General features: G+C 51.6%; 4 protein-coding genes and 1 non-coding gene across 10 annotated transcripts; 3 read left to right on the top strand and 2 right to left on the bottom strand.

The window, feature by feature from the left end:
- Positions 1 to 10,088: 10,088 nt before the first annotated feature.
- On the top strand, positions 10,089 to 10,160 carry TRNAW-CCA (transfer RNA tryptophan (anticodon CCA)). Its single transcript has one exon. It is a non-coding gene; the product is annotated as a tRNA-Trp (tRNA).
- Positions 10,161 to 19,063: 8,903 nt separating this feature from the next.
- On the bottom strand, positions 19,064 to 25,694 carry CHCHD4 (coiled-coil-helix-coiled-coil-helix domain containing 4). Its single transcript, XM_055558417.1, has 3 exons — positions 25,530 to 25,694; positions 20,815 to 20,913; positions 19,064 to 20,123 (listed from the first exon to the last, which is right to left on the bottom strand). Exons 1-3 carry the CDS (start codon positions 25,549 to 25,551, stop codon positions 19,831 to 19,833), a joined length of 414 nt encoding a protein of 137 aa, XP_055414392.1. The 5' UTR covers positions 25,552 to 25,694; the 3' UTR covers positions 19,064 to 19,830.
- A 115-nt stretch (positions 25,695 to 25,809) lies between these two features.
- On the top strand, positions 25,810 to 46,398 carry TMEM43 (transmembrane protein 43). 4 transcript variants are annotated; one of them, XR_008706273.1, is made up of 13 exons: positions 25,816 to 26,076; positions 35,299 to 35,448; positions 36,362 to 36,496; positions 37,041 to 37,135; positions 37,501 to 37,550; positions 37,770 to 37,839; positions 38,527 to 38,597; positions 39,486 to 39,607; positions 39,890 to 39,964; positions 40,407 to 40,508; positions 41,099 to 41,216; positions 43,060 to 43,614; positions 43,662 to 44,973. XR_008706273.1 is itself a non-coding variant. In XM_055558415.1 (12 exons), exons 1-12 carry the CDS (start codon positions 26,065 to 26,067, stop codon positions 45,691 to 45,693), a joined length of 1,200 nt encoding a protein of 399 aa, XP_055414390.1. In that variant the 5' UTR covers positions 25,811 to 26,064; the 3' UTR covers positions 45,694 to 46,398. The 4 variants fall into 4 exon arrangements, 3 of the variants coding, with proteins under 3 accessions (XP_055414391.1, XP_055414390.1, XP_055414388.1); XM_055558415.1 differs by lacking the exons at positions 43,060 to 43,614; positions 43,662 to 44,973 and adding an exon at positions 45,494 to 46,398 and having other exon boundaries at positions 25,811 to 26,076; XM_055558413.1 differs by having other exon boundaries at positions 43,060 to 44,973.
- Positions 46,279 to 69,952, bottom strand: XPC (XPC complex subunit, DNA damage recognition and repair factor). Of its 3 annotated transcripts, XM_055558410.1 has the most exons (16): positions 69,713 to 69,952; positions 63,472 to 63,667; positions 61,339 to 61,457; positions 58,538 to 58,661; positions 57,564 to 57,648; positions 56,429 to 56,586; positions 56,043 to 56,163; positions 54,319 to 54,408; positions 52,640 to 53,521; positions 51,245 to 51,405; positions 50,069 to 50,150; positions 49,110 to 49,244; positions 48,858 to 49,027; positions 48,273 to 48,366; positions 47,805 to 47,894; positions 46,279 to 47,001 (listed from the first exon to the last, which is right to left on the bottom strand). In XM_055558410.1, exons 1-16 carry the CDS (start codon positions 69,798 to 69,800, stop codon positions 46,795 to 46,797), a joined length of 2,802 nt encoding a protein of 933 aa, XP_055414385.1. In that variant the 5' UTR covers positions 69,801 to 69,952; the 3' UTR covers positions 46,279 to 46,794. The 3 variants fall into 3 exon arrangements, with proteins under 3 accessions (XP_055414385.1, XP_055414386.1, XP_055414387.1); XM_055558411.1 differs by lacking the exons at positions 61,339 to 61,457; positions 63,472 to 63,667; positions 69,713 to 69,952 and adding an exon at positions 58,836 to 59,384; XM_055558412.1 differs by lacking the exons at positions 58,538 to 58,661; positions 63,472 to 63,667; positions 69,713 to 69,952 and having other exon boundaries at positions 61,339 to 61,456.
- Positions 69,953 to 69,974: 22 nt separating this feature from the next.
- Positions 69,975 to 77,885, top strand: LSM3 (LSM3 homolog, U6 small nuclear RNA and mRNA degradation associated). The gene is made up of 4 exons (XM_055558418.1): positions 69,975 to 70,097; positions 71,277 to 71,387; positions 73,372 to 73,467; positions 77,585 to 77,885. The coding sequence occupies exons 1-4, from the start codon at positions 70,077 to 70,079 to the stop codon at positions 77,663 to 77,665; spliced, it is 309 nt and encodes a 102-aa protein (XP_055414393.1). The 5' UTR covers positions 69,975 to 70,076; the 3' UTR covers positions 77,666 to 77,885.
- Positions 77,886 to 139,974: the final 62,089 nt, after the last annotated feature.

Here is a 139,974-nt window from a genome sequence, read left to right as displayed (position 1 = left end):
TTTCTTATTTTCCATCAAGATTGGGTGTTGGATTTTGTCAAATGTTTTTTCTGCATCTATTGATATAATTATTATATATGATGTTTTCTTTTTCTCAGTTGATATAATGGATTATGACCATTGATTTTCAAGTGTTGACCCACCCTAGGTGGGAATGAATCCACATAGTCCTGCTGTTTATATCTTTTTATGTGTTGGTGGATTTGACTTGCTAATATTTTGTTAAGGATTTTTGCATCTATACTCCCTCTCTATCCTTTGTCCTGTATTTTAGTTCTACAAATGTTATCAATCCCACAATGTATTGTTCCTTTCGCTTTAAAGAGTCATTAGATTTTTTTAAAATTAAGAGAAAAAAAAGCATAGCTTTTTGTATTTTTTACGTATTTGTCATTTTTATTCTTTATTTCTTCCTGTGGATCCATGTTTCAATCATTTATTTCTTAATTACATCCTCAAGAACCTTCTGTTGTATGTGTTTATGTATCATTTGTTTATGCTAGTGATTAGCTCATTCAACTTTTATATTTCTAAAAAATATTGTTCTCATCTTCAGATATGATTTTCACTAGATATAGAAATCTGTAGGAAAACATTTTCATTGTCTTCTGATTGCATGATTTTTGATAGGCTGATGTCTCTGATTTTTGTCCTTTTTCATCTACTTTAAAATGTCTCTCGTTTTGGCTACTTTTAAGATTTTTCTCTTTTCTCTTGGTTTTTGAGCAGTTTCACTGTACTGTGCCGAGGTCTTGTTTTTTACATTCATTATTTGTTCATTTATTTGGCTGCTTCGCCTCAGTCCTGGCGTTCAGGATCTTTGTTGCGCGCCTGTGGGCTCGCTAGCTGTGGCCCTCGGAGTCAGTAGTTTTCCCACATGGGCTTCGTTTTCCCACAGCATGTGAGGTCCTGGCTCCCCAGTCAGATATCAAACCCACGTCCCCTGCATTGCAAGGCAGATTCGTAACCACCGGACCACCAGGGAAGTCCCTGAGGTCTTGTTTTCTTTCTGTTTTTCTTAGTGTTTTTTCAGATTCTTGGTCTATGTCATATTTGGGAAGACTTTGACCTTTATTTTCTCCCAGTGTTTTCTTCTCATTTTCTTTTCTTCCAGAGACCCTGATAACACATATTAGAGAGTACTTATTACCCTACTTAGGCTTATTTCATTAAAAAAGCCTTTTCCCTCCCTAAATGAGTTTGGATATCTGTTAATTGTTCTGAAGTTCCTTGAAGCTCTTCTCTGTGGTATCCAATCCTCCCATTTGAAATTCTAGATTGTAGACATTATATATTTATTTCTTACATTTCTATCTAGTTCCTTTTAGGTTTTCATGTCTCTACAGAAACAATCTTTTCATCTGTTATATCTGCTCTAACCTTTAAAGTATTGATAGTAGTTGTGTTAAAGAGTGTGTGTGCGTGCGTGCGTGCGTGCGTGCGCACGCGTGCTCAAGTCGCTTAGTCGTCTCCAGCTCTGCGACCCCATGGACTGTAGCCTGCCAGGCTCCTCTGTCCACAGAATTTTTCAGGCAAGAATACTGGAGTGGGTTGCCATTTCCTACTCCAGGGACTCTTCCCAACCCAAGGATTGAACCCACATCTCTTACATCTCCTGCCTTGGCAGACAAATCTTTTACCACTGCGTCACCTGGGAAGCCCCACTTGTTTTAAAGCACTGTCTCCTAATTTTAATACCTAGAACATGGGTGGGTCTGCTTCCAGAGATTATGTTTTCTTTTGATTACAAGTTACAGGGCCCCATTTTGTCACGTTTTATAGTTGTTTATATAATTTTGTGTAAACTACATTTGATACTGAAGCATAATTTGATATTGTTTACTTCAGAGAAAATGAAGGCTCTTGGCTGCCTCTGTTAGGAGGAGGCGCAGGTCATTCAGGTTCCGCATACAGTTGAGTTGAGGTGGGTGACACCTCAGCTTTAATTATGTTCAATATGCCTGTTGTTACCTCAGCTCTCAACCTCTAGCTCTGCCTCTTTTATTCTATTTTTTCTTTTATTTCCTTTCAGTTCACTTTTAAGATTGACTCACAGCTTGGAACATAAACGAAGATTTTGAAATCACGAACTATATGAGTACTGATACTCAGAATCTGGTAATACATGCTCCACCTGAGAATTGACCTAAGGGTGAGGGTGTCCATCACATACTCTAGGTGGGGGACATGTAGAGCCACTGGAACTCGCTGGAGGGACCAGGAATCTCTCACCCCAGAGAAGGACATTACAGAGTTGAAATGGGATTATTTTAATTTGATCTTGGGATCCAAATGGGAGAACTAGTATTTTCTACCATGACTGTTACCCTTCTGATCCTTCCACTCAGATGTGGCAAGGGAATTTACAGAAAAGTTTTGAGTACAGATCTTCCCGGATATTTATTTTCCTGGAGAGAATGAATTAAAATTAATAGACAAGTAAAATGTTCCACTGGGGACAGCATGGTTCTTTTGTCCCCAGCTGGATCTTGTCACCTTTCTAGACACTAAAATTACAGGCCTGCAGAGAGATGAGCTAATGACATCCTTGCCTTGAAATTGCTCCAGTCCGTCTCACATACACAGATCACCCCACATGTTCATCTGAGCAAGTGCCTCTTTGTTCCACACACTTAGAACCAGTGCATGGATGCGCTTGTAGGCAGGCTGGAGAAAGAGGCAAATTTGGTCTAATAGTGATGTTTTTTCAGATGAGCCATTCTACTCTAACCATCTCCCAGGTCAGAGGATGGTTTTCTCTTTAATGCAGTGGGGAAATGTTCTTGTCAGTGTAGTTAGTCCTTTAAGTTGGTGACTCATAAAAATAATGGGTCTTTTCATGTGAAATGCTAAATTAATTAATTGCTGATAGGTGTTTTTTCCCCAAATAAAATAACTTTTATTTAGTTGCTATTTCAGTTCTCAAGGAAGAGATTATACTGTTATGTTAGAGTATTACTAATATAATCATATTTTTCTTAAAGGAACAAATTTTTAGCTCTGACTGGGTTTTCATTAAATATGCTCAGTTTCATTTCTCTCATTTTCATAAATCAATTAGAGCTTTTAAAAATAAGTGCCCTCTGGGGTTTGGGTTATTTTTTAAAAAAGCAAACAAAAAACTAAGCATTTAGAAGAAAACCAGATTCTTTGTTTGAAACATCACTTCGTAAAGAGAGTTTAACCTCACATTCGTGCAAAATATTTACCACTTTTTTCTCATGAAGATCTTTCTTGTCCTGGTTTTACCTTCATAAGTTTCAAATTAATGTAGATAGGACTATGCTGTAGCACTTAGGGAATTTCAAATCAGAGGACAGTGAAAATGAGGCTGGGATTACATGAAAAATAAGGAAAATACAGTGCTGATGGTAGGCATGTCCTCTGCTTGTCTACTGAAGACCCAAGTAGAGTCAACAGTACGTGCTGAGGAGAAAGACTTTGTGTCTACTTCTCTTTTCTTCATAGGTTATTCATTTTAAAAATATCTGTTCCCTTTCATTTCGGATATGCCAGAACCCATTTCATTAGAAGGAAAATTTGGAACAAAAACCATTTTCATCTGCCCTGACCTCTATGCTTGAGTTTTAGATTTTTTTTTTCCAAACTATGTCTTGTGAATTTATTATGAGAGAAATGGGAATTGATCTTTTTTTGTTACTGAAATACAAAGAAGAGGATGATAAAGTAAAAACTCTGAAGCAAGTAAACCAGACCCATTCTCAACTAGGGCTTTCTGGGTTTGTGATAAAGCACCTGTGGGGTTTTCCTTTGTGTTTGGGATAATGAATACTCTTGTTTTGCCTTTTCATAGAATAGATGTAAAAATATCGATGCTGTAAATACCCAAACAGCCATGGGTAAGCGACTACCCCGAGCTATACTTCACAATCCTTGAAATCTGTAAAAACAGTAGATAATTCTCACCCATGTGTTTAGGAAACTGCTGTGTTAACATACTCGACCGTACCTCGGGTTTTTGTTTTTCGTTCTCCTGAGGTTCATGTTTTCAGATGCTCTGTACCCATCACTGGCATCTGGACGGTGGTGATTGTGCTTCCTTGACTTTTCAGGCTCTTTCTCCATCGCTCTCTTCCCAGTTCTCCAGCTGAAAGGTGCCACAAGGTGGAACGTGTTTTCTAGCACACCCACAGTCCAAACCCACATACACAGCATATGGTCACTTTCTCCTCCCAGATGCTTTCTGTTCATTCCTGCTTTATGACAGAGGATAGCAATGATGGGAGTGAAGGTGCTGCGTCACACAGCCATACCAAGATGTGCTCTTTCACGTGTCTATGGCACACTGCATATTGCTGAGCATAGACCACGCTGTTTATGCCTCATCTCCATCCCGAGCCATTACTCTGCTCGTGTAGAGCGAACACAGATGCTCTCCCTTTTCCTTCACCCTGTTGTCCGTCCACAAGGTCACCACACCCACGTTAACCTTGGGCTCTGGTGCGGGGTGTCCTCTTTCCACGCAACTCATCACTTCTCTTACCCCTGGCTCGAGTGAAATGACCTTAACATTCTTCAGCAGTGCATGGCCCGTTTTGATGGCACTGTGTACCACATGATTATCTGTGATTCACATAATTGCACATGATACAATGCCTAAAGTGATTGCTTACTTGACCAGGTTTTTGAAAGGCGCCTCAGCTATGAGCCTCCGTCTGCGCCATCAGTCACAGCAGCTCCTGGCAGTGATTTTCCCAGATGAAGCCGACGCTTCTCACTGACGTGTGTCACTCCATGTATGTGTTGTTTTCTTTTCCTTGTTTTATCTTTCGTTTTTGTTTCCTAATTTTCCCACATAGCTTTTCTTTCCTCTTCCTCTGTGTAGCCTCTTAGAATATGGTCTGTTTCCGAATTTTCATTTATGTTATTGTGCCTGTGACTTAGGTCATTATGATCAAGCCCTTTTGAGGGCATCTCAGGTATATAAATGAGATTTTTTGTGCTTGGTACATTAGACGAGCCAGATACCCTCTGAACGTCAGTCACTGCTGAGAGGCTTATTTGAAGAGCGTCTCATAGATTACCCTGTTGGCGGGAACAGTTTCCGCTCTGTCACTGCTCTCCTGAACAGTGGTGTTCAGTTCAAGCAGTGAGCGTGATGAAGCATGGATGTGCGAGGACTCACACAGTAGGGTTTATTTTAGCTTGTTTTAATGAAATAGTCATAGTTTCCAGAATATGTTTGCTAATGAAGCACAGAAATAGGCATATATCTTTCTTTTCTAAAAAAATGTTTATTTATTGTCTGAGCTGGGTCTTAGTTGTGGCACTCAGGATCTTTCTTTATCATATTCATGTAAAAATAAACAGATAAATGAATATTTGCAGTATGTTTCTCACTAATAGAGTTGTCTGTGAACCCTGAAGTCTGGATGTAGTTGGATGATTAGAGTCATAATTCCCTTTGTCTCTCCTGGTACTCCATGCCAGCTAATGTAAATGGGTGCTTTTGATTATGTTAATGTTTGTTACCTTCCTGGATCAATATTTTGGAGAAAGGAGATCAACTATTCTGCTTCTACTATGGAATTTTCCTATAGAGAAGAAGATTTGCCAGTGGTTTTAATAATGACTGTTGACTGTGAAAAGTAAAAAGTAAGGTAAAAATGAGCAACTGACGTCTGTAAAGCATGACACTTAATTGTAGTGGTGCTGCTACAGCCCAGCCCAGTAATGGGGTACATTATCCACCGTGGATGGGCTGCGCAGAGGTGGGCTGAGGGAGAGAAACATAACGGCGTCCAGGTAGGCGCGAAGGCAGACTTGAGTATCAAGCCCATGGATGCGTGGACCCGAAAACAGATGCATTTGGATCATTCCACATGTTTTGATGATGGTAATAGTGTTGGTTGAAAATAGTGAAGGTAATATTTGTGGTAAAGAGAATTTTTCTTGGTTTTCTCTTCAGACGTTTACTATAAATAGATGTCCCCATAGAGATGGATAAAGATAAACCCTCCAGTTCTCTTGCTATAAGAAATGCATTCTTCTACGAGGTTGGTATTGGGATCTCAGCCAACACTGTCCTTCTTCTCTTGCACGTCCACACCTTCCTTCTCGAGCACAGACCCAAGCCCACTGATCTGATGCTTAGTCACTTGGCCCTAATCCACATAGTCATGCTAGTAGCAGTGGGCTTCATAGGTACAGACATCTTTGGGTCTCAGAACGCTTGGGATGACATCAAATGTAAATCAGTTTTCTACTTAAACAGGTTGACAAGGGGCCTCTCCATTTGTACCACCTGCCTGCTGAGCGTCTTCCAGGCCATCCCCCTCAACCTCAGAAACTCCTGTTTGGCAAAATTCAAACTTGAATCGTCAAATCACAACCTACGTTGCTTTCTCCTCCTCTGGGTCTTTAACATGTCCGTTAGTAGTCGCTATTTAGTCTCAACCATTGCCACTCCCAATGTGACCTCGGGCAGTTTTCTGGTTATCACTGAATCCTGCTCACTTTGGACCTTGAGTTACTTTCTCAGGTACATATATTTCTCCCCAGCGACCTTCTGGGACGTCTCTCTCATAGGGCTCATGGCAGTCTCAAGTGGATGCATGGTGACTCTCTTGTACAGGCATAAGAGGCAGTCACAGCACCAAGCTTTCTCCAAAAACATCCCCAGAAGAAAGGGCCACTGAGACCATTCTGTTGCTCATGAGTTTCTTTGTGGTCTTGTACTTTCTGGACTGCATGATCACTTCCTTCTCAGGAATGTTGAGGAAAAGTAACCCAGGTCTTCTTTTTGTCCAGATGCTGGTGGGCAATGGCTATGCCACCACCAGCCCTTTTGTGCTAATCTGTATTAAAAACAAAAGATCGAGTTCTTAAAATTCATGAAGGGGAAGGACAGTAGATGTCTAATTATTCAGTGATAGATAGCTTCTCTTAAGTGAGCCTATTCACTAGTTTCAGAATGATTAATGGTGGTATAGAGGATTTGCTGTCTTGAATAATTTAAATATATGGAGTTATGCTTTTTCTCCTAAATGTATTTACTTTATATTTGCGGCTGACAAGTACCTAGTAGATAATGTAACTCTACAACTATCTAAGAAGACACAAACTTCTAATTCTAATCAGTCTCCTGAGACAGAGCTCTTAACACAGTTTCAAACTCTAAAGTGAGATGAAATAGAACAATTACTATCTGGAGATGGACAAAGGGCCAAGAAAAAACAAAAAGAAAACATAACAAAGGGGCTCAAAGAAAATTTGGGGGTTGATTGTGGTTGTAGATACTGGAATAACCACCAATCTAATATAAACATGACACCTGTTAAAGAAATAAAAAGGACTCATAAAAAGTCTAGACATGAGATTTTTAGAAATTGAAATTAAAAAATACTGTCCAGTTCTAGACCAGTGGAACCCATTCCTCTTGTTAATTGTGGCTGATATATTTGGACAAAATATTTTTTCAAGACTACCTGAGAACTCTGATAAGGACACAAAAACAAGCTGATTGTGGAAGAAGCCATATCTTGGAGATGCAGCCTACATAGGTGTCAGCTTTCCACTTCTTTTCTCACATGGACTTCTACATATCTCATGAATTGACATGACAATGATAACAGAAATAATATACTTCTGGCCAGAGGAAACAGGCTAAAGGGCCTGTGAGGGCCAGAGACTTGGAGGGAACCCCACAGGAAAGACCACCAGAGAAGGGCCTTTCTAATTTATGTTTTCTTCAAGAGATGGGAATACCAGACCACCTTACCTGTCTCCTGACAAATCTGTATGTCGATGAAAAGCAACAGTTAGAACTGGACATGGAATAACAGACTGATTCCAAATCGGGAAAGGAGTACATCAAGGCTGTATATTGTCACCCTTTTAATTTAGCTTATATGCAGAGTACATCATGCAAAATGCTGGGCTGGATGAAGCACAAGCTGGAATCAAGATTGACATGAGAAATACCAATAACCTCAGATATGCAGATGACACCACCCTTATGGCAAAAAGCGAAGATGAACTAGAGACTCTTGATAAAAATGAAAGAGGAGAGTGAAAAATCTGGCTTAAAACTCAACATTTGAAAGACGAAGATCATGGCATCAGCTCCCATCACTTCATAGCAAATAGATGAGGAAACAATGGAAACAGTGAGAGACTTTATTTTTGGGGGTTCCCAAATCACTGCAGATGGTGACTGCAGCCATGAAATTAAAAGACAGTTGGTCCTTGAAGAAAAGCTATGACAAACCTAGACAGTGTATTAAAAAGCAGAGACATGACTTTGCTGACAAAGGTCCATCTAGTCAAAGCTATGGTTTTTCCAGTGGTCATGTATGGATGTGAAAGTTAGACCATAAAGAAAGCTGAGCACCGAAGAATTGATGCTTTTGAACTGTGGTGTTGGAGAAGACTCTTGAGAGTCCCTTGGACTGCAAGGAGATCCAACCAGTCCATCCTACAGGAAATCAGTCCTGAATATTCATTGGAAGGACCGATGCGGAAGCTGAAGCTCCAACACTTTGGCCACCTGATGCAAAAAACTGACTCATTAGAAAAGACGCTGATGCTGGGAAAGATTGAAGGCAGGAGAAGAAGGGGATGACAGAGGATGAGATGGTTGGATGGCATCACCAACTCAATTTATATGAGTTTGAGTAAGCTCCGGGAGATGGTGAAGGACAGGGAAGCCTGACGTGCTGCAGTCCATGGGGTTGCAAAGAGTTGGACACAACTGAGTGACTGAACTGAACTGAACTGAACTGAATGCTGTGTACGCCCCTCGCAAGTCTCGGAACAACCAGATACACACACTGGACAGACCTGAACCAACACAGCTGAGACTGGAACAGACCAAAAAGAAGATGAAGCAGAACTTTCAGTTTTCCTCTAAAAGAAAAGCATAAACATTGCCCACAGGATTGTAGCAGGACTGAAAACATAGTACAATATTCAGAAGTCCAAAATACCGTTCACAGTTACTCACCATATAAAGAAACAGGAAAATGTGACCAATATACTAAGGCACAATAAACAAGTAGATGCCAAACCCAAGATAGCACAGATATTGAAGTTATAGACTTAAAGAAGCTCTCAGGAGTTATAAGTAAAATAACACAATGTGTTCATGCATTCACTTCTTAAAGGACACTGTAATTTGAATATTGGTTCCTCTACACAAAATGCATCATTTTCTCCTGATAGACTTCAAAATATTTTCTTTGCTTTTAGTTTTAAGCAGTTTGTTTGTTCAGTATTCGTCCTGTATGGGATCCACTGAGCTTTCTAAACTGGTGCTTGCCTAAGGCGAGGGTGTGGGTGGGCAAAATGGGTGAAGGGGATCAAAAGATACAAATTTCCAGTTATGAAGTAGAGCATGAGATGTAATGTAGAGTATGGTGACTATAGTTAATAATACTGTATTACGTATTTGATGAAAGTTGCTGAGAGTAGATCTTAAAGCTTAAAATCACAAGAAAAAAATGCATAACAATTATGGATATGGGTGTTAACTTACTGTGGCGATCATTTCACAGTATATGCGTATCTCAAATCATTGTGTTGTACACCTGAAACGAACATAATGTTGCATGTATGCGTGCTCAGTCACTCAGTCGTGTCCAGCTCTTTTCGACCCCATGGACTGTAGTCCACCAGACTCCTCTCTCCATGGGATTCTTCAGGCAACAACACAGGAGTGGGTTGCCATGCCCTCCTCCTGGGGATCTTCCTGACCCAGGGATCGAACCTGTGTCTCCTGGACAGGAGACACACTTCACTGCTCCTTCACTGCAGGCATATTCTTTACCACTGAGCCACCAGGGAAGCCCAACCTAATGTTATATGTCAATTATATCTCAATAAAAGATAACATATATTAAATATAGCAGATTTAGGAGAATTCCCGGCTTGGTCACGCACAACTTGAGGACCAGCTCTTGCCCGGTGAACACAGGTGACTGTATAGAGCCTTGGTTACCTGCACAAACTCCGCCTTCCTTTTAGTTTCCCTTTGAGGTCTTGCTGGCCCTTTCCAATCATCAGGTCAACCAAATCCATTTTTACAGTTTACACTCTAGTTTTAGTCAGTAAGTAGTGTCTGTCTGGCTTCCCTGGTGGCTCAGACGGTAAAGCGTCTGCCTCCAATGCAGGAGACCCAAGTTCGATTCCTGGGTTGGGAAGATCCCCTAGAGAAGGAAATGGCAATCCACTCCAGCACTCCTGCCTGGAAAATCCCATGGATGGAGGAGAGGAGCCTGGTAGGCTGTAGTCCATGGGGTTGCAAAGAGTTAGACACGACTGAGTGACTTCACTTTCACTTTCAGCATCTGTCTCTTTGCAGCCCCATGGACTGTATGTAGCTCGCCAGAATCCTCTGTCCATAGGATTTCCCAGGCAACAATACTGGAGTGGGTTGCCATTTCTTCCTCCAGGGGATCTTCCTGACCAAGGAATCGAACCCGAGTCTCTGCATTGGCAGGAGGGTTCTTTACCACTGCACTACCTGGGAAGGTGGGCTAGCCACTAGCTTCCCTTACATTTTTTTGCCAGTGTTAACAGGTAAGTGAAAGTGGCTCAGTCATGTCCGACTCGTTGTGACCCCATGCACTACACAGTCCATGGGATTCTCCAGGCCAGAATACTGGACTGGGTAGCCTTTCCCTTCTCCAGGAAATCTTCCCAACCCAGGGATCGAACCCAGGTCTCCTGCATTGCAGGTGGATTCCTTACCAGCTGAGCCACCAGGGAAGTAAAGACGCTGTCTTATGCTGTGACTATGCGGGTAGGGAGAGTCTCAGGTGACTGGCATCCAGTGTTGTCATACCCACTGTGGGCTAATTTGGAGTCTCCAGGAGCTGGTGAATTTCTTTCAAAGAACAAAGTTGGCTGATGTAGTTTCTATAATGGTTTTTCTCTTTAATAATGAGAATATATCAGCTAATTACTATAATCAACCTCCTCTAGCTTCTGGACGAAGGTAAAACAATTAAAGCTCTAGCTAAAGCCTTAATTGGATCAAGTTAAACCCTTTCAGCAACAATGCTTCATGGAGGCTGTGCCTCCGTGGAATCTGCCTGGAGTCTGGGGCTGGGATTGCTCTGCTGGGTGGTAGCAGCCAGCGCTGCCCACTCCCTTTGCAGCTGTCCACGTGCCTTGCAATGCCCAAGGGTCTAAAATCACTTACTGGAGAATATTCCATGATTGGCACCTGATAAAAAACCCAGATTCATATGGCCTTGGAAACTGAGAACTATACACAAAAAAGTTTTCATCCACATGTTATTTCTTTATCATTTTCTGAGGACAAAAGACGTCTTTTACTCTGGGGACTCCCTCTTTCCCTGTGACATGACAGTTACTGTCAGATTTTTGATGCAACAGCAAGATTACCGGTCTATGAAGAGATGAGCTAAAGCCATCTTTCCATATAAGCACACCCGGCAGCCTCAACACAGAGAGATCCAGCTGAGTCTCTCTTGATTTTTCAGATTTGGACAATCTAAATGGAAGAGGAGGCAGGGGAGGCATCCTGAATTCTGACTTTCACTGAATCAGAACCTGGACATAGGTGTTTATCTCTAAATGCATCACAGAGTGTCTTTGAACTTTGATAGCATTAGTATTTAGTGAAGCTTGTCTTAGATGAGTGACTCTTCTTGAATAAAGGCTTACATAAGTAAAACCATTTCAAAAAGCCAGGAATTCCTAGGCTTACGTTCATTTCTACGACTTAAAACTTTTCATATCCTGTTTTGGTAATTCACAAGTTCAGAGAGAAACCTGAATACTAAAAATGCTATTAATGTAATCTGATTTTCTGTATAGAATGTATTTCCATGAAACTGACATTGCATTCTCATAAAATGTTTTTGGCTACTCTATATTAGAATGATTTCATCTTCCTTTTCACTGGTTTAGTTGCTAAGTCGTGTCCAACTCTTTGCAACCCCTTGGACTGTAGCCCACCAGGCTTTTCTGTCCATGAGATTTTCCAGGCAAGAATCCTGGAGTGGGTTGCCATTGCCTTCTCCAGGGGATCTTCCTGACCATGGAATCAAACCTGGGTCTCCAGCACTGCAGGCAGATTCTTTACCGATTGAGTTACTGGGAAAGCCTTTTCACTACCACGCAGATATTTTTTTAAACTTAGGCCAGGTACATATTAAGCTTTTTTTAAACATCCCAGGATGTAAGGAGATGCTAAAAGGGCAGATTAAGTTTAAATTTGTGGATAAAATAAAACATGGTGTTTTTCATGGCTCAGCATAGGGATATTATCATAGGTAAGCACAGGGGTCCATTTATCTAACTACACTTTATATGTCCTTGGGGAAATTTTTCCTTGATATCTGGGGCTTCCCAGCTGGTGCTAGTGGTAAAAAAATCCTCCTGCCAAGGCAGGAGATGCAAGAGACTCAGGTTCGATCCCTGGGTTGGGAAGATTCCCTGGAGAAGGGAATGGCACCCCACTCCAGTATTCTTGCCTGTAAAACCCCATGGACAGAGGAGCCTGTGGGCTACAGTTCATGGGGTTGCAAAGAGTCAGACATGACTGGGTGACTGAGCGTACATACATACAGCGTCTTCTCTTAGCTGATCTGTTAACCTTAGAGTTATTCTTTACTAACTTATAATCATGGAGGAGAGGATACTGAGTTTAACTCCAGATACTATTTTAAAAGATTTCATTACATTAAATTTATTAAAGCCTCTAGAAATAAGAAATTTCTTTGTTGTAGTCTCACTGAATTTTCTGTAGTAAATAAGAAAATTTATCATAGTTTAGACAAGCTTATTTTATCTCTTGTTCAATAATAGTTTATTTTCTAAAGGATTTTTCACTGTTCCTTCTGCCCAAATTTTAAGTGATGATTTTCTTATTGAGAACTTTCTTCCCAAAATATTAGTTAAGTAGAATTTTAATCCAGTCATTGAATGATCACAGATTTCAAATTTGGGGTATATAAATCGGCAAATTAAGCATATTTTCCATTAAGTGATTTTGAAGGAGAAGAAAATGACTCAGTAGTCCCAGTTTTAAGTGGGTGGGGAAAGATATATGCCAAGACTCCCAATGGATGCCTCAAACCATGAATGGTACTATTCCCTACCTGTACTATGCTTTTTCCTATACAAACATAATTATGAAGATGTTAAATTTATAAATTAGACATAGTAAGAGAATATCCAATTTGCCAGAGTATCAGTACTCTTGCACTTTGGGGACATTGTTAAGTATTATATAAGGGTAGCTGCTGCTGCTGCTGCTGCTAAGTCATTTCAGTCGTGTTTGACTCTGCGACCCCAGAGACGGCAGCCCACCAGGCTCCCCCATCCCTGGGATTCTCCAGGCAAGAACACTGGAGTGGGTTGCCATTTCCTTCTCCAATGCATGAAAGAGAAAAGTGAAAGTGAAGTCACTCAGTCGTGTCCAACTCTTCGCGACCCCATGGACTGCAGCCCACCAGGCTCCTCCGTCCATGGGATTTTCCAGGCAAGAGTACTGGAGTGGGGTGCCATTGCCTTCTCTGATATAAGGGTTACTTGAACACAAACATTGTGATACCGTGGATCTGATAATGGAGACTGCTAGGTAGCCAGCATGGATGTGCTGGACAAAGGAATGATTCACGTTCTGGGCAGAAGGGAACAGGATGGTGCAAAATTTCATCATGCTATTCAGAACTGTGCACAATTTAAAACTTATGAATGAGTTTTTTATTTCTGGAATTTTTTAATGTAATATTTTTGGACTGAGATTGACAGTGGTAACTAAAAGCAAAAAGTGAAATTTCAGATAAGGGGGAGTCACTATAATGGCGTCATCATAATGGAGACTCCTCCCTTCTTGGTTCCAACTATCTGACCATATAAATTGGCAGAGCGACTTTATAGGGAAATTCAGAAAATCAAATAAAATGGGAATGTGTCCATTCTACAACTGAGTAGTTCTGTCTCTGGAGAGGCATCTGTGCACAGAGAGGCTGTACAAAGGTGTCCCCACCAGCATGAGCTTCAACAGGTCAGAAATAAGTTAGAAACCATCTAAAGCCATCGAGAGAATAAATGAATAAAAGTTTAAGAGATATATTAAAATTTTAATAAGATGTACTTACCTTATGTTGTAAGAATGCCATCAAAAGTCAGAGTGTTAGTCACTCAGTCATATTCGACTCTTTACGGCCCCATGGACTGTAGCCCAACAGGCTACTCTGTCCATGGGATTTCCCAGGCCAGAATCCTGGAGCGGGTTGCCATATCCTTCCCAAGGGGATCTTCCCGACCCTGGAATTGAACCCAGGTCTCCTGCACTGCAGGCAGATTCTTTACCAACTGAGCCACCAGAGAAGACCCGAAGAATGCCACATGTTACTCAAAATGACCTAGCAGTGCACACACTTTAGAAATAATGTGAATGACGAAAGTTGGCTATAAGACATTGATTGTGTCTAGTATGCTAGTGTCAGATTTTTTAAAATTTAGTATTGGTGACAGATGTGTTAAAAATACATTGGAAGGTGTACAGCCATGTCACAGCTGCTCTATTCACAGAAGCCAAAAGGCGGGAACAACCCAAATGTCCATGCGACAACATGGATGAACCTGGAGGACATCACGCCAAGTGAGATAAGCCAGTCACAGAAAGGCAAACATTATGTTTGACCCCACTCATGTGAGGTCCCTAGAGGAGTCAAAGTCATAGTCACAGACAGTGGGAGGGGCAGGGAGAGGAGCTGGTGTTGAATGGGGACAGGGTTTCAGTTGGGAAAATGAAACAGTCCCGGAGATGAATAGTGATGTTGGCCACACAATGTGAATGGATTTAATGCCACAGAGTTGAAAAAGGTTAAAATGACAAACTTTATGTTATGTTTATTTTTCCACAGCTTTTTAGGGACTTTCCTGGTGGTCCAGTGGTTAAGAGCTGCTTGCTGATCGATCCCTGGTCTGGGAAGATCCCGCACACCATGGAGCAACTAAGCCCGTGTGCCACAACTACTGAGCTGGCTCTCCAGAGCCCCGGCCCTGCAGACCACTGAGCCCCCGCGCTGACCTGCCGGAGCCTGTGCGCCTCGAGCCCGTGCTCCGCAACGAGAGAAGCCCCCACGACGGGAAGCCCCTGCGCCGCAGCAAAGAGCAGCCCCTGCTTGCCGCAGCTAGAGAAAGCCCGTGTGCAGCGATGAAGACCCAGCACAGCCAAAAAAAAATTCCAAAAATATCATAAAAAGGTAGATTGGAAAGAGAGCCTAAATTATGTTATATCTGAAGACGCAGAGGACAGAAATGGGGACTAAGGGGATGTCAACCCGATCAGTATCTTTTTAAACAACTTTCCCATCAGCCTTGATTTGAAGCTTGGAGTGTTAATTATAGCTGAGCTCAGGCAGCCACTGTGTGGGACAGAGCAATGTGGCCCTGAACCTCCACCAGCGTGGTTAAACAGTTGCTTAGCCTATGCCTTTCCAACTTTTTCCATGAAAAGTTTCAGACGTGTAGGAAAGTAGAATGATTCAGGTACCAGCTCATGGGGGCCCCGGCTCTGTTTTCTTCCTGCCCTGTTTTGATGAACTGAGTGTCCTCTTTCTCTCCTGTTCAGGTGAACAAAGGAGGAAGTCTGTCTGCTTAGCCCCCTGTCAGCTGTCTTCCAGAAGCTCTTCAGACCCAGCGGATCCTGAAAGTTATTGGTGAAACCATCCAGGCACGCATGACTTTTCTTTGGTTCTTCCAGGTGAGTGAGGAACCTTTTATTTTACATGAGGTCTATAGTTTCTAATCATGTGAGACAATACGGGTTACTAAAATATTACTAAGTTAAAATGTGTGCAGTCACATAACTTCCTGAGGACTTAAAATCCAGTGTCCTGCTAAAAAGCCTGGCTAGGGTACTTGCCTACGTCATAAAATAAAACCGACACAAACCACTGGGCAACTGGCACCTCCAAGTCAGCTGTCTTGAGCTGCCGTTCTCCAGAAACCAGTTGTTGTAAAGCTGGTTTGCTGTTGCTGAGTTCTCTTAGCTTTTGCTTTTCTGTATAAACTTTTGATTTCTCTCAAATATGAACAGGAGCTTTGTTGGGTAGAGTATTCTTGGTTGTAGGTTTTTCCCTTTCATCACTTTAAATATATTATGCCACTCCCTTCTATTGGGTTTCCCTGGTGGCTCAGCGGGAAAGAGGAGAAGGCAATGGCACCCCACTCCAGTACTCTTGCCTGGAAAATCCCATGGACAGAGGAGCCTGGTGGGCTGCAGTCCATGGGGTCACGAAGAGTCGGACACAACTTCATTTTCACTTTCACTTTTCACTTTCATGCATTGGAAAAGGAAATGGCAACCCACTCCAGTGTTCTTGCCTGGAGAATCCCAGGGACAGGGGAGCCTGGTGGGCTGCTGCCTATGGGGTTGCACAGAGTCAGACACGACTGAAGCGGCTTAGCAGCAGCAGCAGAAAAGAATCTGCCTGCCGATGCAGGAGATGGGGTTTTGATCCCTGGGCCAGGAAGATCCCCTGCAGAAGGAAATGGCAACCCACTCCAGTATTCTTGCCTGGAGAATCCCATGAACAGAGGAGCCTGGCGGCTACAGTCCATGGGGGTCACACAAAATTGGACACAACTGAGCAAGTAAACAACAACACTCCCTTCTATCCTGAGTTTCTGCTGAAAAACCAGTTGTTAACCTTATAGGTATTCTCTTGTATGTTCTTTTTCCTTTGTTGCTTTTAATATATTTCTCTTTGTCATTAATTTTTATTAATAGCAATTGATTACTGTGTGTCTTGGAGTGTTCCTCCTTAGGTTTATCCTGCCTGGGATTATCTGTACTTCCTGGACTTGGGTGACTATTTCCTTTCCCTAATATTTCCTTTCCCAGTTAGGGAAGTTTCTAGCTATTATCTGTTTTGAGTATTTTCTCAGGTTCTTTCTCTCTCTCTTCTTCTTCTGGGACCCCTATAATGTGAACACTGGTACATTTAATGTTGTCCCAGAGGGCTCTTAAACTGTCATTTCATTTTTTTATTCTGTTCTGTAGCAGTGATTTCCACTATTGTCTTCCAGCTCACTTATCCATTCTGCTGCCTCATTAATTCTATTGTTTCCTGCTCCTGTATTTTTCATTGCAGTTATTGTTCAATTCCGTTTGTTCTTTAAATCTTCTAGCTCATTGTTAAACATTTCATGTATCTTCTTAGTCTGTGCTTCCATTCTTTTTGTGAGATCTTAGATCATCTTTACTATCATTACTCTGAATTCTCTTTCAGGTAGATTGCCTATCTGCCCTTTATTTAGTTGTTCTTCTGGGGTTTTATCTTGTTCTATCATCTGACACATATTCCTCTGCCGTCTTATTTGCGGTCTCCATTCTGCAGCCTGCAAGATAGTAGTTCCCCTTGCTTGTGTCTGCCCTCTGGTGGGTGAGGCTAGTCAGAGAGGCTTGTGCAGTCTTCCTGGTGGGAGGGACTGGTGCTTGCCCACTGGTGGGTAGAGCTGGGTCTTAACCCCCTGGTGGACAGGGTCAACGATCGGTTAGAGGCGGCTGAGGGCTCAGGAAGACTTTAAGCATCTGTCTGCTGCCGGCTGCGGCTGCGATCCCACTCTGTTGGTTGTTTGGCCTGAGGCCACCCAGCACTTGAGCCTAAGGTCTGATGGGTGGGGTTAGGTCTCAGCGCCAAAATCTCCAGGGCAGCTCACACCAGTGAGTACTCCCCAATACCTGTGTCACTAATGTCCTTGTCCCTGCAGTGAGCCACACCACCTCCCACCTCCCAGAAGACCCTCCGGGACCAGCAGGTAGGTCTGGCCCAGGCTCCTATGAAGTCAGTTTTTTTTCCCCAGGTCCCAGTGTGCACCAGATTTGTGGGTGCCCTCCAAGAGTGGCATTTGTTACCTCCAGTCCTATGGAGTTCCTGTGATCAAGCCCTGTTGATGCTGCTAAGTCACTTCAGACATGTTCGACTCTGTGTAACCCCATAGACGGCAGCCCACCAGGCTCCCCCGTCCCTGGGATTCTCCAGGCAATAACACTGGAGTGGGGTGCTATTTCCTTCTCCAATGCATGAAAGTGAAAAGTGAAAGTGAAGTTGCTCAGTCGTGTCCGACTCTTCGGGACCCCATGGACTGCAGCCTACCAGGCTCCTCCATCCATGGGATTTAGGGCCCTCAAAGCCAAATGTTCTTGGGGCTCCTCCTCCCACTGCCAGACCCCCAGGCTCTCAGAACTCTGACTCCTGTGGGAGAACCTCTGCGATATGTTCTTTGCGTCTGTAGGTCACCTACTCAGTGGGTGTGCTGCTTGATTATGTTGTGCGCGCACCCCTCCCTCGCGTCTCGTAGTGGCTCCGTTTTCTCTGGACATAGACCATCCTTTTTCGTCGAAGGTTGTTCAGTGGTTGTTTGTGATCTTGGTGTTTTCATGAGAGAAGGTGAGGTCAGGTCCATCTACTTGGCCATTTTGTCCTAGCCCCCGGGGTCTGCCTTTCTCCTTACTTTTCTGCTTTTAAGTGAATGCTGACCCCTGGCTGGACTGTATCTTCATGCAGCTGGGGACAAGATGGGTCACCCTCCCATGTCCCTAGGACATGGACCGTAGAGGTTCCCTGAATGCATGGAATGCATGGGATCCAAGACATGGTCACAGATCAGTGACGTCTTGGTTAAAATGTTTCCGGTATGTCTGTTAAACATGCAAGGCTCTTCCTGCAGTTCAAAGAAGTCCCAGGGCTTCTCCAGGTGTCAAGGCTTCCAAACCTGGCCATTCCAGCTTCCATGCCCTCGCCCTGAGCTGGGCCTGCAGGCTCACTCTCTGGTGTCAGAGGCAGCCTCCTGTGCTGTCTCCATGTCCCTTGGGCACTGTGGGCTGTGACTCAGTTCTGACAAATACAACAGAAACGTTGACAGCAATGCCCATGTGACAGCATCTGCTCGCAGACAAAGTCACCTGAGCTTTGTTTGAATGTAGCACAGAAAACTTGACTCAAACTGATCTACCGGTATCTCCAGAGAATTTCAATTGAGTTTTTCACAATTCCTACTTCCTTGTATCAGAAATATTTTTAATTAGTAAAAACAGAGGACACACTCACAATCAGGTAAAAACCATGTTTTCCTTTTAATTGACACTGTGTCTCTCTTGCCTCCCACTCTGGTAATGATTAGGTCCCCACCTCTCAGGAGCACTGCATCTGGACAGGCTGAGACAGAACCAGTGTGAACACGGTCCCAGAGCAGAGCTTTGGGAATAATAAGAACATCAAAAATTAGCCTTTCTTTTCACTTACAAAGGGATTCACTCAGAGGGTCCAAAGCTCTGCTTTCTAACTGCAGAAAACCTGGAGCTCAAGGCAAACTGGAAACCAGAAGGAACCGGAAATGAAGCATAGCGCCTCCTCAAATACTTGAGGTCTGATCATCTCACCTCTGCTTACAAGGAATGGCCCCACCCCAGCATTTGTAAGGGAAAACGTTTTGTTTCTATTTCACTTTCCAACTGGGTATAAAATCTACTAAAAGGAACACAAAGAGTCAAAACAAATCAGCTCACTCACAAGAGTCCCTCCCAGATAGAGATTTTTGGTTGCTGAGATGATTCAGCACGTTATTTCCAAGTGGCAAAATTCAGGACAATCTGCGAACTCAAAAGTGGCAGCTACATTCACCAACAGGTTCATGTGAGACACACATACACACAACCCCATTTTTCAGTGTAAATACAGCAAGGGGCCAAGACCCCCGATCAGCACAATAACTTATTTTGTACATTACAGTGCACAGAACAACGGAGGGAAAAGACACTTTCTTGGAGAGGTTCGTCTGGGCTCTGAAGGCGGCTGGAGCCCAGGGCCCCAGCCGTCATTAGCTCGACGCCGCCGCCTCTTTGGTTGCGCTGGCCTCGGAGGCAGCTTCCTGTAAGGGGTCTGCTGGCTGCTCTTCCTCCTCCTCCTCCTCCTGGGGGTACAGGTCTGGGTACTTCTGCATGCACTCCTGCATGGCCCGGAACTGGTCCACACAGTCCGACCCCTTGACATCCTCCTTGCTGTAGTGGAAGCAGGAAAAGGCCGCCTTGAACTGTTCCCCGCACGGGCCACTGGCCATCCCCCCAAGGCACGGGCAGTTCCAGTTGATGTCTCCGTTTGGCAGGATCAGTCCTGGGACGGGAAGATGGGCAAGGAAGTGAGACAGGTTTCATAAAAAGCAAACCCAAGCCTGGGCCTCACAGGAATAATGGTAAGACAAACTGCTGCCTGGCTGGCACTGGCTGGTGGCCCTGCTTCCCCCTTGGGATGGGGTTTAAACTCCTGGCAGAAACCCACCGAGCGTTCTCGGCTCAGCTGAAGAGAAGTCACCGTGGGCAACTTTCTCCAGGTGCAGCTCCGCTGGATGTGCTAAGCCACCCACTAGGGCTGTGGTTAGGGCTGTGGCCGCGCCTGTGCTCTGGACTACACAGGGGAAACCGTTTAATCCAAAGGCTTGAAGGAGGAGTCCTGGTCTCCCCCTTCCACATGGACCGTCAGGACCCTCCACGCCCTCCCTTCAAGCCCCTCCTGCTTCTTGGCTGCTCTCAGCACGGCGTGAGGACTGGAAAAAGTGAGGCTGGACGGTGTCCAAGGGGCGCTGGGTGTGTCAGAGCACTGAGGCTCCTCCATTTTGTCAAAGTGGAAAACTGTTCCAAACTCAGACGCAACTCCTAGGTTTGGCCTGATGGCCAGGTCAGCGCACAGCCCCTCCCACCTGAGGGAGACGCACTCGTGTCCTGGGAGCAGTGCTGGCCGAGGTGAACACCCAGCTGTGGCCAGGAACATCGGGCTACCACCTGCCGACCCCGGCCCCCACGCTCACCATGCTCCTCGTATGGATCATTGGGGTCGTCGGCCACCAGCTCTGCGTTGCTTGGAGTCTCATGGTCTTCTTTGGTCACAAATATGATTCGATCCTTCCCTAGAGTTTGGAGAACAGAGGGAGCCATGTTTCACCAGGAGCTGTGGCTCAGCCTGAACCCAAAGCAGCCACGGAAGCCTTGTGTGAAGCCTGTCCCATCTGAAACCTTGATGCGCTCCCCTGGGGACCCGCTGCCGACGACCCGCTGCCGACCTGGGGGACAGTCCAGCGGCACCAGCGCACCGTGAGCCTGTGGCTGGAGTGGGGAGGAGGGAGACAGCACGTCTCAGCGCCACTGTGCATCCTCGGGTGGAGACGAAGATGCCCCAACCCCTCAAGTGCAGCTGCCCTCAGCCCCAAGTCTGCTGACATCTAAGAGGCGGTCTTGCCCTGCTCAGAACTGCCATGGCTCCACAGCTTTGTTCATTCCCGTGGCCTGGGAGCACCTCGTCCAGGCCCCGAGGGACCTGCCAGCAGGCGCCCTCAGATGACACTCCGCCCACCGGGCTCCTCCGGCAGAGGCTTGGGAAGAGCGCCAGGGTGACCGTATGGAGCTGAGAGAGGCGTGCAGGAGAGGGCAGCGCTGGGACGGAGGGACGGTGCGGGGCGGTACACCGTCTCAGGGGCGGCTGACAGCGATGACGGCTGACACTCTGCACACACAGGCCCGTGGCCCGCTCCAGCTCCCCACACTTGACCTCAGAGAAGGCGGCTTGTCCCACACGGCCTGGGGCCAGGCAGCCAGGGCACGCTGAAGAACCTAAAGACCTCGGTCATTCCGGCCAGAGTTCAGAACACTCGGAAGAAGTCCACAGAAGTGCTGTGCTAAGCAGAAGACATGAGCTGACACGACTGCTCAGCTCCGCTCTGACAGTTTTGTTTACCAAGATCTCAGCCAGGCCCAGCCCAGTGCGGAGGCTGGTGTTAGGCCCAGAGCCAAGGGGTCCAAGCCTGGGCAGTGACTTATCTTGTATCTCCAGCCCCGGTGCTCAATGGCCATGCTGGCTGGACAGACCAGTTGACAGTCAGGGCTCAACATCATCTGCAGGAAGAGCGCAAGCGCGGCCCTGCACGGGAGAGGTAGGGCCAGCTTGGGAGGCTCTGGCTCCCGGTGCCATCGGCATCCCAGAGGCTCAAGACTGGGGTTCAAATCGGGGCTCAAGCACACAACAGCTGTGTGCGCTTGGGCACCTCCCAGCTCAGCCCACTTCCCTCCCTGGTTCGGGCAAGGGTCAAGAGACATGGGGAAAACAAGGAGGTGAACTAAGTTTCTACTTGCACCTGGAATTCCGCTCAAAACACAGTAACTTTTTCAGCGGCATCAAATGACAAACATCTCTGTGAAGAGAGAACAGGGCTGGAGATGCCGGTAAGGATTGGAAGTGGGAAAGCGGGTAGAGCTGTGCTCTTGCCTGAAAGACTGAAGAAAGGTGCCCGCAGAGTGCCCAGAAGGGGCAGTCCCCAGCCAGAGCCTGGCCGGACTGGGAGTCAGGGCGCCGGGGGCTCTGAAAGCAAGAGCTCAGGGCTGGCTGAGGACAGAGGAAGCACGGAGCGGAGAGACACGCCAACACCCCGGATCCGCAGCTGTACTCTGCAGTCACACTGACTGCCGTCCTTCTCTCCACCTCCCTCATCGGCCCGGCGGGCTCTGCCTTCAAGTCCATCCAGAAAGACCCGCATCCCTCACCTGTATGACGCCACGCCCACCCCCGCTCCCTCCATTCAGCGTCTCCTTGTTTCTACCCGAAGACGCTGAGCACATGCCTACCTTGGGGACCTGCCAGGCCGTTCTGTCGTCCAGGAGCATATTCAGATACCTCACAGCCCCCTCTCCCTGACTTCAGACCTCCTGCTCAGATGGCATCTTTCTTCATCTCTCCCCATTGCCCTTAACCCGCCTTCTCTCACCCACAATTACATATGTTTACCATCCATCTCCCCGACTGAAATGTCAGCTCTCAGGGGCAAGGATGTATCTGTTCCATTCACTGCAGTACCTCAGAGCCTAGTACAGTGCCCGAGACATAGTGAGTAATCAGTATTTGTTGGAAAAGTGAATGGGGAAATGAACTCTGAATTCAGACATGAAGATCCCAGGCCCAGCTGAGTATGGAAGACAGATGGCTCTCACCATGAAGTAGGTTATAGGGAACAAAATCAAACCTTGTTTGGGTGGTCTCGTTTCCCCTAGAACACATCATCTCTTGCAACATCCAACCTGCCCCCTCCACTGCCTCCACCAGGCCACAGGGCAGACTACCCACCTGTGCCAGCTGCCTCTGCCATGTGATTAGGGCTGGCACGTCACAGGTGCCCAGTAACTGTTTGCTGACAGAACAGGAAAGAGCAGCACCAGCATTAGAAAAGGGGGTACAAAGACAGGAGCAGTGTGGCCCTGGGCCAGGGAGCCGGCCTGAGTCCATGCTGCCTAACACCTTGAATGACCAGCTGCGGCCTCCGACCCCAAGGCAGGGGGCGGACCCCTGAAGTCAAGCGCATGGGCAAGCGATCCCTTGTGCACCGGTTCACTGGGTAATGCTGCGGGGGACATGGCCCATCTAACGCTCTCAGCCTGCTGCAATGCAAAAAAGCCGAAAGAGGACAAAAATACACCAGGTATTTCAGAGAGCTTAGGATGTGGAAGACACAAAGGCCAAGGAAGACCTCACTGAGGAGGTGGCATCTGCATTGAATCTTTAAGGATGAGGAAGCAGCCGTGAGAAGAGCTGGGGGAGGGATGCACCAGGCAAAGGGAATAGCCAGAGGCCAGCCTGGCTGCACAGTGACTGGTGCGTAGAGACCAGCAGGAGCCATGTCAGGCCTCAGTCACATAGGCCTTAATCAGGAAGGAGCTGGGATCAGTTCTCTAAGTCCCATGGGAAGCATAAAGAATCCATGGGTAGCAAAACAAGAAGTTTGGGACTGAGGGGACAGTGGCATGGATAGATAAAAACTAGGCAAGGCCTAAAGTGAGTGCTTTTAATTCTTATCCCCAAAGAAAGACATCTTTGATCCAGGAAAAGATATGGGTCTGAACACTTACCTCTGCTTCCCAGATAATATGTGACTCCTAGAAACCCACAAAAATGAGGATTATAGCCTCATTATACTCAAAAGACTAAAAAAAATCTGCTACATAAAGGAGTACATTAGACTCAGGACGATGAAATAAAAAACTAGAGACCTACTCTCTAACAAACTGGTGAGGGCAGAGGACTTCTGCTCATGGCAGAGTTCAATATCAGTCAATGGAAACTACTTCTCAGAGACATCACTGAGCATTATGGCTTTGCAACCCAGGAAAGGAGGGTTCCAGAGGCAGAATGGGGTACTGGGAAATTGTTGTGTGGTCGCTCAGTCATGTCCAACTCTTTGCAACCCCATGGACTGTTGCTTCTGTCCATGGCATTTTCAGGCAAGAACGCTGGAGTGGGTTGCCATTTATTAGAATTCCATGGACTGTATATTCCCTGGGGTCACAAAGAGTCAGATAGGACTGACCCACTTTCACTTTCCTCCTCCAGGGGATCTTCCCCACCCAGGGATCGAACTCCAGTCTCCTGCATTGGCATCTGAACCACTAGGGAAGGCCACTGGCAAAAAGGCTTAGCATTTTAAATTGAGTTGTGAGCTGAAGCTTGACACACTTCTCCTGATTGAAACATGACCTTGGGCAGGTCACCTCCATCTCTGGGCTCAAGATTTCCTGAAATAACTGAGGGAGCTGGAGTATTCACTAGAGAATTTCCAGGAAGTTCCACTTCTCTCTGGAACTTCATAGTCTCAGATATCCTCCCTCCCCCTCACCTGACATGGAGAAGGTACTTCATGAATATCTGCGGAATGAATGAAGACTAACTTCTCATTTTACAAGACTGGACAACTGGGCCTGGAGGGTTTGGGTGTCAGCTCAGGGACAGTTCGTGGTTGCGCGGGGAGGCCCTCGGACCGCGGCCTGGAGACTTCCTAGGTGAGAGACCGCAAGCGGGGACCAACTTTTGTTTTTTTTCTGCGGGATGTCTTCCCAGCGGAGGGCTCCCTGGAGTCCACTGGGCACCAGACGGGGAAGCTCTGGAATCAGACCGCGGGGCTCCAACCCCAGCTCCGCGAGTAGCCGGCCGCATGGCTCAAGCAAGTCACCTCTGGGGTCTTGGTTTACTCTTGGGTTAAGAGCAGGGCCTGACTTAGGAAAGTCGCTGCGAGACGGGCCACTCAAGGCTCCTGGCGCAGGGCCTGACCCGTGCCCGCCGGCGGCACTCCCACCGCCAGCGTCGCGCCCACCGAGGGGCGACCTTCCGGGACACTTAGAGGCGGTGCAAACGGGAACACGTGGTGTGTGGCGAGCGGCGTAGCAACGTAATTAGTAATCAGCACATTTCCCGTTACCAGCCTCAGGCAGCGCACTCGCGCCGCCCTAACCCCCGGGCCTAGTTTACGAGTCTCCCCACGTGCTGTTCCCTCCGAGGTCCAGGTTCGAGTCTCTCGGCGACCCGGGACAGCCTTGCTCCTCCGCGGGCTTCGGTTTTCTCATCCGAAAAGTGGGGCTGGCGACCCCGCCGCCAACCCGCACCCTCCTCCCGAGAACTTGTGCCCCGCGCCCTCAGTGGGGGCGCTGCACGGACCGCGTGTCCCCCGCAGGGCCTCGGAGGCCGTCTCCACGCAGCCCGCCCTCCTACCTTCCTGCCGGCAGTAGGCCATGATGCAGCCCGGCGCTCCGACCTCGCGGCGATCGCGGCGGCGGCCTCACGCCGTGACCTCTCCGCGGCGGGGAGGGCGGCTCGGAGGCCCGCACGGGCCCGCCCCCCAGGCCTGCCCGCCGCGCGCCTGCCTCGGCGCTTCCAGTTCGGCGCTCTCAGCCGGTAACTACATTTCCCGGCAGGCTGCGCGCCTCGCGGCCACGCCCCAGGCAGTAGGAACTACATTTCCCTGAATAGCTTGCAGTGCGCGGGCTCGTCAGTGAGGTGTCAGTGGGTTGCAACTTTCGGAAAGCACCCGAAAGGACTACGTTTCCCAGGAGGCAGTGCGGCACGGCGAGCGGGAGCCAAAAAAGCCTGGGCTCCCTGGGCGGTAGCTCTGTGGCGTGTCCCGGGCTCTGGGCTTGCGCCGCTGTCTGCCGCTCTTCGGCGGGCGAGAGGTCGCGGACTCGGTGCTGCTGGCGTAAACCCTACTCCGCGTTGAGCCGAGCGAGGCGGGCGGCGACCGGGCCCCACCATGGCCGCGAACGTGAGTGTCTCTTGGTCCGCCGGCCACACCCAGGCCTCCCGGTCCTCCAGCCCCCTCTTCCAGCGGGCGTGTCGCGGCCCCCTGCCTGTGGTCCCCTCCGTCCAGCCCGCCCGCCTCCCTCTCACGCCCGTGTCCGCGCCTTCCGGCAGCTGTGCCGTCTGTCTTGCTCAGCGCGGGCCGACTCCTTGGGTCCCGCGGTGTTGGGGACCGGGCCTCTGGTCCGTGGCTCCGGCTCGGGGTCGTCTGGTGCGGGGCCCCTCCCCGCAGCCCTTCCCTTCGTTCCCGGTTCCCTCCTGGACCTTCGGGGTTGTCACATGTGCGGACTTGGAGGTGAGAGGTGACCAGTCCACGGGGGCGGTGGGGAAGCCGATCCGCCTGGGTGGAGCTGTCCAGCGACGTGCTGTACGGGGTGGGCGGTGAGCTCCGTGCCCAGAGGGATATGTAAGACCGGGGCTGTTATGATACAGGAGCGCAGGCCAGGTGGGGAGCGGAGACTTCAGGGCGGCGGGCAGAGGGGGGCATTTCCCTACGGCCGGGCGCTCGTCCTCCTAGCAGGGGTTTAGTTGCAGAGCCCCTCGCTGAAGGTGGTGCCCCTGGAAAGGCTGCTGGCCTCCTGCCAGCAGCCAGCCTTTCTCAGGAACCTTTCTATTTAAGCTAAACATTCATTCAACAAACCGAGGGGCACCTCCCACCAGGGTGTTGGGCGAAGGAGCTGGTGACTCAGGCTCTGCTCCTCTGTGAAAGTGGAGCCAGCTCTGGAGCCAGCTCGGAGCCCTGCCAGCCCGGGCACTCCCTCCCTCTTGCTTTGGTTGAGTGTCCTAGCCACTCTCCGCTGCTCTGTTACACCCTTCCAGGCTCCTCCTCTGTCCCTAAGCATCCTCTGTGCTTCCCACACCCCCTGAGAAGCCAGGGCTTTCGTCACCCACGGCCCCAGTACACCTTGCCTGGTTTAGAGTTGTTTGGGAGGCTGAGAAGCCTTAAGTGGTGCACCTAGAGGTGGTCCCCTAGATGCAGGGTCTGCCGGGGGAGGCCTGGGATGTGTCAAGAGACAGGTGTGCCCCCAGACCACCGCCATGATACCTTACAGATGGGGACTTCCCAGCAGGGGGACACGCTTGCCCAGGGCCCCACAGCCAGCTGGGCAGGTCATGGGAAGGTGTGGCAGGCTTTGGAGTCAGGCCCACTTGGGGAAAGATCCAGATTCTTTCTCAGTAGCTATGTGACCTTAATTTCTTGGGATTTTTGTTTCGTCATGGGCTTAGTTACTGTGAAGTTTAAGGAAGACTCTGCTTTTAGCACAGTGCCTGGTGTACCGTAGTCCTTAATTACATTAAAAAACAGTTTATCTTCAGTCCTGATGGGCAGAGAATCTTGGATACGTAGGGTCCTGATCTTTGCCAAAGAGTGTAGATGAGTTTGGGTATCCTCTGCCACCAAACTTTCGTTGATTCACCCTGTAATGGGGTGCACATTTACAGGGACTGGGAGGCCCGGTGCCAGAGAAAGATCAGAAGATGGTGGGCTGGAGCAGGAAGGACACAGGATTCTTAATCACTGTAACCTCCATCGAGTAATGGAGTTACTGTTGACATCTGTGCTTTATAAATGAGTAAACAGGATCAGAGGGGTAGAGCAGCTGACTCTGGGTTACACAGAAAGTGATTTTCAGGACCTGAAAATCCTGGTAGGTCAGCCCCTGTCCCACCACACACTGCTCATTGCTTCTAAGCCTGAAGTAGGGGAGCGGGCAGGGAGGAAATCTCCCCAGTCCTTGTTTACTGGGAATTTGGTCTAGAATGTGGGCTGGGTGTGTCATGCCAGCCTGAGGATCACCTTCTTTCTTCTCTTCAAGGCCATCTTTGAGCAGCTTATCTTGATGTTGGCTGTTAGGGGTGGCTGGGGGAGGCCCAGGAGGAAGCCAGGCCTTCCAGGGCCCAAGCTGGGGACTGGCTTCTTTTCCTGTGCTGCGTGCCTACCTCGGGCTCCCAGTGTTCAGCTCCTGTTGTGGCGCCAGGCGTGAGGAAGGCAGTCCGGAGTAGAGTGGCAGAGAGCAGCCCCCAGTTGCCCAGACAGGAGTCCTGAGTCCGCCTCTTAGAGGCTGTGTGGTGTGGACTGGTGCTGTAACGGCTGACCCCTGTTTTCCCTCCTGTGACGTGCGGTCGTGATGGTGCCCGCCTCCTCGGGCTTGAGCAGGACTGGCGTCTGATAGACTGGAGTGCTTGCCGTTGCCATCATCATAATGGCTGGTGGTCACCTATCTGCCTGCAGCAAACTGCTCCACTGACGTTTCCAAATGGCCTGTAAAGTCAAGGCCATCAGTGATGCCTGTATTAGAGGAAGCTGGGTATAGAAACAGGGGTCGAGTCGAGGTGCCTTTTCAAAATGAGAGACTTGAATCCATGAATTAATGTTCAGTTTGGCTGAGCAGAGGTAAGTTAACAACGGATAAAGCACTTGCTGTCTGTCGTGGTTGCAAAGAATCATTTATTTGATGTCCTTTTCAATAGACAAAATTTCTGTTATAATCCGTGATCTGTAGGGTTTTCTGGAAGCTGTAAAAAAAACTTGTTACCAACTTTGTTTTTTTAAGTGTCTCAATAAGACCCTGACAATAATGTAATGTGTCCCTTGAGCCACCATAGGAGAAAGTTTCCAAGAATACTGTTTTCCCCATGACCCATTTTCTCGGGTGCACAGAGTTAAAGGAGATACATGCTGGGGTAACGGCAGCTGTGCCCCAGGCGTGAGCCTTGTGTGCTGTTTGTTTTTTAAATTAGGTCTAAACCGGATTTGGGTGGTGGGTCAAAATTCCCCTTTTTGGGGCCGTGTCTGTCAGTGTCTTGAGCCAGTGGGAGGAACGCGTCCGCTGGGTTAGGAGCGTTCCCTGAGAGCCGCGGGCGTTCTGGAGGGTGGACAGCACGGGGATTTAAACCCCGCCTCAGCGCGCTGATGCCTTTAGCTTCCATGGCGTTGACCTTAGAACGCCCAGTGTTTTCAGCATTGAACGTTTTGGCAGTTGTAGAACAATAACTCTTCCTTTTTTTTTTTTTTATTAGGTTGTCCTGAAGAGGTTAAACACCTCACTGTTTGCATAGCATTCCAGAGTGGGGTGTCAGTCCAGAGGCACAGCGACTGTCGGTGTGAACATGTGTCACCGGGTCGTTCGCTAGAGTTAAGGCAGCTCATTCAGCTTGTGCTTTGTTTCCCGTAAATAAAAGCTTTTAATGATGCCCACTGTGGGCGTTACAGCATATCCATCTTGGTAACGTCCCTGCTCCTCCCTTAAGTAGGACCATCTGTAAATTAAATTAGATCAGCATTATCGATACGGGCTTCCTGGGAACAAGAAGATGATCTAACCGGTTCACAAAATGCAGTCGTGGCTGTTTTCTAACTGTGGCGCAGGCAGCAGAGCTGCAGGTCAGGGTTATTCCGTGGAACCCAGGTGGCACCAGGCAGCGGCCCTCACGGGAAGCTGGGCAGCTCACAGAGTGGCGCTGCGGGTGGCGAGAGTGCGAAAGAAGCTCAGCTCAGTGCGGCCACGAACCGAGAGGGGAGCGCATTCCTCGGGGCCTTCCAGGAGAGCTGTGGCCGAAATGGCCCTTGTACAGGAGGGAGTCCCTTGGCTGCCGAGTCTAGTTTGAGAGCCTAAAGCAAGTCATGAAACAGTTTTGTAAAAGCGTCAGTTATGTATAGACATAACTGTATAAATGACAGAAGACTTAAAATCTTGGTTAAAGACCTGATTACAGTACAGTTGTCAAGGAAACTGGCTATGTATGTAGCATACAACATTTTAAGAGAGTAGCCAGAATCAGGACTGACACGTACCAGGAGATTTCAAATTTTAGGAACTTCCTACAAGTTCTAGAATGTTTATATTAATATATTTATCCACACAATATGACCTAAGAATTTATCATTACTCAGTGTTTCCCATGTAATGTAACATACCAAATGAGCCCAATTAGCTTAATATTTCTCTTTGAGATGTTTAGGGGTTTTCTGAAGCATCCCAGAGTTAGCTGGAGGTCAAAAGAGCTTCATTAAGAATTTGATTGGAGGAAGTTTGTGAAAGATATGAAAAGGTTTTAAATGTTTGACTAAGTAGGATCATAAGTCACTGTGAAACAATATTTATTTGCTTCAACCAAAGGGATAATAAAAAGATTTCAAAAGTAAATGACAGAGAGCTACATCAGATAAGTTAGCAGTAAAGAAACTTTCTATAATCTTTACCAAAACCAGGTCAGTGCTTCAAGAATGCTTTGTCCTCTTCACAGATAAAAAAGTTGGTTTTCACCATTTTACCTTTATTATTAAAATTCATTTATTTAATTAAATTTAATCTGATCTTAGTAAGTCCTAGCCATGTACAAAAACTTTTTTCAGGGTTCTGTTTTTAAAATATATGTTACTTTATAGTTCAGTCTTTGAGTAAAGTGCAGAGTATATTTATTAATAGTCTCAAACACATTTAGTCTCTGTGTGTGTATGTGTGTGTTGCTCAGTCGTGTCTGACTCTGCTACCCCATCGGCTGTAGCCCGCCAGTCTCCTCTGTCCATGGGATTTTCCAGGCAAGAACACTGGAGTGGGTCGCCATAAAAGTAAGTAATTAGAGACTTATTTAGCAGTTAATCTTTCAGTATTTTCTTATTAAGAAAACAATCTAGACATTCAGTGAATTCCATCATTTGGGCACCCCACTCCAGTACTCTTGCCTGGAAAATCCCATGGACGGAGGAGCTTGGTAGGCTACAGTCCATGGGGTCGCGAAGAGTCAGACATGACTGAGCGACTTCACTTTCACTTTTCACTTTCATGCATTGAAGAAGGAAATGGCAACCCATTCCAGTGTTCTTGCCTGGAGAATCCCAGGGACGGCGGAGCCTGGTGGGCTGCCGTCTATGGGGTCGCACAGAGTCGGACACGACTGACGCGACTTAGCAGCAGTAGCAGCAGCAGAACTCTAAAATTTCAAATCCCCCCAAATTGGGAGAAACTGTTTTTACGTGTGAAAGTGAAAGTTACTTGGTTGTGTCTGACTCTTTGTGACCCCATGGACTATACATTCCATGGAATTCTCCAGGCCAGAATACTGGAGTGAGTAGCCCTTCCCTTCTCCAGGGGATCTTCCCAACTCAGGAATCAAACCAGGGTCTCCTGTATTGCAGGTGGATTCTTTACCAACTGAGCTACCAGGGAAGCCCTGTTTTTGGGTACATATACCCTAAAACAAAATTATTCTTGAAAGAATTCACCCCTAAATTTATTCATTATTTATGAAAATATTACCATACCAAGTTAATTTTCTTGTTGACACATTTTATCATCACAATAACATGAGCATATTAACTTTCAGGAAACCTGGGTACAGCTAAAATATTACACTTAATGATGACTGTAAAGCCATGTCTGTATTAATTAGACCATCAATTTTAACTTGTTTTCTTCCATTAAAGATTAATCCTGGATTATGTGATCCTTTGACAGTTTGGGCTAGTTTAAGTGAAATATTTGATTTGTAAACATTTACTTTTAAATCAATTAAGTAGAACTCTTTTACATTAACGTTGATAGTAACCTCTGAAGTTAGAGATGGATCATACTTGTGTATACAGACATACATATATCCAGATACACACAGAAATAGCTATTCTGCTTGAGTTTTACAAAGATCTATTTTCACACATACATACTCACCCCCTTTTTTTCTTTTGAGTCTACTAATTAAGCCAAGTAGACTCTAAAACTGGAAAGAAGAAAAAAAGGTCAGTCTTCATCCCAGTTCCCAAGAAGAAAAGTACTAGAGAATGTTCAAACTATCGGATGATTGCGCTCACTTCCCATGCTAGTAAGCTTATGCTCAAAATCCTTTAAGCCAGGCTTCAGCAGTACTTGAATTGAGAACTTCCAGATGTACCAGCTTAGAAAAGGCAGAAGAACCAGAGATCAAATTGCCAACATTCATTGGATCATAGAGAAAGCAAGGGAATTCCAGAAAAACATCGACTTCTGTTTCATTGACTACATTAAAGCCTTTGACTGTGTGGATCATAACAAACTGTGACAAACTCTGGAAAAAAATGGGAATAACAGGCCATCTTACTCGTCTGTTGAGAAACTTGTATGCAACTCAAGAAGCAACAGTTAGAACCTTATATGGAACAACTGACTGCTTCAAAATTGAGAAAGGAGTATGACAAGGCTGTTTACTGGTACCATGCCTATTTAACTTAGGCACAGAGTACACCACACGAAATGCCGTGTGGTGTACTGGATGAGGGCTGGATGAGTTACAAGCCGGAATCAAGATTGCCAGGAGAAGTATCAACAACCTCAGATACACAGATGATACCACTCTAATGGCAGAAAGCAAAGAGGAACTAAAGAGCCTTTTGATGAGGGTGAAAGAGGAGAGTGAAAAAGCTGGCTTAATACTTTAGCCACCTAATGCGAAGAACTGACTCATTGTAAAAGACCCTGATGCTGGGAAAGATTGAAGGCGGAAGGAGAAGGGGACGACAGAGGATGAGATGGCTGGATGGCATCACCGACTCAATGGACATGAGTTTGAGTGAACTCCGGGAGTTGGTGATGGGCAGGGAGGCCTGGCGTGCTGCGGTTCCTGGGGTCGCAAAGAGTCGGACACGACTGAGCAACTGAACTGACTGAAAGCTCAGTATTAAAGAAAGTAAGATCATGGCATCTGTCCCATCACTTCATGGCAAATGGAGGGCAGGAAAGGTGGAAGCCGTGACAGACTCCTCTTCTTGGGCTCTACAATCACCGTGGATGGTGGCTGCAGCATGAAACTAGAAGACAGCTCCTTCTTGGAAGGAAAGCTGCGACAAACCTAGACAGCGTTTTAAAAAGCAGAGACATCACTTTGCTGACAAAGGTCCATCTAGTCAAAGCTATGGTCTTTCTAGTAGTTATGTACAGATATGAGAGTTGGACCATAAAGAAGGCAGAGTGCCAAAGAATTGATGCCTTTGAAATGTGGTGCTGAAGAAAACTCTTGAGAGTCCCTTGGACTGCAAGGAGATCAAACCAGTCAATCCGAAAGGAAATCAACCCTGAATACTCATTGGAAGGACTGATGTTGAAACGGAAACTCCAGTACTTTGGCCACCTGATGTGAAGAACTGACTCACTGGAAAAGACCCTGATGCTGGGAAAGATTGAAGGCGGGAGGAGAAGGGGGTGATAGAGAATGAGATGTCTAGATGGCATCACCGACTCAATGGAGATGAACTTGGGCAAACTCCAGGAGACGCTGAAAGACAGAGAGGCCTGGCATGCTAAGCCAAGACTGTAGACTCAAGGCAGTGTGGGCTGTGTTCACATTTCAGGAACATGATAAGGGTTATAACTTCAGGCTTTCTCCTAGGAATGCTTCTGTTCCCTCAAGGTCTGAATTTGGAACAGATGTTTTACCAAGCCAGCTTTCTCTACGGTGTTGGAACGTCTTAAGGCGCTCCCTCCTGGCCGTTCAAGAGTCAAGTGTTTGCAGGCATTGGTTTTGTCATGAAGCCAGCCAGGAGGCCTTTCAGCCTTTGAGGGATGGTTTCCCGTTATTACTTTGGCAGCCCAGTTCAGATAGGATCTCGACAACTTTCTGAGGGCCCTGTGATGGAACGTGTCTGGCTCCCTACGGGGTTCCCCTGGGGTGGGCTTGGCTCTCCTGTGTCTCGGCTTCTCCCTCCAACAGTTGAACGTGCTGCAGGCACTGGGAGTGCCGGGGGCCAGCCGCCGCAGCGCTCCCCAGCGAGCAGAACTTACTTAGTGGCTGTAGTGGGCCCTGTGGGGCCGCTGCACGTCTCAGGGACGGATGCTCAGGCACTTCTGCTGGGTCCTCCGCCTCCTGGGAGCTGCTCCTGGCTGAGGGAGTAACTTTACCGTGGAGCTGCACAGGCTCAATCTCCCCATTCCACCAGCGGTTTGTTCACACCATATATACAACAGTCTTTCCAATTTAAGTCAGTCTGTTAAGAAAGACCAGTGAGCCCTGTTCACTCCAAAGCACATCCCAGGTGTCTGCCTAGGAGACAGTCCAGTAACCTCTTAAAGACTCCAAGTCCCAAGAGGAACAGCTTGAGTAAAACTCAGAGTGGGATTTAAAGCAATGATGTCCAGGTATCAGGAGAACTCTCGAAAGCACCGAAGGAACACAGAGAAGCTGGTGGTGCCCCAGGGGCCCGTGCTGGTACCAGGCCCCGGTTTGCGGTGGACTTCAGGGGTCCTCTGGTGGATGCGTCGGACAGCCCCCCAACTACGCCAATCAAAAGTGGATGAAAATTTAGTTAACAATCAAATCAAGAAGAAAAAGGCATTTTATTTGAGCCAAACAGGATTGTAACCCTGGAGACAGCCTCCCAGAAGCTCTGAGAACTCTCACCTGCTGGAAGTTGAAGACACAGTTGTGTGCATTGCTGGGACAGGGTCACCCATGACAGTGGTACACTGATGGTTTACACACGGTTCACCAGGGACGCAGAGTGCAGGGAGGCACGCGTACAAAGCGAGCGGCGAGGCACCGTGGCCCCTCGCAGAGCTGCCGAACAACCTGCTCTCTTAAGAAGTTTCAGTGCTGACGTCATAAGAAAGGGGAGAAGGTCCTTACGGTTGAGCAGGCGCACCCGTCTTTGATGCAGATGCAGACTGTGTGTTAGGGAGGGGGGAGACCCACATGGCACAGAGTTTTCTGTTCAAATTTTCATGTCCTGCCCTCAGATAGAAATGACGTTTCACTAGCTTGTAAATGAGTGTTCATAGAAGCATTGTTCATAATCGCTAGGAACCAGAAATATCCAAGGTATCCGTCGACTGGTGAGTACGTTGACAGGTGTGGAACTCTGCTCGGCCACAAGAAGGAGCGGACTCCTGGCGCCATGACACAGATGGCCCCACGCGCTGGGCCGAGTCCAGGGATCCGGACAGGAGCAGCTCACGCTGTGTCATGATCCATTCGTACCGCGTTCGGGAAGAGGCAGGACTAAATCACCGTGATACAGATTCAGATTGCTGCTACCTCTGGGCGGTGGGGAGACGGGGTACTGGCAGGGAGGGGCACAGGGAGCTTTCGGGCGAGAGACGTGTTTCGTGTGTTGACGAACACGGCTCTGCACTTGTTAAAACTGAATACTCAGTCTGTGCATTTGACTGAGTGTAAATGCAGTTTGTTTTTTGAAAACCAGTTTCCTTTTTGTGTTTTTCAGTATTCCAGTACAAGTAACAAGAAAGATCACGTCAGAATCACAAACAAGTCCCAGCCGGGCTTCTTGGAGCGGCTGAGCGAGACCTCGGGTGGAATGTTTGTGGGGCTCATGACCTTCCTGGTCTCCTTCTACTTAATCTTCACCAATGAGGTATGATGTTCAGGGTCCCTCTGTGCAGAGTGAGGGTCCCTGCAGTATCTCAATGCAGAGGCTGGACATAAGGGTCAAGATTTTATGGGGATGAGGGTTGAATTAGTCAATTCATTGTGTTGTGCTCCACTTCACGACTAACATAAGCAGGAGGGGAAATGGATCAATTCACATACCTGAAATGGGGGTGAAAGAAAAAGTGAAAAGTGAAAGTCGCTCAGTCATGTTTGACTCTTTGCAGCCCCATGGACTATACAGTCCATGGAATTCTCCTGGCCAGAATACTGGAGTGGGTAGCCTATCCCTTCTCGAGCAGATCTTCCCAACCTGGGAATTGAACCAGGGTCTCCTGCTTTGCAGGCGGATTCTTTACCAACTGAGCTATTTAAACTCTGAAATGGGGACAGTCTCAGCCGCAGGCGTGGCTGGATCCAGGCATTCATGCTGGGCCACTAGGAGCCTCCGTTTCTCCGTCTGTTGCCCATTTTTCTCTGTTGTTCAGCGGGCTCTTCCCCTGTGGTGGCAAAGGTGGCCCGGCAACTCCCGTGTCACATCCCAGCAGCTTAGCAACCCCAGAGAAAAGAGGACGCGTCTCTGTTTCTAAGTCAGTTTAGCCAAAGGCACAGGGAGACCTCTGAGTGTCCTCAGTTCTCTCTGAACCACTCCCTGGGGCCAGTGAACACAGGATGCGGTTGGTGAGGCTTGGGTTACATTGAACAGCTGTGCCATCAGCCCTAGTGAAGCACATGGATGGAGGGGAGGGGAGGGGTGCAGGGCAGAGGCAGCCGCCGTTCTTCCTGGCACGGCTGGTGCTGCGTGGGTACGGGGAGGCCTGGAGAGCGGGCGTCCTGGGTTCTGCTTGCCCCGGGCAGCAGGCGTCCGGCAGCTGAAGCCCTCGCTCTCCGGTGCACAGGGCCGTGCGCTGAAGACGGCGACCTCGCTGGCCGAGGGGCTGTCTCTGGTAGTGTCTCCCAGCAGCATCCACACTGTGGCTCCAGAGAACGAGGGGAGGCTGCTGCACGTCGTCGGGGCCCTGCGGACGTCCAAGGTAGGCCGGCAGCACCCACTGACCGCGGGGGCGCGGGCACCTTGTGGGTGTCGTCTGGAGGCCTGGGCCTCAGAAACAGACTCCTGGTGTAAGTCACGCTGCACCACTCGGCGGCTGTGGGCCCGTCTCTCCAGAGCCTCAGGGTCTTCCTCTGTCAAATGGGGAGAAACCTTGTAACAACCCGAGGGGGCTCTGCAGATCAGCTCAGATTCAGGAGCTCCCATCCTGGCACAGTGGCCCTTGGCCAGAGCCTCACACAGAGGTACTTTAACAGTGATGATGGGCCTGCATGCCTGGGGCAGCATCTCCTATCTGAAGACTCTTCATGCTGCCTGGCCCTGCAACCCCAGGCTCGCAGCCTGAGCCACACGTGCAGCTCGGGTCGCAGGCTCAGCTCTTGGGGCGGTGGTTCCGCTTGGCACCCATACGAGCAGCGCAGAGTTCTCTCGGCTGTCCTGCCCTCTGGACCTGTTTCTCCCCAGCCTGGCTTCCCCTGAGCTGAGCGTTCTTGTCCTTTGTCTTCCTGGTCTGTTCCTCTGTGAAGCTCCTGTCTGATCCTAACTACGGGGTCCACCTCCCGGCCGTGAAGCTGCGGCGGCACGTGGAGATGTATCAGTGGGTGGAGACTGAGGAGTCCAGGTGAGGGGCCGGCTGGGGCTGCGGGAGGCACGGGGTTAGGGGGACGTGCAGCAGGCCTCACTGCGGCACTGCTGAAGGCTACCGTGGGAAGTCTTCCTTTCGGAGGAACGTCAGATTGTCCCCCAAGGACTGGCCCATGGTCTCGATTGGAGGTGGCAGGGGTCTCCTGTGGAGTGCCTGGGGGAAGAAAGTGGCTGGGCTAGCTCCCGGAGATCACTGTGTATCTGGGCTGGTGTGGACCAAGCCTGTGCCGTGTGGGGAGTCTGGCCTGTGAGCCCCGAGGCTGCTTCAGGCTGGAGACGCCCAGAGGTGGGGCTGCCTTGGGGGTGGCGGGCTGACTCGGGGCGCCTGTGTTTTCCCCGCAGGGAGTACACAGAGGACGGACAGGTGAAGACGGAGAGGAAGTACTCCTACAGTGAGTCACGGGCCCCTCCCTGCTCCCCGCAGCCTCTGTCTTTCCTTAGCCAGCATCAGGCTCCCTGCGTGCTGGTCCTCGGAGCCCTGCTCCCCCCGTCTATCCAGCGAGGCTCCAGGAGCTCGGGTGGTCCCGGGCTTGGATAAGAGGACGTGGAGCTGGCGGGCCTCAAACCTGAGGCTTACCGTGGTTTCCGCATGTTCTCTCTGCTCAAAACAGACACAGAATGGAGGTCAGAGATCGTCAACAGCAGAAACTTTGACCGAGAGATTGGCCACAAAAACCCCAGGTGAGAACCAGCCCCTGGCAGGTTCTCAGCCCCAGTGTCCTCATCTGAGTAATGGGGCTGAGTTACTTCTGTCTCGCGGGCTGATGAAATGTGGGCTGGGGTTCGGAGGCCCACTCCGGCACTGTGAGCAGAGGCGGGGCCTGACGCCCCTGGCCCTAGGGGTGGTCAGTGGTGGGTGTGGGGAGACTGTCCGCAGGGCTTTCAGGAGCGGCTGCATTTTATGCCCCCGTTCAGGGGTCCGGCAGAGGACAGTTAGCTCAGGGGCAGGGGTCAGGGTGTTGAGACGGGCGTGACTCTGGACAGGCCCCGTGTGGGCTGTGTGCTGTGACGAGCTGGGCAAGGCCAGGAAGGGCCTTGAACGTTCCCGGTGAGGTTTGGATGCTGGCGGGAAGGGTCTGGAGGGGAGGGTGTGAAGTCCATGGCAGGGCCGTCTGACGGCTGGGGGGCAGGGTGGGACAGGCTGGCAGGGGTCCAGGCAAGATCGTAAGAAGCTCTGGGCGACGGGAAGCCAGTGGAAGCTGCCCTTCCTCGGCAGGGGATGGGGTCGGGGGAAGACAAGACTGCGGGGCCGGGCTGGGCTGGGCTGGCAGGAGCCCCCTGGGTGCGGACCCTGCCCAGTACCTCTCTGGGGACCCAGGCAGCTCCCCTGGCACCCCACATCGCCAACAGCTCCCCCTGTCTCCCCAGCGCGATGGCCGTGGAGTCATTCACCGCAACAGCCCCCTTCGTCCAGATCGGCAGGTTTTTCCTCTCAGCGGGTAAGTCTTGGGCCATTAGATGAACCACTGTGGACCCAGAACCCTGCACTTCCACCCGGTTGCCTCCTAGGAGCCGGGGCCCTGCATTCAGTCCTTGAGTGGTTAAAGGGGTCTCCCGCTGCCCTGGGCAGGGGTCGGCCAGCGCTTCTCCAGAGTCATACTTTTGGGCTGGGGCCAAAGGGCAGGTGTGTCCCCAGGAAGGGGGGCCTGTGTGGAACCCCCCGAAACCTGTTCAGGGAGCAGCTGCCAGGTGTGGGTCCTTGCCGGGCTGAGCAGGCGGGGCTGAGAGCCCCTCCTCAGGCAGCCCTGGAGGGCAGCGCACACAAGGCCCCGCCTCCACTCCTGAGCCCAACCCCGGAGGGCCTCCCACAGAGAGGGGCTTGCAGGGGTCAGCGTGGCTGTGAGACTGCCACCGACACTCCTGGGGCCACCCCCGGGCCAGACCTGACGAGGGAGAGAGGACCCCTAGGGCCAGTGCGTCGAGGGGCAGGGCCTGGCCTGTCGGCAGTGTGCTCTGGCCCCCAGTCGGTGCCAGCCATGCCAGACAGCCCAGCCTCATGCTGCAGGGCAGCAGGGAGCCAGGCCGGGACGCAGGTGACAGGACCTGGGGAGCAGTGGCCACAGGGCTGAGGCCCTCCCCGGGCTGTGGTCACCGCCTGACAGGGTTGGCTTCCTGGAGGCGCTGGAGGCTGAAGGGGCTGGCCCTGTGGACGGACGGAGTTGGAGCAGGGACTCCGGGTGGGAGAGCGGGCGTGCAGAGGCCCCGTGGGGACGAGCCGCAGGTGGCCGCGCAGCCCGGCTTGTGGGGCTGGCTGGGAAGGCCGTCAGGCTGCGGGCTTGCAGACGGGGCTGCAATGGACACACTGTTTCTAACCACTGGCCTCTCAGGCCTCATCGACAAAGTGGACAACTTCAAGACGCTGAGCCTGTCTAAGCTGGAGGACCCGCATGTGGACATCATTCGCCGGGGGGACTATTTCTACCACAGTGAAAACCCCAAGTACCCTGAGGTACCCAGTGGGTTCGGGCGCTCCGATGGCAGAGGTTGGGGCCCCTGAGTCCCGCCCCCGACAGCGCGGGAGAGTCCGAGCCGCACATCAGCTCCCATCGGGTTCCGTGACTCACGGCTGCACTCAGCCGGCCGGTGCTGGTGAGGGTGGAGGGAGGGGCTGTCTGCGCACTGGGGCTGCCTGAGTGCAGGTGGGGGTGGTGTGACCCCCTCATGGGCAGGTGGGCGCCCTGGGCCCCAGCTTGGACTCCCACCTCCCTCACTCACCTCTCTTCCACCCCAGGTTGGAGATCTGCGTGTCTCCTTCTCCTACGCGGGCCTGAGCAGCGACGACCCCGACCTGGGCCCAGCTCATGTGGTAAGTGGCTTCCCAGGCAGACATGGGGGGCCTTCCCAGGTGCAGACCCGGGCCCAAGTGCATGCTTAGGGCATACCCCTCCCCCTCGTGTGTGTGCATGCCCATGGGCCCCAGGCGGGGGAGTGGCGAGGGTCTCAGCGTGGTGCCTGAAGAGTTTCTTCCAGCTCTGTGCACGCGCTTTCCCCGAGCACTGACCTCTGCCCTGTAAATGCTCTGTTCTGCGCTCCAGACCCTGTCACCCCAGCCCCGCCGCCACCCCCCGCCCCCGGCTCCTCCCCAGGGCTGTGGAGGGAGCAGGCCAGCGGGAGCGCCTCCCCCAGGCCCACGTGGCGGCAGGGGCTGGGGCGGCCTGGGGCTCCCTGCTGCCTTGGCGCACAGCGAGGACGGCTCTGGCCCCGCGGGCAGATGGCCCCGCAGCTCTGAGCCGGAGTTCTCTGACCAGGTCACCGTGATTGCCCGGCAGCGGGGCGACCAGCTGGTCCCCTACTCCACCAAGTCAGGGGACACCCTGCTTCTCCTGCACCACGGGGACTTCTCGGCAGAGGTGAGTGGCCGCGGTGCGCCTGTGCGCCGCGCTCCAGTGCTCTGGTCACCGGCCTGCCCCCACGGTGGCAGAGCCAGGGCCGTGAGGCAAGAGAAGGCAATGGAAGGGGTGAGGGGTCCTTGTGTGTGCGGCCCGGCTGCCCTCCGAGAGAGGGAGCAGTGAGCAAAGCAGAGAATCCCCCGGACCCCCCCAAGATGCTCGGAGGTGACAGATGTGGTAACAGGAGCCTCCTTTGGCAGTGGGTGGCGAGCGACGTCTTTGCTGAGTCCCAAGTGAAGAGCCGGGTGGGTCAGTCTTGTCGCAGCCCAGGGCCCCCCTTGCCGGGGCCGGGACGCCATGTAGCCCTGTGCACAGAGCGGGAGGCGAGCTGAGTGTGAGCTGGGGTGCAAGGGTGAGCTGTGCAGGACCAGGTGAGTGAGGGTGGGCGCCCCCAGGGAGACCTGGGTACCCCCATCCGTAACATAGGGTCAGCCCTCACCCACACCCCGAGGACGGTGCAGAGAGGGGCGTCTAGCCCAGCGCCTGCTGGCGGGGTGGCGTGGGGCTCCTCGGTGGGCTGTAAGCACCTCCCCTCCCTGCTCGTCCTGCAGGAGGTGTTTCGTCGGGAACAGAAGAGCAACTCGCTGAAGACGTGGGGCCTGAGGGCGGCTGGCTGGGCGGCCATGTTCATGGGCCTCAACCTCATGACGCGGATCCTCTACACGCTGGGTAGGTGGGCAGATGGGGCCTCTTTGGCCCCCACCACCCACTGGGTGTGCTCAGCCCCTACTGTGACCTCAGGGCCTTGGGATGGGTGAGCCGGGGGTGGATACTGGCCCCTGGGGCTACGGTCTCCCTGCCCTGCCCACTGCGCATCCCCTCAGCCTTCACCCCTTCACCCACAGCTGTGGAGCCGTACTGGGGGGCTGGCCAGCAGGGAGAGCTCCAGGTTCCTTTCCTGCCCAGCCTCAGGTTCCTCACACCTAACTTGCTGAGTTTAGTGAAGAGCTTGGCAAATAGGAATCACTCAAGAGCCGCCGTCCTTCACGCCCCACCCCCCAAACCCTGAACTAGACTTGAGACACCCGCAGCAGGTCTGGAACACAGGGGAGCCTGTGCCCGGCTGCTCATGGCCCCAGGTTGGCCTGCTTGAGCCCAGGCGCTCGGCTCAGGACCCAACCCCAGGGTGGGTGACTGGCGCTGGGCCTGGCTGCTGTGCAGGAGGATGGGGCTTCTCGGGGGGCTGAGTCCTGTCCAGTCAGGTGGTTATGGTTCCCAGAAACCCCTCCTCTGCTTAGCCTTTCCAGCTGGGAGAGTCTGGTTGCAGCCCCCAGACGATCAGCCCATTTCACAGGCGGGAAGACTGAGGAGCAGTGGGGGTGGGGGAGGCCCCTTCCCCCAGATGGTGGAACCACACCCAGGAACGCAACCCGCGTGGTCACTAGGCCCATCGTGGCCACGACCTCGGTTAGGCCCTTTCCTCTCAGGGCCCAGTCCCCCCTTGTCAGGTCTGTCTTGGGGGCTGCCCTCTGACTGGTTCACTCCACGCCAGAGGCTGAGCCTCTAGGGTCAGGACAGAGTGAGCGCACAGAGGGACTCGGTGCAGAGGAGGGACGCGGGAAGCTGCTGGCGGGGTGCCCGTCCACCCCGCCCCACCCTCCGTTCCTGTGACAAGCACCTTCTGAGAGCCTGCTGCGTGACCATGGGCTGCGGGCCCTGGAGGCCGTGCCGCCAGCAGGACAGGCAGGGTCCCAGTCCTCTGGGCTTAGCGTGGTGGTGAAGAGCGGAGGCTCTGCACTCAGACAGCCTGGATTTAAATTGTGGTTTTGGCACCTTCTGGCTGTAAACTTAACTACCAGGCCTCGGCAATCTTGTGGGTGAACCGAGGTTAGGAACGGCACCGGTCTACAGGAGGGCAGGGTTGGATGAGATGCGTGGTCCCCAGCCAGCGCCCACACATGAGCCCTGCTTGTTGCGGGGGCTGTCGGGCCCACATGGGGCTGGACCCAGATGGGCCCCAGGCAGCCTGCGGGCCCCTGCATCTTGCGGGCACCAGACCCCCGGCTTCCTGGGAACTGAGTGCAGGCCCCCGGTGCGTGCCAGCCACGGGAGGCCTGCCTCAGCGGTCCGCAGGCAAGGACAGGGCGACTGCAGAAGGGCTGATGGAGCCCACGTTGGGTGGCAGCCTGTGGGGGTCTCTGGGTGGGCGGCTCCTCCGGCCCTTCGAGCCCTCACAGGTCCTCCCTGGAGCTGGCACACAGGTGAACGGTCACAGCTTGGGTGAGCGACAGGCTCCTCCAGGAAGGGCTGGGTGCCAAACAGGCCCGCGGGGGGTTCAGCCCTGCTGCTTTGTTGGGTAGCAGAGAGGTGCTCGCCGGCATCGCTCATCTGCCCCAGGGCACGCTGGGGCTGGGCTGAGCCGAGCCATGGCCGTGCGCGGGGCTCTTCCTCGTGTGTCCCACCGCCGCCTCTCCCTCCGCACCTGGTGCAGAGACAGGTGGGCTGCCGGCGGGGGGAGCGGAGGAGCCGAGCCGGGGGCCTGGGAGCCCTGACTGCCGCTCTCTCCCCACAGTGGACTGGTTCCCCGTCTTCCGAGACCTGGTCAACATCGGCCTGAAGGCCTTTGCCTTCTGCGTGGCCACCTCACTGACCTTGCTGACCGTGGCCGCCGGCTGGCTCTTCTATCGGCCCCTGTGGGCGCTCGGGATTGCTGGCCTGGCCCTGGTGCCCATCATCATTGCTCGGACTCGGGTGCCGGCCAAGAAGCTGGAGTGAGCGGGCGCAGCGCCCGCAGACACCCCCGCGCCTCAGACCCGGGCCGCCCTCCCGAGCTGCCTGGGTCTTGGATTCCACACACACGCCCTGCCCCGGCCGTGCACACGGGCAGCGGGTTGGTGTCTGTCAGTTAGCCCTTCACGCCCCTTCTCGCAGCGGGCAGCTTTGCTGGCAGGAGGCAGCTCCTGTCTGGCAGCGTGACCTCCACCCTCCTGCTTGTCTCCTTTCCCTCTCTGGGCACTGCGTGGCCACCCGTGTCTCTTAGCTGATGTCTGTAAAGGTGGTGACCCTCAGACTGGAGGACGGTGCCAGGCCCCACCACAGCCGCCGCCACACCAGGGTCCAGGACAAGGTGCCAGGCCCTGCCACAGCCGCCGCCACACCAGGGTCCAGGACAAGGTGGTCTGGGCGCCACAAACCCACTCTGTGTGCAACTCAGCTCAGTGCTCAGAGGCCACGGGTGTCTGGATGCGGACCATGGATGTCTGTCCGGCTTCGCACACATGTTGCAGTTTGGCAGAACCCTTTTGGTGCACAGGATCTTCGAAGGTCTGGTTACTTAGTTTCTTATCGCTTTGTGTCTCTGCATCAAACTCCCTGACAAGGGGATTGTTTGGGGCGTTGTTAAGTGGGGGTTGTTTCAAATAAGACTTAAAAAACAAAACCCCTCCTGAATGATTCATATCTCAGACTGTTACACAAAAGCTCTCTGTGATCTGTCTGTTGAAGTCAGTTCAGAGCATGGGAAGTTCGGTGGGGCTGTGACTTACCTGGTTGAGGAAGTTACCCGTCCATATTCTGGGTCCCTGGGAAGGTTTTCAAAGCTTCAGGTGCTTTGAAACCAGTGTTACCAGAAGGCTTGTTTTCCCTCTGAGAGGAGATGGGTCTCTGCATCTGAGAGAAAGGCATTTCCTTTCTTCTCTGGCATCAAAACGCAGTTTTCTTGAAAATGATTTTGCATTATTCATCTGTCCCAAGTGTGTTCCTTCACGGTGACCCCCTTGCGTGTGTGCACACACAGCTCGACCACAGTTGGGCATCAGAGGCTGCGTGTTGGGAAGCTCTCGCCCGGCTCTGCTCACCACACGCTTTGCCGTTAGAACCCGGCCCCAAGTGGCTGCTCCTGGGGGCCTTATGTGTTCAGTGTCTACAGCTTTATTCCTAACTCAAATCCAGCCACACTTAGTTCACAGTTTTAAGTTTCCTAACGGCTTTTACACCCTTCGAAAGATAGAGTGTGTGGTAACGTCGATGTCTTAAGAGATGGTACGTCCTTTGACTATTTGGAACTTGCTATGCCTTGCTGGGGTGGCTACTTTAATGAGTAATCTCTCTGTGTCCTGGGGGACTTGTGGTGTAAATTGAGATTTTTCATGTACAAAACAGCCAGCCCCAGGGATGAGTTATCTGGGTTTAAGGACTGAAATAGTGTTCACTATTGCTTGTTAAATCAGTGGTTTCTTCTATCAACTCCTAAAGGTGCGTTTGGAAAGCACAGCAACAAAATGATGGCCAAATACAAAATTCTTAACATCTGTGTGACTTCTTTCTAGTACAGATTTTAAATTACTGCCAATTGCAAGTGTTCTTAAAGAACAAAAGAATGTTAATAAATATTTTGAGCATTTGGAAAATCATAATGAAACTTGTATTACCTTTGTATTTTTGATAAAAATTCAAAATAAACTTCGGAATATCTTTTGATGTAGAACTTGCCATATTCCCCTTTTTGCATTCTTTCTGAAATTTCTATCTCATAAGAATTCAGCCATAGAGTTTATTTAGAACCTATGAATTTTTGCAACTTATGTATTGCTTTTAGTAGTTAAACTTGGTTTAAATTTTTTTTTAATGGCACCTCGATATTCGTAGCACTTGAAAACCTTTGTTCTGTGTGGACTGAGTGTGGCTCCCGTGGCACCCATCTGTAGATGGTTCTAGGAGGTGGGAGGGAGTGAGTGGGACCCAGTGCAGAAGGCGTCCCCTGCCTTGGCAGATGAGCTGTGTGGCGCCTGCCATGATGGTGACCTGAGCCTCAGCCTCCTCCCCTGTGACGTGGGGGGTGTCTCTACCCCACGGGTGCTGGTGGGCACGGAGCGAGAGGAAGCCCACGAGCCCGTTCTGAAGCAGCAGACAGTCGCAAAGCATCCATCCTGCAGTTTGAACTGCTTTTCCCCTTATTATAGGATTCGAGGCAGGTGAGTGCTAACTTTTCCACGATATGTCCCCAGGAGCTGCCTGCCGTCTGCCTGAAGAACAGGTTATTCCTGCAGAAAGCGGGCAGTGTTCGACTCCACTCCCAGAAAACAGGGCGCTCACCTGCAGGAGGGTGAGACCAAGCTCTGACTCAGAAAGGGCCACAGCCAGTGGTTTCCATGGCAACTCCCCGTGTTTGTCAGCAAGAGCCTTCCTGCCAGTTCCTGCCACATGAGTCACACTCCAGAGGGTTTTGTTTGTTTCCCTTGGATAAAACAGACTCTGATTTTTAATGGCTACTGTCAAGATTAAGTAATACCTCCTCAACTAAACAGAAAAACATTCCTCTGTAACGCTAAGTTCTCAGCCTGCGGGAAAACAAACTCCCATCTCTAAGGTAGTCCTGACCTGTGTACCTGCTTCATGGACCAGACGTGTGGAGTGTGAGCCACGCCAGTCAGCCCTAAAGGAGACCAACCCTGACTCTTCATTAGAAGGACTGATGCCGAAGCCCCAAGACTCTGGCCACCTGATGCGAAGAGCCAACTCACTGGATAAGACCCTGATACGGGGAAAGAGTGAAGTCAAAGAAGGGGGCAACGGAGGATGAGATGGTTAGATGGCATCACTGACTCAATGGACAAGAGTTTGAACAAGCTCCGGGAGACAGTGAAGGACAGGGGAGCGTGGCGTGCTGCAGTCCGTGGGGTCACAGAGGCAGACGACTGAGCGACTGAACACAACCGACCTGTGTGCACATCGCTGTCGCCCAGGTGTCCTTAGCTGATGTAAAATCTGAAAGAAGATGTAGAGCCAAGCCTTTTTAGATAAATGCTTTATTTTTTTCTCAAAATGTTATAAAAGTTATTTTTCCTAAACATCTACAGTGTAGGGCTTTATACATGGATCCAATAATGAATAAAATCTAGTTAAACACTGATCGAGTCTTCCAAACTTTTAAGTCATGCCCTCCTCCGGGGCTTTTCTTGACCCCAGGATCAAACACGTGTCTCTCGTCTCTGCACTGGCAGGCGGGTTCTCTGCCACCAGTGCCACCTGGGAAGCCTCTTAGTAACGTGCAAGTCGCGTTGTTTTTCCTACTGTGGCTCTTTGTTCTAGTCCTCTGCTGCCCTGAAGTGTTCCTGGCAAAGGCCTGAGGGGGCCTGCGGTGACCCGCTCCACCTGCACGCAGCGTCAGGGAGCTGCCTGAGGAGCAAGGGGCCCCCCGAGGCCGGGCCTGAGCCGTCTGCAGCAGCTCGAGTGTGGACGCAGGAGGACTCTGCCCGGGAGCAGAGTCTGGGGCAGAGCCGAGCCGCCAAGGAGGTGACTGGTCGCGTCACAGCTTCTCAAACGGGAACAGGTGGGCAGCCGCTTCCTTCTTCTCCCTCCTGGTCTTCCTGGGGCACTTTGGCTTCTCAGCCTCTCGGTTTTGGGGCCAGGAGGCCGCCAGGATCCTGGCCGCTTCTGCTTGAGAGCTGGTCCCCTCCTCCTCGTCTGATGAGAGCCCGCCTCCCGCATCCGTGTGGGGAGTGGCCGCCTCACTCTGGGGGGCCGGGCCAGGGCAGGGGGAGAAAGGAGAAGCGGTGGCGTCAGGAAGCCCACGAGTCCAGGAGCATGGCCGTGGGATGCAGGGGCCAAGGCCGAGGGACTGCCCACAGGGAGCTGCGACCAACCCAGCAGGTGACTGCCAGTGGCGCTCTGTACTGATTTCCTGGGTTTTGAACCAAAAAAGTGCCCAAATACTTGGCACTAACACCCAGTGTTGGATGCTCCGAGGGAGCAGCCCTGGAGGCCTCGAGTCTGGGGAGGCAGGGGCAGAAAGCTCGGACAGGAGGAAGGAGCCCGTGGGAACACGGAGCCGGGAGAAGGTGCATCAGGGATCTGAGGAAGGAGCAGATGCAGGTGGCGGGGGGTGGGGGTGGGGGGGGGTCAGATGCTGCTAGAGCACGTCTCCACGTCTGTGACCTGGCACTGACGGACCACTCCATATGACTGTGCCTGGGGGCATCTGTGCCCCCGACGGGAGCCCTTAGGGGCCACAGTGCTGCAGAAGGGCCTGAATGAGCACTGGGGGTGGGCGGGCCTGGGGAGGCGGTCGCAGCCCCAGGGGGAGTACAAGGCCAGGAGGAGCAGACATCTGTCCGCCCAAGTGGGCTCAGCACCCGGTCCAGCCCACGGCGGGCACCCTCTGTAGACGGGGCAGGGCCCACAGCCTGACTCCAGGACACCTTTCTCAACATGGACAGGACACGGCCCGGGAGACACAGGTCTGCGGCACCGAGACAGAGCGGCCCATGGTCCCCCAGCCCTCCCCCGGGCGCGCCATTCTCCGGGGACCACACTCACCTGGGCCCCATAGCGAAGCTTCAGCCGCTCCCGGATCAGCAGCCCTTTGACCAGCAGCTTCCAGTTCCCCAGAGCCCGCTTCTCCCTCTTCTGCAGAGGCGGACAGAGAACGGGAGATGCTGAGCACGGCCATTCAGGAACAGATACAGGGGACACAGCGGGTTGGCAGAGTCACTTGGTTTATGACTCATGAAGCAATACACAGGAGAGGCACCAAAGCCAAACCCCTCTCCTTAACTGGTACCAGCTCTGAGGTGTTTTGGGGAGAATGGGGGGGGGGGAGGCCCTGGACCACGGCAGATCCCTTTAGGAGGCAGGTCGCTGCTCAGTGCCAGCCACCCAGCGCCCCCAGGGAGGCGGTCGGAAGCAGAAAGCACGCTAGGCCCGGCTCCCCGCTCCTCACAGCCATGGTGCAGGTGGCCTGGGGGGAGCAGCCCCGCCCTGTGTGCCCCCAGCCCGCCCACTCACCTCCTTCTCCTTCTTCTCTATGAGCGCCTGCTCGTTCTCCCAGGCGGTCAGGAGCACATCTCTGTACTCCTCGCAGACCACGTAGCCGTCGGTTCTGCGGGGTCAGCACACGTGGCCCTTGAGCCCGCGCCTGCTCTGGCCTCTCTGCTCCCCGCCGTGGGGACAGCCGGCCACCCCAACGCACTCGGGCCCTGAAGGACTTCCTGGCCAGTGGCCCACCGTCCTGGCCAGGGCTGCTGGCAGACACCACCCAGGCGGAAGGCGGGGCGGTGGCCCCTCCCCTCTCCTCCTCCACCACGGGAGCGGGCAGAGGCCACCAGCCAGGAAGCATGCTGCTCGGTCACCCTGAGTGCCCCCAGAACAGTGTTTAACCTGGCACCTCAGGGTGCTGGTTTCACCGGCTTTGCAGCCTCTGGACGGAAGTCCCAGAGGGAAAGTGTGAAAAGGTCAAGGATCAAGGCTGATCCTGCAAATCCAGAGGAAAACCCTGAAAGAGCCGGGGCCTCGCCCCCACGCCAGCCTGCCGCCCCGCCTTCCCACCTCGGCGGAACGCCCCTCACGCACATGGGAACGCCCCTCACGCACATGGGATGGCAGTAGCCTTTGTGGAAATCGAAGCCGGTGACGGCCTGCGCGCAGTCGATGTTCAGCTTCCGGGCCACGCGGTGCAGGTTGGGCAGGTTCAGCTGGACGCAGCCCACAGGCATCATGCTGGGCAGGAACAGGTACACGTTCCCAAACTCGTTCCGGGGCACCTGCGGAGGGAGGCTCTCAGGTCCAGCCAGCCGCAGAGGGAGGCGGCCTGGTCCCGGCCCCCGCGGACACGGCCCTCCTTACCTTCCCGTCCACGGCCACCGGCGGCTGGTACTCCTCGGTCTGCCATCTGCCAAACAGGCCCAGGTCGTTGTAGTCGTGCAGCTGCGGCTCGGCCTGGCGGGCTCTCCGGGCCCGGTTGGAGTAGCCTTTCACCATCTACACCAGAGGGAGTAGCCACCGCTCACACTACGCGCTCCCAGCGCAGTGGGTACTGAGCTCACAGTGCAGCCTTTCCCGCAGGCCCGGAGGTGGGTGCGTCATTAGCATCACCTCCGTATTAACAGGTGAGCAATCTAGGAGGTGTGAGTAGTTCACCCCCCGTCACGGCCTTAAACTGTGTCCTGTGTCCATCACTGAAGGGGACAGTGGACTCGAGATGTTTCCACGGCTGGTGAGCGACAGGCCTGCTTTGGGCCGTGACCAGCTCCCTGTGCCTCAATCCCTTCCCACGAACCAGAGGCCCCCTACCCGGCCCAGCTCCCCAGGTCTCAACAACCCAAAGGGCTCCTCCCAGGGATCTCTCAGAAGCACCCGTGGCTCACGACTGCCCACACTGTCCTCTGCTGGCTGAACTGGGCCCCGTGTCCCGTCCCAGCCTTGCGGTCTGTGCTGAATTCACACGTCTCTGAGCAGTCGACCGACCCGGTGCAGCACCGAGGCCGGGGCAGGGCCCTGGGGCCGTTGTCTCACTAGCTCAGGCCTCGGACAAGCTGCCCTTTCTCAGCTCCTGCTTTCCTGTCTGTAAAATTCATGCGTGATGCCAACTCCAAGACTCAGCAGAGACCGCAGAGAGCTGGTGTGGGCATGTCCACACTAAGCAGGGCTGTGGCCTCTCTGAACACGCAGGGGACACAGATCTGATCCCAGGGCCTCGGGCACATGCCGGGGGTCGGAGGGCTGCTTTCTGGCCTGGGTCTCCCGCGTGCCCACGCTCTTGCCCTGCCCCGGGGCGCGGCCACCTCCCGTCCCGCGGCTCTCACCTTGTAGGGCACTTCTCCCAGCCGCACCACGCGCGCCTGTTTCAGCCATGTGTCCCTGGAGTGCAGCGTGTGCACACAGTCCCTGAGGAGCAGGCGGGAGACAGAGGACCGCTCACACCCACCGAAGCAGCGAGCGCCCCGCTGCCTCGCCCAGGGCCCTGGGGAGGCCCACGGCCCGCCGTCTTGTGGGGGACGCGTCCACTCAGACCCCAACCCCAGTGGCCGCACATGGCACCTCCTTCCATGGGGAGGTCTCAGCAGCTGGGTCGGGGGGCAGAAAGCCCCAGCCGTGCAGGTGAGGTGCATCCCTCCTGCCTTAGGGTTTAGTCAGCTGCTCAACACCAGATAGAGAAGGAGAGGAACAAGTGTCTAGGTGGCGGCGGGGGCCCCTGACCAGGCAGGGGACAGGGAGCTCCCACACAGACCCTAGCCCCTCAGGGTTCACCCGCAGGAAGTAGCTCCCAGGCAGGGGACTTGAACCACCTACTCGTGCATTTCCCGAAGTTTCCTTTTTTGCCTTTCTTTTCCCATTTACCAAGAACATCCTCTATTTTTTGGTCTTGTAGGTCAATGTTCTTAAAAAAAGTCACTTATTTCCTATTACCATTTCTTAAATGTCTTCTTCTGGTTGTTATGTTTTACTCATGTTAATAAAACTTTGTTCAGTTATAACTACATATATTTTATGCTCATTTTCCATGTTTATTTCTCCTTCCTCTTTGGCAATTTCTCTTTACTGCAGAAAAGATACACGTAACATACAATTTACCACCTGAATCATTTTCAGGTCTGTAGCTCAGTGGCACTATTACGTAACCATCACCACCATCGTCTCCTGAACTTCTCATCTTCCCAGGCTGAAACTCTATACCTTTTAAAATATCCAGTGATTTTAAGTTTCACTATAAATCCTTTATTCCTTCCTTTTATGTGTTCGTTTGACTTGTTTTTTTTTTTTAATTGCCCATATAAACCTTACCTGCCCTACTTATTTTTCCTCCTATAAGATCGGCCTGCCCCCGATCTTTTAATCCCTGTGGTTTTAACTTTCAGGCTTTAAGCTCTGTTATACACTCCCCCACGCCCCACCCCCGCCGCTGCACACGGCACGCATGCGCAGTCAAACTCATCTCCAGGCCCTCGGAAGGCCGCGAGCCCCACCGGGCGGCTCCGCACCTGGAGTAGACGGCCTCCCCACGGCAGTACCCGAGAACAGCGGCCGTCTCGGGGTAAATGGCCTCGTACTTGAGGAGGTGCCTCTTGAGAGCGTAGAGAGGGTGGTTCTTATATGTGCCGATGACGGTGGGCAGAGGCTGGTCCAGGTGCTTCGCCTGAAACTGCAAAGGCCAGAGAGAGACTGCCGGGTGTGCTACATGTGTGCTCAGTCCTGTCTGACTCTGCGACCCCACAGACTGTATGTAGCTCGACAGGGTCCTCGGTCCATGGGATTCTCCAGGCAAGAAGACGGGAGTGGGTTGCCATTTCCTTCTCCAGGGGATCTTCCCGACCCAGGGATCAAACCCACGCCTTCCACATTGCAGGCCAATTCTTTACCACTGAGCCACTGGGCAAGGCCCGGGTTTGGCGGGGGCAACCCTCAAACAATTTGCTCAGGTAGCAGATGGTGGCAGGGGGCTTTCGGGGCCCCAGGCTGCTGCCGTGCTGTGCCCTGGCGCTCTGCTCTGCAGACGCAGATGTGTCAAAAGCGCTACAGTCTGGTGGCTTTGTAGCTCCCGGCGCTGGAAAAATCACCCCTGCCCTCCGACAGCGCGGCTGGTCCGAGCAGAGCCTTCCTCAGGAGGAGGCCGCACCGTAAGTGACACCACGATTCTGTGATGCGGGTTCCAGGGCCTGGCTCCCATAGAGACCAGGACAGCACCCACAGCTTCTCCGTCCGCTTCGATCCACGCCTGTCCCCTCCGTGGCTTCCAGGGCCCGGCTTCTCACAAGCAACCCCACTGCTCTCACCCTCATCCCTCTCCCCGGCTCTCCTGCGCTTGCCCGCAGCGTCTCTTCAAATCCCCGACAGACAGGGAGGACCAGCACGTGGGGAGGCAGGAGCGACCCCACGCGGCCAGCTTCCGAGCAAGCCCATGAACTAGGTGAGTCACAGCAGGCTCTGCAGGAACGTCGCGACCCCATCACCTCGGAGCCACGCCCTGAGCGAGCTCCGGGCGCGACCCGCAACCGACAAGGCACCTCCTCAGCCCTCCGCACTCCTCCCGGGAGCTGAGTCCGGGGTCGCGGCACGGATGCTGTGCGCGGGTGCACGCTGAGCGGGGGCTATACTGAGTGTCTTCCTCTTTCACTCGGGACGACTTACCTGACTTACATCAAGCTCTACATTTCTAACCGGGCAATGACTGCAAGAACACAGGTTTTGGAGCCAGAGCAACCTGGGTTCCAGTACCAAGTCCGCTCCTCTCTCAAAGCCTCAATGTGCAGCTGGTGAAATCAAGGTTGCAATTACCCTAGCTTGATTTAAGCAGGGCGCCCCAGCCGCTCTGACCATTAACTGAGGCAACACTCCGAACCCCCCAGCGCGGGCCCAGCGCTGCGCCTGGTCCTTACCTCCTGATCCTCCCGCTGCTCCCTGTCCACCAGCGGGCTCCGGTAGGGGCGCAGGGTCTCCGCCCACCAGGCAGCGTCCACGCGGCTCTTGCGGGTCGCCGTCAGCCAGGCGGGGTCGTACCTCTGCGTGACGTCGCGCACGCAGCCGGCGCCGTCGATGCCCACGACGTAGGTCACGGGCTTGGTGGCATACTGGTAGCAGGTCAGGGGCTGGCCCACCACGCCGTGCACGCAGTCCACACACACCCACTTCTCCTCGCGCTCTGAGAACACCTCCAGCCACTGGTCCACGCCGGCCGCTCCCTGTCCGCCTGCCTTCCCGCCGTCCCCCAACGGCTTCTTGCCTCCCTTCGGCTTACTGCCCGCAGCGCTCGCTGATGCTTCTGCGAAGCCAGGGGGCGGACCGCGGCTTCCGTGCTGGGACTTGGACCTGCTCTTGGACCCTGCCTTCGTCCTCTGAGGGGCGGGGGCCCTCCGCGGCCTCGGCAGGCCGGGCTCGGAATCCTCGTCGTCGGACGGGCGGCAGCTGTCCTCGCTGGAAGGCTCAAAGTCAGAGGCAGTGCTGGCTGCGTCACTCCCGCTCTCCTCCTTGTAGGACACCTTGGCGGCCGCCCGCCGCCTCCGGGCCTGCGCTCGCCTCTGGGCCCCCCGCCTCTGCCCCCGAGCCTGGCCCGCGTCCTCCCCGCTGGACGGGGACTCCCCCCGCGGCCTCCTGCCTGCGGCCGCCTTGCCCCCCTTCCCTCTGGCACGGGCCCCACCAGCGCCCCCAGAAGACGCGTCCTCTCCTTGGCTTCTTCCACTGGGCTTTCCAGGAGCGTGGCTGGCAGCTTCTGAGGAGCCCCCAGGCGCCTCTGTGGATCTTTCCTTGCAAGGTTTCTTTGCCTTAAACAGAACAGGAAATTTCTGCTTTTTATCTTTAGCTAATGATACGATAAAGATTCTGCCATCTAACAGGCCTAAGTCCCGCTGGAGCGCCAGCGTACACGAGAGGTCCCCAGCTCAGTGAGGGCTGGCTGCCCTCCAGCAGGGGTGAGAAAGCGTTCACTAAATTCTACAGCACCCGAAAGGAGCCCACAGTCTGATTCTTCTCACTGTAAAGTGAGCACAGGATGTGGGAACAGACAAACTCGGGTTCACATTCCACTTCTGCATCTTAGTTTTATGTGATTTGGATAAATCATGTCACCGCTGAGTCTCAGTGTCCTCAGCAGGAGTACCCATCTTACACATAAGGCACTTTGCAAGCAAGATCGCATTATTAAGAATTCAGAAATTATTAAAACTTGACTTCTGGGCCAAATTTCAGACAGTGCCAGCACCCCCAAGGAGCAGTGTTCACCCCCCTTCCGGGATGACGGCAGAGTTCAGAGGCTCCCCATCCTCACCCCACACCACTGAGGACGAGGACCTCTTTACTGTACCATCCACAGACCGGAAACGAGAGCACCAAGGAGCCCGGCCCGCAGGCCCCTCTGCACACGCAAAGCCCAGGCTGCTGGATGCCCGCCCTGCACACAGCTTCCCTGCACAGCGCCTGAGCCAGGCCCACTCGGAGGAAGCCTGCTCTGCAAAGACTGCCTTTAAAAGCAGCCTCAGGAGCAGGTCTGTTTAAGTCTCAGGTAATTTCTCATTCCTCCCTAACCACCCAGTCTTTCCTCTGGAAGGCCCGGGAACGTCACCTTTGCTGCTGATAACTTCAGAGGAACTGGCTGCAGAGACAGTACGAGGCGGGTAGGGAGATGCAGGGCCCGAAGAAGCAGCAGAAATATCTATAATGAGAAAGAACAACAAGCTTGTCCTCGGGAGAAGGAAGGAATGGAGGGATCCTGTGTGGTGAGTGACCCCTGAGGCGGGTAGGGAGGTGCAGGGCCCGGAGAAGCAGCAGAGATATCTACAATGAGAAACAGCAACACGCTCATCCTTGGGCGAAGGGAGGACTGGAGTGATCCCGTGTGGTGAGTGAACCCTGAAGACACGGCAAGTCAAAGTAGCCAGACACGGAAGGTCGCACGGAGCTGTCCCTTGGCTACCTGCAAGGGCTGCTCCCAGGACCCGCTTGGGCTTCAGAGCCTGTGATGCCGCCCCACAGCAGGGTACAGCAGCCGGCCCTCTGTACCCTCGGGTCCCGCCTCTGCGGGCTCAACCCCTGTAGGGAGACGTCTGATCGGCAGTCAGTGAGTCTGTGAACGCAGAGGTGGCAGACCATGAGCGCTGACTGTACATGTGAAGTATCCAAACTATGTGAATCCACAGAGACAGACACAGGCCGGTGGCTGCCAGCTACCGGGGAGCTGGGAGGACGGGGACTGGAGTGGCTGTGCGGTGGGCACGGGACTCCCTTCCGGGGCAGCAGACGGGATTTGGGAACAGGCAGTGGCTGTACAGCACTGTGAACGGAACTGCTCACTTCTTTTTCTCAAAAAAACAAAAGAAAACAACTATTGTTTTTGCTTAGTAAAACTTCAGGAAGAAAAGGTGTACAGAGATACACAGGAACAGAGTCTGGGAGGATGATACTGAAATACCACTGTTCTCCTCTGGCTGCTGGTTAAACAGCACAATTCCTGGCCAGATACTCATGTTTTCAAGCCACATCAGAAGAGAAAGTAAAGATGCTGGTCATATGGTCTCCAAAGATAACAAAATGTCTGTCTCTTTCCCTAAACAGAATCTGAGGCTCCGACACAAGTATAGGCACTGCCAGGAACCTTCGAGGATAAAACCACGTTTCTACGTGTTTCGCTGAGACGGAGCTCTACCTGAGGGGATTCTGAGGGTGTGACAAAGCCTATGTGCACAGAAGCTCTTCGCCATGGCTCCTGGACAGAACCTCCTCGCCGCACAGCCGTCTGCCAGGTCACTGCCCTATGTCGATGGTGAGGAAAGCCCCCTGAAGGACTTCTGCAGCCAACATTACGCCTTTTTTTTTTTTTTTTTTTTTTAATGTTTATTTATTATGGCTGCACTGGGTCTTACTTGTGGCATCTGGGATCTAGTTCCCAGACCAGGGTTCGAACCCAAGCCCCCTTCACTGGGAGCATGCAGTCCTAGCCACTGGACCACCAGGGAAGTCCCTCCTTGGGACTTTTAGACACCACTTCGAATACTGTACACAACTGTAGGGCACCTCACCACGAACTAAGTGCTTTACTCCAGGACGCCGAGTGGAGGCGGGAGAGGGGCAGCTCTCAGCGCTCAGGCTGGCCCCAGTCCTGACTCCAGTGCTTAGACTGACTGGCCCTAAGGACGTGATTCCGCTTCTCTGAGCTCTGGTACCTGTTTTTATCTTATGAGAACTGAGCAAGGAAGTGTTTGTAAAACAGCCTGAATGGTGCGTGGCACGTGACCGCCACTGTCGTTGGCTCACAGACCTACAGAACATGCTGCCAGGGGCGTCACTCACGTGGACCAGCTCCTCGTCGTCTCTTGCCGAGTAAATAGCAAATCTCCGCTCCAGCGTCGTCTGCAGGCCGTCCTGCTCGTTGGTCGAGAGTTCCGCATTCACTGTAAACGTTCCAATGAACCTGGAGAGAAACCAGGTACTTCTCTGTGTGAGAGGCCAGGGCAAAGAGAAACCTTGTCCTCCTACGGCCAGAACTCACAGTGGGGAGCCTCAAGAGGGGCTCAGGAGCCCCCCTCCCCGTGCTCCTCTTCCCGGCCTGTCTGGCCAACTCCTGAAGACCCAGCCCAGACCTTCCCCTCGAGCAGGGTCTGTGGGACTGACCTGCACCCAGCCTCTGAGACCCAAATCCTGCCCTACGCTCTGCAGGACAGGCCACAGGGCCCTACCATTTCACCAGGTTGGACAGGTAGGAGACGTCCACATCTCGGGGTGGCACTTTGGTGAAGCGCGTTGGGATGATGGAGAGGCCAATGGCTTGCAGGTCTGGCTGGTTGCAGATGCTGTTTCGGTAGAAGCCGTTTGCCAGGAGACACAGCAGATGAACCTGAGAAGAGGGAAATGGGAAGCCTGAAAACTAGAGGGAGTTTGGCTGCCAAATTCAGTGACGTTTTGAGGACAGGAAATACCTGCCGTCATTCCTATATACAAAAACGTAGAACTCCTAGCACTGCCGTTTCCCAAGGCTCTGTCTTTCACCCCCCTCTTCTCTCTAGATGCTCCTTCCCTCAGAGAGACAATCAAATCTCAAAGCTGCAAAATACAAACGTCCTTTCTCTAAGAGGTCTTGTCTTTTGGAGGTGCATCCTGAAGGATCTGCTGATGAAACGTTAGGAAGCCTGGGGTCTAAAGGACCGTCAGCATGGCCTCTCCCCGCGCCGTCCTCCCCTGACCTGCCCCGACCCCTCTCTTAAACGAGGCCTTCCTCAGCTGCTGGGGCCCGCACTGATCTCCCCTCGCTCTGCGTCCTGGGTCTCCTTGTTCTGAGGTCTCTCCTGTTTCGTCTGTGAGACAGAAAGTCTTGGACGGTAGGAGACAAGCTCTGTGCAAGTCTCTCTCCCCACAAGGCCAGGCTCCTCTCAAGGCCTCAGTGTGTGTCCAGTAAGTGCCAGCTGAAGTCAGGAGCCGCCGCGCCTTCAGCTGAGGCTGGACCCAGTGTTACCGATCGGCTGAGCGGAGTGCTGAGCTGACGCCTCACGCGCCCTCCCGGGCAGAGGTCACTGTCACCCCCTTATCACCCCACCTCGCTTCAGGAGAGCCGGAGGCGTGGCTGACGGAGTGCCAGTGCCCCACACACCACCCCCTCGTCGGAGCGCCCCATCCGCCATCCACCCATCTGTCCGTCCGCCACGTCGGAGCAGGCCCGTCTGTCCGCCTGCCTGCCCGCCCCCTCGTTGGAGCGGCCCGTCCGCCATCCACCCATCCATCCGTCCGCCACGTCGGAGCAGGCCCGTCTGTCCGCCCGCCTGCCCGCCCCCTCGTTGGAGCGGCCCGTCCGCCCGCCCGCCGCCCACCCCTCCTTACCTTGTGCGTGTCCTCGTGAACCTCCTTACTGAAACGTTTCATCATCCTCCGAAGATATGTCTCAAACTCCATTTTGATCTTTTCACTGCAACGCACATTGAACAATCCTGAAGTGGAGGGGGAAGCCTGACCCCACTCGCCCGTCCCCGCCAACACCTTTCGGGGGCAATGATTCAGGCCGTGCTACCCAGCAGACCTGCCGCTGGCCGGTCCTGCGCCTCCTCGCCCGCAAACCCCGGCCCAGGTCATTCCCTCCCCTGACCCGCACCTGCCAGGCCTCCAGGGCGGCTGCCCCATGACCTCTCTTCTGACCACCCCCCGACTGCCTACTTCCTGGGGCCACTGCCTTGGCGTTCAGTCAGCATACGTCGCTTCTTTGTGCAATGCTACTCTGCTGTAAGATCCCTCTCGTCTCTGTCCCAAGCCCTTTTAAGAAAACCTCTTGAACAACTTCTTTTATCTACCTCCTTGACGCCTGATAAAGTGCCTATCACGTGGGAGACTCAGGACCAGTTAACCACCAGGAGATGCACTGCATACAGCCAGGCCACCAGGGGCTGCAGAGGGACCGGACACCCCGGAAGGAGCGGGGGAGGCCCCCAACCACGGGGGGCACTGCCACAGGCCCTGCAGCAACGCCGCAGGACACGAGCTGGGGTGTCCAGTCAGCCTGACAGACACAGGTCGGGGCTCCTCCACTCACAGCTGAAACGCTCCTCAGCCCTCACTCACACGCTGTCCTAAGAGTCAGTACGGTAACAGTTCCTGCACAGCCCTTGGCACGTCTGCGCTCGCCTGGACACAAAGGTTTTGCCTTCAAGTCCTCGAGGTGAGCCCAGGGCTCTCTCGCCTAAGGCTCCTGACAACCTGGACACTCAGCCTGCGTCTCCTATGTGCTTTCCAAAAGCTTTCCTGGGGAGCGGCTGCCGATGGTGAGACATGACGGAAACCTAGAAGCAAGTGCTTGATCGTACCTTCTTTCTCTGGCCTTCACCTGCTCCGGTGTCTCAATCTCTATCTCCACTGGCTTCACGGGCAGAGCAGATGCAGAGAAGGCTGCGCTTTCCCCCACGTCACCCGGCACGGGCTCACTAACTTCTAGCAACAGTAATTTTTTAGATCAATGATAACAATTATTGTTATAAGAGGCAGTGTACTGAACAACAACGAGGTTCTGCTGGGCTGGAGGAAGCGAGGCAGGAAACTGTAGAGACCCCTGCTCCGAGTTCCTAGGAGAGGCCCTGAGCGCGCACGTCCAGGTGTCTCACTAACCTGCATGAGCGCCCAAAGCAACAGCCCTGGGGGAAGATCCACAGACACAGGGGCGGGGGGTGAGTCAGACACAGACCCTGGGGCCGTGGAGCCGGGGCGTGGGAGCCGTGTCCTGCTCTCCGTATTACTACAGTAAAGCTCCACACAGCTCACTTTGTAGAGGTATGACTTCACACTCGACTGTAAATGCGTGCATGGCGAGGCATGCATCTTTTTCATCTCCTTGTCCGCTACGCTGCTTGTAAACACTGCGGCTGCTGCTGAGGCGCGTCAGGCGTGTCCCACTCTTTTGTGACCCCACAGACGGCAGCCCACCAGGCTCCGCCGTCCCTGGGATTCTCCAGGCAAGAACACTGGAGTGGGTTGCCAATTCCTTCTCCAGAGCAGGAAAGTGAAAAGTTAAAGTGAAGCCGCTCAGTCGTGTCTGACTCTCTGCCACCCCATGGACTGCAGCCCACCAGGCTCCTCCGTCCGTGGGATTTTCCAGGCAAGAGCACTGGAGTCGGTCACCAGCCGAACTTAACTCTGCTGAACTGAATGTAACAGTGAACTTCATTACTTAAGCCTTTCAAAGCGGCTCTGGATCTGGAAGCAGTGACCACACGCAGTGTTGAGACCCTGGTTCCTGTGTGCCAGCTCCTACTAAAATGAACAGGGCCGATTCCAGCTCTGCCGCAGGGAGACCCTGGAACGTCCATATATCTGTTGTGCCAGAGAACAAAAACATTCTCAGAAACTACTGAGGCCACGTTAGACACCACAGCGCGGCTGCTTAAAGGGGCTCCTGCTCGCCAAATGTGGGGGCAATCTGAAGGTCAAAAGGCTAAAGAGGATAACTGCTGACGTAGTTGAATTTTTACGTCCACAGTGATACCTGAAAGAAATGACTAAATAAAAACAGTCCTTAAAAGGGAGACCTCTGCTTTACAGATCAGTCAGCTAATAACTGTACGTGAAGTGACAATCAAAACATTGCCACCTTGCAATGCTCACTATAATAATTTTGATTCAGTCAAGATCACACCGACACCATTAAGTAGAAAGGGACTGGTGCACAGGATCTTCACAGACTCAGAAGGAAAATAAGCCTTTACACTGGTACAGCCAGGCAGGGCCACAGACACGGTCGAGCTTAGCATCGCCCGCAGGACCACCCAACGCCAGGTGCCTCTTAGTGGATGCGCTACGAGGCACAGAGCTTGGTGATAATACGGAGCATTATCATCGACAGTATTCCTGCCAAAGAACGTTTACTCTAAAGGCAACCAGGTCTTTGGACTCACGGTTCATAGCACAGGCAGGAGGGCATTCAAACAAGCTAACCATGATTATAAATCAGAACATGAGACATTCTACAGAACAAGAGGCCAGGACTCTGCCAAAATTAAAAAAAAAAAAAAAAGACAGTGCTATGAATTGGAGCAAACTCCAGGAGATACTCGAGAACAGGAGACCCTGGCGAGCTGCTGTCCATGGGGTCACAAAGAGTCGGACAGGACTTAATGACTAAAGAACAATGAAAAGCAAAACAGTGAGGCGGGGGGCGGGGGCAGAGGGTGGGGAGCTTCCCTGGTGGCCCAGTGGTTAGAGCTCCTCACTCCCATGCAGGGGGCACAGGTTCAGTCCCTGGGCAGGGGACTAAGATCCTGTGCTGTGCAGTAAAAAAAGGTGGTGGGTGGAGTCTCTGCTCTAGATTAGAGAAACCAAATACCTTGATTAGATCCTGCACTGGGCGTGGGCGGGGCGGAAACAAGAAAAAAAGGCAGCTATAATGGATCATCTCACAGTAATCAGGGCCTTAATTAGGTGATGACAGTATTCATCAGGTGGGACAATGCTTTACTCTCAGGAGATAAACGCTGAAGTATTTACTCATGAAGAGTCAGGATGTCTGTGACTTACTTTCGCGTAGTCCCACCAGCAGAGTTACAGAAAGAGAGACACGGTCCCTACGGCACAACAGTCCAGTCAGGGCGTCGAGGCGAAGAGAGCCTGGACTCCAGGCTCCATTTCTTTGTAGGTTTGAACACTTTCAAAAGGAAAAGCCCTGCCAGGCAGAAGGGCTCAAGGACGGTGAGCCTGGCCGCTGTTTACGTGAGTATGGGATGCGCCAGGCCCGTCACGCTCTCCCACAGCCACCCGGCTCACAGGGGCTGCGCAGGGCTCACTGACCGTCCCGGAGAGCAAGCTCAGCTCGCACCGTTGGATGCGCTCACGCACACACGCGCTCACGCACACCGCTGCACGAGGGGCAAAGCTGGACCCGAGGCACGCGTGAACACGCGTCTCTCTCACTGAGTGCCTCCGGAGGAAGAGAAGGCACGACCCTCTGGGGTGACCTGGTCGTGAACTGTTCCTTACACCAAAAGCAAGTCCCTACTGCGACCTTATCTTTGTCTTCCTCGTTTTCCAAGAAAAGGACAGGGCTGCCGTGACATGACCCCGAACAGAACCAAGCAGGCAAACAGGATGAACCGTTCTGGGAGCAGAGGGCGTAATTTACCTTCTACTTCTTCCCAGTCCTCCTCACTGTCTTCCTCGTCGTCCCCCTTGCAGCTGCCTTTGTCCGCAGCGGCCTCTCTCTCCGGGGGCTGGCCCTTCCTGTGGGCGCTCGGCAAGCCCCTGTGCAGAGATCACAGAGGAAGGTGAAGAAAGCTCGCATGTCCCGGTGCTGTGGGGAAGCTAAGCTTTCAAGGCTCCTTCTGTTTACTGTGAATCTGCTGCCGTTAGTTGAAGATGGTTTGGGAGCTCTGAGCCTCACGCCCTGCATTATCCTGGGCCTCGGGTTCCCAGCAGGATGGGCTCTGATCAGGGGTCTAATACTAGATGTGTCTTCGGAAACAGGAGGAGCGTGATGAACCCGCACCCTGAGGCCGTGTGAAGGGAAACAGCTGTCTGCAAACAGACGGGAAAGGGAGACGAGACCACGAAGAGAATGCAGGTCCCAGAAGGAGAAGCCATGATGCCCGTGCACACGTGTGCAGCCAGACGCCAGCAAGAAAGAGGGAAGGATTACACTCGCTGCCCCTCGCCGCCTCTGAGAGGTAAATTGAAAGGCGACTGAGGCTGGCAGAATTTAACTCCTAGGTACATGGGGGTGTGTCATGAGGAATACGGACGGCTGGAGCAGAGGCACAGAACTCCGCAGACGCGCAGCTGGCTACACACTAGCTCAGGACTCAGTGCTTGCTCACACGCAACATATTAATATTTCTACAAATTCACACATAAAACATCTTTAGAGCCCCAGGTTACTTTTAGTTTTTGTACGATTTGACACATGGTGTCCAGTGAGAATATTACCCAAGATTTTAGCACAAATACTTAAATTAACAAGCTTCAGACTGCAGCTCTAAAAAGACAAGACATTCCCTTTTTAGCCTGCTGCTTCCTTTCAAAAGCACAGAAACAAAAATATCCCCTTAAGAGTAAATGTGGGAGAAATGTCACTTCCCAGCCTAGAGGCAAAAAGGGGAGCTGGGCTCTCCCTGGCAGTGTCCTGGCTGATCTGTATGTGGACTTCTCTGCAGAAAGAATCCAGCAGGTGGGAGCGGGAAGCGGGAAGCTCAGTGGCATTGCAAGGAAGAGTCTTAGGGAAGAAGAGGCGAATGACGGTGGTGAGTCCACGTGCCCCCGTGCTCCTTCCCACAGCTGCCCTGTCCTGGGCTACCTCCCAGCCAGGACTGGGGGATGCCGGGAGAGCCGACACTGAGAGAGGGCTTGTCTCTGACGTAAAGCGGGAACTGCGGCCTCTCTGTTGGTCCTCCTCCCTGCACCCCCCACCCCCTCCCCCAGCATTCCCCAGAGGCAGATGATCAAGTGATCACGAGGTTTACATGCATGGTTCACCACATTATCAATACGCTCAGTCACTGTAAGAGGCCCTGCCCTAGGTGCCAAGGGGCATACAGAGATGAGCCGGCGTGGTTCTGGCCATCTGAGAGTTCACAGGGGTGTGTGGCTTGGACACCAGCAAGTGTAACAGCCGTCTGTGCACTCACAGGAGGGTATGATGGAGACACAAGTAAGTATAATGGACGTCTGAGAGCTCACAGGGGTGTGTGGCTTGGACACAAGCAAGTGTAACACAAGGCAGGTGAGTTACACTCTTCAGAGATGCAGCAAGAAGCCAGAGGAGGAGAGGGGGCTGAGGGGCAGGTGAGTTCTGTTCTGCATCGTCAAAGTGGCAGAACGCTTCCAGGCTGCAGGCAGACCGTGAGCACGTGTCGAGTGAAGGGGGGCGTCCAGCTGGGCAGGAGCAGCGCGAACCCGAGGGGAGCAGGACAGGACGTGGCTGGGATGTCGGGGAAACGCCTCAAGTACCTAATGTCTGTGTGGTAGAAACAGCACCGGGCCAGGAGCTGAAGACCTGCATCTCATCCTGGCTCCTGCCACCATCTAGCTGTGCAGCCACGAGTAACGCACTCTCTGCAAGCTGTGGTCCTCACCTGCAGAGGCTGGGAGGTGACCTACATAGTCACCACGACTCTTCCAGTCTTACCAGCGGCCCGAGCGCTACCTAGATGTGTTTAAAGATCCCACCTTTTCCACAGACCCCAGAGACGAGCAACAAGAGCAGGTTTCCTTAGTCATACTTCCCTGATGGACCCGGTCAAGACATTTTCCGCCGTCTCACCTGAAATCTTCCCCATCGCTGAGGGCTTCATCCTTTATAACCTGGGGCTCTTCAGATTTCACTGAAACCTTGGCCGCCTTCCTTCTCACTGGACCGTCTGCTGAGCCCCCAGCATCACCACAGCCTCTCTTCCTCTTTCCTCGGGAAACTTTTGTGGGAGGGCTCTTCTTTAGCGGTTTCTCATCTTCGAAGACATCTAGATGACCACACGGAACACGAGAGGAGGGACATAGGAAAAGCGGAGACATTGCAGGTTCGTGGGCAGGGTCACAGAAGTCCTCCCTGGTAACCTCTCTCCAGATGCCCATCAACATCCCATGTTTGGTCAACAAGCAGCGTTCGGCCCCTTCCACCTCCAGCTGGTCTGCATACTACACGCTTCCTTCATCAGTTACTCTGTTCTACCTCCTAAGGCTATAGAGACAGCAGCATATGACCCATAAAACCTAAACTGCAAACCTTAAATTTTACCTAATGTCCAGCAAGGAAAACACATCAGTCCATTAGTTAACACCTTGCTCGTTACTTCCTGCTGAGACTAATTATTTTAGGGATAATCCACTCCTACTAAGTGCAAAGCTTCAAGTTTATACACATGTCTGAGTGTGAAGGACAGGGAAGCCTGGTGTGCTGCAGTCTATGGGGCCGCAAAGAGTCAGACACGACTGAGCAACTGAACAACAATGATTTCCCCTAATCTAAGCTTCTGCTGTCTTTTAAAACCAAACGCTACTCAAAACACATACTTTATGAAATCTATCCAATCTAACCCAAATGTCACTCCCACAAGCTTGTGTGTATAAGTCATTTCAGTCGTGTCCAACCCTGTGCAACCCCATGGACTATAGCTTGCCAGGCTCCTCTGTCCATGGCGTTTTCCAAGCAAGAATACTGGAGTAGGTTGCCATGTCCTCCTCCAGGGGATCTTTTGAACCAGAAATTGAACCTGTGTCTCTTATGTCTCCTGCATTGGCAGGTGGGTTCTTTACCACTAGCTCCACCTGGGAAGCCCCTCAGCAGCCTTAAGGTTGGAATAAGTTAGCAGTAATTGAAAAACAACTTTAATAACTAACCATTATTAATAATTAATAAATAAAATAATAACATGTTGTTAAAAGGAAATATAAAAAATCCATACAGTATTCGTTTTAATTCAACTAGGGTAGGGTATGGTCTCTTAACATATAACTATATTACATATGTTATAATATATTAATACAACAGGGGAAAATATTTTTCTATTATAGTCAGGCAAATTCTCTTAAATCTGAAATAAATCATCTTTTTTCCTCTGCACAACTCTGCTTCAGTTAATATTGCAAAACAAAAATACTCTAACCTTTTTTGAGGTTCCAAAAGGAGCTGTGATATTAACCTAAAGTATCAAATTAATTCATTCCTTTCATTTATGGTTTGAACTACTGACTCCCTGGATACATATTTTTAGTCCCCAAGAATACAATTTTGCATGGAAGAAAAAGACTCTCCCTTTTGAGCTAAAAAAGAAACAACTAAATTTTAATAAATTTCACCTTATTTAGCAGCGTTTGTTTTAATGCTGGCTAAAATCACTGATTCAGTTCTGTTTCTTCAGATTTCTTATTTCAAGGCCAAAAGTTTATTTATGACCTGACAATTTGGTAGGGCATACTGAAAACCAGGATTTCTAGATCTTACAATGGTTTTTAGCCCTCTGTTAATAAGATGCTAAATACTTTACTAGTCTAAACATGCAGGTGGGAAGTTGCTTCAGAAGTACTGTTTCTTCCTCTCTAAACTTACTTGGTTGGTTAAAAGGCAGAGGTGTGCATTTCTGTGTTTTGAATAGAGGAATAGAGAAGTTAAAAGTGAGAACAAGGGAACAAACTGTGAATCAAAAGAAAGTTTATAGTATCATTAGTCAAAGTATCCAAAATTTTAAAAATCTGGACGCCCATCCATTAAATGGACATTAATTAAATGATTAATTAATTAGGGTACAGTCACACAGTGATATAATTTGGTCATCTTTTAAGACAACGGAAAAAGATACGCGATGCAATGCTAAGGGTGCAGTTGTTTGCATAGTTCCTACTACACAAAACGACACAGACTAGAAAGAAACATAGTATTGTTTAGGGGCGGTGGTTTCTGGACGGTAGACATGTGGTAACGTTTTTTTCCTAAATTCTTTGTGTGTTTTGTGTGTGCGCCAGGGTATCAAGGAGGCTATTATCTAGATATTCCATGCAAATGGAAGCTAAAATATAGCTCAGACAGCAACAATCGTTATCAGGCAAGATAGACCATAAAACAAAGTCTATAATAATAGACAAAGACATTATATAATGATAAAGGGGTCAAAACAAGAAAATGATATCACTGATAAACATATATGCACCTAACACAGGAGCATCTGAATATATGCAGAAAATATTAACAAAAATAAAGGGAGAAGTTGACAGCAATACAATAACTGTAGGCGACTTCAACACCCCACTTACGTCAATGGACAGATCATTCAGAAAGAAAAATCAATAAGGTTAACGGTGACCTTAAATGACACATTGGACCAGATGAACTTAATAGATAACTTCAAGACACTGTGTCCAAAACAGCAGAGCACACAGTCTTTTCAAGTCTTTTCAAGTGATGTGCACCTTTTCCAGGATCAATCGACCGCATGCTAGCCACAAAATGAGTCCCAACAAATTCAAGACTGAAAAGGTATTAAGTATCTTTTCCAATGACAACAGTATGAAACCAGAAATCAATTACAGGAGAAAAATGAAGCACAAACCCACGAGACTAAACAGGATGCTACAAAAAGCAACCAGCCAACGATGACTCACGATACCGTGGAACAAATCAGGAAATGCTGTAGGACGGCGAAAATAAAAACACAAGTTTACAAAATCTACAGGACACAGCGAAAGCAGTTTTAAGAGGGAAGCTTAGAGCAATGCAGTCCCACCTCCAGAAACAGAAGTCTCCAACAACCTAACCTACCATCTAAAGGAATCAGAAGTATCAGTCATAAAAAAGAAATGTTGCCATTTGCAACAACATGGAGGATATTATGCTTGGTGAAATAGAGAAAGAAACACCATGTTTTCCCTTGTATACAGAATCTAAAAAATAAATGAACAAATAAAACAAAGACAGACTCACAGATACAGAGAACAAATTAGTGGCCACCAGTGAGGAAAGGGGTAGGGGAGAGGCAAGACAGGGGAAGAGGATTAAGAGGCACCAAGTGGCAGGCATACAGTCAGTAAATTACAAGGCTGTAATGTATAACACAGGGATGTGGCCACTACTGTGTAACAGCTTTATATGGAGTATTAAGTGTGAACGTATTAGCCGCTCAGTCAGGTCCGATTTGTGAGCCATGGACTTGTAGCCTGCCAGGCTTCTCTGTCCATAGAATTCTCCAAGCACGAATACTGGAGTGGGTGGCCATTGCATTCTCCAGGGGATTTTCCTGACCCAGGGATTGAACCCAGGTCTCCTGCATTGCAGGCGAACTCTTTACTGTTTGAGCCACCAGGGGAGCCCTTATATGGAATATAATCCAATATCCAATCATTGTTGTACATCTGAACTAATGCTATAATAACTCAACTATAATTTAAAAAGAGGCCATTTTCCAAGACTCTCCAAGATCTAGAGCTGTCTACTACAGTCAGCCGTCCTTCTGGATGCCCTGGTTCCAAATCTGTGGATTTAACTAACCTCGGATTGAACTTTGCTTGAATCCACAGATGTGCAACCTGTGGAGGGCTGACTGTACTACACTGTTATATAACCTGGTTATTTCAGCAGGGCAGGAATTAACCACTGGGCTTGCTCGGCCAGCTACTAATTTAACAACAACCAAAAAACCCCACCTGCTTAGAACTGCCAGCAGCACCTCACAGCAGTAAGAATAAAATACAAACTCCTTAGTCTGGTCTCCAACCTAAGGGTCCCAGTTATTTCTCTCACCTCAATTCTAAAACATTCCTTTCTAAGAGTTTTAAACTTACTGATTCCTCTGCCCACATCCTACAAAAGGCCCCTCATTAAAGTCAGTAATTGGCTGAAAGCACCGTGTCCTCGGACAGGACTTCTTGGCCACTGATTCTGACTCTGCTGCGTCTTCCCTGTGCCCATGCCAGTTTTATTACAGAGACCTACTCTGCCTTCTTCATGGCTCCTGGCACCATGGGAATTTGCTTTTTAACTTGTTTGTCTGACCTCCCCTTCCCCAAAGATCACAAGCATCATGAGAGCAGAACCTTGCCTGTCCTATTGACTGCTACCCTTCCAGTGCCAATAACTGGGTCTGAAAATAGCCAGGTGCTCAGTAAGTATCTGCTGAAGGAGCTAATGATGAAGGAGTAAATTGACGAGGTAATGTTGAGATCGAATATGTAGAAACTACAGGGGCCCTAATAGAAACAAAGCTATAATGGGAAGCCAAAGAGTTGGCTGTTGAAAGCAGCCAAGCGTCAGCTTTATTTGCATGCACTGTGGTGCTGTTATACACTACGCTGGGCTGACCAGTCACCAAAGACGAGTCACCAAAGACGAGTCACCAAATCAATTTCAGCTGCAGCCAAAACCACAGCAAAGACCACAGCTCTTCCCGGAAGCTGCCTTGGAAACTTTCTACAGCGCCACTGGCTCGTGGAGTGCGAATGAGGCTTGAGCACCCCCCGTGCCTACGCGTGGGCTAAGTGATAGGTTAGCCCATCTGATCACCTCACCCAGACCAGGCCCAGAGCCTGATGTGCCATCTCACTGAAAACTCACAGCCACCCTGCAGAATCACAGAATTCCTCAATCTAGTGTCATAGGGGGCCTTACTAGTGATTCGGCCCAATCGTCTACTCAGGTGTATGAGGTACCCCAGAAATTCCTTCTACTGCATGCATTATACAGTTATTTACACTATAGTATACGCAGAGAAGTGGAGAGGACAAGATGAGATACAGCAAAAAGACAGACATGTTTTCATAAGCTTATCTGGTTAAGACAGGTCAAAAAGGAAGCAAATACATCCCCAAGATCCTCTGTGATGAGGTGTACCTGGGAAAGACCACCTTAGGCAAGACACTCAAGGAGTGCCTGGGTTGAGACCTGCAGGAAAAGAAGGCAGCCGTGGCAAAAGCCGCGAAGAACATTCAAGGGAGAAGGAACATTAAAGGCAAAGGCTCAAGTGAGAAATAACGCGGGGTGCCTGAGGAACCAAAAGGAGGCCAAAAAGGAGAATGTCTGGGAGAGGAGAGAGCAGCAGCGAAATCATGTAGGGTCTTGTAGGCCGTGTAAGGAATCTAGATTTTATGCCAAGAGCAGTGGAAGCCAGAGCGTTTGAAGTAGGAGCGTGGCAATATCTCATTTATTTTTTCTTAAGATCATTTGCTGCCGCATGGAGAACTCTAACCCTAACCCTAGGGTTAGCAAACAGACGACAGCAGTGGTCCAACTGGAAAGTGGAGGTGGCGTGGGCAGGGGGTGTGGCCAGGAAAATAAAGAGAAGTGGAGAGGTCTGAGACAGGGTTCTGAGGTGGAACTGACAGAGCTTGCTGAAGGACTGGAGGTGTGCAGTGTAAAGAAGAGGGGTTTGTTCTAACAAGTGATCAATGAGGGGGGGATAAGTGGGGAAGGGGCAGGTTTAGTTTGCCCAGGACAAATAAAAGAAACCTATTCGATATGCACGTGGAGAAGTCGGCTGGGATCCGAAATCTGGGGGTCTAGGGTGGGATTTAGCTGAAGGTACCGTTAAGGAAGCCTGGCGTGCTGCAGGCCGTGGGGTCGCAAAGTGTCGGGCAGGACGTAGCGACTGAACAACTACTGTTCAGGAGATCAGCACACTCCCGCACTCTTAAGTACGGGTCCGCTGGTCTCGTGGGGGCACAAAACGAATGCCTTTTGCCTATTCGCCCTCTCCATCTGCCAGGAGACCGGACTTGACCCTGCGGGCAGCAGGGCGCAGGAAGAGACTGCGCAGGGGAGCTCGCGGTCCGGCCAGGATCGGCGGAACCGCTCAGTGCGCATCCTGCACGGAGGGCAAAGGCGCAGCGACGTCGGGGTGGCCCGGGGCGGGCGCACACCGCCTGCCTCCCGCGGTCACCGGGACGCGGTCTCCTCCGCGCAGGTGGACGCAGGATTGCCTACCTGCACCCGCGGGAGGCCGGCCTTGCCCTCCCCGCGCCCGGCCTGCCTCCTGCCCTCCTCCAGCCTCTCCCCGCCAAGCCCCGCTAGGCCTTGCTCTCACCCGCCTCCTCCTCCTTGCGCCGGGCTTTGGTTTCGCCCTTGGCCTTCCGGCCGCGGGAACCCCGGCCAGCCGCGCGTTTCCGAGCCATCTCTGCCCAGGCAAGACTCGCCTGGGAAGGGACGCACCGCGCCGGCGCCGGACGCTGCCCGCCAGCTGGCCCCGCCCCCCCACATAGGCCACACCCCACTCCGCCCCAGCCCCGGAGTACCAATGCCAGCTGCCGGAAGCGAGAAGCCGCAAGACCGATTCCTTTCTACTTCCGGTGCGTTGCGTTCTCGCGTTTCCAGAGACCTGAGGCCGGGGTGGGGGAAGGGGGGGGTCTCGTATTCTCGCGAGAGGCGGGAAAGAGCGCAGGGTTTGAAAGATGGCGGACGACGTGGACCAGGTGAGTGTCTTCTGAAGCGCCAGCTCCGAAGCAGCTTACTTGTTCCCGGGCCTGGTTCTGCGCGGGTTTGCCTACCAGGGTTGCGTTTTCCAGTCTCACAGGAAGGTGGCCAGTTGTGCCGCCTCTTTCTGGGTCTTCACGGCCTCAAATCTGCCTTTTGGCTAACCGCGCCCCCTCCGAATTTTACGTCGGGCCTTGAGATGTTTTACTCTTCGAAACCCGCTGAAAACTAATTATTCCTCACTCTCGCCACTTCCTTTCTCTTGAGTATATTTCTGTTTGCCAGATACTATTTAAAATACATCAAGTTAATACGTTGGCCCTTTTTTACTCCTCGCAATAATCATGAAGGGAGGATGCTGCTAAGTCGTGTCCGACTCCTGCGAGCCCGCGGGCTGCAGCCCGCCAGGGTCTTCTGTCCATGGAGTTTCCCAGGCAAGAACACTGGAGTGGGTTGCCCTTTCCTCCTCCAGGGGGTTCCTCCCGACCCCGGGATCGAATCCGCGTCTCCTGAATTGCCATGCGGATTCTTTACCAGTCATTTGTAAATACGGAAACTGAGAATTAGAGATGGCACGGTGTTTAATCCCAGTTTCCAAGTGTCAGAATCAGGAGTTGAGCCCACACGCCCAGAGTCACGGGCAGTGCCTTCACCCGTTATTCTATACTGCATGCTAAATACTGATATATTCATCTTACGGGCCAAATGGCGCCCTAAACTCAGCCTGCCCTGAGCTGCATGCATAATCCTCCTTCAAACATTGATCTCTACTTAGCATTCTCTCGTATGTGGTCGTCATTAAGTGTATGGTCTTCAGGCTACTAAATGATAACTTGAAATAAAGGTGAAGTCCCTGAGAGAGTGACTCCCCTCCACCCTGAGATGGGGTCAGACAGTTCGGATTTTGAGGGAACAGAGTCATGTTATTTTGTCCTAACTCCTCTCTGTCTTCTTCGTAATCCAGCACTTAGTGTTGGGCACTGCTCTGCACCTTCATACACGGTCCTTCAAGCCTCACAACAGCGGTGTTAGGTAGGCGCTGTTGGTACACGCATTGTGCAGATTAGGAGAGTGGGGCGCAGGGGGGCTAAGCGGCTCGCCCGCCGACACACAGGGCGCGGGGGTCCCGCTCCTTCACTCTAGTCCTGTAGCGCCACTCAGCCTGCTTCTTTCATCAGCAACAAACGACCAACACTGTGGAAGAGCCCTTGGATCTCATCCGGCTCAGCCTGGACGAGCGCATCTACGTGAAGATGAGAAACGACAGAGAGCTCCGAGGCAGGCTACATGTGAGTGAACTGTCCCCTTGAGATGGTTTCCCTCTCCCTCCTCCTTTGAAAGGTGGAAACTGTCTGCTCTGGAAGAGTGTGCTGACTGTTGACCTGAAGGAGGTGGAGAGTCACCCATATTTCTAAAGGCCAAATGCGATGGTGTTTTATTCAGATTTTTAACATTTTTTCCTCTTAATGGAAATGGTGTATTTATTAAAGAACACTTTCATTTCTTTAATTTTTTCCTTTCTATTTTTTTGTCAATAACATTTACTTGTTCTCCATTCTCATTTAAGTGTTCTTTAAACTACTGACATATATATATATATATATTAACTTGTGTTTTGTTGTGAAAAATTTTAGATAGCACAGACATACGTAGAGTAAAAGTAGAATGCTATTTCTTCTACCAGTAGCCATTCCTTCTATTAGGTCTGTAATCTTTCAGGTCTTTTCTCTATATTTACATACATGAACATGTGTCTGTGTGCATATATTTGCATTGTATACACTAATGACTTTGCAGAATTCTTTACGTGGTAGTAGTGATACCAAAATCGTTTTCCATTTCTTGCTGCTAAAAGTAATGCTGCATTTTTATACGTAGACCTTTGTTTATATCTGCAAATATAAATATTTCTGTAGGATTGGTCCTTTGAGATGGTTCCATTTATTCATAAAGAGAGTATATTAAAGGAATTGTCTCTTCTTGGTAACTTATTTCTTTGCTGAGTGTGTTCTTTTTATCATTGCCATTCTACCCTAAAGTGCTAGTTTTTATCCAGCACTAAACCAGGTGCTGTTATTCTGAGTGTTTTGCCTGTAATATCTCATTTAATCTCTATAACAACTTTGTGAGTGCAGATATTCATTATCCCCATTTTGCATTTGAAGAAGCTCAGGCTCAGAAAGGTAAAGTTACTTGATTAAGGTGACACAGCCAGTAGAAAGGAGGGCCAGACGAGGAACCTAAGCCATCTGACTTCACTGTCTCTTCAGTACCATGATTCTACCTAATATTAAACCTAAAGGTAAAGAACCTCCTGTGCTTGGAAAGGAAGTGAAGACCTAAGTCTTAAATTGCAGAAAGGAAGATGATCCCCAGGACATGGAATAATGGCAGCTTTGCAGAGAAAAATAGAACTGAGCTTTTTCACCTGAGCCAGTGGCACATAGACAGGCCCTCCCGGACAGACATGTTGCCTTAACTCCTGGAGGCTTTTTCAGCCCCTGTGTGGACTCGCCCCGCCCCGCTTCTTCAGCCCCTGTGTGGACTCACTTCCTCTGCACTGAATGGCCCCGCCCCGCCTTCTGTTTTGGGGCCTCATCTGTGGATCTTTGCTCTTGTTGGTGTGCTTTGCCTGGCACTTCCCTGTGTGGCTAATTGGCTGCTTTTATTTTGATGTGAGCTGGTGAACCATTTAACACTTGACTAGAAGTAACTGACGTGGGTTCTAAACAAGACCATCTGCCCCCGCTCTGGAGGCTCACCATTTGGTCAGATGCCTGAGCTTTGGAGCGTAGGTTGAGGGCATCCCTGAGTCTCCGAGCTGCACTGCGCGCTGACTGTGCCGAGCGGTGGGTTGGGGCGAGGCTGTGAGAGGTGCCGGCGCTGCTGCGCGCTTCCTCGGCGGCGCTGTCTGGGGCAGGGAGGTTTGCGGGAAGCGTCTTGTGCCTTTAGGAAACCAGTGCTGTCGTCTTAGCCGCTACAGAAGTGGTTTTCCTTTACTAGACAAAACTTCCAATTATTTTGAATAAATTCATCTTTGACCATAAACAGTTTTATATTTGTGTTAGGTCAATTAAGTAACCGTGGGAGATGGTCTGCAAAGAAACAGTGTATTAGTACAGCAGGGTTATTTTTTATTTGCATGTAAAGTTTGTGGTGTAAGTATTAATGTTATGTGTTACTTGTAATTGAGCCATTTGCATACTGTAAGCCCTGTTTATTTTTTCCTAATTTGCTTATTAAATTTCTTGGTCCCTCACCTTCCCACTTCAGGCTTATGATCAGCATTTAAATATGATATTGGGAGATGTGGAAGAGACTGTGACAACTATAGAAATTGATGAAGAAACATATGAAGAGATATATAAAGTAAGTCATGCAGTTCTAGTCAACACGTGCAAAATGTCAGTTCTCAGAATACAGCAACTTAATACTTACTTATGGAAAGCCTTTCATGTTTTGATACCTATTCATGGCCTCAGTAGAGTGTAACAATTAAAAGCAAAGGCTTTGGAGTTGGACAGACCTGGGTTTGCAGTGTTGGCTTGGCCACTTCCTACCTGGGATATGTGGGGCAGGAAGCACCTTTGCAGATGTGACTTCCTCACTGGTGGGCAGGAATGCTGGTCACTTCTGTTTGGCTTGCCAGGATGCACTGAGATATGGCTGTGTGTAACGTTAATACAGGACGATGTTTTGTTTGATGTGAATTTATCTATCAGTACTTGTTGGAAACTAAAACTGAGAAATTAAAAAATAACAACTCATTAAAAACAGTAAATCTATCACATGTTGACATAAGTAACATTCTTATGAATACGAACTATATTTTCTGAAACGAAACATTTAGTGAGGAGTGTCTTTGTTTTATGTTTTGCAAATGCTTGACTTAATAGACAACATTTAGTTACATCTTTTCCTCTGCATTTAATCTGTTGTGCTACGCTATGGTTGAACATCACACGGATAGGTTAACTGGAATTGACAGAGGGTTTTTGTGGATGCTTGCCTTTGATGCTACACCCAAACTCAATGAGCAGTAGTTTCTTAAAGGTTAGTTGTAGTGTGGAATCTAAGACTACATCGGTGAACCTCCGTACTCTTGTTATATGTAGGTTCATTGGTACCTTGCACTTGGAATGGATCTTGTATATATGCATAATTTTGTTACATCAAACTCTGGTCATTTGGAAAGTATTAGTTCACTGAATTACGCAGATCTTCCATATATTGGCACATTTTATTCTTCAGTCTTGTAAGTACTGAGAAGCCGTCTCTGACCCTCCTCTAGTATCGTGCTTTCCTGTGTAGGCTCAGGCCACAGGGCCGCCGGGATTCATGTCTTGACTCTGTTGCTTACCAGCTCTATAATTGTATCAGTTACCCAACTTGTCTGTGACTGAGTTTCCGTGCCTGTAAAATAGGGATGGTAATACCCACTCATTTCATACTACCGTTGAGGATTCATTGGGAGATTCCATGAAAAGCCTTCAGACGGCGACAGGCACATAGTAAGTGCTCCGATGTTAGCCTTTGTTGGTTTTGTGCTTCTGTTTTATCCCGGCTCTCCTCTTTTCAGGCACTCGTGACTCCTTGGCTAGTTCTCTTTTTCCTCCTGAACATGGATTCTTTTGATTTAATGCGCGTTTTTCCCTCTCACGTGTTAATTGGTAGTCACGTCTGCTATAAGCCAGCAGTCTGTGACGGCAGCACAGCATGAAAGCGTGAGCTCTGGGTGAACAGATCTTTGTTCACATCCCGGCTGCTGCTGATTAGTTTTGTAACCTTGGGCAAATTCTAGAAATTCTCTGAGCCTCGAGGACCTGCTCAGCAAAATGCCAGTGCAGGAATCGTGCCTTCCAAGACGCACGGCGTTTGGTGCTTGCGAAGCTGGCGGCAGGTGGTGGTTGGTGGCCATTACGATTATGGATAAATCTGTGTCTTTTCTGAGCGTCACTCTTTTCTAATATTCTTACTGCATAAATACCCACTTTGGATGTTATCTTAAACTCAGTACATCTAAAACTAGACTCCTGGTGTTCTTCACCTTCAAAATGAGGTCATTCTCAGTTCCTTGTTTCTGGTCATGAGCTTCTTAGTTATTTGGACCCTTTATCTCAGAGTTTTGTATAACAAGTCAGCCCAAACCTTAGTGTCTTAAAAGCACACCCACTTACCAGCTTGCAGTTTCTGGGGGTCAGGTGTCCAGACTCAGCTGGGTCTTCTGTGTTAGGGTCTCTCACAAGGCTGCACAGGGTCTGGGGTCTCATCTGAAGACTACAGTTGGGAAGGTTCCGCTGCTAAGCTCACTTTGATGATTGTTGGGAGGATTAATTTCCTCAAGAGTGTTGAAATATGGGCAGACGCAGAGCTTGTTAGAAATGCAGGTTCACAGGCTCCACCCTGGCCTACGGAGTGAGGATCTCTGGGCATGGAGCCAGAAAACGGCCTTAAAAGCTGTTAAACAGGTGACCTTATGCACAGTAAAACTTGAGAACGCTGAGAGATACAAAGAGTTAGATCCATTCATGGCTGACAGACAGGTATACTTGATTTAACATACTAAATTTATAGGTATTACTTGAATTTACTGTTCAGGGTTTTCTTTTTATGTTCCAGTACCTAAGAAGCTCATAAAACATAGTTTTTACCTGTTAAAATAAGTTCTGGAACCCTAGCTATTACCAGTACTTTCTGCCTAGCACAGAAGCAGCTCTCTGTCAGAGCTACATGGGGTCAGCTGTACAGATTCCTGTAAGCTAAGGACGGGTTGTCACTGTCCCTCCCGCCTGCACTGTGGCAGAGCAGGGACAGGATGTCCGCCGCCATAAACACTCGCTTTCAGAAAAGGGGAGGACCCTAAGCAGTCCCTGGTCCTTCAGTGACGGATCCCCTGGGAGGCGTGAGTAGTGAAAGTATGACCTGTGCGATACTTGGGACATACTTATACTAAAGAAACTTACTCTTTCTTTGTATGGAGCTCTTTATCGGTCGTCTGCATTTACTGTGAAATACGGGGCTGCAGTGCTGACAGAAGCACTCAAGTCTGCTGGGCGTTCAGTTTGTCACAGGCTTCTGTCAGCCGGTCACCGCATCCTGCGTGAGTGCCGTTTCTTTAGAACTTACGGCTTCTTGTGTTTCCCGTCTGCTTCCTTCCAGCCTGCTCTCTGGGCCCGTAACCCCGAAACCCTTCTCTCGGTGAAACTCGCAGAGGCCTTTGTGTCTCTAGTTACCCACCTCTAACGTGGGCTCCTCTACAAAGTAATGTTGGCTACCCTGGGTCACCTGCTAATGTAAACTTGAATGGGAGGGCAGCACCCTTATCTCATCTCCCCTCAGGGCTGAGTTTCTTTAACTGAGAACATGGACAGGGCTGCTTTGTGCCTCGGCGCTGTTTTTCTTGTTTTTTGTCCACAGTTTGGAGTCTAAAAACAGTTGGCTTTTCTGACCTTATGAATGCTGTTTCTTATCATCGCTGCTTGAAAACCTGCTAGTTATCGCCTGAGCTCGTCTCTTCCTTACACTGCCCTGCCCAGCGCATCAGATTAACAGCAACACTACCAATGTTTGGCTTTTTCTAACCTTTTCCCCAAAACCTAGGTTGGGGATGTCTTTAGGCTACTTTTTAGCTACTTTCTAGTCAGCAGCTTTGGGACTGCCCTGGTGGCTCAGACGGTAAAGCGTCTGCCTACAGTGCGGGAGACCTGGGTTCAGTCCCTGGGTCATGAAGATCCTCTGGAGAAGGAAATAGCAACCCACTCCAGTACTCTTGCCTGAAAAATCCCATGGACAGAGGAGGGTAGTAGGCTACAGTCCATGGGGTCGCAAAGAGACACAGCTGAGCCACTTCACTTCACTTCACTTGAGGCAACAGTTTTACTGAGGCATGAGAAGATTTCAGACCTTCCTTGTCTGTTTCCTTACTGCCTAAGGCTCACTCACACAAAAGATACCCATTCCATATTGAGTGGATTAGTGCCACAGTGAAGCAGCAGGGGAGGATTTTATTTGTGCCCACAGTCTCCAGTGAGGCTTTAGCTCAGTGCACCAGCCCTCCTCGTGCTCAGTCAGGGACCCCGGCTTACTGGCTCTGCCGTCCCCAGCATTCTCCGTAGTCTGAGTCCATGTTGGGGGGAGACCCCAGAGGGGCCTTTGTGGGAGGCTTAGGGTCAGCCGTCACTCCTGCTCACTTCTCATTGGTTAGAACCCAGGAGTGTGAGGAATGTTGAGCTGTGTGCTGGGAAGAGGGGGGACGGGCTGCCTGGATGGCTGCAGCCCCTCCCCTGGCTGTGTTCCAGGAAAAGAAACACTCCGGAGATGGTTCTTTGTGTCACAAAGGTAAGTGACCAGGGTTTTAAAGCCATCTGTTTGTGTTATGATGAATCTGTGGGTTTTTCTTTCCAAATTTCTATCTCAAAAAATGAATACTACTACTACAAATTTGTACAAATGGGTTCTGTGTTTTGTTTTTTTTTTCCTCTTCCAGTCAACAAAACGGAATATTCCGATGCTCTTTGTACGGGGAGACGGTGTTGTGCTAGTTGCCCCGCCACTGAGAGTTGGCTGAAACGGAGAATTTATCCCGTGTGGAAGATGGCTGTACTGTGATTGCCGCTTTGAATGTGGAAGATATTCAGGAGAGACCGATGTACATCTTGATACTAAGAAATAACCAAGAATTCTTCCACTCCTGAAATAAGTTGGTTTGTAGATAACTCACAAATTCTTCAGCTAAACAGCATTTTTATTTTTCTCCAACCTTTCCAATAAATGTGGTCACCAAGATACAGAGCTTTTTCAGGAATTGATTTGCTCCACTGTTTTTTGCACAATTTCTGGTTTTTTTCCTTTAAATTAAACGTGTCATTTCCTCTTTGGTTTTTAACGTGGTCTCCTGTCCTGTGAATTCTTTAAAAGAAGCACGTCTTCTGTTCACTTGGCTACTTGTTCTGCGTCTGCTGTGTTTGCAGCACCAAGTTGGGTCCTGGGAACTGCAGTTTTGTGGATCTGCGGCCCTCCCTGGACCCTCCGGGAAGGCACTTGTTGAGGCGCAGTGACTGCAAGGCAGTGAGCGCCGTGCTGGTGGTGGCTTACGCGTATGGGATGCCGTGAGCACGCAGGGACCAGCGCCCAAGCCAGAACCACCTGGCTGGGCGGGTGTGGTGGTGGTGATGCCGTCTCATCGGAAACACTAGCGCTGCGGTGAACAGTGACACCCGGGGCTGTTCCTTCTGTCTGGCCTGATTTTCTAAGGTCGGGCTTCAGTGGTGGTTAATCCATTATCTAGCGCACTGTGCTAACATGCAGTGTTTTAAGCCACGTGCGAGAAAGATGCTTTCGTTAGACATTGTATAAAGTGGTTTCATTTTCTTTATTGTGCCTGTTCCTATAAGTCAGTGGAGACGAGAAAACAAGCGTGGGCAAGCCGACAGAGGCTTCATCTATGTCAGAAGACAGGAGAGAGCCTTCTGCCATCCGCACACTTGGTCCAGGCTTCAGGGAGTCCCAAGAGGGAACCTGCTTACAGCAGCCTCTTCACTGTTGAAGAAGTGGGACTGTGTTTCTGATGGTGGCGAGTGCTTGATCCTTTGGATCATCCTTCCTGAACAGAACACTTGTTTCGGAGCCGCTGTTGTTGGTCCATGTGATAATCGCCATCTCTTGTCAGAGTGCACCGAGCAGAGGCATTTTGTGCCCATCTTCTGTGGCATCCCTGTGGCAGCTCTCCTGCAGGACGTTACGAGAAGCTGAAGCTCCGTGAGCTCTCAGTTCTTGCCCGTGGGTCCCAGGCAGTTCCCGAGGGAGCGTGCGGGCAGCCCTGGCTCCTGATGTCCACCACAGGCTGGCGTGATGGCCACTCCGATTCTCTCCCTGTGGCCTCTGGTCTCTGTGCTTAATTCTTGAATGCTTTCTCTATTCTTTTCTTGGTTGTCTTTCTGTGTTTTCTCCTAGAGTTGATAGGTTACGTAGAACTGTTTTGGCTGTGAGGACTACGGTCTGCACACACTATGTTTCTAAAAATCATGGACCTTACCATCTGACCCAGCTGCCGTTGTGCGCACATAAAACCCAGCTGCTCTATACAAACGTCTGCTTAGTCCTGGCTGCTAAGTTACAGGCGATAGGGACTTCCTGGTGGTCCAGTGGCTGGGACTGCGATCTCAGTGCAGGGGTTGTGGGTTCGATCCCTGATAGGGAATTGGACCCACATCCCACAACTAAAGATCTTGCACGCCACAGCGAAGATTGGAGATCTGAGTGCTCAACCAAGACCTGGCACAGCCAAGTAAATATTAAAAAAAGGGTACCTGCAGGATAATCCTCTGCATGTCCCCAGACGGGGGTTTTGCAAGCCCTTACGGAGCTCAGGCTGCCTGCCTGGAGGGTTGGAGCTGGGGCCCAAGCCACAGTAGGGGCCATTCAAGCAGCGTCCTGCCAGGCTGCTTCTCCAGGCCTGCAGGGATGCTGCCCTCAGAGGGTGCAGTCAGAGGGCCCTGGAGCCGTGCCTTGGATTTCCAGGGCTGCACGGCACCCTGAGCTCCAGCCAGCTGGACGGCCCAATGTCACCGGAGCTGGCGACTGGTAGTTTTCTGCGACATGGTATCACATCACTCAAGGGGGAGCCTCTCAAGCAGATGCCATACCTGGATCCTCGTTTTGGTGGCTTATGGTCCCAACTTGTGGTTCCCCACGAACAAGGATGGATAGACAAAACGTGCGGGTACATACTCGGCATTGAGCTGACACGTGCCTCAATTGAAACCTGAGTAACTTGAGCTTCCCAAGTAAGACTAAAAGCATCAGCTGCAAATAGGCATTTTTCATACATTTTAAATAGTGGTTTTAAAAGATCTGCCCAAACTAGGCTGTTTTCACACATCCTTCTGTGACAGATGCAAGCACATTGTGGAACTATTGCAGGTTTGGTTCCAGACCCCCACAATAAAAAGTGTCACTGATCACAGATTTCCATAACAGTGAAAAAGTTTGAACTAGTGCAGGAATTATGAAAATGTGACACAGAGATGAAGTGAGCAAATGCTGTTGGAAAAAACGCTCCAGGAAACAATGCAGGGTTGCGCAAACATTCAATTTGTTTAAAAAAAAAAAAAGGCAATAAAGTGAAACACGATGAGCGAGGAATGCCTGTAATGCATACCTACGTTTTAGCCTGCAGTCGGAGGGGAGGCGTGTTCCACTGGGCGGGCGGTAGACAGCTGTGAGCCGTGCTCACCTGCACTGGATGGAAAGTCGCTGAAAATTCCGGGGGTCGCCCTGGCAGGCTCCCGAGGCTCAGTGATGTTTGTGTCCCTCGGCTCTGGTGAGCTTCGTGGATTTCATTCTTGGGCAGACCCTGCCCAGTAGCAGATCCAGGATTACAGCCGGCTGCTTGCCAGCTGCTGAGCTTTCATTCTCGACTGGCTCATGTGCTGGTCCCTGCCTAGCCTTCATGGCGAGGAGAACCCAATATATGTTAGGATCAGAAGAGCAATGGTCCCTGAATCGCTCATTCAACTATTATGCGATCTTACAAATGTTTTGCAAAAGGGCAGGGAAAAGAGAAAAGATAACGTGTGAAGGGCTTCCCCGGTGGCTCAGCAGCGAAGAATCTGCCTGCAGTGCAGGAGCCGCAGGAGACTCGGGTTCCATCCCTGGGTTGGGAAGATCCCCTGGAGGAGGGCGTGCAACCCGCTCCAGTATTCTTGCCTGCAGGATCCCATGGACAGAGGAGCCTGGGGGGCTGCAGGCCAGAGGGTCACAAAGAGGCGGACACAGCCGCAGTGAGTTGGCACGTATGCACCATATGTAGAGGCCTTTATGCTCTTGCATCGGGGGAAAAGGGAGTCAGAGGACTGCCACCGTTCAGCGCAGAGATCTGAGAGGAAACCCGACGGGGTAGCTGGACCAAACTTAAGATTCCTGAGGGGAAAACTAACTGAAGGGCCATCAGTTTCTAGAAAGGATTTATCAAGTTTACAGGTGCTACACAGATAGAGAGCCTGAGGCCCCTGAGAATGTAAGGATGACAAATACGACCTTCATCAGGCAAAGTGCCCCAGAGGTTACAAAATTACACGTTAGATGGTGTATGTGAGATGGACGCTTCTCAATTAGACGTCGTTTTTAACGTGTTCAACAACAGGGACAAGGGCAGAAGCAAGGAGGTGAGAGGATGCAGCTCTTCCGGCAGCAGTACTGAAAGTGAGGAACCTAGAGGACGGCTTCCCAGGTGACTCAGTGGCAGAGAATCTCCCCGCCAGTGTAGGAGATGCGGCTTCCATCCCAAAGTCGGGAAGATCCCCTGGAGGAAGGTGGCAGCCCACTCCAGTGTTCTTGCCTGGAAAATCCCATGGATGGAGGAGCCTGGCGGGCTACAGTCCGTGGGGTGCCAAGGAGTCGGACACGACTGAGTGACTGAGCACACTGGTTGGGCCTGAGCCACGTGCCCATCATAGAACTAAGGGTCAGATTATCCACCTAGGCATAATCTGGTCTGAGTGAGGAGAGGGGTACTTCTCTCAAAGGAACCAGGGGAAAGAGGGTGGGAGCTGGAGACAGAGTGCCTGTTATATAAGAATAACTTGCCATCTCCCCTAACTTACACAAAAATAGAGCCTTTGATTATTAATGGATTATTAGTGGCAAAGTTTTTGGAACACACTTCATAGCAGAGATGTTATGATTTGAAGTCACTGCTCTGGAATCTAGTAACAGGCCCTTGAGTACCCTGGGGGGCAGGGACGGGGGGGTGGGGGGGGTCAGTGTGGATGCAGCTTAGACGTGTTTCATGACTGGCTGGAGAAGGAAATGGCAACCCACTCCAGTGTTCTTGCCTGGAGAATCTCAGGGACGGGGGAGCCTGGTGGGCTGCCATCTGTGGGGTCACACAGAGTCGGACACGACTGAAGCGACTCAGCAGCAGCAGTGACAGTGGCTGGAGCCCTCTTCGGGGGCTGAGCTGGGGGGCCTGCAACATGAGTGTATTCGGCTGAGAGTAAGTATTGGGGTCCTTGGAGCTCTGAGGAAGGCGGGTTATTTGCATGATGTGAGTGAGAATGAGTCCCACCCAACAAGTGGCTTCTTGTTAGCAGGTACCATCGTCTCAACCCCTGGGCCCAGGGCCTGGCCAACAGCGTGTCCCCAGGAAATGCTGAATGACTGAGCAGTTAAACTGTAAGAAAGCCAGTGACAATCCTACCGTTGGAAAGAGTAAATGGTACTTTTTTTTTCAGCTTTATTGAAGTGAAATTGATATAATTGTGAGGTATTTCAAGTGGGCATTGTAATGATTTGACGTATGTATACATTGTGAAGGGATTCCCACCTTCTGGTTATGAATGCATCCATCACCTCATGTTCATTTGTGTGTGCGTGTGTGGTGAGAACTTTCTATTTTCTTAGCAGACTTCAGTGTGGTCAGCTTAGTCACCATGGTTTACACTGAATTGTCAGATTTTACTCATACCTGAAAGTCTGTACTCCTTTTCTACCGTCTGTGTTTCCCCCATCCTCCAAACCTAGAAACCATTTTTCTAAGAGTTTGACCTTTTCCTTTTTTTTTAGATTTCACATATGGTACATGCAGTGTCTGGCTTATTCCACTTAGCATAATGCCCTCAAGGTCTGTGTTGCAAATGGCAGAATTCCTTCTTTCCTCGTGGCTGAATAACAGTCCACCATATGCATATATGCGTGTTATCACTACTGCTTTATCCATTCAGGGCAAATGGTTCCTTCACAGGTGAACTTTGCGTACTGCTTTCCAGACACTTGTGATGTCCCGCCCACAAGTGGACACTTGCCCTTCTAGCCATCTTGGCCCATTGCCATTTACCTGAGAACCACAGTAGATAGTTCAGTTCAGTTCAGTCGCTCAGTCGTGTCCGACTCTTTGCGACCCCATGAATCGAAGCACGCCAGGCCTCCCTGTCCATCATCAACTCCTGGAGTTCACTCAGACTCACGTCCATCGAGTCAGTGATGCCATCCAGCCACCTCATCCTCTGTCGTCCCCTTCTCCTCCTGCCCCCAATCCCTCCCAGCATCAGAGTCTTTTCCAATGAGTCAACTCTTCGCATGAGGTGGCCAAAGTACTGGAGTTTCAGCTTTAGCATCATTCCTTCCAAAGAAATCCCAGGGCGGATCTCCTTGCAGTCCAAGGGACTCTCAAGAGTCTTCTCCAACACCACAGTTCAAAAGCATCCATTCTTCAGTGCTCAGCCTTCTTCACAGTCCAACTCTCACATCCATACATGACCACTGGAAAAACCATAGCCTTGACTAGACGGACCTTTCCTCACTAGTTACCAATTTACACAGAAAACTAACACCAAGAAAATAAAGAAGCCAAGTGTTTTAAATTCATTTTTAGATCCATTGCCAAGTTTAGTACCTGGAACATGTAGATTCTTATTTTCTTGATGGCTTCTAGAGGTCTTCTGGATGTGGAAGTAGCATGCCCCACTGTAGTTTCTGACATTGATTGTTGTTGAGCCCCCAAGTCGTGTCCGATTCTTTTGCAACCCCAGGTTCCTCTGTCCATGGGATTTCCCAAGCAAGAATACTGGAGTGGGTTGCCATTTCCTTCTCCAGGGGATCTTCCCACCCCAGGGATTGAACCCACGGCTCCTGCACTAGGAGGATAGGCGGTAGGTGGATTCTCTACTGCTGAGCCACCAGGGAAGCCCCAAGTCAGATAAACCCGGCTTCAAATCCCAGCTGTGCCACAGACCAGTTGGGCCAGTTACTCACACCCTAACGTCAGCCTGTAAGGGCTGGAAAGTATTTCTGTAAGAAGCCGGGACAGAACCTAGAATGTCACTGACACATCATGGACCTTGGGTTTGGATGTCCTGAAGGGGAGGCAGTCCTGGGAGGCCCATTCAGTTTGCTCAGGTCACTCAATCACTCTATTCCAACTATCCCCACTTTTTTTTTTTTTCCTCCCCAGATAGATTTCAGGAGGACCATGAATGTGAAAAAATTTAACTCAATTAAAATTTATCCTCAAATGAGTTCTCAGCGCCAGGCTTTGTCCGTGGAGGACTGAGCACAAACTGCCCAGTGCCGGTGCTGTGCAGGAGGAGGCGGGCGAGGTGCGGGGCTGAGCAGACGGTGGCTGAAGTGGGTCTGGTCTGAGCTGTCTTCTGAGCAGCAGGAAGGGGCGTGAGTACAGGGCCCTGGGAGCCCTGCCGAGCTCCCAGGCGGGAGCCGTTTCAGCCCGGTCAGGGGTCTGCAGGGAGGCCAGTGACTGGAGAAGGAGCGAGGCCGCACAGGGGCCCTGGCGTTAGTCACGAGTCTGCACGGGCCCTCCTGGTCGCACGCCGACTCTTTTTCCTCCCTTCCTCCTTTCCGCTCCGCTTTCCCTGGTGCTCAGCACGTGTTTGTCGGTGGCTCCCCACGCATCCTGGCTCAGCGTGGTTTCGGTGGTCAGTAAGCCCGGCTATCCCGCCGTGCCCCGGTGAGGGCAGGGGAGCGGCCAACGTGCAAAACCGGCGCGTGCGCGGCCCCAGTCCGTGACTGCACCCTCTGGGCATCTCACACCCGCGGGTGAGGCCGGCCCCGGGGCTGTGCCCCTGGCGTCGCCTCCACAAAGCGCCCACCCTGCTCAGAGGGAGGGGGTCCCCCCCCTGGGGCGGGGTCGGCTGCGAGGAGCAGCGTCGGCAGCCAGCTCTCGCGTGCGAGTTCCGGCGAAAGCGTCCCGGCGTCCAGCTTCCGGCCGCAGCGCCTCGCCTGGAGGGAGGGGCGAGGAGGGCCGCAGCCCGGGCTCGCGCTCCGCCCGGCTTCCGGCCCCGGGCTCGCCTCACGGCCGCCTCCGCTGTCGGCAGCAGGTGGCGCTGCGCTCCGTGCCTTTCTGCCGCCGGGTCCTCGGTTCGCACCCAGCATCTTTTGGAATTGGCCAGCCACGGCTGCCATTCATTTCCTTAAACCCGGACAGCGTGTGGAGCTCCAGCCTAACAGTATCTGTCGCTACCAGGAGCAAAGAAGGAAAGAAAATCGCGAGCTGTTCAGGCCCCAGGGAGCAAGTCGTCGGGTAAAATGGCCTGCGTGCCCACATACTGCTGAGTTAAAACGAGACCCATCGTCGGCCCGGCCGCATCCCAGACAGGATGCCTCGGGTCAGCACTCTGTCCTGTGCGTGTCTGTAGTCGGCGGGCGGGCGAGGCGCCCTCGTAGGGGTTTGAGTCAGGAGGCTGCCACCGTTGAGGGGATGTTTTCACCTCGCGGCCTCGGGGCCTTCAGCTGTGCACTGTCCTTTCAGCTTAAGCCCTGTGTGTTGCGGGAAGGCCTGCGGTCATTCTGTTACTGATTAACAGAGCCTCGGCTTGGAGTTCTTGAAAAAACTCTCGGTGATAGTATTTGCAAGCCAGCAGTGTGTGCTCCGCGAAGAGAGATTTGGAGCCCGGAGGCCTTGTTTGCCAGCACGACTGCCTAGCGGCCCAGCCTCTGAGCCTCAGTTTGCTCCTCCCTGACCTGAGGGTGGGAGCTGCGCTCACCTCACGAGGAGGCTGAGCCTTCAGCGACGTCCACGCAGGATCTGGCTCAGGGCCGGCCTGCAGTCGGAGCTCAGAGTATCTCTTGTTTTCCTAATTAAACCAGTGGTTCTATGCCGTGTGCTCCCTGACTCCTGACTGTCTTTCAGGCCTCTGTACTCGTCCAGAGTACAAAAGACCACTTGTAAACACTTCTCTTATAATAAGGATCAGAGCTCTTCTTTATGAGGTTATAGTTTCTACCTGGCTGACTCTACTACAACATTATTTAAAAAGTAATCATCACATTGATACCTGCCATGGTTTTTCCTTTAAGACTTTCCCAGGCTGAGGACTGCTAGCAAGTGGGTTGGATAAAAGTGAATCATGATGAGGATTTGGAAGTCAGATGAAGGGCAGGGGGCTTCCCCTGTGCAGAGTTTCGACACCCGCCCCCCCCCTCCTTGGCTCTAGGCGGTGTTTTTCTCATACAACTTTAGGATCCAGGGGAAACGAGTGGAACCAGCTCTTTGAACAAGGTCACCCAACAGCATCACGAGGTGATGACGTCACTGTCAGCTCTTGCCCAGGAAAAACCCAGGGCTCAAATAACTGAAGGAGAGGACAGGTCATCTCCATGGCAGGTTGGCAGAGCTGGTTGCAGGCCACCATCAAACATCAGGCCCGGAGTTAAAATGACCCAGGGCCACGCCTGCCTCTGCTCAGTCTGCCTTGGGTGGCCTCGCTGCCCTTGCTTCCTCAGGACGACTGAATATCACCAACGGGTGGCTTTTTTGGTTGTTCCATTTCCTAGAAGAAAGGTTACCAAGTGCCAGAATCAAAATAGAATGTGGATGGTGTCCCAGGAATCCTGTGCAATCCAAGCACACTCATATTGTCCCCTCCGGCCTGGAGGGGACGGAGCAGATAAGCGAAATCGCAAAGTTATTATCGCTCTGTTGGAAGTGACATCACGGAAGGCCTCTGGTCAGCCTCTCTCTCCCAACTGGTCATGTTTCCGCCAGGCTGTGTGTCAAGTGAATCCTAGTTTTAGCCCTAGAGGGACGCTGGTGCAAAGTCCCTTACCTAAGGAATCCTTTTGTTAAAATGAGCGGTTATGCCCAACTTTATCCATTTCCCAATTCATAATTTTTACATTTTTTTTCTCCTTGGCTTAAATTTTTTATTATTATTAATGGTATAATAGAGTTTTCCAAATGGTAGTGAAATACCCATGATAGCTTGCCTGAAGAACAAAAAACAAAAATTCAGAGCTTTGTAGATTTGTCTTTCACATATATGGTGGATATTATCTCTTTTTTAATTGTAAAAACCCAGTGTAAAATTTACCATCTTTAACCACTTCTAAGTGCACGGTTCAGCCATGTTAGGTATGTTCACACTGTGCCACACACACTGCGTTTCTTAAAGCGAAGCCCTCCTGAACGTCTTTATCAACAATTAGAGACATCCCCTACCTGTAACGTTTTTCTCCCCTGACATAATGCTTAAACTTACTTTCCCAGGATTTCAAAGCCTCAAAAACTAGTTCTAGACAAAGTCCATGGGCAGCACTTAAAGTGTAGGGAGCACCAAGAGAGGGCTGTGGAGCTTCATCCTTGGTTCATCACAGTCCAGACGCACTTGGGTAGAAAGCCTCTGGACCTGCATAAGGAGAGCTGGCCTCGGGACTGGCCGGTGAGGCTCATGGTCAGGGCATTCAGGTCACAGCATCCTTGCCTAAAGCCTCCCGTGGCTTCCCATCTCACCAGAGTAACCTTGCACGCCCAACCTGTCTCATCCCCTCCCCACCCCAGCCTGGCCCACCTCTCTGATCTCATTTCCTTCTGGCCTCCTCACTGGCCTCCTTGCTGGCCCTCGAAAATGGCAAGCTCACTCCCTCTCAAAGGCCTTTTCCTTTACTCCTACCTCTTTCTAGAATAATCTCAACTTGTGCTGAGCAATAGAAACCCTTATGAAACTCATAGCATTCTCAATGCCCAAGCCACATTCTGTACCAATTAAATCAGCATCTCTGGGGTGTAAAAAAAAAATTCCGCAAAAATTCCAATATAACCACGTTCCAAAAGCAGTGTCTTGGTTCAGTGGTTCTAAATCAGAAATAGTAGCATCACCTGGGAAGCCCAACCCTAAACTTACTGACTTGGAAACTTTAACAGTATACCCTGGGAATATGTATTTTGACAAACCCTCCAGGCCGTGGTGCGTGCCGAAGCCTGAGAACCACTGCCCCACATGCTCCTGCTCGAGAGGTGGCCCGCGGGCCAGCAGCGCCAGCAGCCCTTGCAGGCTTGTTAGAACAGCAAAATCTGACACAAGCTGGTGAACCCAACCCGCTGAACCGGAAGCTGCATCCAACATCCCAGCGCCTCCTGCACGTTCCCGTTGGAGACGCTGTCTAGCTCCGCGCCCGGGAGACCTGAAGAGTGGTAACGCCCCGGGAGACCCGAAGAGCGGTAACGCCCCGGGAGCGGGAGCCCCCCAGCACCTAGAGCTCAACTTCTGAATTTAACACCCAGAGGCTTGGAGGAAAGGCTGCTCTGGCAGTAGTGGGTTGTAACCTGCTGGATAAAATCAAAGCCGATGAATTCGTTGTACTGTAAGGAAATAACAGGGTGAGATGGTTGGATGGCATCATGACTCAATGGACATGAGTTTGACAAACGCCAAGAGATAGTGAAGGACAGGGAAGCTTGGCATGCTGCAGTTCGTGGGGTTGCAGAGTCAGATACGACCGAGGACATACGACAAAGGAAATACATGGTTGTATAAATATGAAAGAGAAGGGAAAACTCTTCCTTGTAGTCGAATGCCAGCTAATAAGCATAGAAGGAAAGATGGAGTAAGAAAATCACCCACAAGTGCTAAAACTCAAGGTGAAAATTTGAGGAACAGGATGCTTCTAGTCCAAAAGTGCCTCCCCACACATGATTTATTAATCGCAAAGTGGACAGTATAATTTTTTAGTGGAGAAACCTGGCAGCGACCCCCTTCATCCGGCAATCTTAGTTAGCATCGCCCACCCTGGGACAGCCCGGCACCACCCGCCTCCTGCTTTGAGGGGCTGAGGAGGGCGCAGTGTCCCTCCCATGGCAGTCTTTCCTCAGGAAGCATCAGGAAATCCAAATAAAGCAACAGGTCACAGAGTAACCAGCCTGCATGCTTAAAAAATGCCAAGGTCAAGAGACAAAGGATGGCCAGGGAACTGTTCCAGACCGAAGGAGACTAAAGACACATCAGGGCCCTGTGCAGTATGAGATCCCGGCCCCGGAAAAACATATGTCGTTTTAAAAGAAGCAACTGACAGAACTTAAATATGGACTGTGGTTGTGTAAGCAGATGTTTTTATCTTAGAAATTGTAGGGTAATGGGGCAGGATATTACAGTATTTACTCTCAAATGGTCTGAAGAAAGTGTTTGTGCGTGAGTGAGTGTGTATATGTGTGTAATGTGTGCTATATAGAGAGAGACAGAAGAGAGAGAAGAGGGCGAAACACGAACAGCTGGTGGTGACTGAAGACGGGAGCTCCTTGTGCTGTTTCAGAACTTTTCTGTATGTTTAAAACTATATCAGAATAAAAGTCACATCCCCTCCCCTCAGGAAAAGACCCGCGAGAACAAATGGAATAGAGCAAGGATGCAGCAGTGATCGGAGCTCCCGGGCTTCCGAGTCCAGCCTGCCGGCCTCCTCCATGGATCGCTCCGTCCAGTGCAGCCCAGCCACCACTCTGTCAGTCAGACCCTCCCTACTGTTTCACTGCACTCCTACCCTCATAGCACTTCGTGGGCATGTAGAATTATCCTTGTTCACACGCCCGTCTACTCGTTTACTGTCTCTTTCCCCTCGGATGTGAGCTGCGTCAGCACAGAGACTGTATCTGCCTTGATATACCCCCAGCACAGAGCCTAACAGCTCAGAGGCACCTCCTGTGTGTGTTAAGTGAATGAATAGGCACCAGACCTCAGTCCCCTTGACCTGAGGACGAGCGAGGCGCTGCTCTACAACGCAACCGCAGACCCTTTCCCAGCCCCGACACTGGCAGGAGTCTGACAACGTGTGAACTGCTGTCTAAAGATAAAGAGCGTCTGAACTCTCCTAGGCTTGTAGTTGCAGGCCGTGTGTGCTAAGTCACATCAGTCCTGTCCGACTCTCTGCGACCCCGTGGGCTGTAGCCCGCCAGGCTCCTCTGTCCGTGGGATTGTCCAGGCAAGAATACTGGAGCGGGTTGCCATGCCCTCCTCCAGGGGATCTTCCCAACCCAGGGATCAAACCCATGTCTCTTACGTCTCCTGCATTGGCTGACAGGTTCTTTACCACTAGCGCCACCTGGGAAGCCCTTTTATTTACAATCTCTCATTTAATCTTCACAATGACCCTTTTCCGTTCACCTGTTTAGCAGACAACATATCGAGTGCCTATTCCTCACTAGGCACTAAGGAAACACTGATTATGACAGGCACAGCCCTTACCCCTTTGGAGCTAGCCTGATTAGCCAGAGCTGCTGAGAAAGCCAGGACCCAGAGAGGTTGCCCAGCTAGCTGAAGCCACACAGCAGGCTCAGGGCAGAGCTGGGAAGGTAACCAGCATCTCACCCCAAAGCCCATGCTGCTCTGCAGTGCTGGGACTTGGCCGCCCCCAAGGAGCTCCTGCTGCTGCGAGCTGGCCCACTCCTTGGACTCCCCCAGGGCTCCCCCAGCGCCCCATCTCCCATGACCTCAACTCTCACCCTCACGGTGCCCCTTTCCTCAGAAAGAAATAGAACGTGCTGTATCTTAGCCATTCTGATCGTGTTTTTGATTACTCCACGGCTTCTCAGTGCCGTTTGCTTCAGATAAGCTAGAGTCTGTTCTGCCTCGCTGGGCAAAGGTTAAGTTCAGTGTAACCTAAGAAATAATCTAAGCAGGAGATACAATCAAACGACCTTACCAGAAAAAAATAACTGAAAAAAGCAAAAACCAAGAAACAAAATAAAAACCCACTTCAGAAATGTTTAATGCAGAGACCAAGCATGAAGAATTAAAACAATGTAAGAGAATGGGGAAACTTCCTAAAAGATGTTTGATTTTTCTTCAACCCATTGATCTTTCCCCTCCTTGAAAGCGTTCTCCACCAATTAATCACTCAATTTATTACCCGGCCCTGTTTCCCTGTTTATAATTTTGAGCCTCAGGAATCCCTGTGAAAAGACCACAATAAATCTCTCTGGTCAGCAAGACAAACATTTATCTTAAAGGATCAATTACTGCACTGGGAGGTCTCAGATTCCTGGGGTTTGGTGCATGCCTCCACCCTTGATTTGTTGGGTGACCTTCGCCTCTCTGTAACTGGGTTTCTGGAGCCGCACAAGGAAAACTGTTACCCCCGTGAGTTGTGTTCTGAAATTTCCCTGGGTCCCCTGTTGGAAAATAGAAGAGGGTATTTGGCCAAGGACATGATTTATCTGTGCCCATGAATGCCTCTCCTCCTCCTTCTGGAAGCCAGCTAATTATGTTCAGAGTTGGAATGCATTCTCTGTGGGCACCTAAAGTAGATTCCTTGCGGGAATGTCTGGCGAGTGGGTGCGTGGAAGAGACACATTAACAGAGTCTTGTCATTCTAGAGAAAAATGTCTGATCTCCTTTTCAGTGGCCACAAAGTTCAGAGTTAGGGAGGGGGGTGAACAGGAAAACAGTGTTATTCTTTGGAACCACAATTTCACAGATGATTTACCCATGACAAGCTTTTTGTCGCCATGGGGTGGCACTTATTTTTTCAAGCAAGCCAGGCAGCTAACTGGCAACCAGGTGGGTGATGAGACGACCACCTCTGTGTTTAGTGAGTTCTCTATCACTGGAGGTAACTAAGGATAGGAGCCCTCCGCAGAGGGTGGAGCAGAGAAGGTTCAAGCACCAGAAGAGAGTTTCAGCTCAATGCCATTCATCCCCTCTAACCCCGAGATTTGGGAATTCTAGTCCCTTTCCATGTCCCGTGCTCTTCAAAACGGACAGTCTGAGCTCCGCAGCCACATGTGGGACAAAGGGTGGTGAAGGGTAAGATCACAGAAAAATTTGAGGTTCAAATCTCACAAAGAAAGATGACTTTATATCTGCTCCAAAGCATGAACCAGAACTAGGATTGCAGAAGGAGAGGGTGAGTAGGGCGCTGTGTGCTTGAGGGCACACCTTTCAGTAGGAGTGTTTCCTGGACTGTGGACTGTGCCGCCTAAAAGGGACTCGAGGCAGCCTCTGGGATACCTCTGGATGTAGCTTTCAGCCATAGAAGCCCCATCTCTGATTACAGACAGAAGGCACCCCAGCCTCTGAGACCCAGAGACGGTGAGCACGGTGGTGGAGGCTGGGGATGGTGTCAGCTTTTAATCAGGCACTTATTTTAGAGTAAATAACAGCCACAGTAATAACAGGAGCTGCCAGTTCTCTGCATCTCCTCTGATCATCTACCATGTGCAGGTATGAGGCATGATCTGCCTCTCTTAGCTCTACAGTTCTTCGAGGTAGATGCCATATGCCTATTTCACAGATGAAGAAACAGGCTCCCAGAGAGCAGAAGTGACTTGTCTCGCAAATGGTGATGCCAGTGTTCACGATCAAGTCTGTCTGACTCAGCATTCATGTTCTCTCCACTGTGTCAACAGTCTTGATTGAAGAGTAGGGATTATTAACCCCAATTTTGCAGATGGAAAAACTGAGCTCTGAAAGTGGAAGTATCAGGGAAACTGAGTTTTGACTAATTCCCAATTTCTGCCAGATGTCCTGTGAGAAGAACCTTGTAGAGCCTCAGAACCAGGCGGCACCCGCAGGGCGATTGGGATGATCCCTTCAGTCGTCAGAGGAGAACCCGGCTCGGAGTGGGGTGGAGGCGAGCAACTCGAGGGCATGAGGCAGGATGGTGGCTGGCCAGGTAGGACGGGAGGGTGAATGGCCTTCGGGTGGAGTGGGATGGGCCTGCACTGACCACCTCCCGGGTGCCTTTGGGCTGGCAGGGATGCCTGGCTTTGAGGCTGCAAGAGGTCTGTCTGTGACTTTGAAGAGCATCCACGGGGCAGGGGCTGTGGGGGCTGAACTTCTGGCAGGAAAGCTGGGTCCCTGTATGAGGACGTGGACCAGCAGACCGGGCCCCAGGGTCAAAGTGTCACCAGCCCGGTAGCTGTCCATGTTGCAAACCTGGGGAAAGGCAGGGGGAACGAGTGGGGCTTTCTTTGAGGAGGCAGGTCTTCATTTGCAGGTGCCCCAGCTCATTCTGCACTTTCTTCAGAGGCTCTGGGGTGGTGTGAGGATTCCCCGCATCCACCTGAGCTCCCTTCTCCCCCTCTGGCTGCAAGAGCCACGATCTGACTGCCCTCTTTAGAAGCCATTCAGGTGCCAGGCCCTAGGCTTGCTACTCCACATGCAAAATCTGACATAGAGCTTTCCCAGCAATCCTGTGGCCGTGCCCTAGCGAGCTATGGCTCAGAGACAGTGAGTGACTTGGCCAAGCTCACACAGCTGATGCCACAGAGCCAGGATGGCAGCTCCGTCAGGATGGGCATTTCCGGCTCTTTGGATTCACTGCTGTATGCCTGGTGCCTGGCGCAGAGCGGCCACCCGATGCATATTCCCTGAGTCAATGTCTGACTCCAGGGCGGGCCTGTTGCGCCACACCTCGCTGCGTCTTGAAAACACCATGATGAGAGAGTTCAGTTTTGAGTGAAAGCAGATTTAAAGGCCGTCAGTCAAGAATGAATCCATGAAGTCCATTCCTTTGTGTCTTTTTTATACTCGGTAAAATATGACAGTGAAGAAAGCTCCCTGCATAGAATGTAAGTTGCATTGTGTGTTTTTATAATTAGTAATCAGGGCTGCTGAAGAATTAATTTCTTCCCCAAGCAGGTTCGGCAAGATGCTTGTTGGTTCATTTTGCTTTTTTGCTTCCCTGCAGACAACACGCGTGCTAACAGGCAGTTGCTTTTCCTCTCTGAAATGGTTCAAAGTCCTTTGATTTTATAGCTCAGAGTCTCTAAGTCACTTTCTTCAAGCCACAAATTTGTGACTTTCTATATTCCCAGACTCTGGTAGTGCAGAAAGGGTAGCCTATATATTCTCAAGTTTCCAAAGAGGAAACTTGTAGCAAGGTTGGCTTACAATATAGTTCCCTCTGTTGACTGGCATGGTCCAAGTTCATTGAATGTTTTGTTTATTGGATCATAACCCTCCATTCACTCTTGGGCTCTCTCATTTTCAGCAACTAGAATTCTATAAATTACAACTGAGCTCCACCTAAACTTTCAGTTCAGTTCAGTTCAGTCGCTCAGTCGTGTCCGACTCTTTGCGACCCCATGAATCACAGCACGCCAGGCCTCCCTGTCCATCACCAACTCCTGGAGTTCACCCAGACTTACGTCCGTCGAGTCAGTGATGCCATCCAGCCATCTCATCCTCTGTCGTCCCCTTCTCCTCCTGCCCCCAATCCCTCCCAGCATCAGAGTCTTTTCCAATGAGTCAACTCTTTGCATGAGGTGGCCAAAGTACTGGAGTTTCAGCTTTAGCATCATTCCTTCCAAAGAAATCCCAGGGCTGATCTCCTTCAGAATGGACTGGTTGGATCTCCTTGCGGTCCAAGGGACTCTCAAGAGTCTTCTCCAACACCACAGTTCAAACGCATCAATTCTTCGGCGCTCAGCCTTCTTCACATTCCAACTCTCACATCCATACATGACCACAGGAAAAATCATAGCCTTGACTAGATGAACCTTTGTTGGCCAAGTAATGTCTCTGCTTTTGAGTATGCTATCTAGGTTGGTCATAACTTTCCTTCCAAGGAGTAAGCGTCTTTTAATTTCAAGGCTGCAGTCACCATCTGCAGTGATTTTGGAGCCCCCCAAAAATAAAGTCAGCCACTGTTTCCACTGTTTCCCCATCTATTTCCCATGAAGTGATGGGACCAGATGCCATGATCTTCATTTTCTGAATGTTGAGCTTTAAGCCAACTTTTTCACTCTCCACTTTCACTTTCATCAGGAGGCTTTTGGGTTCCTCTTCACTTTCTGCCATAAGGGTGGTGTCATCTGCATATCTGAGGTTGCTGACTACTAATTATTTCTCGTCTTTCATGCTTCAGCATGTCATTTAGCATATCACAGAGCCCTATGCCAAAACAGTGAATTTTGAATGAAAACCTCTCAGAGTTGAAAGGGATCCTGCACATCCCCTAATCTGATTTTTCCCAAATTCTGTTTCACAAAGCAACTTCCCCATAAGACAGTGTAGCCAGAAACATTTCCTCTGTCAAGTAAGGTTGGCAACTGCTGTGTCCTCTGCCCTCCTGCCCGAGAGTCACAATGTGTAGGAGCAGCTGAAGCTCCCAAGAAGACCAGCAGCACACACATTGCTGTCTAACTCTGTCCCGCCCGGCGTCCCCAGAATTACTGGACCGGGGCAGGGGGAAGGCTAGGGGGATTTTTTTTTTTTTAACTTCTGAAAACTGCCTACTAGAAAACCCTTTGGGAAATGTCAGACTCTAGTTAGACCACACACACACACACACACGTGCAACCTTACAGATGTGGAAAGTGAGGTTCAGAGGGGAAGGAAGTGGCCTGAAGCTGGGCATGGTTGATGGCAGAGCTAGGCCTGGGACCCACATGTCTTAACTCCCAGGTTCATAGTTCATATCGCCTTTAATGCCCACGTAAGACTGGTGGAACAGAGATCGCCAGGTAATAATGGACGGATTGGCCCAGCTTTTATTGTACTGAATAAGCAAGTTTTAAACTGTTGTTGAGGTATGGTTGACTTCCAGCATTGTGTCAGTCTCGGGTACACAGCAATGTGGTTGCGCTGTGTTACATGTACACGCATGTTCGGGTTTCCCAGGCAGCCCTAGTGGTGAAGAAACTGCCTGCCCGTGCAGAACACGTGAGAGACGCGGGTCCCGTCTCTGGGTTGGGAAGATCCCCTGGAGGTGGGCATGGCACTCTTGCCTGAAGAATCCCATGGACAGAGGAGCCTGGCGGGCTGCAGTCCACGGGGTTGTAGAGTCAGACACGACTGGAGTGACTGAGCACACACACACATGCGCGTGTTCCTCCTCTCCCAGACTCTTTCCCCACACAGGCTATCACACAACACTGAGTAGAGCTCCCTGTGCTCTACACTAGGACCTTGTCTGTTGTCTCTCGTGTAGAGCAGTGTGAGTGTGTGAATCCCAGATTCCCAATTCACCCCTCTCCCCTGCCTCTCCCCTTTGGTAAACGCAGGTTTTTGATATCTGTAAGTCTATTTCTATTTTGTAAATAAGTTCATTTGTATAATTTTTTAAAAGTTAGATTATACATATGAGTAATATTGTATGGCGTTTGTCTTTCTCTGACTTACTTCCCTCAGTACGATAATCTCTAGGTCCATCCATGTTGCTGCAAATGGCATTATTTCCTTCTTCTTATGGCTGAGTAATATTCCATTGTGTATATACATACATATATATATATATACCACATCTTCTTTATCCATTCCACTCTCGATGAACATTTCACTTGCTTCTGGGTCTCAGCTATTATAAATAGTGCTGCTCTGATAATTGGGGTGCGTGTGTCTTTTTGAATCACGGTTTTCTCTGAATACATGCCCAGATAAACTGGCTTTTTGAAGCTTATCATATTGAAAAAGATAGCTGTACAACAAGGAAACTCTGTGTCCACCCCAGGTGACTTTCTCCCTTCTGGAGTACGGGTGCTCACGTGGCTACTTTACCTCTTATCCAGCAGTAGATTATTTCTATAAAGCAAACTGGAGTAGGGGGAAGATGGAGCAAGGCCAGCAACCAGGCCATCGCGTGGCAGCGCCCGATTGTCATTGTTAGTGACAAGCGTCACAGCCACTTACTGACCGGGGACAGGGCGCTTCAGCGTGAACCGAGCTCGGGAGCCACACACCCTAGGTATGAGTCCTGGCCCCATCATGAAATGACTGAGTGATCTTGGGCAAGAAATTTAATCTCCCAGGGCCCCTGTTCCCCATACGAAAATGCGGATAATAATAGCACCTATATTTTCCTGGCACTGCGGTCTCAGAGGATTTTGTGTCACGGTTTCTTCACTGGGAACATTGAGTAACAAGCACAGTAGTTCCTGTCTTAGAAGAAGGAGGTTTTCCAAAAGACGCACAGAGGCTCACGAGGCAGCTGTGTCATAAAGCTGGAGGCGCTGAGCAGGGAGCCCAGGAAGGGCATGTAGGATGGTGTGCAGCAGTCATAGGGAGGCAGGGGTCGTGATCCTGGCAAAGACGAGAGGAGAGGTGCTCCATCCATGCAAGAGATAAAGGCATATTTTCTAACAATAATTGAGGCAAAGAACAGCTTTGGAAGACAAATAGATCATCTTAACCAGAATGTTTTCACTGACAGTTGACAAATAAACAGCTCCAACTGGCTCAGGAAATGGACAGAAGCAGGAGAGCTGACCAGACACGGCTGTGTCCAGGGGCCAGAGACGTGTTGGCAGGAGACTGTCTAGCTCCATCCCTTGGTTCCTCGTCACTTCTGCTGACTCAGCTCTCAGCCCGGCCCACCCTTCATGCTGGCTGGATGGCCGCAGCAGCACCAAGGGGACATTCCATGGCCTAGCCGTCCTGCCTCCTTCCCCAATTTTCACGCAAAGTCCCAGGACTCGTTATGCTGGGCCTGGCCCAGAGCACATGCCCGTTTCAGTCGCTGGGTCTCATTGCCCAAGTCGCTTGTTTCCTCCTGGAAGTGAAGCAGATGTGGGGCTGGGACCCTCACCGTCCCCCTTTATTTCCTCCCATTTCTTTCCGTTTCCTGACCCTTGTCTGTGTCTTTAGTTGACCACACCTCATCTGGCCCCAGAAAAGAAGTGGCCACCCTCCTAGAGGAGTCTTCTGGATTGAGCTGGGCCTTTCTGTTGGCTGGAAGTAGATTTGGGGGATGCCAGTTCAGATAAACAGAGGCAGTGTGGTGTCTGACGCTAGCACAGCAGAGTTTTCCTCCCAAGTGCCCACTATGATTTAGAGTGGCTGCCTCGCAGAGGATGGTAGAGCTGAGCGCAGACTCAGAGGGAAAGGAAGCCGTGACTGATTAATAATGTCTGCCAGGGGCACTGGCGTGGGTGACGGCGGCAGACCTGCCGTGTGTGTCCCAAGCCTCATTAAGGCACAGCACGGGTCACGGAGCGTAACAGCCGTGTTCATGGTTGCGCCTCCTCCCGGCCTTGTGATCACGGGCACTGACTCAGCCTTGCAGGCAGCAGTTCCCCGACTTGCACAGTGAGGACGCTCACCCTCGAGAGCATCTAAAAAAATCCATGGAGAGTGGACACAGGTGCTAACCATGTTGCACCACAAATGGAGCTTGGTTTTTTGATAGAAATGGAAAGCTATCTCATTTTTCCAGGGGTCCCCTCCCCGAAGTGCTAACGTTGCCTTGCCTAGGATACCTCAGGCAGGAAGATTTTCACGGGTTAGAACTTCTCTTTTGATAAATGCACTGTTGGTTCCTCACCCTCATCCCATCAGACCTTTATGGTACATTGAATCCAGAGCCAGCTTCCAGCAGGGCAGCCAGCATCTGTTTCTCATCCCCTCTCCTGCCAGCAGGGCCGCAGCCAGCACCAGCCTCTGAGCACTCACAGAGGGTCTGCCGGATCTCCACAAGACCCCACACCACCAAAGAAAGCGCAAGTGGCAGTCTCGCAGTCGTGTCTGACTCTGCGACCCCGTGGACTGTAGCCCACCAGGCTCCTCTGTCCATGGAACTCTCCAGGCGAGAATACTGGAGTGGGTTGCCATTTCCTTATCCAGGGGATCTTTCTGACTCAGGGGTTGAACCCAGGTCTCCCACATTGCAGGCAGATTCTTTACCACTGAGCTACCAGGGAAGTCCCACATCACCAAGGGACCCCCTTAATGACAAAGGGTGTGTGAGAATGGGCACAGGATCCAGGACCCACTGATCTCCACAGGAAGGCATCACCAGAAGCTGCCGTGGGCCCTCTAGAACGTTGGAAGAGCCTCCTAGAAGCAAACTTAAGATGCCAGCCTAGGGGTGATAGACCACAAGATTGGAGTGCAACCTAACAAAAGTACTCTTTTATCATTATATAATGTCTTTATCTCTTGTTATAATTTATGTCTTAAAGTCTATTTTGTCCACTTCAGTATCTGGTTTCAGGTCAGTTCAGTTCAGTTCAGTCGCTCAGTTGTGTCCGACTCTTTGCGACCCCATGAATCGCAGCACGCCAGGCCTCCCTGTCCATCGCATGCAAGAGTCATCTCTGACTCTTGCAACCCCATGGGCTCCTCCGTCCATGGGATTCTCCAGGCAAGAATACTGGAGTGGGTTGCCGTTTCCTTCTCCAGGGGATCTTCCTGACCCAGGAATCGAAACTGAATCTCCTGCATTGCAGGCAGATTCTTTACCAACTGAGCTACGAGGGAAGCCCATATCAGCATAGCCACTCCGATTCTTTACGTTACCATTTACATGGAATATCTTTTTCCATCCTTTCACTTTCAACCTATTTGTGTCTTTGGATCCAAAGCAGGTCTCTGTAGACAGCATGTAGATATTGTTATTGTCACAAATTACATCTTTATACACTGTGCGCCCATTAATATATTTAAAATTGTTGTTTTATGTAGTTGTGTTTTAAATTATACAGGAAATAAAGAGGAGTTACAGCAATTTTAAAGCACAAATGCTTTAAAATTGACTTTTACATTTACTTATGAGATTGCTTTTACTGCTGTTCTTTTTTCTTCTGCAGATTCAAGTCACCGTTTATTGTTCTTTCACTTAGCCTGAAGGATCTCCTTTAACATTTCTTGTAGGGTAGGTCTACAGGGAATAAACTCTCTGTCTGTTTATCTGAAAGTCTTAACTTCTCTTTCATTTTTGAGGGGTAGTTCCCATGGGTATAGAAATCTTGGTTGACCATTTTATTCTTTCAGCACTTTGAATACATCTTCCCACTACCTTCTGGCCTTCATGATTCCTGAAGTGAAATTAGCAATTAATCTTATTTAGACTTTTGTACGTGTTGAGTCATCTCTTGCTGCTGCCTTTAGGATTCTGCCCTTGGCTTTCAACAGTTTGATTACAGTGTGTCTCAGTGAGGATTTTGAGATTCACTGAGATTCTTGGATGTTTATGAAACATATATTGGATGTGTGTGAAACATGTATTTGTATGTTTCATCAAATCTGCAGCATTTTTGGCTGTTATTATTTCAGATATTCTTTCTGCTCCTTTCTCTCTCTGCTCTCCTTCTGGGATTTACATACATATGTTTGTATGCTTAATGCTGTACTGTAAGTCTCTTAGGCTCTCTTCATTTTTCTTTCTTTTTTTTTTTTCTGCTGCTCAGACTAGGTAATCTCATTCAATCACCCTATATCTCTAAGTTTGCTGAATCTTGCTTCTGCCTGCTCCAACATGCTATTTATCTCTCTAATAAAATTTTCATTGTAGTTATTGTACTTTTCAACTTCAGAATTTCTCTCTAGTTTCTCATATAGCTTCTGTCTCTGTATTGATAGCTTCTATTTATTGACACATTATTCTCAGTGTTTCCTTTAGTTTTTCTGAACATATTTTTAAATAGTTGACTTACAGTCTTTTTTTAAGTGAGTTCAATGTCTTGGCTTCCTGATGGAACATCTCTATTCATTTCTTTGTTCCTGTGTATGAAGCATACTTTCTTGCATCTTTGCATGGCACCTAATTTTTTGTTGAAAACTGGACATTTTAAAGATCGGTTGGTTCGTTTATGGCTGCACTGGGTCCTGATTGTGTGTGAGGGCCTTCTCTGGTTGCAGTGAGCAGGGGCTGGGCTCTAGTTGTGATGTGCAGGCCTCTGGTTGCGGAGCGTGGGCTCCATGGTGTGCAGGCTTCAGTAACTGTGGCACAGGGGCTTAGTGGTCCCGTGGCATGTGGGATCTTCCTGGACTGGGAATCAAACCCATGTCCCCTGCATTAGCAGGTGGATTCTTCACCACTGAGCCACCAGATCAGATCAGTCGCTCAGTCGCGTCCGACTCTTTGCGACCCCATGAATCGCAGCACGCCAGGCCTCCCTGTCCATCACCAGCTCCCGGAGTTCACTCAGACTCACGTCCATCGAGTCAGCGATGCCATCCAGCCATCTCATCCTTTGTCGTCCCCTTCTCCTCCTGCCCCCAATCCCTCCCAGCATCAGAGTCCTTTCCAATGAGTCAACTCTTCACATGAGGTGGCCAAAGAACTGGAGTTTCAGCTTCAGCATCATTCCTTCCAAAGAAATCCCAGGGCTGATCTCCTTCAGAATGGACTGGTTGGATCTCCTTGCGGTCCAAGGGACTCTCAAGAGTCTTCTCCAACACCACAGTTCAAAAGCATCAATTCTTCGGCGCTCAGCCTTCTTCACAGTCCAACTCTCACATCCATACATCACCACAGGAAAAACCATAGCCTTGACTAGACGGACCTTTGTTGGCAAAGTAATGTCTCTGCTTTTGAATATGCTATCTAGGTTGGTCATAACTTTCCTTCCAAGGAGTAAGCGTCTTTTAATTTCATAGCTGCCGTCACCATCTGTAGAGCCACCAGAGAAGTCCCGAAAACTGGACGTTTTTAATATAATGTGGCAACTCTAGAAATTGTATTCTCCTCCCTCTCTAGGGTTTACTGTTGCTGTTGTTGTTGTTGTTGTTTGTGTGCTTGGCTCTCTTTTCTGAGTTAAGTTTGTAAAGTCTAGAATCCTTGTTTATACAGCCACTGAAGTCTCTGTTCTGTTAGACAATGGTCAGCTAACGATTTGACAGATTTCAATAGCCTTACATGACAAAAAATATAAATTTGTCTTCTTTGCTTATAACAACAGCAAAATCTCCCAGCTTCTGCAAATAGCCTCGGTGCATGTGGGCACCCTCGGGCCTCAGCCAGGCTTTCACAATTGTGCCCCCTGCTTGTGGGGCGTCAGGGTCAGCCAGAGGTGGGCTGAAAGAGGAGAGTGAAAAAGCTGAGTTAAAACTCAGCACTCAAATAGCTAAGATCACGGCATCTGGTCCCATTCCTTCATGGCAAACAGATAGGGGAAAAGTGGAAACAGTGACAGGTTTTATATTCTTGGGCTACAAAATCACTACAGACAATGACTAGAGCCATGAAAATAAAAGACGCTTGCTCCTTGGAAGAAAAGCTGTGGCCAACCTTGACAGCCTATTAAAAAGCAGAGACATCACTTTGCCAACAAAGGTCAGTATAGTGAGAGCTCTGGTTTTCCCAGTAGTCGTGTATGGATGTGAGAGTTGGACCATGAAGAAGGCTGAGCACTGAAGAATTGATGCTTTTTTGAAATGTGGTGCTCAAGAAGATGCTTGAGAGTCCCTTGGACAGCAAGGAGATCCAACCAGTCAATCCTAAAGGAAATCAACCCTGAATATTCATTGGAAGGGCTGATGCTGAAGCTCCGATAATTTGGCCACCTGATGTGCAGAGCTGAATCATTGGAAAAGAGCTTGATGCTGGGAAATATTGAGGGCAGGAGGAGAAGGGTGACAGAGGATGAGATGGTTGGATGGCATTATCGACTCAATGACCGTGAGTTTGAGCAAACTCCGGAAGATAGTGAAAGACACGGAAGCCTGCTGTGCTACCGTCTGTGAGGTGGCAAAGAGGTGGACATGACTTGAGACTGAACAGCAACAATGACAGCTGTCTCCTGAGCTTGCATCCGTTCCTGGGCAGGCAGGTGACCTTCTAGATTCCCGGCTTTTAAAACCCTTCCCTAAAATGTCTCGTCTGTAGTCTTTCCTCCTAGGCTTTTTGATTTGTCTCTAGTTCGTCCCAAGTATTCCTTTGCCTAAAGTGGCAGCAGTTAATCCATTTACCTTTAAATGTTTTTGACAAATGCCCCGTGGATAACTGCCTCAGTCCGTGGAGAGTTTAGTGGTAGCTGGAATAAAGAATCGGTCCTTTAGGGAGCCACAAGCCAGGTCAAAGCGAACAACCACAGTTTTTGGGAATTAGATTTATTCTGTTCCATTATATACTAGACACTATACCAGGAATGTAGGTTGTTGTTTTCAAGGCCACTGCTGAGTCAGGGTAAGTCAGAACACCACAAGGCTCCATTATCAAGATTCTGGAGGGTTTTTTTCCCTTGATTAAGCATTCTCCTGGTTGCTGTGAACTTTTCATTAGTTTCCCAAGTTCCAATACGTTTGGTTCTCTTGCCAGTTTATTTGCTCCTTGTGTGGAATAATGAAATTTTATAGTTCCCTACTCTGCCATTTTCACTCTGGAGTGCTGTCTTTCAAGATGCAGTGTGCAAAAAAACAAAAAAAAAGATTCAGTGTGCACTTTGAAACAGTGGCCAGTATATGAGAACCAAGTATTAGGAGTAGAAGAGGCCCTGTCTGTCCCCATTTCCTCAAGGAAGCTTCATGTCTTGCTTCTGACTGTTTTCCTTTCTTTTCAAGCATAAAATAGTGAGTGCTTAGATGGACATACTGGTTTGCTCATTGAGTGGCTCCCCATTGTACTTGGAATGAAAAATAAAACCCAAAGCCTTCTCTAACAGTCTGCAGGACCCTGCAAAACCTGGCCCCAGCCTCCCTCCAGCCTCCCAGAGGCCCCGTCCTCCCAGTCTTCCGCCAGTTTTGTAGCTTTCAATGCTGCATCTCACCTCAGAGCCTTTGCACATGCGTTTCCACTGCAGTGGTCTTCCCACCATTTGTTGCATGGTGGATCCTTACTTATATTTTAGCTTTAAAGCCACTTCCTGAGAAAGGCTTTCTCCAAGACTTCTAATATAATCATTTTCCTCCATTATTCTCTTTCAGAGTACACTTTGTCCATTTTGTGCTTACAGTAAGTTGTCTTGGTACCTTTACTGTATATTATACATATGATTAATATCTCTCTTTTGACAACCACACAGCAATGTTGCGATGGGCCCTGACTGTCTCCAGAGCAGATGGGTGGCAGTGGGGAGGCTCTGAGGGTTGGGTGGGAGTGAGGAGGCCTTGCTAGGAGCACTCCGAGCTAGAGCCTGGCTTCTCTCCTGGCCATGGGGATGTGGGATCCGGGGGGCGGGGGGAGCCATATTTCTAGGAACTTTGAGAGCTGTTCTCTGTCTTGACCCTGTACCCTAGTGCTAACCCTAGATAGCAAGAGTCTATCCTGTCTCCAGGTGGTGAGGACCTCCGCTCCTCCTGACCTCAGAGCCAGGCCTCTGTACCTGTTACTTCACTGAGACCGTCCACCAGGGCCAGCAGGGGCTTCCGAGTCGCTGACTCCTGTGGCCGATGGTCCCTCATTCTTTCCTGACCACTCCACAGCAGCGGACATGGCTTAGACTCTCTCCTTGAGGCATTCTCTCCCCTAGCTCCTCTGCTCCAGCCACACTCACTCCCTTGGTCATTTCATCATATCTCCTTTTAGAAGGTTTTGTTGTATCTCGTAGAAGGTTTTAAAGGCCTCCTGTAGGTCAGCAACCCCAAATCAACATTATCAGCTTGGGCCTCCTCTGCACGCTGTATTCAGGCTCACTCCTGCCTCAGGCCCTTGGCAGTGTTTCTGTCCTGCCTGCACAACTCCCCACAGTGCCCCCGAAGCTTGCTCCTTTATTTCTTAAGATTTCTGCTCAAACGTCAGCTTCTCTGCAGTACCTCCCTTGGCTACCCTGTATCAACAACAACCCATGTCCTCCGAACTTGTGCCTTTAATCTGCTTTATTATTTTTTTTCAAAGTACCTATCATCATCTGAAATTCTATTTTCTCTACATTCTTTGTTCTTATTTGCTTATTACCCACCATCCCCATGTGTTCTGTGAGAGTGGGCCCTGGACTTCTGGTTCACCTCCACAGCTCCTCTGCCCAGAGCAGGACTGTTGCAGGAATGGGTGGGTGCACTCAGCACGCAGTTATAGATAGACCAGTGGGCACGGATAGGTGTCTTCCTTCCCCATGGGTCTCACGGATACACACTTGAGCAACTCATCTAGTCATTAGAGTTGTGAACTGGGAATTTTTTGTATTTGTTTTCACCATTTATCATGAAGATACTCTAACATAGTTACTCTAAGTATGGGGCTATACAAGCTTTGATATTGTTAATATTGCAGCTTATTTGGAGACAACTATGAAGTCTGTGTATACCACGATTAATTTTCATTAGACTAGAGGGCTTCACTGGTTGCTCAGTTGGTAAAGAATCCGCCTGCAATGCAACTCTATTTAGTACAACATTGTTTTATCATGATTATGCTGCTGCTGCTGCTGCTGAATCACTTCAGTCATGTCTGACTCTGTGCGACCCCATAGACGGCAGCTATCAGGCTCCTCCGTCCCTGGGATTCTCCAGGCAAGAGTACTGGAGTGGGCTGCCATTTCCTTCTTCAATGCATGAAACTGGAAGGTGAAAGGGAAGTCACTCAGTCGTGTCCGACTCTTAGCGACCCCATGGACTGCAGCCCACCAGGCTCCTCCGTCCATGGGAGTTTCCAAGCAAGAGTACTGGAGTGGGTTGCCAGTGCCTTCTCTGATCATGATTATATGTACCAATAAAATTTTTACACGTGTTACCACCTCAGAAACAGATGATTTTTTTCTCTAGAGTTGCACTTTAAATTTACAGTAGTCTTCACAATACTGTCACACATATCGCCTTTGGCTGAATGAACATCAGTGAATTGGATTGGATTTTTAAAAAAACGAACATCAGAGGAAGTAACCAGTTTTCCGTTTGAATCATGCAGTGCCATTGACATAAAACTATCGTCACTTAATAGTTCTCAGTGTGCTTCTTTTAAAGTCATTTTATTTTTATATGTACACAAGAAAACCTGAAAACGAGTGAAGTTATTACTTTTTAAAAACGAGATCTGCATCTGTTTACTCATTCATCTTTGGCCGCGCTGGGTCTCCGTTGCCGCGCGGGCTTCTCTCTGGCTGCCGAGTGTCCAGGCTCCTCCTCGTTGTGGTGCCCAGGCTCTCATTGCGGTGGCTTCTGTTGCGCGGAGCATGGGCCCCAGCGTGCAAGCGCGGTGGTTGTGGCCTGCGGCCTTGGTTGCTCCAAGGCGTGTGGGATCTTCCCGGACTGGTGGTCAGAGCCCTGTTCCCTGCACTGGCAGACGGGTTCTTTACTACTGGACCACCAGGGAAGTCCTGAATGAAATTATTTTTAAAATACAGACGCTTGATGGGAATGAAAAGTCCTGCTTCGAGTGGGGTTCTAAAGAAACAGCTCACTCCTGACTTCCTGCTGACCTCTTTATGTTTTTAAAGGCAGAAAAGCAAGGCATTGACACCCTCAAACCTCGTGCTCCTCCTTGGAAGCCTGACGCTGCTTGCAGACGGCAGCGGGACTCTTCTTCTGTGGATCCGAGTCTCTGACCTGACCTCTCTGCAGGACCTTGGACAAGACCTGTCCTCACGCTGGGTCTCCTCCCTCCGTGAAGCCTCCCTGGGCGTCCGGCTCTGGCCTTCTGTGGTTTGTTTCCACCAGGGGAGACGGCGTGGCGCTGGTGTCTGACCTCACTGGGAAAGCACGCCAGATAAGCAGGCCGGCTGTCTCCACAGCCTTCATCTGCACCTCTGCTCCTTCACATGAGCCACGCCAGAGCTCCTGGCACAGCGGCCCTCATTGATAAAGTGTCCCGAAAGTTCTCAATGAGCCCACACACTGTAACCGCAGCGATAACAGGCTATATCTGGCTCGCTCGGAACCCAGCCCGTGTTCCACATGGGGCCGTGGCCGCGGTTATCTGCTGAGCATGAATGGCCAGAGGCAGAACAAGCACAGGAGCCTGTGCCGGTGAGAAGGGGAAGTGATGAACTTATGTGGCAGGCTCCAGCGCTGGTCCCAGCAAGTGAGAGGCAGAATAGATGTTGACAGCCGCCTCGGAGCTCACACCCGGCGTCAGCACCCTGCAGGAAACAGATGGCTTCAGGGCCGCTCTCAAGCCTTTCGACAGCTCGTGTTCTCTGAGAGTGTTGTCAGAGAGCGACAAGAACAGGCCCAGGAAGTCAGTGTTTCCTGGCCTTGGGGTGCTCTGGTGGAGGAGGGTAACGGAGGCTGGCGCTTGTGGAGAGGTGCAGGCGCCCGGGGTGGGGACACCACATCTGTCCCATTGGTGCTGCCTGCCGCCTCCTCCCTGCTCCGGGGGCTCGGGGTGCGGCTTACCCACCAGCAGTGAGGGGTGAGCAAGCGAGGCCAAGCCCGAGAAGGAGAGCCAGGACCCCAGAGTCAGGACGGGCCAAATCTGGAGACCGTCTGAAAGGGGGAGCTGCTTGGGGCAGGAGATTAGAATTCACGATAGGGCAGGAGAGGTCAAGTGAAAGCAAGTGGGAACCAAATAGGCGCGGCGGTCAGAGACGGGAAGTAGTCGCTCATAAGCCTGGCAGGCGTGATGCCCCGTACAGCGGCCCGGCTTTAATAACGCCCCAGAGTGGGCGCTCTGTTGACACTGCGTGATGAGCGTCAGTTCAGAAGAGCAGACGCTCCAGGGTCGTTCCCCAGCGCACGCCTGAAATGGAAGCGCCTTTGTCGTCTTCTCACGTCGAGTGCCTATGTTATGCAGCATCCGTGAGCCAGTCGGTGCGACTGCCAGCCACTTTGACGTTACTCTCTAGGCTGATTGGAGAAGAAGCGCTAAAGTAGCAGCTTTCTAGTCTCTCACCTCAGTGTAGACAAGCCATATGCTATACCCAACCTGTGAGGGCCGCCCCCACGGCCTCGTCTCTGCGCTCCAGTGTCGTTGAGTGAAGCAGCAGAGGACACAGTGTGGTCAGCACAGTGCGGTCTACATAGTGAAGTCTACACAGTGAGGTCTACACGGTGAGGCCAACACGGTGAGGTCTACACGGTGAGGCCAACATGGTGAGGTTTACACGGTGAGGTCTACATGGTACGGTCTACACAGTAAGGTCTATGCAGTGTGGCTACACAGTGCCATCTACACAGTGCCATCTACACAGCTACACAGGCGCGCACAGTGCCAGGCTGCCACTCTGCGTCCCCTTTCCACCGCCAGGCCACAGCGAGCGCTGAGAGCAGTGCGTTCCACACCCCACCCACCTCCACTGCCAACCCCACCGGGCTTTGGCGTCAGTCTGAAGAGATCACATTCTCTCCTTCTGCCTGGAGTGCGTCACTGTGAGAGCCTGATCTGGGCCGGGTGACTGGAGGAAACTGGATGGGTTCCCGGCCTCTCATGAATCAGGTGTTCATAGCCTTGTCCTTTTGTTCAAAGTGAATTCCTGGAGCATAACCTGTTTTCTGATCATGCAAAAACACCTCCACAGATACATGGTGTCCTTTGGGATCACGTCCGTGGACCCTCAGGGCAGCCTGTCTTCAGAACGAGAGTCGGGCAGGGAGAGGCAGGCAGCTGTCCGCTTGGGTGGGGCCTCGGGCAGCAGAGGAGCTTGGACTTTGAACAATGGGGGTCGCTAGGGGCTTCAAGCTGTGGCAGGGGGCGATCAGATAGTCACTGTGAAAGACTTCGGTCAGCAGAGGGCTGTGGGGTCCAGGAATGGGAGGGTGGGAGAAGCGGCCTGGGAGGCTGCTGGCCTCCCTGTCCATCCACTCACTCCTTTGTTCTCCACAGAGCGCTGCCCTCCAACCCTGTGCGCAGACCCGCTGGATTCCCTCCCCTCCCGCAGCTTACGGGAGAGGGACTACGGGAAGGTGAACAGAGGGAAGAGATCATCCCAGAGTTTCCGGACGGCCCAGTGGCCCAGGGCCTGAGCTCAGCCACAGCCTGAGCTCAGTCTTTGGTCAGGGAACATCCTGCAAGCCATGAAGTGCAGCCAAAAAATTAAATAAACAGATAAATAAAAATTAATTTAAAACAGAGAAGAGATTCATTCAGATGGTGGTGCCTGCTATGCAGAAAATAAGACGAGGTGTTCCGATAAAGAGCTAGCAGGGGGCTTCCATGGTGGCTCAGTGGTAAAGAATCTGCCTGCGCATGCAGGAGACACGGGTTCGATCCCCAGTCTGGGAAGATCCCATGTGCCACCAAGCAGCTCAGCCCATGTGGCACAACCACTGAGCCTGTGCTCCAGAACCCAGAAGCCACAACTGCTGAAGCCCTGCTCCACAACAAGAGAAGCCTGCTCAGTGAGCAGCCCACACGCTGAAGCTAGAGAAAAGCCCACACAGCACCAGAGACCCAGCACGGCCAACAATAAATACACATTTTAAAAAGCGAGTAGGGAGGGAGCTGAGGTCACTTCGGAGGGCTGAAAGAATGGTCTTTGTGAGACCTCAGTAACGGGAATGGTGAGTCACATAACAGTGGGAGGTGGGCCTGGGAGTGCTCTAGGCCGAGGAAGCAGCCAGCGCAAAGGCCTTGAAGCCGGAAGGTGCTTCGTGTGGTGCTGGGGGACCCACCTGCCCCGCAGCTCCTTGCCACCCACGTCAGGAGCTGGGTTTGACTCTGCGGGGATGTGGAGCCGTTACAGGGTTTTGAACAGAGGCACCGATGAACCGCTGACCACAGCTTGAGGTCCAGGTGTTGCCTCTTTTCTGAAAATAAAGTTTTATTGGAACCCAGTCTCGCCCGTTCGTTTCCGTGGTGTCTGTGGCCGCTCGCAGGTTGCATCAGCAGAGCCGCACGGTGGTTGGGACAGAGGCCCCCTAAGCCTTTGGGTGTTTCTCATACTTAGTCTCTGGCCCCTTAAGGGTAACGTGCCTTCCGCTGGTGCAGCTGATGCAGGCAGAGGCTGTTCTGTGCAGACCCACTGGGTCTGCTGGGTGGGTCGTGTCTTGGAGGAGAGCTACGAGCTGCCGCAGGGCTGAGGACGGTGAGGCCTTCCCCCAGCGCCTGCGGGTGCACGCGGCTCTAGCATGGAGGCCGTGTGCGCAGGGCGAGCTGACTGGAGCAGGGCGGCCAGCCGAGCCAGCCCTGCCTCACCAGCGGAGCTTGGCTGCTCGGGGGCCCTCCGCCCAAACCACAGCTGCCTGTCTCTTGTCTGCAGCACCTCGTCAGCAATCTGGGGCTTCGAGCCGCGTGCGGGCCAAGCAGCTGCTCCCATTGCCTGCTTGCCCCCTCTCAGCAGCCCGTGGCAACTGCCAAATGTGCCCACACCACTCCCAACGACAGAAGAGACGCTGTGGGAACGGGGTCGCATTCCCAGACTGCAGGGCAGATTGGCTTTGTTCGGTTTCTGGAGAAAAACATCAAATAAGGAAAATAGTTGAATATCGTGTTAGAAACCTAAACAGCAGGGGTTTTTCATACCATGGGATCTTATTTTCATTCCTTTGGTTGTAACTGATAAATATTCACTGAATAATTGAGTTAGTACTTTTTCAGAAGGAAAATATTTTGTGTGAAAAAAATAATGCTGCGGGCAGGGATGAGAAGAGAAGACTTGAGGTGATAGATCAGCTGTCCCCAAGCAGCTGTCCGTTGTGGGGGCTGGGGGGGGTCAGAATGTACTTCAGATTTATCTGAACAAGCATTTATTGAGGTGGAGCTAGTGGTAAAGAACCCACCTGCCAATGCAGGAGATGTAAGAGATGTGGGCTCGATCCCTGGGTCAGGAAGGTCCCCTGGGGGAGGGCATGGAAACCCGCTCCAGTGTTCTTGCCCAGAGAATCCCCATGGACAGAGGAGCCTGGTGGTCTATGGTCCATGGGGTCGCAGAGAGTCAGATATGACCGAGGTGACTGAGCTCACACGCCCACTGTGCCAACAACTGCGGCTGGGCGCTGGGGAACCCGAGGCCCCTGCTGTCTGGGGCCTCAGTCTGGCACCAAAGGCAACAGTGACGATGTGACAGGCTGGCAGGGGTCACACACTGGCAGTAGCTCTTGCGTGCCCACAGCGTCCTCCTGCACGGCTCTATTTCCAGTTTTCATCGAGCTTTGACAAAGAAATGTCAGCATTGGGTTATGAAACCAGATCCGCTTGCCCTGAGAGCCTTCTGCCACCCCTCGGACTGGAAAGACTAAACCAGTCAGTGAAAGCTGCAGCAAGGTCTCGTTTCAGCTCAAGAACAACAGGGACTACTCGGGGATGTGAGAGCTGTGTCGCGCGCAGTGCAAATGGGCACTTACAGAGCCTTAGAGGATATGGTCAGCAATCAGTCTCTCTCTGTGCCTTGGCTCCGCTTCCCTCGGGCGTGGCTTCCCTGGCAGGTGGGTGGAGGGGTGGCTAAGGTGCCCCCACGGCTCCAGGCTAGTGTCCTGTCTGCCTGGTAACCTCAACAGCAAAAGGGCCCCTGTTCTCAGTCGTTCTGGCAGCAGCCCAGGATTAGCTCTGACCAGCCGGGCATGGCCAAGCCAGTCCCTGGGCATGGATGTGGACTCGCGCTGAATCAGCTGCTCCGGCCTGGAGGACTGGGGCCGGCCGGCCCTGGTCCCCATCTCCTGAGTGCCCCCAGTGCCGCTCTTCCCACTGACACAAAGGCACAGGCTCCTGGAGGTGTGTGGAAGGAAGGTCACGGTGGCCAGCAGAGCGGGAGGAGGGTGGAACCGGGGCTCAGCCACCCGGGTTGGTCACGCGTGTGAGTGCACACGCCCCTCCGTCTGAGCCCCATCAGTAAACTGGGGGCTCACAGCCTCTCCCTTGCTGGCGGGATGAAACTGGTGCTCACACAGTGCCTGGCCCAGGAACCGAAGCCCCCCTCCCCAGGGAGGGATTTATGTGAGAGGGGGTTGGGAGAGCCAGGGCTAGTCTCAGGACCAGGATGCAGGATGAGGAAGGTGTAGGGGGTGGCCCGTGATTCAGCCAGGCTGACAGCCACAAAGCCACGTCCGGCTGCACAACAGACATGGGGTCCCCACAGGCTCCGGGATGGGGCTGCTCAGATGGCTGCTCGTGAAGGCCCAGCCAAGCCTGTTTCCCTCTCTAGCTTCTCATGCTCCAGCCAGATCACCAGCAAGCACCCTTCCCAGAACCACCTGGCTGAGCTGCTTGCAGAAATGCCTCCAGGAAAGGACAGTCAGCTCTGGCCCCTGGGCTTTGGTAAGGGTCTGCATTAGACCCAGCTGACTGGGAGGAAACGCATTCAGGGTCTACTCTGCGGTGCCATCAGAAGGAAGGCCTGGCTGCCTGCAGGTGAGGTCAGCTGTGCCCACCGCCAGCCGCCTGACCAGAGGCAGGACGGCCCTTTTGCATCTGCGGAGCGGGCTGGCGGCGGTGAACACGGCGTCTGCCTCAAAGGTCGGCGGTGAGTATCACGTGGGTCCTTTTTCGCTCCGGCCGGTGTCGGTCAGCAGCTGGTCACTCAGCTACTTTACCCAGTGTGGGCTGAAGGTCTCGTCACCGAGCGGGCAACCACAACGGGCACGTGCCTTTTGCGGCCATCACGACAGTCCTGTGGGGAAGGCACCGCTGCCCCTGTGCGGCGGGCAGGCGGGGAGCTGGGAGCCTGTGGCCCCTGAGACAGGAGGGCACTGCAGACGCGGCCTGCGCCTGAGACCCCGCCTGACCGCTCTTCTTGGCTCACACATGGCTGCCTCCGCAGCAGGACTGAAGACATGGTTCTTTGTTCTAATCGGAGTCCTTATCTGAGGATCCAGGTGATCAATTTCTCTTAGAAGTCCGTTCCAGGGAGAAAAAAAAAAATCTGTCCCTGATAATAAACTGGTGCAAGTCCTTTCATCAGAGAAAGCCAGGGGGTCGGAGCAAACACCTGGGCTGGATTTCCAGAGATGGTGACTTTTTATTATTTTCTTCACTGTATCTACCACTGTTGTGTGAGTCGCTCAGTCGTGTCCGATTCTTTGCGACCCCGTGGACCATAGCCCTCCAGGCTTCTCTGTCCACAGGACTCTCCAGGCAAGAATACTAGAGTGGGTGGCCATTTCTTTCTCCAGGGGAATCGTCCCAACCCAGGGATAGAACCCAGGTCTCCTGCATCGCAGGCAGATTCTTTACCACCTGAGCCACCGTGGAACCGGTGGAACATTAATTATGAGCAAGACATTGCATTGCGGGCACCGCATGCACACTATCCCGGCTACTCAAAGTGTAGTCACTGGACCAGCAGCAATGGCATCAGCTGGGCACCTGCCAGAAACAGCGGCGCCGGCTCCTCCCGAGACCTGCTAAGTCCAGATCTGCATTTTAACAAGATGGCCGTGGGGCTCGTAGGTACAGTGACTGGGGCATCCTACACGTGGCGTAGTCCCCGCCCCATCCGGGAGGCACAGATAACGGTCCGCAGAGTGAGCTGAAGCCCCTGACTCAAATCACATCACTGGGATTCTGCCTAACCCAGAGTTTGCATCTTCGCTGCTGCCCAGCCCTTCAAAAGTCGCAGGGAACATTGTGAGCAGAGCCACAAAGGTGGGCAGGACTGAGAACCTCGGGATGGCCAGATGGTCGATGGTGTTTCTGGGCCAACTCAACACTCTGGGCAGCTTTCCCAGAGGTTCAAGGAACTCAGAGCTGGCAGGACTCCTAGGTACTCACGGCCAGGTGACAGTTGGCAGCCCTGGAACCAAACCCTAGTGTAGAGGGGAAGAAGCTTAGGAGTCAAATCAAAACCCACTGCCGAGCATCCTCAGGCCTGCTGATATAACCTCGCTGAGCCTCAGTTTCCTCACTTAAATGGGGTCGAGTGTATCTGCTATGTTCTTTAGTTTCATCTTTTGAATAATTTCAAACTAACCAAAAGTTGCAAGAATAATTCATAGAACTCCCATATCCCTTTCACCCAGACCCATCGATGGTCACGTGATGCCCCATTTCCTTACCTTTTCTTCCTTCCTTTGTTTCTCTTTCTCCCTTCCTTCCTTTCTATATAGCACATATTATATATTTAATACATATCACTTTATGCTTTATATGTTATTATTTACAAATTGCCATGTACAATTTTGTCTTCTTAACTGTTTGAGAGTAAATCACAGACCTGATGCTCTTACCCCTAAATACTTCACTATTTCTAAGAATAAGAAAATTCATTTACATAACTACAGTACAATCAACATCGAGACGATAATGTTATCTAATCTTCAAACGTTCAAATATCACCAGTTGTCCCAATAATATTTGTTTAGCAATTTTTTTTTTTTGGCCCAGAATCCAATCTGGAATCATGTACTATATTTACTTTTCATGTCTCTTTAGTTTCCTTTGATCCAGAACAGTTTCTCAGCCTTTATTTTTCTTTCTTTTGTAAAAAACAGTTTTATTTATTTATTCATTTTTGGCTGCGCTTCTCTCTGCGGTGGCTTCTTCTGTTGCAGAGCACAGGCTCGTAGCTGTGGGGTACAGGCTCAGTTGCTCTGCAGCACGTGGGATCTTCCCAGACCAGGGACCGAGCCTGCATCTTCTGCATTGGCAGGCGGAGGATTCTCTACCACGGAGCCACCAGGGAAGCTCCTATTTGTCTTTCCTGAGAGGAGTCCGGGACAGTATTTCACAAAGCGTCCCCCAGTTGGTCTGGCGTTTCCTCCTGATTGACTCAGATAATGCCTTCTAACAAAAACTCCTCTGCAGTGGAGTTGTGTCTTTCTCCAGAGACCTCATCAAGAAGCGCTGGATGTGAATTTGTCCCATTATTGGTGATGTTAACTTTTATCTCTTGGCTAGAATGGTGTCCAGGTTTCTCCACTGTAAAGTTACGATTTTCCCGTTTGTAATCAGTAAATAATTTGTACGATGAGACTCCTCTTCCGTCATGCAAATACCCTCTGCCTCATCAAATGTCCCCCCATGAGGTTCAGTGTGCTTTGATGATTCTTGCTCAAATCGATTGTTCCTGCCATGGTTGCAAAGGGTATCTCCTCACTCCAGTCATCCACTCAACATTTATTAGTTGGCGTTCTATTGAAAGGACGTGGTTTCTTCTTGTGGGCCCTTTTCACTTAGAAAGTATTAATACCTATTTCAACATCTCAGTGTAGGGCCGGCACTAACCACCTAGAGACTCCACCGTTAAAGGACACAGCCGTCAGCAAGGCTACCTTACTTTGGAGGCCAGCCGCACTTTGGGGTTCACCAGGTCACCATTCTGACCAACTAACTCGCTGCAAACTGGGGAGGCTCTCACGGTCCCCTTGGCTTGGTAACTTGCTCGGATGACCCCTATCCCTCAGGAGCGTGCCCTCCTTGTGATCCCAGTCGGGTATAGAGCGTCTCAAGCAGGGCCAGCCCCACGGAGCGACATCTGGGAGCTTCTCCCGACAGGTCTCCAGGGGCGTCTGCTTGCTGCCAGGTCCCATGACGAGTTGGGAGAGACCCGCAGCCTGCCTGTGAGAGGCAGGGCAGACCCCCCCCAGGCAAGGTGATCGGCCTTGCAGAGATACAGCGTCACAAATGATGTGGTGGGTCCCCAGCAGGATCTGAACCCCGGGGCACAGGGTTGTGGAGAGGGAGGCTACCCTGCTGGGCTGTGACCCTAAGTGTGCACCTCGTTCTCTGGGCCTTGCGGGAGCAGAGCCTGGGACAGGGAATGAGCAGAGGCTTCTGTACGTGGTTGGGGCGGATCACAGGGAGAGGCTGGAGACTGCAGGAGCGGGAGGCTTTCAGAGAAGAGGCAGGAGACGGAGGTACCCGCTGAGGTGGGAGCTGTGGGCGTGGGGAGCAGGCGTGGATCGGTGGGAGCAGAGAGGCTGTGGGGGGTGGGCGTCAGGGACCCCCATGAGGGCTCTGAGCACCCTCTCCCACTCTGGGTCCCACCAGTGAGAAGCCCGGTCATCGGCATCAGTCTTAGAGGCCAGGGTGCCTCCTCTTCCTGCCCTACCTGGTTGCCAGTCTCCCCAAAGAGGGGAAGCCTAAAGAAATCCACACAAAGCCACGTCGTAATTAAACTCGTGAAAACCAAAAACAAAGAAAAATTCTGAAACTAGGTCAGATGCAGTGTAGCTGATTTACAGAGTTAATAATAACTCCGCTGTGCACACCCTTCATTAATGTGCTGTTTTTGCCAGGTTTTGGGTATCAGAATCATGCTGGTTGCATAAAAGGAATTTGGAAGCTTTCCTTATTACTCTACCCATTGAAATGCTTTAAATAACATTGGCGTTATCATATCTCTATGGTTTTGGTTGGACCTGGTGATTTTTTTTCTTTTTTTTTCTTTCTTTCCCCTCCCTTTTTAATAGCGTCTTTATTAAGCTGTTCCTGTGAAACCATCAGCAGAAGCAACATGACAGACAGTCCCGTCCCCCCCCAAAAGTTTCCTTGTGCCCCTTTAGAGTCCATCTTCCCCCAAACCCTGCCCCCAGGCAACCCTGACCCGCTTTCTGCTAGTTTAAATTAGTTTGCATGAGTTTGAATAAACTCCAGGAGTTGGTGAAAGACAGGGAGGCCTGGCATGGTGCAGCCCATGGGGTCACAAAGAGTCGGACACGACTGAGCAACGGAACAACAAGACATTCAGGTACAAGTCTGAGGTTGGGTCATACGGTAGGTGTATATTTAACGTTTTAAGAAACTGCCGAACTGTTTTCCAAAGGGGCCGTTTCACGTTACATCCCCATCAGCAGCATGCAGGAGTTCCCGTTGCTCCACACCGTCTCCAGCGTTACGTGCGCTGGTCCTCCTCCGACTCTGAGTGGTTGCGGTTTGACAGCTCGCTGTTTCTTCTCCTGTCTTAGGCTGGGGTGCCTGACTTGGGTATTGCTGTTTCCCTGCAGAGCGGGGCGGGGAGTACAGACAGGGAAATGGGAAAGAAGCAGGAAGGAGCAAAAGCAAAGACAAGGTGTGCTGCTGAGCTGCTCACAGCTGCGTGAGAGAGCAGGGGTCACCGAGCTGCGGGAAGTCCCCGGAGAGCTGATGGGAGCCACAGCACCTGGGAGGCTGGAGCGAGTGAGAGGAAGGCGGAGGAGCTGATCACGGAGCCTCTTCCATCGCCTGTCTCTCATGGGTCCAGATTTACCCTCTGCAGCCAGAACTCCCCTGAAAGTGCGTGCCCCCTTCGGACGACTGCTGGGGAAGCAAGAGCATCACCCCAGGACCCAGCGCTTCCTCTGAGTCTGTAAGCTAGAGCCTCTGTGCGTCCAGTCGGGCTGGACCAGAGTGTGTGGTTCCCCCTTAATTACTGGAACCCTGATGATAATGATGGTGATGGGACTGGTGGTGGTCCAAGCTTAGGCCACTGCTGGGAACACAAGAAAACGTGGTTACCCCGACCCCTGCCCTACAGGAGCTCATGGCGTGACACCACCCAAGGGAGAAGAAAGACAATAAACCACTGCTTCCGATGACCTCTGGAGAAGGAAGTGGCAGCCCACTCCAGTGCCCTTGCCTGGAAAATCCCATGGACAGAGGAGCCTGGTAGGCTACAGTCCATGGGGTCGCAAAGAGTCGGACACGACTGAGCGACTTCACTCACTCAGTCCACCACAAAGGGCCATTAGCAGGTTCTAAGTGGGGCATGATGGGAGTAGGGAAGACCCTGCGGGGAGCAGGAGGGTCAGAGGGCGGCTCTGAGAGGGAGGGACGCAGAGCGACACGTCCTGCCCTCCTCACCTCTCAGCACTGCTGAGGCTCCACAGGGCCGGTGTGGCTGCCCTGTGCCCGCTGAGTCTCCCTCCTGGCTCTCACGCTGCGCCCCAAAGTGGGGTTCTCATGGTTCCTCCGATGCGCCCTGACCCACCTGTCTCCCCTTTGCACATACTGCCCTCTCGCTTGCCCTCCCTTCCCACGCCACGCTTGCTCATCCTTCCGATCTCTGTACCCCAGCTGACCCCAGGTCACCCCGATCACCTGCCCAAAGACCCCACGCCTCTGTCCCGCAGCAGACGCTTGGTCTGTCCCGACACATGTAATGTACGAGCGATGACCTAGGGGCGCCCATCTCCTCCGCCAGACCGTGAGCTCCACTGGGTCTGGCAGGTTCATCACTGTGCCCCAGAGCATGGCCCAAGTGCCTGGTGAGTACCAGGCCTGGACAGGAGAGTTGTAAAACAAACGGATGCACGAGAGAAAAAACTCTCTGGGGCAGAATATCCACGGTCATCCAAAACCTCTCCATCCTGAAGTGACAGGGAGGAGAGAGAGGTCACCTTCTTCCTTAGCACTCTTCCCTCGGGGACAAATTGGTCCCGCCCTGGAAGCCCCCGGGACTCCAGCCTGAGGACACATTTAATTCAGCTGACAGATAATCCATCCCACCAGCCCTGGTGGCTGAGGTTCATAAGGAGAGACGGACACTGATGTGGAACACTGCGTTCCCAGCCATAGAGGACACGGACTTCTGCAGGGTTTTCATCATCTATGTGAACAAGGAATGCTTTCCTAGCCTTGCTTCGTAAACAAGTCTGTGATCAGAGGCAAACAAACAGCCCCTATGTGGACATCTGACATCTGGAAGGCTTCATCTGGGCAGCCCCAGGGAGACTGCACAGAGACACAGCAGAGAGCTGGAAGCAACAAACGCCCTGTAGCCTTATTTTATTGCCCCGAGAAGGGCAGTCACTGGTATCCCTCTCCTCTCTCTCCCGGAAGCCCTCCTCTCACATGGAGCTCCTGGCGTCCCCAGAGCGATCTGTGGGCTCCTGTGTCCGTCTGTCTCCCACTCCTGCTACTCACAAGTTCAGTGAGGGCAAGGGCAGAGCTTGCTCACCCATTGTTTTCCCCGGAGCTCAGAGCTTGGCACAGAGTTGGCTCCATCGCTGTCTGCCAGTTGGATAAGCAAAGGTGAAAGCGCTCTAACTGCGAAGGGAGAGGGCAAAGAGGCTGCGAGCGGGCTCGTGCACCAGCAAGGCAGAGCTGAGAGCCTAGTAGCGAGAAGCGGTGGAGGCTGCTGGGATTGTGAGCCTCTGGGTCAACCATACCTGAAGCCTTTGTCATCACCGGCGTTTTCAGCCCTTTGTATCAGAATATTTCCTTTGTCCTTTAACCCAGGTCCACACGAAGACTTTTACATAAAAGTTCATAGCATCTTTATTCGTAATAACTAAAAACTGGAAATAACCTAAGTGTCCATCAACAGGTGAATGAATAGACCAATGGAGATATATACCCACGCAACAACTTTATTTGATAGACTGCTACTCGGCAACTCAGGAACAAAAGGAGCAAACGGATACATGCAAGAATACTGAAGAACTGCGTGAACATTATGCTGGGCTTGGTAACCCAGATTCAGAGGGTGATTTCATTTAAAGGAATCTGTAGAACGGCTTAACAAAACTGTGATGAAAGGATTCAGATCAGTGGCTGCTTTGGTGAAGGTGGGAGTTGACTGGAAAAGGACATGAAGGAACTTTCTGAGGAGCTGGAAATGTTTTATATCTCCATCTGGTTGGTAGTTACATGCATGTACACATATGTAAGAGCCAGGAAGCTGTACATTGAAAATATATTCATTTTACTATGTGTAAATTATACCTTAAATTTTCTTATGAAGATTGGATTAGATTCTCTCTGAAATCTTTCTAATTCTCTTGAGTTTAGGGATTTCGGGGCAGAGTACAGCTAATTACTCATTTCTCTGGGCTCCTTTGGAGGCAGGGCCCTGTAGCTAGAAAGACAGAGACCCAGAGAGACAGAGACAGAAAGACAGAGACCCAGAGAGACAGAGACAGAAAGATAGAGAGAGAAAGACAGAGACCCAGAGAGAGACAGAGACCCAGAGAGACAGAGACAGAGATACAGAGACAGAGACACAGAGAGACAGAGACCCAGAGAGACAGAGACCCAGAGAGAGATAGAGGCTCAGAGAGACAGAGACCCAGAGACAGAGATAGAGACCCAGAGAGACAGAGACGAGGGAGCACAGGTCACGGCCTGCTGTGCCCCCCTGGGCACTGGGCTCCCTGTAAGGGTCGCCTGGCCGCTGTACTTGTCCCTGGACCTCCCCCACCTCCCGCTGCGCCCGCCCTCTGCAGGCGGCCCTCCTGCACAGCCCAGAAGGGGCCCCGTGCTGTGTGCTCACTCCTTCCACGCCTGTCGGCCGCCCCCAAGCACCGGGAGCATCCGGAGGCCAGCACTTCATCACTGGCTCGCCGTCCAGATGCCACGCTTGGCCCTGGCGGGCCTGAGTCAGTTGGTTGAGTCCATTTGTTGGTTCACGTTTCCTGCCAGGAAGCATCCACGGGTGCTGCAAGGCAGCCCCGCTCTGGTTGTGTCTGGGGCGATGCGCCCAGCCCAGGCCCCCCGTCAGTGAGCTCCTGCTTGCGGGGCTGGGAGACAGCAGCGTGGGTGCGTCTGCACCTCCGGGCACTGCGTTATTACACAGGACAGGCACAGCGCTGACGCCAGGAAGCCCAGTTGGAAACTGAAGGGGGGAACCTGTGTGCCAACCAAAGCACGTGGATCCCTCACAGGAAAACCAGTCTGCCGGTGGACCTCGAGCCCTCTGGAGACCAGAGTTCACAGGGTTCAGACTGAACCGAGCAAAGGTGTGGGAGGACCAGGGCCTGGTGTGCTGGAGAGACCAGGCGTGGGCCTGGTATGTGTGTTACACAATTTTCCAGGGGGCGTTGAACTTGGGCCAAGTGACCAAAACCAAGATCCTCTTGCCTATGCCTTCCCTGCAGGCGTGCAGAGGGCCCGGGGTCCCAGCTGCGTGGATTAAGTCCTAAGTCATCACAGAATAAGTGGCATGTCAGGCTTAGGGACGGCAGCAAGTCTGGGTCATGCCAGACCTTCTCTCATCCCCTGCCAAAACAGCTTCTCTTGAGGAGAGCCCTAACCACAGGCTGGCCATGCCTCGGTTCAGTGCCTGGGGTGGTGGGGCCCACGGCCTCTCCAGGGGCCCTGAGATTAGGGACTTTTCCATCGCTGAGTTTCCAGACGCCCAGCCCAAAGGCCTAGACCTTCAGGAATGCGTTTTGCCTGGGTCCCAGGGGTGGGGCTCATGAGGTCTGAGTTCCCTTCCGCTCCCTCAGGATGGGATGTGGTCCTGAGTGTGGGTGGAGGAATTCGCCAGCGTGGTTCTTATTTGCATGTTTGTCCAGCCTCAGGCTGGACAAACAAGAAGGCAGGCCAGGGCTCGGCGTCCTTTCAACAGGAGCTGCGCTGGGGGTCTCGGTCTGCAGGGAGGGGCTTCTCTGAAGAAGCTGGGAGGAAAGAGGGCTGTTTTTGCTTCTCCTCCCACCTGCCTGTGTTTTCCAGGCCTCTGCATGACTTGGGGGTAGATAAAACCTTATTTCTGAGTGGGTTCTGGTCCACCATCACTGTCTGACTGAGCACCACTTGCCAACTTGAAGCCTCTCCCAGCTTGGTGACTTAGGGACCTCTGAGCCCCAAACCCACCAGACCTGTGAAGGAAATCACCGCTTTCCCCACTTCTCAAAAACAAAGGACAAGAATGGATTGCATGGTCTCTCGGGGGTTGAGGATAATTGGTGTGATGGTCACGCCTCTCCCTAGGCTGTAGAGGGCAAAATCCGAGTTTACACCGAAAGCTGTCGGAACCTGCCCAGGTTCCAGGTCTGCATCCTAGCGTCCATTTGGCCCCGGCACCCTCTGCCCCTCAGGTGTGTCCTCCCCCTGCAGCGCCGGCTACAATGGCCAGCGCTTGCGCACAGGGGGCTTTGGGTGCCCCCGGACCTGTGCTGATGGGTGGGAGATCACATCAAAAGATGGGAAGACAGGAGCACAGAGGGTTTGCACAGCGGGGCTCTGGGGCTGCACTCTCGGCTGTGCCCTGTAGCTGGCGGGCGTGTGTTTCTGTGTGAAGGGACGTGTGTGTGTGCTGGAGTATGTGTTGGTATGTCTGTTGGGGGTGTGTGTGTGTGTATGTGTGTGTGTGTGTGTGTGTCCATGTGAGGAGTATACGAGCTACTGCATGTCAGGCCCTGGACCTGGAACAGATTAAGTTCTCAATAAATGTGACTCATTATGGAGGCCTGGGCCTTCTCATGTGTTGTTTTTTTTTAACCTCATTTTCTTTACTGAGGTGCAGCATTCAGTAAAGGCCAGTCTTAGTTGTAGAGATTCACCAGTTTTTGCACGTGAATACACGCGCACGGGCTTTGCTGGTGGCTCAGGCGATAAAGAATCGCCTGCAAGGCAGGGGACCTAGATTTGATCCCTGGGTCGGGAAGATCCCCTGGAGAAGGAAATGGCAACCCACTCCAGTATTCTTGCCTGGAGAATCCCATGGACAGAGGAGCCTGGCGGGCCACAGTCCATGGGGCTGCAGAGACTCAAACATGACTGAGCAACTCACACACACACACACACATTCATACGTGCACATAGCCACCGCTCCCACCGAGGTATGGGGCTCCTCCAGCTTCCAGAATGCCCCTCCAGCACCGACTCCCCACCTCACTGGCTCTGTCCTCACAGGTGGGGTGAGCCTGGTTCCCGACGGCACCTGAGGGGAGTCCCTCGGCCTATGCCATCCTGGGTCTGGTGTCTTCAGGGCAGCATATATCGCCAGTGAAATTCGTGCCCATGGTGTTCAGAACAGCTCTTTCCTGTCAAGGTACGGTCGGGTGTTGCCACCATGGATTCATCCCTTCTCTCGCGGGGGGCCATTTGGAAGGCTGCCAGTCTGGGCCGCCAGGAATAAAGCTTCTGTGAACAAAGCTTTTGTGGACAGAGCACTGATTCCAGAGGGACGTCCACCCAGGGGAGAGTTTGCCGGCTGCAGGGTGTTTCTGCACCCTTGGCTCTCAGCAGATGCTGTCAGACCGTGTTCTGAAGGGGCAGTAAATTATGGGCCAGACGGTACTTCCTGAGCGTTCCAGCTGCTCTGAGTCTACCCACAAGCTGGTGCTGTGATGGAGTCTGGGCTGCCAGGCATCTGTGAAGGACCAGCGTCTGTGAGGAGACAGGTTGAACGGGCCGGAGGGAGACGCTGATTGGCGACGCAGGCCGACGAGGCCCCATCAGCCAACAGGGAGTCCCGGGGCGACCCTCCCGTCCCAGCAGCCGCTGCGGCGGAAACAGCGGGCCTCGCTGCATCACCGGATGTGGGCCGCTCTGCGAGGGCCGTGGCCTCAGACAGGGCGGCTCTCTGGAGCCGAGGCAGACGTCGGCGGGGCACTTCCTGGGGTGACCAACAAGCGTCCCCGGAAGGGAGACCTCTCGGGTCCACCACACGCACGGCCAGCGGGGCGATGCCGGCGGGGGACGGTGGGATGGAGCCCTGCTGAGATTTAGCCAGCGTGTCCTTGACGGCCCGGGACACCCTCTGCTTCCTGGCTGTTCCCGTGCCCTCTTCCTTGTGGTGGTTGTGCAAGCTTTTACTCATTTTTGAAACTGGGGTGTTCTCCAGTTTCTTACCAATTTATAAAAGTTCTTTATATATTCTCGATGTGAGTTCTTATTTGCAGATGTACTGCAAGCATCTTCTCTCAACCTGTTTTAAGGAATTTTTGCATACCTCAGGGTCATGAAGATATTCTATTTTTTTTTTTCTGGGAGAATTATCATTTTACTGTAGATCTAAGGCCAAATTAGTATTTGTGTGTGGCATGAGGAAGGTTCATTTTTTTCCCTCATGTGGTTATATCCAACTGAGCTAATACTATTTACTAAAAAGACCCTTCTCTGTACTGGATCATAGCTCATCTTTGCTGTAAATCGGCTGACGGAATGTGTCAACTGCCCTCAAGCTCATTCTGGGCTCGTGTCCTGGTCCCTTTGACTATTGTGCCGTCCCACCCTGTCTTACCTACTGTGGATTTATCAAAACTCTAACATCTGGTGGTATAAGTCCACCAGCTTTGTGTTTTTGGTTTTTTGAGATTGGTCTGACCTACGGTAGAGCCTTTGAATGTCCATATAAATTTTAAAAGCGTCATGCCAATTTCCTCAGAAATGCCTGCTGGGATACTGACTGGGTAGTCACTGAACACAGATCTTCCTCACTTTAAACTGAAATTACCTCCTGATAACCCATTGCTGAAAATATGGTTCAGTTGAAAATGCATTTAATACAGCTAACCTACTACTTGATGCTTTTGAACTGTGGTGTTGGAGAAGACTCTTAAGAGTCCCTTGGACTGCAAGGAGATCCAGCCAGTCCATCCTAAAGGAGATCAGTCCTGGGTGTTCATTGGAAGGACTGATGCTGAAGCTGAAACTCTAATACTTTGGCCACCTCATGCGAAGAGTTGACTCATTGGTAAAGACCCTGATGCTGGGAGGGATTGGGGGCAGGAGGAGAAGGGGACAACAGAGGATGAGATGGCTGGATGGCATCACCAACTTGATGGACATGAGTTTGAGTAAACTCTGGGAGTTGGTGATGGACAGGGAGGCCTGGCATGCTGCAATTCATGGGGTCGCAAAGAGTTGGACACGACTGAGTGACTGAACTGAACTGAACCTACTACTTTGCCAACAAAGGTCCGTCTAGTCAAAGCTATGGTTTTTGCATTAGTCGTGTATAGATGTGAAAGTTGGACTATAAAGAAAGTTGAGCACCAAAGATTGATGCTTTTGAACTATGGTGTTGGAGAAGACTCTTGGGGGTCCTTTGGACAGCAAAAATCCAACCAGTCCATCCTAAAGGAGATCAGTCCTGAATATTCATTGGAAGGACTGATGCTGAAGCTGAAACTCCAATACTTTGGCTACCTGATGAGAAGAGTTGACTCATTGGAAAAGACCTTGATGCTGGGAAAGATTGAAGGCAGGAGGAGAAGGGAGCAACAGAGAACGAGATGGTTGGATGGCATCACTGACTTGATGGACATGAGTTTGAGCAAGCTCTGGGAGTTGGTGATGGACAGGGAATCCTGGCGTGCTGCGATTCATGGGGTCACAAAGAGTCAGACACGACTGAGCGACCGAACTGAACTGAACCTACTGAATAGCATCATGTAGCCTAGTCTACCGTACACATGCCCAGAACACTTACATTAGCCTGCAGTTGGGCAAAGTCATCACAGAAAGCCTATTTCATGATAATATTTCATGTAATTTATTGAATACTACACTGAAAGCGAAGAACAGAACGGTGGTGAGTGTATGGGTTGTTCGCGCTCCTGATCGCAGGGCTCACCAGAAGCTGTAGCCGCCACTGCCCAGCGTCACGAGAGAGAACGGTAACCACATCATGCTAGCCTGAAAAGAGATCAAAAGTCAGGTTTCTACTGAATGTGTGCTGCTCTCACAGCATCGTAAAACTCAGCATCAAAAAACTAAGATCATGGCATTTGATCCAATCACTTCATGGAAAATAGAAGGGGGAAAAAGTGGAAGCAGTGACAGATTTTCTTTTCTTGGGCTCCAAAATCACTGCGGATGGTGGCTGCAGCCATGAGATGAGAAGATGCTCGCGCCTTGAAAGGGAAGCCATGACAAACCTAGACAGTGTATTAAAAAACAGAGACGTCAGTTTGCTGACAAAGGTCCATACAGTCGAAGCTATGATTTTTCCAGTAGTCATATATGGATGTGAGAGTTGGACCACAACTGAGTGCCGAAGAACTGATGTTTTCCAATTGTGTTGGAGAAGACTCTTGAGAGTCCCTTGGACTGCAAGGAGATGAAACCAGTCCATCTTAAAGGAAATCAGTCCTGAATATTCATTGGAAGGGCTGATGTTGAAGCTGATGCTCCAATACTTTGGCCACCTGATGTGAAGAGACAACTCATTGGAAAAGACCTTGATGTTTAGAAAGATTAAAGGCAGGAGGAGAAGGGGGCGACAGAGGATGCGATGGGTATAGCATCACTGAGTCAACGTACATGAATCTGAGCAAACTCTGGGAGACAGTGAAGGACAGGGAAGCCTGGCACGCTGTGGTACATCAGGTCATAAAGAATCAGACAAGACTGACTGAACAACAAAAGTCCAAAAAATCCTCAGTCAGGACCATCTGTGTACAAATCTATCTGGGGAGAATTGACATCTTAATAATATTAAGTTGACCAGTTAGTGAACATGGCATTGCCCGCAATTTATTTAGTTGTTCTGTAGGTTCTCTGGGCTTCCCCAGTGACTCAGGTGGTAAAGAATCTGCCTGCAATGCAGGAGACCTGGGTTCAGTCCCTGGGTTGGGAAGATCCCCTGGAGAAGGAAACAGTACCTACTCCAGTATTCTGGCCTGGAGAACTCCATGGACAGAGGAGTCTGGCAGGCTGCAGCCCATGGGATCGCAAGGAGTCAGACGTGACTGAGCAGTTTCTCTGCAGCATTTATTAGTTTTTAGCATTGGGTCTTGCACGTCTTTAATTGGATTTATTCATAAGATTTGATGATTATTGATATTATTATAAATGACTTAAAAATTTTTCATTTTCTAGATGTTGCTGCTGCTGCTGCTAAGTCGCTTCAGTTGTGTCCGACTCCGTGCGACCGCATAGACAGCAGCCCACCAGGCTCCCCCGTCCCTGGGATTCTCCAGGCAAGAACACTGGAGTGGGCTGCCATTTCCTTCTCCAATGCATGAAAGTGAAAAGTGAAAATGAAGTCGCTCAGTCATGTCCGACTCTTAGTGACCTCATGGACTGCAGCCCACCAGGTTCGTCCATCCATGGGATTTTCCAGGCAAGAGTACTGTGCAGCTCCTAGGAGCCTGATTTAGGCCAGGAACAGGGCCGGCCCGCGTCTCTCTCTTCTGCCCCCACAGCATCCCCCTGCCCGACCAGAGGCCCTCGGGGGCAGTCAGACGGTGCCCGAGCAGGCAGAGAGCCGTGGAAAATGCTCCAGCTGATCCCACCCTCAGCATTTCATCCCCTGCCCGGTTGTCTTGTGGAGTCTCGGCCTTCCCAGTGCGGTCTGGGAAGACTCAGAAGGCTTCCTTCCAGAGCCCCAAGAAGCCAAGAACAGGAGCTGCCCCAGGCCATTCCCGTCCCTGGGTATCCTTTCAAAGGATTTCTGCATGGATGAGAGAGACTGTGGCCTGTGGGCAGTCAGGGGAGAGGGCATTTTGTTGTTTCAGATTTCTGGGTTGGCTCATATGTTCAGACTCTGCAATTCCCACACTAGATGCTTCAATCCACTGGGAGTAAAAGTCTTGCCTTCAAGAAACGGCCACTGCATCTGTTGCTCTGCTGCCACTGCTCAGGCCCCCTTCCTGTGTTCCGTGGCAAGTCTCTGCCACCATCCCCTGCCCCGCCACCCAACCCCAGACTAGCGTGGAGTCAGAAACCTGTAGCTCACAAGCGTTGGGAACAAATGGCAGACCAGCCCAATCCTGAAAAGAGGGGACATTTGTTGGTTCACAGATCTGAAACTTCGAGAGGGAAATGACTTCAGGCGTGGCTGGGTCAGGACGCCCCAACACTGCTCTCATGAGTGTGACCCCCTCTGTCTTCGGCTCCGGTTTCTCCTGTGCAGGTTTATTCTCAGGCTTTCCCTTTGCCCTGGCAAGGGAGGTCTGGCACACGTCCTGCCAGCTTAGCAGCTCCCGTGGAAGGGCAACACCCTATTTAACAGAGGAGGCAAAAAGGGGCAAAAATCCCAGGAAAGGCTCTCATTGGCTCAGACCAATTCATAACGCCCGTATTGCGAATCAGCCTCACTGCGAACACTGAGAATGTGGGAAGGGTGAATCCTGAGAGGGAAAGAGGATTTGCTACCAGAATTAAATGTACCAGGCATCAAATGTACCACGCCTGTGCTCACACGTTTTCCTTTCTGGAATGTTGCGCTCTTTCCCATGATTAACGTGCCCCTTCTTCTGATCCTCACCTACCTGGAAACCCAGACTTCCAGACACACTGACCTCTCCCTTCTTTAAATTCACGATGTGCCAGTAATCTACACTTGATTTTGTTTTAAAATGTTTATAATTTGACTTTCTTCTCATTATGTCACAATACCACTTGTTCCCCCAAATAAATCAGAAACTGCAAAGATGAAATTCCATTACCTCTGGGGAGGTGACTCTGTGCCCAGGCCTGGAGTTTGAGGCAACGTTTCAGACAGGAGAGGGGCAGAGCCAGGCGTGTTTCAGGGCCAGGAACCAGCACACACAAAGACGCAGGGGCTGGAGGAAGTGAGCAGCTCGGCAGGTAGGAGTGGAGTGCGAGGGGCAGGGGGCAGAGGGGGACAGGAACCTGCTGGGGGATTTTGTCCGGGCGGCAGCGTGCTCTGGCCGGCGTTCGGGGCCGCTCTCTTGGCTGAGGTGAAGGCAGAGGTGATGCTGGCTCCGCCCAGGTGGTAGCCATGGAGACGGAGAGGAGCAGGGCGACTGGAGCTGGGGGGAGAGGTGGGGCAGAGGCCTGAGTGAGTGCTGGGTTCTGGCTCAAGCCACGGTGTGGAGGGGGAAGATGTACCAGCCATTCTCTCCTAGATGGACCCAAGGTGGGTTTGCACTCACATCCGGATACGCTGCATGGAGTTGCTTTGATGGGGGCTCCTTCCCCTCTCAACTGAGCATCCTTCCATATCCATAGCATATCTTCATGGCATCCCTGGCAGCGCCCACACTGTGAGTTTTTGACCAGTGATCCATGGATGGATGCTGAAGTTGTTTCTGTCCTGCCCATTTAGTATCTGACCAGCGGCCAGCTTGCTCTGGGTCTCCATTGTCTGCCCCTGTGTCTCATCTACAGTTCTCTCAAGTCGAGGAGCTGACCCCTCCTGGCTCCTCTCCTCAGTGGCTTGCATTGTGGCCACTAGACGGCGCGATTGCACAGCATCCCCGGGAGGCTGCAGCCCCGACTCCAGTCTCAGGGCCGAGAGCTCAGAAGGGCACCCAACCTCCCAGCTCTGACCTCACCCGCAGCAGGACTGCACCGCCTTGCGCCGAGACCCCTGTATGGGCGGACCTCACGTTCTCAGTGCCCACAGAATTGCCCTGGGGGCAGCGATCTGCTTGCAAGTGGGTGTTGCCACGCTTCCTTCCCTGCAGGAATGAGGGGCTGGCACTTTGCACAGCGGCTTCTGAAATGTGGTATCCAAATTGCCGGTGGTGCCTGGGGTGGTTTGAGGGGGTGCCAGGATCTACATTACCAAAGCTTCTTTGGTATGTTTTTAGAAAAGTAGCGGTTCGTACATCAAATCTACGATTTCACAGAAACCATCATTATTTAGAATGAGGTGAAATTAAAAGAAAAAGCTTTGAATTTTAGTTTTATTTAGGTTTAAAGAAAAATCAGTATGGGTAGCATACAAATAAGCCACTGACTTCACTGCATTTGTGAGGTTCCAGCTATGGGTCTAGATGAGAAAGTCCACTGGGCACGTGAAATCTTACGCGGGCTGGACGGAAAAGCTTAGACCCTGGAGGACGAGTCTTAAACCCTGGGAGCCTAGAAGTGGAATCTTTGAACCACAGTATCTTTGCGTGATTTTCAAAAATACCATGGAAAGACAATATTTAATAAAGAATCCTTAGAAATCTTGGAATCCATGAGATTCCTGGGAGATTAGACTTAGGGGATTCTGAACTCCCAGGACCCTTGTGTGAAGGGGCTGCCTCAGGAAATGGCAGAGTCAAAAGGGACACTCGGGGACTTGCAGGGAGCCTGCTGAATGGTGGCCCTGGAGGCTCAAAGCCCACCTGAGTCTCACCCTTCCCTGGTCCCTGGGTCCCCCTGTACCCCACGGCGCTCAGGGCTTCCAACAGGTTCCATCAGGAAGATCCCCTGGAGGAGGGCATGGCAACACACTCCAGAGGAGCCTGGCGGGCTACAGTCCATGGGGTCACGGAGTCAGACACGACTGAGCGACTGAGCATGTCTCACATTCAGAGGCAAATGAGCGATCTGTGTAAACACGTCCCCCCACGAGTCACGTGTGCTTCCTGCAGAATGCCTCAGCCTCCAGGGCGGTGCTAATGGTGGGAACTGAGGCAGTGTGGCCCGCTGGTGAAGACAGTATCTGGAAGGCCCAGTGTCTTTGGGTGTCCTTCAAATCCCTGCCTACTTAAAGCCCCGTTTTTGCTCTTCATTCTCACCTGGAAATGAGGTACCTGGATTGGGGACTGCAGAGATTGGGAACCCAGGGAAAGCACCTTGCTGTTGTGTCCTTCCTGATCTCAGTGTTCAGATATCCACCTGGAGATGAAACTCACTACCTTCTAGAGTCCTGGACGTTCCCAAATCTGTCCTGTCTTTCAAGACTCAACTCAGGGTCACCTCCTCTGAGAAGCCTTCCAGGATTATCCTTCCCCCCACCCCCAACGAGCTGAAGTTCTCCCAAGGGCTTCATCGAGCTGCCCCTCATGCGTCTCCCGGCTGCACACTCCTCTTCACTGACAGTCCCAGTGGAGTGATTATTCCCCAGTCTCTTTTGATGTCTGTCTTAGAATTAGTGACCTAGACTTTGCCAGCTCAAGGGCCCACAGGGGCCAGCTCCAAATGTGGGGGACCACAGGAAACCAGAGGATTTACCAGAGTGGCCGTTCCTCACCCCGCCCAGTGACCTCATCGGGGAACGAGGGTTACCAGTGTTACCAAATCTTACAGGTTTCCTAGAAATCTGGATTTTTTTTAAAGTAAAACCTACCATTCAAGAAATGTTGGTAATGTTTTTTTTTTTACATGGAAATCTCTCCGTTCAGGCTAAATCAAACACTTCAGCAGAGTAAGCCCCTGAACACACGCTCGGGGTCCTCCGCCTCAGACCCTTGTGGACTGGGGTTGGTGTCGTCTCAGACGACAAGGAGGTTTTCAGCCGCCGTGATGGCCGCCCGTTAGAGCATCTTGAACCCCATATTCTCTGAGACTTGTCCCAGAGGTTAACGATGTCATGACTCCCGGATTCTTTGTCAGCTCTTCCATCAGACCCTTGGTGTGATGAGGACCCTCCTTCCCCTTGAACCTGGGCTCTTCTGCGTGTCCAGCGGAGTCTGACAGAAGGGACACTGGGCCGGATTCTGGGGCTCTGGCTCTGGGAACCCAGCCTCTGCTCCCTGAGGAAGCCCCCGCAGCCTGTGACGAGGAGATGGGGGGAACCCAGGACCCCGCCCGCCCCTCCCGCTGAGCTCCCCTGCAGCAGTGGGCACACACACCGTCTTGGAAATGCTTCTTCCAGGCCCCCACTTCAGCGGAGCCAGCCCACACCACCCGAACCGGGGACCGCCCTTCCCCAGCACAACCCTCGGGCAGAGGAGCAGCGTGAAGGTCAGCGGGGCCCCGTGGCTCGCCCCGGGAAATGCAAGGGAGACCACGCGGAGCTGGGGTTCCGGGGAGAAGGGGGCGGCCTTTGTGTTGGACTCCGCCCAGCCCACCGTCCTGTCTCCCCAGACCCCGTTCCTCCTGCCCAGCGCCCGGGCTCTGGGTCCCTGCTGCAGCCAGAGTCCTTCTCCAGGAGGGTTTGGGCTGCACAGGGCTCAGGCCAGATGGACTTGGGCTGAAGGGGCAGGGGCTCAGGGAGCCAGGCCTGGGGATGCTGGGTGCAGCCAGTGGAAGCCCCAAGACCCCGCAGGCCTGCTCATGGTCCCTGGGAGAGGGGCCGTGGGTGAAAGAGCTTGCACGCTGGGCTGGGATGCTGCGAATGCCAGGGCTGTGAGCCTCACACAGACCACCCTCCATGCTACCCCTGGTTTCCTTCCCCAAAACATGACAGAGGAATAGCTCACAACCGCCGGGTGCTTGCCGGGAGCCCGTGCCCCGGAAGACTCTTACGCCTGTTAATGGATTCATCTTCTTGGCAGTCCTGACCCAGACTGTCCTGGAGTTACCCCCATTTCTCAGATGAGCACATTGAGACCTAGAAAGGGTGGGTCACTCCCCCAGGCCACACAGGGAACTGCAGAGCCGAATTTCACCCCCAGAATCCTGGCCTGGAGTCCACACCCTGAAGGACACGACACGGCCCTGGCCTCACAGCGGTGTGGCCTGGACGCAGGGCTCCATTCACCCCCGTGATGCGGACCAAGAGGCTGAGGCTGGGCAGTTCTGCTGTAGGCTCCAGGCTCACAGTGACGTCTGGACCTGAATCCAGCTGCTGGCGGGGAGTCGGGGCGGAGGAGCTACAGGGCAGGGAGACTGGCCCAGAAGGAGGAGTCTGACCCTCCCAGAAGGAGTGCTCCCCACCCCTTCAGCACAGCGTCGAGGGAGCCTGAAGGAAATGGTGCGCCTGGGAAGGCATTGAGAAATCTGCTTGTGAGACCGCCGCTCCCAGGTGGGTCCTGCTTTACCCCCAACTCTGGCCTGGAAGCAGAAGGGCCCAGAGGAGAAGGAACGCAGATCCTCCGACCTCGGGCTGGGAGGAGAAGTCCGTGGCCCCTCGCGGAGCCACGAGAGCCCTGACACCTTCACTCCCGTGAGCGGGCCCGCCTGGCCTCCTCCCCAGCCCTGCAGACGCGGCCACTGCTTATGTGCTCTCGCTGGGGGAGGAAGCCCAGGCTTGGAGGGCTCCAGTCTCAGGCCCCCACTTCTGATCCAGTTGGAGGCCAGTTCACATCCTTTTCATTGGCTTGTTTGTTTTTGTTGTTGTTCGGTCGCTCAGTCGTGTCCGACTCTTTGCGACCCCACGGGCTGCAGCACACCAGGCCTCCTTGTCCTTCACCATCTCCCAGAGTTTGCTCAAACTCATGTCCATCAGGCCTGTGATACCATCCAACCATCTCATCCTCTGCCGTCCCTCCTCCTCCTGCCCTCAATCTGACTGTGGGAAAATAGATACAACATGAACTTTATCATTTTAACCATTTTGTGAGTCCGGTTCCGTGGCATTAAGCACACTCACACTACTGTGCAGCGGTCGGCACCAGCATCTCCAGAGCTTTCTCGTCTTCCCAGACTGAATCTCTGCCCCGTCAACCACCATTGCCCCATCCCCCCGCCCCTTCAGCCCCTGGGAGCCACCGTTGACCGCTGTCTGTGGATTCGACTGCTCTAAGGACTTCGCACAGCAGGATCATGCGGTACTGGTCCTCTTGTGGCCGGCTGGTTTCCCCGAGCACCGAGTCCTCGGGCTTCACTGATGCTATAAGCATGTGTCAGAATTTCCTCTCTTTAAAGGCTGAATAACACTCCATTGTACGGGTAGACCACGTTCTGCGTGTGCACCCTTGGGCTGCTTCCGCTTTTTGGCTATGAGTAATGTTGCTCTGAACAAGGGTGTACGGATACCTCCTCAAGACCCTGCTGGCAGTTCTTTAGGATATACACCCAGAAGCAGATGGCTGGATCACATGAGAATTCTGTTTTTAGTGTTTTAAGGAACTGCCATCCCGTTTTCCATCCCCCCCGGGGCTGCGCAAATGTTCCTGTTTCTCCACGTGCTCCCGACGATGGTTTCTCTCTGGTGCTTCTTCTTCTGTCGTCCTGGTATTTCAGTAGCCATCCCGATGGCTCGGACATGGCATCTCACTGATTTGCATTTCGCTGACAGTCAGTCCCACTGAGCATCTTTCCAAGTACTCCTTGGCTATCTGAGTATCTTCTCTGGAGAGTTGTCTACTCAGCTCCTGTGACCATTTTTAAAGTCTGGCTTTTGCTTTTCGTTGTTGTTGAGTGGCAAGAGTTCTTTATGTATGCTGGATATTAACCCCTTATCATACGGGTGGTTTGCAAATACTTTCTCCCATTCTCAAGGTGGCCTTCCGTTCTTTTTTTTAAAAAAACCTCTGTTTCATAACCTTTTGTCTCACATGCATATAGAAGAGTGCACGGAACACAAATGCCTGAGTCGTTGAAGATGAGCACACCCGTGTGACTGATACTGGCTCCTCCTCACCCCTGCCCCCCAGCCCCTTCTCCTCCCCTCTTCCCGAGAGGTCCCCATGAGGCTGACTTCTCCCCGCTTAGGTTAGCTCTCTCTGCCTCCTTTCAGGCTCCTGACTGGGAGCAGCCTAGCCTTTGTTCCTTTCTCTTCGAGGCTCTCTCTTCCCTCTTGGCCGCTCATCCCCGCACAGAGGCCCAGCTTGGTCTCCCTTCCTGCTCTGGGAGGTTTGTGGACACCCCGTCCCCGGTCCCCGTCTGCCTGGTGACAGACGTGAGACCCGACAGCTCCCTGGAGCTGCGGCCAGCCCAGGGCCTGCTGTCCGAGCCTGCGGGGGCCGTGCATCTTGAACGCTGTCTGCCCTAAGCTTCCCCAGCAGGCTCACGAGTCAGTACGGAGGCAGGCGATGCCTGCCGTCTGCACCTCAGCCCTGTCTCCTCTCCACCAGCCCAGGAGGCCTCCCCATTCTCACCCCGGGGCCCGGCTCAGCGTCTGCCCCGTGGATTCTGGCTGCGAGAACCCAGTGCAAGTCCGTCTGGTTAGGGCAGGAGGTCCCGGGTGTGTCGGGCTGCAAACTCCGTGGGGGACGCTGAGCAGGAGCTCCCAGCTTCGAGAGTGCTGCTGCGTGGGGATGGGGGCTCATCGTGCCTGAGGAGCAAGCACTCCGCTGAGTGGCCCAGCAAGCATCCGCTGTCGCAGGGGCCACGCTTGTCGCCTCCACTCCTGGTTGTCATGGACGCGAAGGTGGCATGGCTTCCCAGGCCCACCAACAAGAGTGGGTGCCCTCCCTGCCCCGTCAGTTACTCCTCTGTGTTCCCAGCCCCCCGTGAACTCAGTAAAATAACCACCTTCCTGATAAAGTCTCGGTCCCCAGGACACTGTCTCTCTCCCTCCTGGGCTGTCCTTGGAGCCACTTGGAGGCAGACAGACCGCTCCTCTCCCCCAGGGCCTCAGATCCCACTCTCGGCTTTCAAAAAACGACCTGAAAAGTCGTAAAGGGTGAGAGACAGCCACAGCACAAAGGGCGAACATTCCAAGAGGAAAACTGAAAAGTCAGGTCTCTCTCGCACCCCCGCACCCACGCCTCCCAGCTGCCCTCCCGTGCGGCTCCAGCATTCCCAGTCCCTGTGTCTGTTTCCAGAAATACCGCATTCTGTCACCGACAGGAATCCTGAATTTACATCATACAGATGGGCCTCGCTCCACACACATTCTTTACCTTGTTATTTATTTTTTTTACAGCAAAAAAAAATCAAATTGAGCCAAGTAGTCCCCAAACAATACTACTTAATTTTTTTTTTTCCATTTTGAGATACTTTGAGACTCACGAGAGGTTGCAAAAATAGTACAGCGAGTTCCCATGGACCTTTCCCCTGCTTCCCCCAGCTCCCCACTGTGATAACATCTTACATAATCACGGCGCATTGTCAAAACCAGGAAACTGACATTGGTGCAGTATTATTAACTCCAACTCAGACCTTATTTGGATTTCACCAGTTTTCACATGTAGCAATTGTTTTGTTTTGTTTTCTGGTACATACTTCTGTGAAATTTTATCACATGGATAGATGTTGTAACCATCAGGATATAGAACTGTTCCAATCCCCACAAAGAAATTCTCGCACATTAAATGCTTTGTAATCACACCCTTTCCCAGCCCTGTGCCCTGGCAACTTCTGATCTGTTATCTCTGTAATTATATCACTCTGACAGTGTTAAATGAATGGACTCATGCAGTACGTAACTTTCTGAGGTCGGCTTTTTTTTTTTTTTTGCTCAGAACAGTGCCTTTGAGACCCGTCACTAATTCATCCCTTTTGATTGCTCCGTACTATTCCATCCAATGCTGCACACGGTGCTTTTATTCAGTCGCTTGTTGAAGGACAGTTGGGTGGTTTCCAGATTCTGGTTCTTACAAATCAAGCTGATGTGTGTGTTCACATACAGATTTTCATATGAGCCTAAAGTCTTGGTTTTTCTGGGAGAAATACCCAGAAGTGCAATTGCCGAGCTGTATGTAAGCCTAAGTTTAATGGCTAAGAAACGGCCCGACTCTTTTCCAGACGGCTGTGCCTTCTCACCCACCAGCGTGTGTGCGGGTTCCGGCTGCTTGGTGCCCTTGTCAGCCCTTGGCACTGATAGTTCTTTCTTTCTTTTTTTTAAGCCGTTTCAGCAGGTTTCTAGTGCTATCTAATCAGAGCCCTGTTTTGCATTTCCCCAGTGGATAGCTATGTGGAGCATCTTTTCTCGTGCTTATTTGCCATCCAGCTTTGGAGAACTCTGTGTTGAACTCTGTGAACTTTGTTCAACTCTGTTGAACTCACAGAACTCCGTGTTTGCCCATTTCCCAATTGAACTGTTTCTCGCTGTTGGCTTTAGAGTGTTCTCTGAGTCCTCTAGATACAAGTTCTCCTAGAGACGGGGTTGGAGGTCTGAGTTTGAGTTAATAATACTGCACCAATGTCAGTTTCCTGGTTTTGACAATGCGCCGTGATTATGTAACCTCCTGGCTGGAGGCTTGTCTTTTCATCCTGGTGGCAGAGTCTCTTGCAGAGCACACATCTTTCGTTTTGCTGAGGTCCAGTTTATCCCTTTCTTCTTCTTAAGGACCCTGTCTTTGGTGTCGTGTCTAGCAGGTGTCGTATCCAGCAGTGGTAAAGAACCAGCCTGCCAGTGCAGGAGACTCAGTTTCAATCCCTGGGTTGGGATCAACCTCCTGAGAAGGGCATGGCAGCCCACTCCAGCATTCTTGCCTGGAGAACCCCATGGACAGAGGAGCATGGCGGGCCCACGGGGTCTGTGTCGGATGCGACTGAGCACACACGCTAGATGCCTTGCGTTTCCCTCACTGCATCTTGTGGATCGTTCCATATCCACGTGCAAAAGGCTTCCACGGTGTGTCTCTGTGGCCACGTGTATGCCAACGTACAAATCAAGCACCGTTCACTTCACCACCCCTGTGGGGACTGAGCCGTGAGCTACGAGTGAGGACCGCAGTGAAGAACCAGGAGCAGACCTCCTCCTCGCACTGCAGCCTCACACGGCTCTGGGTGCGATTCTGGAGCGCGGCTGCCCATCCAAGCTCGAGCATCCGTGTGTCCTGGTGTCTCTGCCGGCCGCCCTCCCGCTCCGATGCCTGCCCATTGCTGCTATTCCCCTCCCCCCCCGTCGCCAACTCAGGACTTCTATCAGACGGCTGAGTCCCCCCCAGTTTCAGGAGGGAAGGGCGACTCTCCGTGCGGTCTCCATGGCGCTTTCTATGAGCTCCCTGTGTGTTCTTTCCTGTGTCCTTTTGGTTCCTCTCCGGGGGGGCACTTTCCTCCCAGGATCCTGTTCTGATTGAAGAGAGAAGCCCAGCTGTCCCCTCCGAATGGGGTGTGCACAGGGGCTCCATCCCAGGGCAGCCCTCACTTGCTCACTGCTCCTGCCCACTGCCCTGCGTCTCTCTGCCGCCACATGGACCCAGTGTGCCCCTCTGTGAAACGGGGATGCGAGCAGCACCTCCGCAGAGGACTGTGGGCAGGGTGTCCTCAGTGAGTGCACGAGAAAGCGCTCTCGGCGCTAAGGAAGCGTCGGCTCTGTGCTCACCTGCAGTTAATAATGTGTATTGAACATGATCTTAAACACTTTCATCACAGGAGAAGCCTCGCAGCTGTACGTGGTGATGACTGATGGATGTTGTCATGTGGCGGTGATCACCTCGCAGTGTATGCACACCTCAAATCATCAGATTGGATTCCTGAACCTGATACACTGCTACCTCTCAGTTATATCTTAATTTCTTTTTTTCTTAGAAAGAAGTGCTAGCCCTTCTGTTATTATTATCGTCTATGAGGACCAAGAGTTCAAACAGGTGTCTTCCTGCCCTGGAAGCGGTTATCCCGCCCCTGCTGGACTCTCCCAGCAGGCTGTCTGCAGACAACCACAGGTGTTTCCACGTTGCCATGGGAACCTCTGTGAAGGCCGCATCCTGATGCTGGCTGTACAAGCCTTCCATCTGCCCCCTTCCGAGGGAGATCCCACTGAACATTGCCCAGTTCTGTGCCACGGGAAAGCGTGTCTGAAGCTTGACCAAGGACATGGTGGGGACGGGCAACCATGCAGTCAAAACCAGGGAGAGGAGGTGTTGGGCGGGGCCGCAGAAAGACCCTGGGTGAGCGGGGATTGCCTGGCTGGTCTGCGGTCTTCCTCCTGCCCCTGGCCTGCTTCTCCATGGCCTCCTGCACCTCTCACCAACCCCCGCTCCCAGAGATGAGGGAAGGGGGCCCAGAGAGGCCAGCCCGGGAGGCAGCCCAGCGTCACCACCAAGAACACGGGCTCGGGCACCTTGATTTGAATCTCGGCTCTTGGCTGTGTGACCTTGAGAGAGTCCCTTAAGCTGTGTAAGCCGGTTTCCCCATCTGTAACGAGGATGGACGGAAGCTTGCGCTTCCTGTAGCAGATGGGAAAGCTGAACGGGACGGAGCCCGTGGAGCAGCTCTCCTGGCAGGGAGATTGCCCGCGCAGGCACCGTGGTGGTGCTGGTTGCTGCTGATGGGGAGGGCGGGGGTCCCAGGCCTTTGTGCCTACAGCTCCCTCTACCTGGAGGCCTTTTCTGCTCCCTCCATCTGTCCAGCCCCTCCCACAGTCGGCAGCCAGACCATAGAGGGCACACAGCCTTTTCCCCAAGCGGTCGTGTTGGGCCAGGAGATTCCCAAACGGCCCTCACGGGAGCCTGGAAATAGAACGGCTCTTTCTGGCACTGGCCCTGCTCTACTCGCGGAAGGGTGTCAGCGGGAACACCCAGGCCTCGCCAGCTCAGGGGGCATGTGCCCCGTCCCATTTGCCGGAAATTCCCCCCCGCCCCATCCCCACGTGGCTGATGTCACGGGAAGCCGTTACAGTGGCCTCTTCATCGCGGTGAACCTTCATCCAAGGACCCAGGCGTCTGAGAAGTCCCGTCCTGGGGCCCCTCTAACCAGGCAGCGAGAGGTGTGGGCTTCCGTCCCAGCTTCTCTGTTACACAGTTGAGTCTCCTGCCATCTGTTGCCTATGATGGAAGACCAGGCTCAAAGCGTAGGGGGACTTGTTGATTCCTGTAATTGGCAAGCGCTGGGGTTTCAGGCATGGCTGGAGTCAGACGCGCAAATGCTGTTCGGCACCGACAGATGAAGCAATGGAGGCGTATACTTCGCCTGAGGGCACACGGCAAGGCATTCCCTTCTGTCGGCTCTGATTTCCTCTGTCGCTTCATTCTCGGGCCACCTCACCTGGGCTGACGGGAAGGTAGCCACCAGCAGCTCCAGGCTGCACTGGACCAGCAGACAGAACGCCGATGTCCCCCAAGTGTTTCAACATAAGTGCCACCAAGGGCTGTCACTGACCACGCTTGGGACACCTGCCCATCCCTGCACGAGGATTGCTGGGGGTCTGGGCTGTGAATGGTCTCTTCTGGGGCATCCACTCCCCTCTGATGCAAAGGCAAAGAGCTGCCGTGTGTGGGTTGCCCAGATGGCTACACTGGGGTCAGGGTCAGAGCCGCAGTGGGGGCGTCCCTGGAAACTGGTGTCCTTGGGCTGGCTGTGCAGGACAGCAGAGGCAGCGGGCGACCAGGGAGGAAGGGGACTCTGCTGGTCCCGTGGCTGGCTTGGGTGGGGGCGGGGGGGCGAGGGGGTCGTTCCCACCAGCCCCGCACCGCCCTCTCACACAAGCTCACCGACCCAGCACCGCTGAGCGAGCTTTAGACTCATAGCCACTGGGTCTCTGGAGAGACCTTGAGAGACTTTCGTTGAAAATGTTTCCCCTAATATCTGTTTGTTTTCTAAATGATAGGATCAGTCAATTGCTGCTGTTATTGTTGTTCAGTCACTCAGTCGTGTCCAACTCTTTGTTACCCCAGGACTGCAGCGTGCCAGACTCCCCTGTCCATCACCAACTCCTGGAGCTTGCTCATACTCATGTCCATTGAGTCAGTGACGCCATCCAACCATTTCATCCTCTGCTGTCCCCTTCTCCTCCTGCTCTCAATCTTTCTCAGCATCAGGGTCTTTTCCAGTGAGTCAGCTCTTCACATCAGATGGCCAAAGTATTGAAGCTTCAGCTTCAGCAGCAGTCCTTCCAGTGAATATTCAGGGTTGATATCCTTTAGGATGGACTGGTTGGATCTCCTTGATGTCCAAGGGACTCTCAAGAGTCTTCTCCAACACTACAATTCAAAAACATCAGTTCTTTGGCGCTCAGCCTTCTTAACGGTCCAACTCCCATATCCATACATGACTACTAGAAAAATCATAGCCTTGACAAGACGGACCTTTGTTGGCAAAGTGATGTCTCTGCTTTTTAAAACACCATCTAGGTTTGACATAACTACTCTTCCAAGGAGCAAGCGTCTTTCAGTTTCGCGGCTGCAGTCACCGCCCGCGTTTATTTGCAGCCAAAGGAAATGAAGTCTGTCACTGATGCCACATTTTCCACATCTGTTTGCTGTGAAGTGATGGGACCAGATGCCATGATCTTCGTTTTTTGAATGTTGAGTTGTAAGCCGGCTTTTTCACTCTCCTCTTTCACCTTCATGCAGGTGAACTTGTCAGTGTTCATGGTAAGATACTGAAACAGTTCAGGAAGATCTCAAGCGGTTAATAAGACTTTCCTACCTGCCTGGCCCCCACAGCCGGCACGGAGGTGCCCGGCCAGGTGCGGCTCGCTGGTTCTGGGCCCTCCCCTGGGGCAGGTCGTGCAGAAGCGAGGCTGGAGAAGCATGTGCTTGCTTAGTCTGCAAGGGGCCCTGGTCTACATGCAGATTTCTGCCCGGGGCCTGAGCCAGAGGTGTGGTTCCTAGAGGGGGTGCGGGGGCAGGGGGGACTGGGAATCTGCCTCGTAACTCGGGGAATTCCCATGGAACCACTGGCCTGGGAGCGTCTGGGAGTTTTTCCGGACCCTGAAGTTCTGGGAAAAGCATCTGTGCCCGGAGGCCAGAATCAGCCACAATT

Source organism: Bubalus kerabau, chromosome 20, assembly GCF_029407905.1.
Source record: "Bubalus kerabau isolate K-KA32 ecotype Philippines breed swamp buffalo chromosome 20, PCC_UOA_SB_1v2, whole genome shotgun sequence".
Taxonomy (NCBI): domain Eukaryota; kingdom Metazoa; phylum Chordata; class Mammalia; order Artiodactyla; family Bovidae; genus Bubalus; species Bubalus kerabau.
The sequence above is the reverse complement of the archived record's forward strand: the minus strand, read 5'-3'. Positions and strand labels throughout refer to the sequence as shown.

Coding starts and splice junctions, on each gene's coding strand:
- CHCHD4 (XM_055558417.1), bottom strand. CDS start 25,551: ATGGCCTACTGCCGGCAGGAAG. Junction 20,914..25,529: donor GGCCTACTGCCGGCAGGAAG/GTAGGAGGGCGG, acceptor TCCAAACTCTAG/GGAAGGATCGAATCATATTT. Junction 20,124..20,814: donor TGATCCATACGAGGAGCATG/GTGAGCGTGGGG, acceptor TTCCCGTCCCAG/GACTGATCCTGCCAAACGGA.
- TMEM43 (XM_055558413.1), top strand. Junction 35,449..36,361: donor ACTTAATCTTCACCAATGAG/GTATGATGTTCA, acceptor TCCGGTGCACAG/GGCCGTGCGCTGAAGACGGC. Junction 39,965..40,406: donor ACCTGGGCCCAGCTCATGTG/GTAAGTGGCTTC, acceptor TTCTCTGACCAG/GTCACCGTGATTGCCCGGCA.
- XPC (XM_055558410.1), bottom strand. CDS start 69,800: ATGGCTCGGAAACGCGCGGCTGGCCGGGGTTCCCGCGGCCGGAAGGCC. Junction 58,662..61,338: donor GGACTGGGAAGAAGTAGAAG/GTAAATTACGCC, acceptor TACTGTTGCTAG/AAGTTAGTGAGCCCGTGCCG. Junction 56,587..57,563: donor TTCACGAGGACACGCACAAG/GTAAGGAGGGGT, acceptor CCCTCTTCTCAG/GTTCATCTGCTGTGTCTCCT.
- LSM3 (XM_055558418.1), top strand. CDS start 70,077: ATGGCGGACGACGTGGACCAG. Junction 71,388..73,371: donor AGCTCCGAGGCAGGCTACAT/GTGAGTGAACTG, acceptor TTCCCACTTCAG/GCTTATGATCAGCATTTAAA. Junction 73,468..77,584: donor CATATGAAGAGATATATAAA/GTAAGTCATGCA, acceptor TTCCTCTTCCAG/TCAACAAAACGGAATATTCC.